Genomic DNA, 103765 nt, shown 5'->3' with positions numbered 1-103765 from the left:
AATTGCATACCACCTTACTCAAGGTGTTTTACAATCCCAATAAACAACAGAAGTTGCACTGCCATCCTATAACAATTCAATAATTCTTCATTCAATCTGACCCCCAACTCCCAAATCATTGTTTATATGTGCTTTTGAAAGGTCTTAAAGTTCCTCGCCCTCATGATGGTCAAGTTGCATGCATGCATAGGAAGTTTCCTTATAACAAATCAAAGCATCGGTCTATTGAGCTCGGTGTTGTCTACTCTGACTGGCAGTGACTCTCCCGGGTTTCAAACAGGGATTTTGCCAGTCCCTACCTGGAGATGATGGGATTCAGCCTTTGGCATGTGCAGTCTATCACAGAGCCACAGCAGCTTCAACATGTGGAAAATAAATATTAATTTAGGTTTCAGTAACAAGAGTTAGCAAGATCCTGGGTCCTGGGGAAAATTATGCCTGCCACATGTTCCTGAACCACATCTCCCATTAGCCCTAGCCATCATGGCCAATGGCCAGGCATGATGGGAGTTGTAGTTCAGAAACATCAGGAGGGCTAGATGCTTTCCATTCCTTGTGCAGAAAGCTTACATTGAATCAGTAAGCTCAATTAAACTGCAGCTCCTTAATCATACAGTTTTTGATGAATTCTACACAAATGTGCAGTGAATATGAAATAAGAACATATGACAAGCCTGCTGTATCAGGCCAATGGCCCATTGAGTCCAGCATCCTGTTCTCATAGAATCATAGAGTTGGAAGACACCACAAGGGCCATCCAGTCCAACCCCCTGCCAAGCAGGAAACACCATCAAAGCATTCCTGACATATGCCTGTCAAGCCTCTGCTTAAAGACCTCCAAAGAAGGAGACTCCACCACACTCCTTGGGAGCAAATTCCACTGCCGAACAGCTCTTACTGTCAGGAAGTTCTTCCTAATGTTTAGGTGGAATCTTCTTTCTTGTAGCTTGAATCCATTGCTCCGTGTCCGCTTCTCTGGAGCAGCAGAAAACAACCTTTCTCCCTTCTCCCTCCTCTATATGCCATCCTTTTATATATTTGAACATGGCTATCATATCACCCCTTAACCTTCTCTTCTCCAGGCTAAACATACCCAGCTCCCTAAGCCGTTCCTCATAAGGCATCATTTCCAGGCCTTTGACCATTTTGGTTGCCCTCTTCTGGACACGTTCCAGCTTGTCTGTATCCTTCTTGAACTGTGGTGCCCACAGTAGCCAACCAGATGTCCGTGGGAAACCCGCAAGCAGGACCTGAGCACAATAGTCCTCTCCCCTCCTGTAGTTTGCAGCAGCTTGTATTCAGGATCATCACTGCCTCCAACTGTAGAAGCAGAGCACAGCTATCATGGCTAGCACTGCAGTCACTGATAGCTTCCTCCTCCATGAATTCAGCTAATCCTCCTTTACTTTTGTAGAAGAACTGTGATTTCTTAGAGATGCAAATATCTATTGCCACCAGCATCGTTTTAGGAAAAGCATTCTACCCTGTATTTGAGAAAAGTAGGGGAGCTTCTTCAAAGATGCTCATGGTTTTTTATAATATTTTTCTAACCACTGTCTAATTCACCGGGGGGCGACATTCTAAATCATTCATTAAAAGGGAAATCCAAGAGACTGTGAATCAAATGTTGTTGGACTGCAACTCCCATTGTATGATCTTTGGTCATGCTGGCTGGGAGTGTTGGAAGTTGTTGTCCAACAAGGAGGGTGTCTCACACTGATAGCGTGTTTTCTCAAAAGAGTGAGTCAAATAACTGGACCTTGGTCTTAGTCACCAAACTATCCAAGATGTGAGAACAATCCTCCATATCTCATCTTGTCGGGCCCTTATCCAAGTCCATGGAAATCTGTGTTTCTGACGCAAAGACCTCAATCAATTCAACTAAATGCTACCCAGAGTAGACACATTGAAATTAATGAACATGATCCGGACTATACATTTAAAACTGTATCATACCACAGCCAGGACTGCTCCCAAAGAATCTTGGGAAGTGTCATTCGTAGAGGGTGCTGAGAGTTGTTCAGAAGGCTCCCATTCTTCTTACAGAACTACAGTTCCCAGGGTTCCCTGGAAAGAGCGATTGATTGTTAAACCATGCTGGGAACTGTAGCTCTGGAAAGTGAATAGAGGGGGGGGTCTCCCAACCATAGGAGCCAACTCCTAGGGGTTGTGGGGAATTCAGCCCCCACAATAAAATATTTGAGGGGGCTGGGCCCACACAAAATTGATGGGCATTGCCATTCAAATGGTGTGTGTGCACTGTGCCATGTGATCGGTTGTGTGGAGTGGGGCTTGCCTGGCCTGGGCCCCCAAAATATTTTATTCAAGTTGGTACCCCTGCTCCCTACAACTCACAGCAACCATAACAAACTGCATTTCTAGATCACTGAGTATGCAGTCATAAGGGCTAGATGTGTGTGTGTGTGTGTTTAAAAGTAAGAAATTTCTTCCTAATTTCTTCAGATTTACTGCTCTTAGGTGGAATTAGAGAATGCACACAGAGCACTGATTAAGCCCCGCCGCCCATTGGTCTTTGCTTCTGGCAACCAACAAAGAAATCAATACCCCTTCCTTCTGATTGCGAACTCAAAGTCTATTCTCCATGGAGCAATTCCCTGATTGCCAATAATGGATGATCTGCTCCTTTCTTCCTGCTCCATCTGCAGGGAGAAGCATGAGCTACCTTGCCAAAAGCGCACGGCCACCTCCCTCCCCACACCAGACACACACACACAGACACTTGGGCAGACTGTGCCAGCCCAGCCCCAGACTATGCGCTTGATCAAGGCTATTTCTGAGTCATTCCCCAACTCAGCGCTGGTGCATGAGACGCCGACGGGAGGTATCATTTAAGAAATGCAGGCAGGCAAACATTCAGGTGACCTAGATTTTGCAAGCTGAGCCGAGGCTCTGTCTGCTGCAGAGAGACATGAAGCCAAAAGCTACACTGCGGTGGAGCTGTGGCTGTCTCTCTTGAGCAGCGGCTGAAAGGAGGGGAGAGCTAGATGAGCCTTGTCTTGTGCCGGCTTCTTAACTTGATTTCTGCTGTCCCTACTGGACTCACTGACATTGCTCTTTCGTCTGGGGAAAGGGAAGGGGGAGAGTCGCCCGTATTGCCCATCTGCCTATTTTAAATCCCTTTAAAACATGTGCCCCTCTAGGCTGCTCCCAATTAACACAAGCCAAATAGCCATGCTGGTCTCCAGCTGAACTTGTCCTTACAGCTTCTCGATTATGTCCCAGATCTAAATACATTTGCTAGGAAGCGAGACTGATTTGTTTTGATGGCAAGTGTGCTTTGGATAGCAGCAGCAGAATAATGTCAGGACAATGGGTGGAATGCAGAGCTTTGTAAGTAGAGCCCCATGCATGGAATGGGGTGCTCTTGGGCCCAACATTTCTCTTCTGGCTGCAGCCCTCAGGGCTTCCTGGCAAAGTGCAGGAACTGTTGGGGTTGCAAGAGGAATGGGGGACCTGTCTCCCCACCCCACCTTGCTTCCATTTAGGGCCTGGATAGCACAGTGAGTTTCAGTGTGGTGCTAATAACGCCAAGGTTGCAGGTTCGATCCCCATATGGGAGAGCTGCATTGCAGGAGGTTGGACTAGGTGATACTCATGGCCTCTACCAAATCTATGATTCTATGACTCTCCTTGGGACCCATACTGAAAGGCATTCATGAAAGGACACCTTTCTGCACTTTGTGACCTTCCAAGCCAAATCTAACCCAATAGCCATGCATGGTTGCCCAGTGGGGGATCAATGAGCGCCTGCGCCTGACCCTGGAAGTACAGAATGGGAGGGATCTTTTCCCCCCAAGAGCCACCATATAGAATGATGGATTAAGACTCTGCATTCTCATGATTTCCTGCCTAATGATCTGCCTCAAACTTGTATGTTGCCATTTTCCAGCCTCTGTGGAGGTAAGACCCTTTATAAGATAAGTTGTGCTGCATCAGGCCAAATATCCCCCCAGTGCAACAGTGCAACATCTGGCCATTTCCTACAGTGACCAGTCAGGTGCCCTTATCAGAGCAAAGCCCTTCAATAAAATTCACCATGATTGCTATGCTAAAGCTAGTTGTACAGGACAGTCTGCGCCAAAGTCCACTGGTCAGAATTGTATTTCCTTCTGTCATGTTTTTTGGGAAAGCTGATGCATTTTGAATGGGCTCTTTTCTTGCCTAAAATCCTGTTGAAGACTAGCTGTTTCTCATGAATTCATGGTTGCTGTTTTGAATTCCTAGGTGCATGGATTCAAAAAACAGATGTTTCCAGAATGGGTAAGTCAAACACCTTTTGATATCTGGTAAATCTACCTTAGGAGAAGGAACACCTCTGGATCTTGAAATCTGGGTATTGGGTACTGAACATACCAGATCTTAAACCTGGGTCAAATGTTCTGCATGCTAACTCCACGATAAAGAAAGCATTGTAAGGTGAACTGAGAACTCCGACTTGAGTTGCAGGAACCTTGCTGAAGCTCAGGATGTCTGGGCCTGGGCGATGAAAAGCAGGATATTCAAATGATGAATAACAACACTAAATAATGATTTCCATAAGGTCCCATTGAAATTGCACCTGAAATTATGTGGAACTCCCTGCCCCAAGAGATCAGGTTAGCTCCCACTATCTTTGTGTTCTGATGGCAATTGAAAAGTTTCACCAGAAGACAGGAAAGAAGCCTTATACTGAGTCAGACCAATGGTCAATCTAGCTCTACACTGACTGGCAGCAGCCCTCCAGGGTTTCAGGTGGAGGATGTTCACAGCCCTGCCTGAAGGTGCCATTGGAGATTGAAACTTTCTGCATGCAGAGCAGATGCTCAGACACTCATCTTTCTTAAACAAGCTTAAACTTCTGCTACTGATTATTGTTAGTGTTACCCTTGATGCTTTTGATGCTGTTTTTTTTTAAAAAAAATAGTTGCGTTATTTTGTGCGTTGGTGATTGAATTATTGGTGATTTGACGTTTGCTTATTGTTCTCAAGCTGCTCTGAGCAACTCTTTTCACAGGGAGAGAAGTGGGATTTACATTTTTTGAATAAGTAAATTGAAATGCAAATCCAAAGATTCCTCCTTTGGTGATGTGTATTAAGGAGAGCTGACAGGGCTGGCCTAATAAGCATTTCTGCCTGAGGTGGAGCAGGAAATGGTTCCTTCTTCCCACACCAAGTCAAGGTGCAGAACGCCCAAGGCCAGCCCAAGCTAAGTTGGCACCTAAGGAGCAAAATCCCACAAGCACATCACTCCTTCCCTGAGGCAAGTGCCTCACCCTGCCTAATGGCAGAGCTGGCCCTGGGACCCAGATGAGTTCTGGAAGACTAATTGCATTTCTAAAGAAATGTGTGTGCTTTCCCCCCCTACACACATGCCTTAACTATTACCAGGTTTTGCCTAACATGGAAGTTTGAAGTGAATTCAAGGAAAATCAGGAAAAACATCAGTGAAATTTCAGAGGGGAAATAAGACACCCAGCGAAATTTCTTCTCTCACACCCTCTAACTGCAAGTTAGGCACATCAATATCTGCATTTTGCCTCTCCTCCTATCCTTAGAAGATGCAGGACTGTCCATCCAAGTTGCAGGTACAGAAAGATCCCCAAACTGAGCAGGCCCAGACCAATCCTGTAGACTTCAGAGCACCTTCAATGTTGCCCTTTTCAATATTGTTTGTGAAATGGACAACACAAGTCTGTGGTTTGGGGGGGGGGTTGTTTGTTTGTTTGTTTGTTTGTTTTTTAACAGACAGAAGTCAGTTTTTGATCTTCATTACATGTGGACATTCTTGGTGTGTGATCACTCCACTTCACCATCCCATTTGCAGGAGGTGAACTGGGACAGCCATCTGGCATCTGTTTTTTTTTTTTTTGTGGGGAGGGAATTCAAACCCACAATGTGCTTTTGGAGGGGAGGGAGCTTAGCATGCAAGAAAATCCCTGCTGGATATGACCAAAGACCACCTAGCATCCTATTCTCCTAGTCTCTAACCAGATGCCTATGGAAAGCCCAAAACCAGACCTGAGTGCAACAGCACTCACCCTGTTTGAGATCCCCGGCAACTTAATATAGGGAAGAAAGCATAGTTATTCTTCAGATCTCTCAGTTCTCCAAATTTGGTAATACAAGTCCTCAGCTTATGGAACATACCATAATGCATAAAATAAGTCTAAACCTCAGGGTAAAATACACTCAGAAGTGTCTATATTTAGATAATATGTGATAAAGTGCATTTAAGCAGTATTTAGATATTAATTTTAGGATGGATTTTGGTGGGGTTTTTTTTTAATAAAAAACACAGACAAATGTGAAAATGCATGTGAAATTAACATAGACTCAAAATACTCATTAGCCCTTTCCTAATTATAATCCTACCCCACTAAATCTGTTCTGATAGAGTAGAATTGGGGAGGGCACAAGGTGTGTCTGGGTTGTTGTGCAAGTGGAAATCCTTGTGCTGATGTCTTAGTTGGGTACTGCCCATGATGAATAAATATTTCCTTGGTGGTCTGGCAGTCAGAATTGCACCTGCAACATGATTTGCTGCTTGTAGGGGGCCCACAAGGATATTCACTGGTGGCTTATGCTTCCTCCAAAGTGCTCAGAGCAGCTTCCATCTGGTTCCCAGGTGGTCCCCCATCCAAGCAGGTTACATGGCCAGGCTTGCTTAGCTTCAACAATAGAACTGTTTTATGAGCCTTTAGACTATCATCTGGTCATATCCTCCATCTCGCATTCAACCTTTATGAGCTCATATGTGTAGGTGCTTTGGAGGATGTACCAGACATCTTTTGGACCACTTCCTGATCCTGTTAGCACATGTGGTGTTAGAAGGAGGAGGAGCTCAATTTCAATTCTGAAACCCCAGGAGGTTCAATAGGGTGGAGGTTGTGGCTGTTTCCCTTCCACATGCACGCATTTTCCAGCTGCTTCTGGCTAGCTTTCCTTCTCCCACCTAGACAGGGATGTCCTCTGCTTGGTAGAGAAGGCAGCCTTACCTGTGGTGCTTCACTGACTCCTGTTCAAGGCTCAGAATTGTGTGGGGCTGCCATTCAGTGGAAAGACAGAGCAGCGTAGGGCTCATCTTGCAGTTGGGCACCACTGCATCCAATAAAGATGCAGCAGAATTTGCCGTACTTAGAGAAGATCTGGCAAATGCAAGGTCATCAGGACAGGTAGATAAGGCAGCGGGATGAAGGACAGATCACAAAGCATGTGGGCTCCAAGTGAAGGCAACTTTGAATGTTGCTCCAAGGTCAATCAGTAGAATATGGAGGACGGGAACACTGTGGGAGGGAGGTGGGTGAACTTGACTTCAGATCCCTGGAGAAGTCAGCCCACACTTAAGGAGCAGGCCTGGATCAGGACCCAGTGGATGCAGGACTAATTCAGCCCCCTGCCGCCCCCTCCCTGCCCAATGCCGTGGCTTTCTATGGACCACCATTACAGCATTTCCACCTGCTCATTCAGTGGGTGGAATGAGGGATGCCTCTGTCCAACCCAAAGCTCTCCAGCCCAGCGCAAAGAGGAGCTGGATTGAAGCCTGGGTTGCATTCTTCAGCTGTGTCTCTTCCATGGCAGTGAAGGTGGGATGTCAGGAGCTGAGATATCCTCCAGACACTGGAAGAGAGACATTCGAAGGGGCCAGTGGAAAAGCTCTCATGGCCCTAGGAGATGATTCTTTGTGATCTATGGGGATCTTACAGGAGAGCTCACTCCTGGGGCCATCTTGAGATGAAGAGATATTTGACTCTAGATCCTGGGCCATTTGTCACATTCCACTCCCCCCTGTGCTGAGAATATTTCTGTCAAGGGAAATTGCAGCATATTATGTAGCCTTGGGCTATAGCTGTTAGTGGAAGCCCTCCATAGCAGAGCACTTTTTTTTTTGCATGCAGAAGGCTCCTCCTTTCATTCTTCCACTATAAAGCATTTCTGGTAGAAAAGGGTGATACCCACTTTAGGGAAATCTGGCTCAGTATAAAGCAGCTTCAGAGATTCAGAAGGCCACTTGATATGCCTTTTCAATTCCAGGTGGGAGAGGACCGGAGACTATCTACCTGGACCACAGCGCTTCGGTGAAAGGAGGGCAGAATTCTGTGCCTCTCCTTCTCTTCAAGGAGCTTTTCAAATGCTACACAATTCCTACCTGGGAAGGTCTCTCCATGAACAAAATAGACAGGCAAATAACACCCTTGTGTAGACCATCTTGTGCAGGCATGTTGTGTGCTGCAAGGTCATGCACCAAGAACCTTCCATTAAGTGTTCTGCTTAAGGGTTATTCTTGTTGAACCTCATTTATCTTAGAGTATTATGGATGCAGCTGGGTGAAAGTTCAGCAATGATAATAAAGCAAAGCCTGCAATGGTGGCAGCAGGAAGATCCATGTATGGCAGAGGTGAGGAGCTGCTGGACCCCCCCCCCTCTCTCTGGTCCTTGGAACTGTTCCCAGGCCACCAAAACTTTCCCCAGCCCCACCCCCCCAAGCAGCATTGCTTCACACCCTCCTTGAGTGTCTTTGCTTGGCTGGAAACGTGTCCATGAACTCTGATAATGGCTCTCTCTCGCCTGGATGAAGGACACAGAGGAGGATGTGTAGAAAACAGCCTACTGCTCAGGGGTAAAATTTACGTTTGTTGCTCAGCCCACTTTCACTTCTGCTCCTCCCACCACTGGCATGTGGCCCCCAGAAGGCTTCTCAGAAGTGAATGTGTCTCACGGGCATAAAAATGACCCCCACCCCTAATATATGTCCATTAGCCACGAACAACCAGGGGACAAATACTGAAATGACACAAAATATGAAGAGTGATGTTCTGGCCTAGACACACCTGAATCTCCACACACACACCCCCCCCAAAAATACAAATCCCTCAATCATAATCAGGGTTCTGGGGTTTTTTTTTGTTTTTTGTTTTGCCTTGGGGCAATCTGGAGAGTTCCGCTAAACTAAACATAACACAGTTATGCTTGAAAGAGGCTATGGTGGAGTGAGTTGGAAGCCCTAATATTTTTGGAAAGAAAGCAGAATGCTCAGAGAGATGATGATGATGATGATGAGGGGCGAACAGGGTGTGCTTTCTTAAGAAAGCAAAACCTTAGCAATCTAGGTTCCCCCAGGAGCATGTACAGTGCCATTCCTCAATTCGGCCACCACTGAAAAGGGGAAATTAAGAATTCCTGACACACAACGTGGTTAAGAAAAAGGGAGGGGGAGAGAGAGAAATGCTGAAAGAAAGAAAAGAGAAGCTGACTGTGACTGTGTATTGAAAGAAAATGTTAATTTCAGCCCTGGACATACGTATTTAAAAAAAGGAAAGAAAGAAATCCAACTGTTCATCCTTTTCCTGGCATTGATATTCCTGTTTGCTGGAGGTGTTAGACATGGGAAGGAATGGTTTGTTGGACAAGGCATTCAACGCCCTCCCTCCAGAAATGGGGGGGTTGTTAGACACTTTGGTGTGGTTTTTTTTACAGTTAATGTTCCCCCTTCCCTGTCTCCAAGGGCCAAAGTATGAACATCCATAGGTGTGTGTGTATTCTCACAACATACACATCCAGCCTCGCTATGCCAAGAGAAGGGGTTTCATTTTGTGACCGAGAAAATGCTAGCGTTATAGGCTGAGTTCTACATTGTTAGATTTGGCAGTGATTCAGCTGCTTTCAACATCTGCCAGGGAATGTGGGATCTTGTTATAAGGAGAGAGAGAGAGAGAATGAGAATTAGGGATGCCACCAGCATTTGCATGTGCAACACTTCCTCTTTATTCCCTCATTTTGCTCGGTTCCTAATTTTTATACTGTATATTCAAAACTGAGGGAGTCTCCTCTACCCTTTTTACACCTCTTTTACCTCCTCCTCCTCCTCCCTGTCTCTGCTTCTTCCTTTTTCTGTACATCTCTCTCTCTCTCTCTCTCTCTCTCTCTCTCTCTCTCTCTCTCTCTCTCTCTCTCTCTCTCTCTCTCTCTCCCTCCCTCCCTCCCTCCCTCCCTCTCCCTTAACTTGTTAAGTTTGAAAGATGATATATACACACAGTTTGCGATGCCAGTCAGCACCGTTAAAGGCCAAGATTAATGCAATGGATTGGTGCGGCTGTGTCGCAGTGGAGCGTGATCAGAATACGAGATGGAAGATAGGGGGAAAGGGCAAGAAAGTGCTGGTGCTCAGAGTTTGTACAAGTCTCCTTAGCAACTTGTCTGACATCTTTTTTAAAAAAAAAAAATGTTGGTGGGGAGGTGTGCAGAGGCGCGTGTATGTACACGGATCTCCCCCAAACCACCCGTTTAATAAAACATTCCTTTCATTTTGAAGCAGCGCTGCTTTCCAGCTACTCTCATGTTCTTTGGTTCAATTACTGGATTAAATTAGTTGTCTGAGAGACGGTTATTGGGGGGGGGTGCTGTGCGCACAGGGAAATGGGAGGGGGCGCTCAGTACTTTTTCATTCAAAGAAACTGCTACAGAGTTGGATTCTTCCCAGTTATTCCAATTTGGAACAGTGATTCCTTGCCTCCCCGCCCCCCCCCGGCCCCCTGGCCTATTCAGCAAGCTACAGAATCACTAGCACCCTGCCATTTGTTAAGTAATTTGGGACACATTTGAATTATTATTTTTAGAACCGAACTTGTAAAACAAAAGATAATATTTTGGGGCAAGATTTCTCTCTCTCTCTCTCTTCCTCCCAAACCCCTCCCATTTCTCCCCCTCCCACTTTTTTCTTCTTCCCTAAACTTGACAGCTGAAGAAAAAAACCCCTATAGGAGGGAGTGGCTTGATAGTGATGAAGGTATGTTACTCCTCTTTTTTGGGGGGGGAAAAGTTGCGTATTACTATGTTAATACTGTGGGGGCTAAATTTGAATTTGGTGTAAGAAAGCAGTCTTCTGGATATATGCTATATCTCGGAAATGACTCTTAGGAAACAGTGACTGCTTCACTGGAGAGGCTTTCCAAACTTGCGTTGCATTTTCTTTTCTTCTTCTTTTTTAAAAAAAAGGGAGGAATAAAAGGAAAAGAGAGAGAGAGCACGAGGGAGGAAAATATAAAGAAACCAAACCTCTTTTTTTCCTTCTTTTTTTTTGGGAGGACTCGATGTTGGCTTCCATACAAACAGATGTTACTTGTCATTCTGTAGTTAAGCAGGGGCTCCACATTGGAACAAGGAGCAGTTTAAAGAGAGCTGCAGCGGAGTTTAGAAAGGTGGGTGAGGAAGGCAATAGGCAGAAAGATCCATATATATATAGTGTGTGTTGCATACATAGAGATTCTTAAGTTGGAGGAATCCATCTTCTGTGAAAAGCGTGTCTTATATTATCTTTTAAAAATGATAATTATAATGGGGGAAATGTCTACCATGTCGCTGTTTTTAATTTGTTACGTTTTGTTTGTGCTTCCTTTGTGAAAGAAAGAAAGAAAGAAAGAAAGAAAGAAAGAAAGAAAGAAAGAAAGAAAGAAAGAAAGAAAGTTGGTGAAAATATTTAGCTAAAAAAAGAAGGGGGGGGAGGGTGCTCTGTTCAGAATGCCGCAAGACATTTTCTCGGTAAGTGGAGGTTTTGCAATGAACTAGATGAGGGAGATATATCACCTTAATTCTTTCTTCTCTCTTCTTCTTCTTCTTCTTCTTCTTCTTCTTCTTCTTCTTCTTCTTCTTCTTCTTCTTCTTCTTCTATTTCATTTTCTGCAGAAAATCTGTTTTTGATGGTTTTGCCAAAGAGCTCCCTTTCTTGTGGGCAGGATTTGCGGAGGCTGAAGGCCCTTTGGCCGCCCTTCCCGGTTCTTTGCGGCATTGTAGGAGAGAGAATCGTGTTCTTTTATACAGTAGAAGTTGAAATGAAAAGTGGACAGTCCCTATTTCCTTGCTCTTTTGTCTATCGCATGTGTTCGCTGGATTAATCCTCTCCATCCCTCCCAGGGTTTGTAAATTTTATTTTAAATCCTCTTTAAAAAAAAACAACACCCCCAAAACATATCAATGTAGTTTAGTCTGTTCTACCGTTTATTCTGCAGACCTAACCACCCAATTATTTTGGAGAGTACATCTCCAAAATAAAAGCAGAGGGGTTCCCCCCGCCTCCCCGGGCCCGCAAGTGTTAAACTTTTTTGGGCACACAAACTGCAGTGTAGCAGCGGATCGATTCATTTCTATGAAGGGAATCGCAGATCCTGTCATCTGATTTTCCTATTTTACATTTCATGCTTCTTCTCTGCCTTCTGCTTTCCTCCTCTCTCCTTAATTCACACACCATACACACACACACACACACACACACACACACACACACACACACAACTCTTATTGGTTCAATTTGAAATACTTATGCTGTTGGTCGTTCTGGATTATTGTTTTCCCCAGCTTCTGTTTTTCTTTCTTTAAATTTAAAATCACTTTCCACTGAAGCATAAGACCTGTGCTAGTCAATTTCCAAAAACTGAAGAGGTTTGATGATTATTTTCATTAGAACAAAATAACTTTATTCTTTGTTATAATTATATTCCTGAATCCAGTGAATCATAGAGACTTAAAATTAGATAGTACAAACATTCCTGACACTGATTTAGTATGTTATATTTAGGGACGCCTACCTCTAATTAGCTACATATAAACAATATGATTCGCTCTAAATTTGCCTATGTGGTTTGTGCTTTTGAAAAAATATATAAAAAGACCATCACATACATTTCTTTATTTCGCCATATCAATACATCTGATGCAGAAATTTTGATTGGTCTGTATAGTGTACTACAAATCTGTGGTCCCAAAATGTAGAATTATCTTTATGGATCACCATGACTGTCCGTTGTACTGTCACATGTGGAAAAAATAAAATTATTTCCTTGATCATTCCCCACAAAATTTACAAAATTTAACTTTTTTCCCTTTTAAACCAACAACCAGAAAAAACCCAACCTCAAAACACCGTAGTTTCACTTACAGTCACCAATTGCATTGAACAACTGCCCTTTTCCAATTAGAATTGAATTCTGAGAACAACTCCTGTGCTATTGTTTATTCGGGTGCAATACCATTGGCATAGGCAAATACAGTGAGCTTGAGAATGCCGGACGCCCTCAAAACTACATTATAAAAGGAATAAGAGGGAAACCTTCCTCTCTCCCTTTGTTTTGGTTTTGAGCTTTGTCCTTCATGGGAGATGGAATGGAAGAGGAGAATGTGGAAATGGGCAGACCCAAGCCGCCTCGCCCAACAGCAGCCTTTACATAACTATGGTGGCTAACAAATTCAGACAATTTAGTTTCGCCTGTTCTTTGAGTGGTCATTTCATAAAAAGAAATTTAAAAATCCAAGTTCTGCCTTGAGTAGGAGAAACCCTCCTCCAAAAAAACACCCCGCACATCTTTGTAGGTATCACTCCATTTCCATCCCAGGGGTGGTCTTCAAAGCAAAACTGAAATATTTCTTCTTCTTCTTCTTCTTCTTCTTCTTCTTCTTCTTCTTCTTCTTCTTCTTCTTCTTCTTCTTCTTCTTCTTCTTCTTCTTCCCCCTCCTGTTAGCAGCTGCATGGTTTTAAGTGGTTGCGAAAGGAACAATAAAATGAAAGGCAAAACCGGCATTTTGAAAACTTGGCACGAGAAAGAGGTTTGGACTAGCAGCCAAGAATCCTGCTGGGGCATAGAGAGAATAGCATTTGCAAAAGCACCAAGAAGGAGCATTTCTGTCGCTCTCCCCCCCCCCTGTGATTTTTCTATTTTTCTATTCTCTCTCTCTCTCTCTCTTTGGGTAACAATCTCGGCAGCCGGAGCAATTATTCCTCCATCCATGTTAAAAGTTACAGTGGAGAATTGATGACCCTTTGTGGAAACAGGTAATGCTTCTCTAAATCTTATTACTTTTTCTCAAATGCATCTACATCGTGTTATCCACTGTCCCTGGTACAATGTTGGTAGCTACCCAATATGTGATAATGTTTACTGCAGATGTGCCCTTCCCCTTGCTTATTTGGGCAGTATTCAAATTAGCACCATCCCCCTGCCCCACCCATTGTCTTCAAGCATGCAGGAAAGCAATGTTATTTTGTATTTTCTTAACGCTAGCACCTTATCCTGGAGGTGAGTCCAGGTGAGATATGTGTGTGTGTGTGATGATATAGACAACTGGCTTCTGTTTTAAAATGTCACCTGTCTCTAGGGGGATTCCTCTTGCTTCAAATCACAAACACTGCTCATCAACAGCTCTTTCAAATACCCAGCAAATTGGTTAATATGAACCCACTATATAAGGATATATATTTAAAATCAATGGATCTTCACCCTGACCCCGTGAATTCATTTGCCAAATATTTGGACCCAACAAGATGGGGCCATCTATTCACTAAGAATTTCCCCAATATGTTAACATACCTTTTGTTCCAGTTCTGGCCCTCCTCCAGCAACAGTTCTGTATTTTTTCTTGTTCCCATTCTGCCCTCTCCACAATAAGTTATGCGAAATATAAGTAAGTTCTGGAAGGATAAATTTATGACCACTGACGTAAGTGTTTTGAAAAGCCCCGAATGTCTTCGCGACATTGGTCTGGATGTGAACTGTTCTTGCTGAAACACAAAATGGTTGCAAACTGCTTTTATTTTGCATGCACCAGTACACCAGCAGAAATGTCCACCCTATCTTACACATTCAACCATTCCAGAAAAGGAAGGGGAAACGGCACTGCTCCAAAAAGCACAGAATGGGGTCCTCCACCTACCAGTCACACCCTGCATGGTGATGTCGTGGAGCCTGTTGGATCAGGCCTATGGCCCTTCTAGTCTAGCATCCTGTTCTCACAGATGCCTGTGGGAAACCCTCAAGCAGAATCTGAGCACGATAGCAATAGATCCTCCTGTGGCTTCCGGCAACTGGTATGCAGAAGCATTGCTGCTTCCAATGGCAGGGGCGGAGCATCGCCATCAGGACTAGTAGCCATTGATAGCCTTCTCCTCCATGACTTTGTTCAATCCTTTTAAAAAAGCCATTTAGTTTGGTGGCCATCACTGCCTCCTGTGGCAGCAAGTTCCATAGTTTAATCTATGGAAGGATGAAGTTGTGAAGATGTTGAGGAAATTATGTGAAGTTGATGTGGGGATGTTGCAGAGGGGTCATGGAGATGCCCCCCCCCAGCAGCTGGACACAGGAGGAATCAATTCACTAATCCTCTGATCCCCGCCCCCATATGTCAGGTTATTATTATTTATTATTGTTATTTATTTGAAAATATAGTCCATTGTCTTATTTAAAAACAACAACAAACAAAGCAGTTTATAACAAAAGTACATAAAACCACACAGCAAAAACATATGTAAAAGATAAAAATTATTCCACAGCTCCTTTTGCTGCATGAGCCACTGTGGTCCACATAGTAAGACACCAGCAATCGAGAACCAGAGGTATTCCTGCAGACAAAACTTCACTTCCCCTGATCCCCGCCCCTCCCCCCACACTGCTCACAAGTACTGGTTTTTTGGGGGAGAGGCCATGTAAGGCTGCATCCAGACAAGACCATTGGGAGAAGGCACAGTCCCCATTGGGAGAAAGGCCCAAGGGTCGCCGAGCGAGGAAGAGTCTCTCTCTTTCTGTGGAGCAGGGACGGAAAGGGGCCCGGAGAGGCAATGAGGGAAGCCGCAGCCACCACAGCAGCAAAAGTACCAATGCTTTCAGTGAAGTGCTTTGTCCTTGTCAGTAGAGAGCTAGGATACATGTGGGAGTAAGTCCTAGATGAGAGACACTCCCAACAATTTGGGCAAGATACGGGATATTCACATACAGCAAGGGAGTGGGAGAGACACAGGAGACAACTGCGGCAGGTACCCTATGTAGAGTGGCTACAGGATGCTCTGTCCAGTTGTTCAAGTGGGGAAGCGGCTGCTGTTTGCAGCTGGGCCTCCAAGGCAAAGCAATTGTCCTGGTCGAGTTCCTCTTTGTATTCTGGAGACAGGATATTTGGTGCAAAGAACTTCCTTTAAAAAAAAAAATACAATTTGTTAATTTTCTGATAACAAAAACATCAAAAACCAAAATTCATACCAGAATTCTTAACTCAACTCTACAGTGGCTAAAAAGCTCCCATTTCATGCTGATTGAGCAGTTCTAGGATAGTGTGGGTGGGGGACCCTGCAGGGATTCTGCTGGAGAAACAGCAACAGGTCTTTGACCCCAGACCACTGCTTCCGGGTGTTTCAGACTCCAACTCCCATCAGCCCAACCCAGCATGCCCCAGTGGTCAGGGATGATGGGAGTTGTAGTCTGACAACATGTGGAAGGTCCCTGGGTCAGGAAAGTTGTTGTAGCCCTTCTGCTACCATAACTGTAGTATGTGTAGGATTGCACTCGCAGTCTGCCACATCAGGATCGAAGGATACTTCATTAATGAAGGCCACCTTCAAAAGTATTATGAACTCTGCTTGTTCCACTGCATTTCCAGCCATCCTTCCTTTGTTCTCAAGATATTTCAAAGCTAATTGCAGTGTGTGTGTGTTTGTGTGTTTAATTTCATGATTGGGCAGTACAGTCACAGTGAGGAAGGGTTTCAATACCCCCATGACCCCCTGGTTGTTGTGTGTTTTTTACACCCATCACCTGGCATTGATGCAAAATATACACAGCCCACCTCCACCCATTTCTAACTAAATTGCTGGTGCTTAAGCCATTTCACTGAGCGTTTTGGAGCAGCCTTCAGCAGCATCCTCTATCTTTGGTGAATAGGGTGTGCTGCTGTGTTTTTCCCCTCAATATGCTTGTCTTTCCTACAAGTAGAGGATTTTATGAGCTGTAGACATTCCCACCCCCTTCTAAAAATGGTTTGTGGCTCTGTGATAAAAGACAAAGGGAAGATTAATTTGGTTTATGATTGGCTGGGCGAAAGGGTCACATGATCTTCTTAACTAATGTGGCTTCTCTCAGCCGTTTCTCTCCTACATCTCAATGCCTCCCTCCTTCCATATCGACCCATTACATCAGTTCTTCCAAAGCAATCCCCCTGCTGCCTATTTATAAAATGCTCAGGATCTATTGCTTAGGAGCATAGCTTAGCGTCCCCATCCCCTCCCCCCGCCCGCGTAAAAGCCATGAAATAACAGGTAGTGTTGATGCTATCTTTGCAATGCAAGCCTTCCTCCAGTATTTGCAGATGGCTCTGTGGTTTTGCTTTCAAGCAAAACAAACACGAGGTGTTCCTACAAAAATAGAAGCCTCCTCAAATAAAAATTCTCCTCTTTGGGATGGGGGTGGGGGGCAAGCTGTAAACAGAGAATGACCATCCCAGGTGAGAAAAAGGCTAAACGTCACCCTGTGGCATTGTGGCAACTCAAAAATGAATTTTATGAATGGACAGTAGTGGGGCTTGGGAGACCATCATGCAAGGTTTTCGTGAGGAAGAATCATGAACAAGATCTTGCCCCCCGGTGCCATAGGTAGTATGAAAGCGGGAATTGATTCAGATCAGGACAAACAATGCTGAGGGAACACCCCACCCCTTGACATCTCTTCCCTCCCTGCCTTTGCCTCTGCCTATGGCTCTTGTGCATAGGGTGGCTGTCCTGTGACATGTCACATGGTGTGGGATTGCCACACTTGTCATCTCTAACCACTGGTCATGCTGGCTGGGGCTGATGGGAGCTGGGAGCCCAACCATATCTGGAAAGCCATGGGCTAGCCACCTGAACTCTCCTGTAAGGTAAAGGGACCCCTGACTATTAGGTCCAGTCGTGACCGACTCTGGGGTTGCGGCGCTCATCTTGCGTTATTGGCTGAGGGAGCCGGCGTACAGCTTCCAGGTCATGTGGCCAGCATGACTAAGCCGCTTCTGGCAAACCAGAGCAGCACACGGAAACGTGGTTTACCTTCCCGTTGTAGCGGTACCTATTTATCTACTTGTACTTTGACGTGCTTTCGAACTGCTAGGTTGGCAGGAGCTGGGACCAAGCAACAGGAGCAACGGGAGCTCATCCTGTCACGGGGATTCGAACTGCCGACCTTCTGATCGGCAAGCCCTAGGCTCTGTGGTTTAACCCACAGCGCCACCCACGTCCCTCTCCTGTAGGCATGCACAAATCCTGGCCGAGCTGTTTGCTAAGTGTGTTGGAGCAAACTACAGTTCCCAGGACCCTTTGAGGGGGAGCCATGTGTTAAATGCACTTTAAATCTAGGCCGTGGGTGTGACCTCAGTGTATATAGCAAGGGTAGGAACCTAAGGCCTCCGGGGCTTTCCTTTCCCGCCTCAGGCCTTTTATGAGGCCATGCCCCCTTGAGAGACCTCAGGTGTCACCGGCCCTGCTCCCCCTCCCCCCCACTCGAATGCTTTTGCTGAGCTGGAATATACAGTATACCCTTGAACTGTGATATGGCTTCACATTTGCCTGGATAGAAAGGTGGAGGGTGCACATAGAAATACCTGATTTATTTATTTTTTAAAGAATTTTTTTTATAAAAGTTCCACATAAAATTCCAATACATATTTTTTTAAAATTCTTTTATATTATCCACTTCCCACCCCATTTTCTGTGATGTTTTTCTTATCCCCCGCTTTGCTGCCCCCTGTTTTCCCTATTTTTTAACACAATAATCTTTAATTCTTCTGTTGCTCATAGTTTGAAAACCTGTTCACGGATTCTTCATGCTGTAGTATTTATTAAAATAATCCGAAAAAGGCTTCCATTCTTAAAAAGAAGAAGAAGTCATCAATAGATTCTCTTATTTTAGCTGTTAACTTTGCTGCTTCAACATAGTCCATTTGTTTATGAGTTTTGTATGGCTGGAATGTAGCCTCCTGAGCACAGGGAGGAATCGCAGACATTGCTCCACCCACTCCTTGCCTCCAGCCCCTCCCACCACTGGCACGAGGCCCCTGGAAGGTTGCCCATGAGAGAATGTGGCCCTTAGGCTGAAAACAATCCTCCACCCAGGGGTGTCTAGGCTGGCAGCCTAAATCTTGCCAATTGTCTCTGTCTAATTTGCTGGCTTGCTTTCTCATGGGCAGGATAAAAAAATGTTTCAGACGAGGAAATAATGTGATGTATTGTTGATATTTAAAGTGGCATGGGTAACAACAAAGAGGGGCAACAGAAAATAAATGGGAAGGAAGCGCAGAAGCTGTCGGAAAGCTGGAAGCCAAAGCTGTTGATTGGCTTCACATCTGCATGTGCTTCGGGGGGGGGGGGTGTTGTTGTATTGGTTCCTGGCCACAGGTCACCTGAGAAAGAAAAGGGGTGGAGAAGCCCCCATGGCATCATGTCTTCAGTTCATACATTCAACCCCCAGCCATTGAGCAGGGAGAAACTGAATATAATCCAGGCATGGATAAAGGTACTAGGAAAGGAGCAAACATTCTGTCTGTTTTTTATTCTTATTTTTGGTGGGAAATGTTTTAGTTACTAGAATACATTTTGGTGATTTGCCGCATCTTTGAGACCTGTTTGGGGGTGGAGATCCACAACCGTTTCCTGGTGTGGATTCCAGCATTGGAAAATCAGCTGGGTTATTATTATTATTATTATTATTATTATTATTATTATTATTATTATTATCTTAAGTGCCTTGGTGAAAATGTTGAGAGTGAAATTTTCCCATTTCTAACAGCCTTGTGTTTTCACTTCCAGAAATGGCTTATTTCTCTTTAATATTATAAGAAGACCTTCCTGCCAGTTGCCACAAACCCGTAGATCCGAACTTGTGCTCCTATCCTACACAAGCTTGTATCTATAGGTATGTGTCTGCTTGGCCAATGCACAAAACGTGGATTTTAAACATAACAATAAATGTTTAATGCTTTCAATATGGCAATAACTAGATTGGCCTAACTGCCTCACTTGTCTTCCCCCTTCCCTTCCGAGCAGGAGCACTGAAATTAGCCATACAAATCTTGCTGCACAATTAAAATGCCATCCTGGTTATGCTTCATATGGTGCCCCAAATGTGGCTTAAATGACTTTATTCAAAGGAAGTAAATGACAAGGTGTGGAATGTAATGAATGCAGGAGGGCTGGATTATAGACTGTTGCACTACTGGTCCATGTAGCTCTGCATTGTCTGTTCTGATTGGCAGAGGCACTTCTGATGCCACATTTGTCCCAGTGGACCATTTCCCGCTGGGATGCACCAAAAAATGCGTGCTGGTTTCATACCAGTTTTAAACCGCCAGGGCTCCCCTGCAGAAGATCTTGGGAGCTGTAATTTGAGGGCCTCACCTGGCTTACAAAAGAGCAACCAGGAGCTCACGTCAAGCTCCCAATTGTTCCTTTGTAGCTACATTTCTACCTGTGCCATACCTGATATCACATACGGCATGGGACAGGTGGGAGTAGTTTGGGGAAGAAACAGCTTTGTGGGCCAAATTGGGGACCTATCTTCACACAACAATGAAGGACAGAACCTTCCCATGTTTCTTTTAATTGGAAGGTAGTGAAGTTCTCAGGATGCTGTGACTATCTACTTATTTGTCTTGCACGGAGTCGTGGAATGCATATGGTTCTTGATCTCACTGTCTATGTCATGTGTATGTTTGTTCTTCTCTACATGTGGGAGTTGACTTGGATTAAGTCTTCCCCTGCCCCACTCTGAGCTGTTATTTAGCTTCCATCGATTTATCTTGCGATATTATTTTTGCTTGTAGAGTTCAAATCCACAGGTGTTTCTCAGGACTGGAACAAAGCAGGTGACTGCTTTTGCCTTCCTTGATCCTTGCTTTCCAAGCAAATTTCACAGGATTACTCCCCCCCCTCCCCATTCCCAATTTTATTTATAATGCCGATGTAAAAGGTAAAGGTAAACGAACCCCTGACCATTAGGTCCAGTCATGACCGACTCTGGGGTTGCGGCGCTCATCTAGCGTTATTGGCCGAGAGAGTCGGTGTATAGCTTCCAGGTCATGTGGCCAGCATAACAAAGCCACTTCTGGCGAACCAGAGCAGCACACGGAAATGCTGTTTACCTTCCCGCTGTAGTGGTACCTATTTATCTACTTGCACTTTGATGTGCTTTCAAACTGCTAGGTTGGCAGAAGCAGTGACCGACCAATGGGAGCTCACCCCGTTGCGGGGATTTGAACCACCGACCTTCTGATCGGCAAGTCCTAGGTTCTGTGGTTTGATCCACAGGCCCACCTGCGTCCTTGCCAATGTACTGTAATGCTAATAGGCTTCACTATTTCATTGAAGTCTGCTTGCAATTGAACAGGAAGTTCTATTACTTTCTTGGCAAAGGATTTGCTATGGATGATGAGCTTAGAAGGGTTTCTCAATTAATGTATTCAGTCAGCTTCTGAACCAAACTTTTGCAGTGCTTTCCTGCCTGATTTCTGTGTTGATGCTTGCTTGCCTTGAATGCTGTCAGTGGTGTTTGACAACACCTGTACTAATTAGGGATAACACCCTGGAATGCAAAGTTGATGGAGAACTAGGTAGAAGGAAGAGGTATTCTTTGGATTATTTTTATTAAAGTAGTAAGACTTGGTTCCTACAAGAATGATATATGGACATGAGCAAAAACTGCTTTTGAAAAAGGGGAGTAATGAGCAGGAGAAAGAAGCATAAGCTGCCTTATCCAGAACCACCCTAGAAGAGCATATGTCTCAAGGTATAAAATCAGTTGCAAAACAGTTCAACACACTTGGACCTTCTTCAGGAGCTAAACTGATAAGTGACCTGCAGAGATCTCTGTTATATATAGCCCCCAATATATTTATCTCTGCTGGCCATTTTCCAGTTTAACCCCTGAAGAAAGCCTTTTAAACAATGATTGTCCAAAGTGTGTTAAGCTGCTTTGGAAATAAATCCCAAATTGTTTTTACAGCATCTTGAAACACATGTTCCTTTGTTTTGGGGTTCATTTTGGATGCTCTCTGGGATCCAGAATCACACTGTTAGTCTGTCTAGTCAATTTGGTCAACTCTGACGAAGCTAGGGATGGATGAATCTATCGGGTTTGGTTTCTCTCTGTTTTTCATTTTTTTTAAAATATTAAGCTCAGTTCTCCAATGCATGTGTGTGCATTTCACCAAACATACACCTTTCTGTATGCAACCTTGCATAATATGCACATTTTTGAAAGCTTTTTCTCCTAACATAATACATTTTAAACACATTCACTAATATAAGCATTTTTGTGAGCATGCTTCCTTAATGCACGCATTTTAATGCACATTTTTTGATGGAGAACTGCATTGCAAAATTTGGAGAAGTGCAGATTTAGAAGGATAGCTATGTCTCAATTTGCATACTGTTTGGGTGAGACTTGCAAACCAGGATGTGAGCTGAATGAATTTGTCCCTGTCCTTACTCCCAGCCTTAATATTTTATAGCCTTTTAATTGGAAATGGTGAGAAGCAAATCTAAGACCAAAGGCATGCAAGACATGCAGTTTAGCACTAAGCTACAACCCTTTCCCCAGAAAACACATGGCCCCCTGCTCCCAACCACTTTTGCTCCCTCTTCCACCATCCTGGAGCACTGCTTCAGCCACACACATGCAAGCAGCAGGTGGGCCACACATCACCTGAATCCACTGTCAGCTGCATGAAGCCAAGCTTTTCATGTGTTGAGTGAATTTTGGTCATTGTTGACCATGATTTTATGAAACTCACAGGGGCTGCAGGAGGAACCCATGCCAGGTAGAGCTACTTCTGTGTTGCACACAGACGGGGGGTTGATTTGAATCCAGCATGCAACCACACTCTAGGAAAGGTGGGGTCCGGACCCCAGACACAGAGGCACAGCTGAGCCAAACAAAAGGAGCACTGGTTCAGACTCCTCCTGCATGGTTGTGACCGTGAGCGCACTTCCTCCATGAGCACTGCAGTGAAACACTGGGTATGAACAGTGTTTGCTTGGTCTGCTATATGTATCCAGGCTGGAGTTTTGTGAGGTGAGAGTGTGCATGAGTTGACATGGAGTACCTGGCTATTATCAGCAGGTGAGCTTACCTGAGAATGAGCACCACACCTGTGTCTGCAGGACACTGCTCCCCATAGCTGCCAAGTTTTCCCTTTTCTCGCGAGGAAGCCTATTCAGCATAAGGGAAAATCCCTTAAAAAAGGGGATAACTTGGCAGCTATGCTGCTCCCTGCTGTTAGGAAGTGAAGAGTGTTAGAGCAGTCCAGCCCAGACATATAACAAAGAGGGTAGGAAAGATGGTGGTGACAGCAGCCATCATACATTACAGCACGTGTTCTCCCCACCCCTTTGCTTAAGTTTGTGGGGTGCCCTGGCCTCTCTAGTTGTTGGAGTGGAGTTGGATTGAGGTTTTGCCCCTGAAGTCCAAAAGTCAGGGACCTGTTAAAGTTCTGAGCAGAGAAGTGTTAGCAAAGTGCCTAAGTTCCTCCATATGTTCTAGACTTGGGGTGTCCTGCGCAAAGTGTGTGCAGAGAAGCCTTTCTCCCTCTTTCCCATCACAAAAGTTTTCTCCTGGTGAGTTGTACGTAGGGATGTGGGAGAAATTCAGTTCAGCCCAATATTTAGAGTTGAGCTTGCTGAATTTGCACTTCCTGAAACAACCCAGGTGTAACCCAGAATTTCCCAAACCTGGCTCTCTAGCTGTTTTTGGATTATAATTTCCATCATCCCTGACCTGCTAGGTAAAGATGATGGGAGTTGTAGTCCAAAAAAAAAACCAGCTAGAGACCCAAGTTTGGGAAACCCTGGTTAACCAAACTGCAGCAGTCATTCAAAATTCAGACTTCTCTGAATTTTGCAATACAGATTTCCAGCTAAGTAATGTGTACAAAAATGCATTTACTAGAGTAAAAATGCACATGTTCGTAAAAAAAAGTAATTTATAGGAATTTGGATTTGTACTTTGAAAGAAAGAGAGAAAACGAAAGTAATGCATGCCAAACAGATAAACTTAATTGCAGCTTTTGGTTGCTACTTTTATATGCCATACTTTCACCATTGTGGTATATTTACTCACTAATGCTTCATGACATTAGTACATATTGTAATGTCACATTGTTATTACATGACTGCACATATTCACCCTAATTGCATAATTATCTATAATTGCACTAATTCGGTAAAGACATAATTGACTAAAATCAACAAGGAAATACTGCCAATATGAAAAAGGACATTAGAGGAAGCAGGGTTTCTTCCCCCCCCCCTCAAATTAACTCTCTGAAAGCATTCAGGTGTCCTTTAAATGTGCTTCCATCCACCTGGGGACTGCTTATCGGTGAGTAGATCCCATATGGTGGGAGAAAGTCAGGATCAACCCAACCCAGTGTACATGCGGGAGATTCAAACGGAATCAGCACCCAAATGAGTTGAGGATGTGGTTGGGGTACAGGGCACAAACATGGGCACGCATGCGTGGAAAGGCTATACTTTGGCCATGGGGGGAAATGAAGCTAAATGGTAAATAACAAAGAACGATTTGACTGGTTAGCTGGATCCTTCCTTTGCCCCACCTGCCGCGGGCCAACTTTGACAGGTTGGTGCAACTGCCCACCTGCCAATCATCTGATGCCAGGTGACAACTTGAAAGGGGGTTGCTGAGTCTGCTTGAAGACTGTCTGTCAGCACTGATCATCTGATGGGTCAGTCATCCCCATTTGAAGTCCACTGTTAGGCAGTTTGTATTCATCTGATGGGTGCTGAGAGCCATCCCCTTCGACGTCTGTTTGCAAGCAGTTTGAATACTAGCCACTGCAGACTTCCCCATGGCCATCAGTTGATCAGCACCAAAGCCCTATATTCTGCACAAGGGAGTTCCGGATGAGCTGCGAGATCCATTCTGTGGGAGGATCAAATCCCCCTGCATCACATCACTGAGTGGTGACTGAACTAAAGACCATTAGCTAATTCTGATTGAATGGTGATACTGTGATGTGGCTGGGCCACATGATGCTACAACATGCTTGCTTTTCTTCACCAAAACACTTGCAATCTATCAATACCCTCCTTGAAATGTGCTGGTCAGATGTACTGTAGTTCTTTTAAATAGCATGTATGCTCTCCACCCACTCCATTCTAGGCTAAGAATGATGTTGACCCTTTTTTGCCACAGCACCACACACAGGATCATAGGTGCCAACTTCCAGACTGAAAAATCTGGGATCGGCAGCTGCGCAGAACCAGAAGTCGTGCTGTGGCCATTTTGGAACTGGGCAGAGCAACACTGGAAGTTGCTTCTACGCATGCTCTGCCCATTTCCAAAATGGCCGCTGCTCCGGAAGTCACGCTGCGGCTATTTTGGAACTGGGCGGAGCAGCACCGGAAGTCGCTTCTATGCATGCTCTGCCCATTTCCAAAATGGCCACCGTGCCAGAAATCGCTTCTGTGCATGTCCAGAGACTCCAGACATGCGCAGAAGGAGCCTCCCCGGGCCGGTAAGAATCCAGGGGATTTACAGGGGGTTTTAAAATCCGGGCTGCCAGCGGGAAATGGCTGGAAAAACGGGGGCTTCCCAGGGAATACGGAAAACTTGGCAGCTATGCACAGGACTTTTGTTGTTGCTTCTGACATTGCAACTTCTAATTCCCTTTCTCCCCCCCCCCCAAACTAATGCACAATCAGTTTGATCCTAGCTTGTGCCTGTGTGTGGACACCTTTTCTTATGTGGGGTTGCCAACTTCTTTTTCTGGTCTTTTTCATCTTGGTTGTCTCTTCTGGGGCCATATTTCCTACTTGCCCTTTGTTGATCTGGTAGGTGGTGGTTCTCCCACTGTGAACTTATTTATTTCATTTATCCAGCACGTTCCCAACTTCTGATGCTGTGCTGGTCACTCACGCTATTGGCCGATCCTGGCAAGTACGTGCTGGGACTTATTGGGGCAGGGATTTTGACCCTCCCAACATATTTGACTTCTTGCATGTATCCGGGTTGAGGTAGTAGGTTGTATGGTTTAGAATTACACCAAGGGAGATAACTGTACAACCTCCTAGCTTTCCCTGGGTCTTGCACAAAACAGCGAGCATGGTGAAAAGGCTATAAACCTTCAAGAATGTTTTGCTGTCCACGGTCAAATTGAGAAACAACAGGTAAGGTGTGTTTTGTGAATCTTTTTTTAAGTCAATGAAGTCTCCTTTCCCTGGCATGGACCACACCACAAAAGACAAATCAGCTTTGTGGTTGGGCTACAAAGTTGCAGGCTGTTTATGGAATGGGGTCCCCTCCACACCTATGGATGGGATTCTGTAGTAGAAGGGACGGCTAAAGTGGTCAAACCTTGTGAAGTTAATGCCCCTAGCCCTGTCTGTAAAGCATCTCTCTGCATGACTAAAGAGTTGGCCAAGAACTGGTGTGTTGCCATAGGATCTACAAGTGAATGATGCTTCCAGAGGAAAAGGACAGGACTTTCCTCCCCACCTGACTGAAGGTAATATTATCCTGGGCAAAGGAGAACAATAGACACAGGACCAGTTTTGGGCTGATGTTTGGAGACAGACAGTCATAGCCAACTAAGCTCTAACTTAGGTTTATTAATGGGTCTACGCCCCCAAGCGGCCTGATTAGCCACCTAAGAACCTGACGTGGCCAGGGTCTCTCCCAGCGTAACGCGGGACGCCGTCCTGCCCCCACGCTAAGGTGGGCAGCTAGGCGGCCCAACTGCAACCCAGTCCCACCAGGAAATGGACCCAATTTCTTAGACTCTGGACAGCTTAAAAGCTGCACATTCAAGAAAGCACCTTGGTCACATAATTGACTTCTTCAGTTGTGGCTGCATCCTGGAATTTGCTTAGGAGCTTTGGTGTCTTGCATTACTGCACCAGGTTCTGTTTTGTGAGCATATATTTTGCTTGCTTCTCTGCCCACCCCTTTAATTTCTCACAGACAAAGGACTCTAAGGACAATTTGGTGAATATCTTATGCTGTTATGAGGACTGAGAGGGGATAATGTGCTTACCCTTTCTGTATTGAATGCATCACAGTGTGTGTGTGTGTGTGCGTGCGTGTGCGTGTGCGTGTGCGCGTGTGTGTGTGTGCGCGTGCACGCACACACACACACTCACACACACAAACTCCCATTTCCAGTAGAAAACAAGACACTCAAGAGCAAGCTCGGTTAAAACTTCTCTCAACTTTGTTAGCTTTCTACGTGCAAGGCATTTTTGATGTGAATCAGCCATGCAATCTGAATTCATCTGAATCATAAAGCGGAAAAACCTTGGGGGTTGCATGCTTAGCCCTAATATGCGGTGATCTGACCTGATTAGCTCTGTGCCAGGGCCGTACGGAACTGACAGCCCCAGACCATTCCTCAGCCATCTCTTTTGAACTACAGCTCCCATTAGCTCCATCCAGCATGGCCAAAGGTTAGGAATTATGGGCACTGTGGTCCAAACCATCCAGAGGGAAGCAGGTTGGGAAAAGACTGGACTAAGCCTACACACGTGTGGGTGTGCCATGCAGGGTTCAGTGGTGCCTGTTCTGGTTTCAGCCATGTCATCTGAATTCTTGAGTTCAAGGGACAATTCCAGCACTTCTCATTTACGCAGTTCAGTTGTACCCAGTGCCTCAATTTCATTGGCTCAGCCCACTCACCTGTCATTGGGACTGACATAGAACTGCATCAGATGACCATGAGTTGTGGATTCTTCAGGGGTGTCTTCCTCCATGATATGGAAGCATCCAGGAAGGAAAAGGAACATGTTGCCCACCACCTATGAGACACTTCCTGCACTCCAGGTTTTGCACTGCAGCATCTAGTAGGGAGCATATTGGTTTCCCTCCAGGTATTCTTATTGGACTCCCGTTAGCCCCAGCAAGCATGACCAATAACCATGAATGAGTAGACTCAGAGTCCAACAACAACACCAGTTTTCCCCTCCTTTCTATAATTGCGTCAGGTTTTTTTTTTTAAGAATGTGGTGAGAGACTGTCCTTATGTTTCATTGAAATCTGTTGCCAACAGCAAAGTGCTTTGTCTCATTTATGCCTTCAAAAGGAATATAGATATAAGGACTGCACAATCACTTGGCCCTGGGAATTCATACTCCTATTAAAGTTGGCGCTTGGGAACCCATTTTGATTGGGTCTAAAATATTTGTGGCCGGTTCACAGTAACTGGCACTGGACTTAAAACGTGGTAAGGGGCTCTTTCCCATTTCAAACTTTTAATCATGATTGAAGGCAGAAGGGGAATTAAGCAGGGGGCAGGATCCACTAAACTACACCTACCTGAATGTTCTGTTACCTCTGTGTCCTTTTCTATCCTTGGAATGGTCAATTTTTATTTATTTTTTAATTTTGCAGATATATTGCTGTATTAAATACAGGTTAGTGGAAAACACACACACACACCCCTTTGTTCATCTCTGGGAAATGTTCCTTAACTTTGTAAACTTGATCAAACCATAGGAAACACAGAACAGGATGATGAACCAGGTCCCCTTCTGGGTGCTGTTGTCCTTCAGCTCCCATCTGCCCCAACCAGCATGGCCAATGGCCAGGGATGGTGAGAGCTTTGATTGAACAGCAGTGTTTTGGGTTCCCCATCCATTCTATAGAATGTTGCCTGCTTCAGAGAGAACCTCCTGCTTACTAACTGGAACCCGTGAGCATTCCAGGACTGAAATTAACATGAAAGGTGTAGCCGTTTGGCAATTCTGGAAAAGAGCATTCATAATAAGAATATTGGACTGTTGATTAATTATGGCATTCCTAATATGTCCTTGAGTGCCCTTCTGTCATATGTCCTCCATATATCCGTCTGCCGTATGTTTTCCATATGTCTTGTCACTAATTAGTTTTCCATCATATGGCTTCCATCACATTAATTAGACTTCCTGGAGAATGTGACAGTATTGCAAGCAAACATGGACCTTTTGCAGTGGGCACAGGAACAGCTAATCTGTACCTTTCAGCCCTTGAGCGATGGAGCAAAAGGACAACGGAACAGGTGGAAAGGTAATGTGTCAAGATATGGACAGATTTCTCACTTTGTCTCACACCTTGGATAGTGCTGGGTCTAAATAATGCCTGTTTAGAGATTTCTCCGTGTTCCTTTTACTTGCCTATTACTACAGTGCATTACAAGATACCTTCGGCTTTTCCTTGTTAATTTGCTGGATGTTTTATGAAAACTAAGGGAAATTCTATCAGTCCTAGATTCTTAGTTTATTTTGCGAAGCCAAAATGAGCATTGCTCTGAAGTGAGTGGCAGAAGAAAAGAAAATTCAGAAAGTTCAGAAATGCATCGCTGTTTCTGGTCTGCTGTAAAGGGTGGAAGGTAGATAGGATCAGAGAAACGAGGCATGTAGCTGTGATGCAGCAACTGCATGCACTGGTGTCCCAGCCACATGTTAATACACCAAGGATGATTTGCAGAAGTTCGTGATGTTTCAATAAAATCCCTTTGCAGCTGTGAAAATCTGAACAAGAGAACTCCAGTTCATTCCATAGTAGCCGAAATGCAATATTAAATTAAATGCAATGGATGAGTTGTGGCTGACATTTTCTTCTTCTTCAGGGGATGCTTTAAAAAAGACAAGGTGTGCTAAGCCAAAAAGGGTTTTGCATCCAAGACCTCAGGGGCAGGAGGCTTCCCAGCGTCGCCCACTGACACTGGTAAGTTGCATGAATGTGTTATGGGATACCAGAAGGGGAGGGACTCCAGAGTATGCCATCAGGGAAATTGGAATCTTGCGCTCCATCCTTGCATTGATTGATGAGTGGGTAACTTTGAAGTACATCTATGAACAATATTCCTGGTCAATTGTGCTTGTTTATTTGGGATCAATCTAAGGAGAGTGAGGTAATAATAATAATAATAATAATTTATAATTTATTCCCCGCCCATCTGCCTGGGTTTCCCCAGCCACTGTGGACGGCTTGCATCAAAAGATTTGTTGTTTGGTCGTTTAGTCGTATCCGACTCTTCGTGACCCCATGGACTAGAGCATGCCAGGCACTCCTGTCTTCCACTGCCTCCCGCAGTTTGGTCAAACTCATGTTGGTAGCTTCAAGAACACTGTCCAACCATCTCGTTTTCTGTCGTCCCCTTCTCCTTGTGCCCTCAATCTTTCCCAACACCAGGGTCTTTTCCAGGGAGTCTTCTCTTCTCATGAGGTGGCCAAAGTATTGGAGCCTCAGCTTCAGGATCTACCAAAAGATTCAAAATACATTAAAACATCAGACATTAAAAACTTCCCTAAACAGGGTTGCCTTCTGATGTCTTCTAAACATCAGATAGTTGTTTGTCTCTTTGACATCTGGTGGGAGGGTGTTCCACATGGTGGGTGCCACTACCAAGAAGGCCCTCTGCCTGGTTCCCTGTAACTTTGCTTCTCGTAGTGAGGGAACTGCCAGAAGGCCTTCGGAGCTGGACCTCAGTGTCTGGGCAGAACAATGGGGGTGGAGACGTTCCTTCAGGTATACTGGGCCAAGGCCATTTAGGGCTTTAAAGGTCAGCACCAACACTTTGAACTGTGCTCAGAAATGTACTGGGAGCCAATGTAGGTCTTTCAAGACCGGTGTTATGTGATCTCTGCAGCTGCTCCCAGTCTCCAGTGTCACTGCTGCATTCTGGATTAGTTGTGGTTTCCGGGTCACCTTCAAAGGTAGACCCACGTAGAGCACGTTGCAGTAGTCCAAGCGGGAGATAACTTGAGCATGCACCACTCTGGTGCGACAGTCCGTGGGCAGGTAGGGTTTCAGCCTGCGTACCAGATGGAGCTGGGAGAGTGTGGAATCCATGAATTCAGGGTATGAATTCCTACTCCATTTTGGACATTCACCACATTGTTATTGACAAAAGAAGTAGATAGGTGGTGTTTGTACATAATCACTCCCTGCGGCAGTGAGCAATTAAGGGAGTCCTGGGTTTAAGAATTAGGCCCAGAATTTTTCTTGGATTTGGGGGTGTGAGGTGAAAACACCCCCCAAAATTCATTTAATCTTCAGAAGATGAGTGGGTTTTATTCCAGAATTTTCATATCTTGGCAGAGAAAGGAAAGTGGTCAGGAATGCTGCTGCCCAGTCTCCTAAGCTGCTGCACTCATGCTTGGCCACAGCTCCGTTCCTGGGTCGGGTCTGACCCAAGGGTGAAGAGCAGGAGGAGAGTCAGCGGCAGCTTTCCCACAATTCTCATTGCCTGGACTGTGGATCATGAGTGTGCCCCCGTGTCACTTTGCGAGGTGAGCTGCAGTGGGCTCCATCTGTGCCCTGCTCCCCTCAGGGTGTTGGCCTACACTCTGCAACTGGGCTCCACCCTTTGGCCTTCTCCCTCAGATCTTCATCCTTGTCTTCGCCTCTCATTTAATGTTCTAGCTAGCCTATATCCTCAAACCAACCAGAATTGAGTAGAACAAAATTCTCAATCTCATCAGAACACTTTCCCTGTCCAATGAGTGACCAAGAATTTCTACCTAATAAGCCAATCAGAAGTGCAATTTTATCTTAGAACACACAAGTTTCTGAATGTAATGCATCCCCAGGAAATTGTTTGTTAAGCGAGTGTTCACATAACGAGCTGATGATTTCCATTATTTCTTATGGGTACATTTCTAATCCATGTTTTCTCCCTCCATGCTTCCTACCTGAGACTGCTGCAGCTAACTAGCAAAAGCCAAACAAAGGGGGGCGGGGACTGTTTTGTCCCATCTCTCCTGCTCTCTGGTTTGTCTAATAGATTTTCCTCCTTTCATGGTTTCTGCCCCAAAAGGCTACTGCCAATCATTGAAACACAAACAATTAAGGAGGTGTGCAAACTCCAGCTGTTTGGATATCTGAATCAGTCATTTGTGTAGTGAGGTTTGGGTATAAGGTTTGTGTAGTGAGGTTTTTTTTGGGGGGGGTGTTATTGGGTTGTTGTTTTTATTTTTATTATGTATTTTGTGGTTTTATATTTTGATTTTATTCTGTGAACCGCCCTGAGACCTCCAGGTATAGGGTGATAGATAAATTCTAATAATCATAATCATAATAATATAATTCTTTGTGTTCAGAAAACTGATATTTCGGATAATGAGCATTCCGATAGCAGGGCCTGTGTGTATTTAAAAAAACTCAGTTTTTCCCAGGTCAGCCTTATGTAAGGAAGTAACCAGTCACCAATGGATACTTTGTATTTCAAATTTAGCCTTTTACATTACCCCACATACACATACATTGTATCTAAACCAAGTCCTGCTCTAGTAAACACATTTGAAAAGGTGATTTCTCCATATCCACTTACCAGAGAGTAAGTCCCATTTAGCTCCATGGGGCTTACTCCTCATTTAGACATGCATAGGATTGCATTGTAAGTCTCCCTAATAATCTGCCTATTAAACCCTGCAAAGGTAAAGGTAAAGGTAAAGGGACCCCTGACCATTAGGTCCAGTCGTGACCGACTCTGGGGTTGCGCGCTCATCTCGCATTATTGGCCGAGGGAGCCGGCGTATAGCTTCCAGGTCATGTGGCCAGCATGACAAAGCCGCTTCTGGCAAACCAGAGCAGCACATGGAAACGCCGTTTACCTTCCCGCTGTAGCAGTTCCTATTTATCTACTTGCATTTTGACGTGCTTTCAAGCTGCTAGGTTGGCAGGAGCTGGGACCAAGCAACGGGAGCTCACCCCGTCACAGGGATTCGAACCGCCGACCTTCTGATCAGCAAGCCCTAGGCTCAGTGGTTTAACCACAGCGCCACCTGGGTCCCTAAACCCTGCAAAGACGCCTATTAAATCTGCATCTTTGCAGATTGCAAATAAATGTTCCTCTGAGTCTATTGCAAATGTCATATTATTTTCCCCAGGCACATATCTCACAGGAAATGCTAACTTTGGTCCCACTCCTCCAGCATTGATTTGTGCTTTTGTTTCTCTCCTTGAATGTCAAGGATTCCAACTTCTAGAATTGGTTTCCTAGTATACAGCATTTGGAGTGTTTCCACTGAAGTTCTAGGCAATTTTCTCATACATGTGTTTTTAAAAAGCTACTTCAAAAACAAAGGGTGCCACTTAAACTTGCTCATGGAGGGTTAAGAGAAATGTATGTTTCTGTTGTAGTTCTGTAGAAGGGAGGATGAACCTGTCTTCCTCCAGTTATTGTTACACTACAGTTCCCATAACATCCGGCCATTGGCCATGCTGTCTGGGAGCTGGAGTCCAGCAATATTTAGAAGGCCACAGGTTGCCCATTCCTGGTGTCCACCATCCTCTACAAGATATGGCAAGAGATCTTTGGTTTTGGCATCATAAGTTGAAAGCTAAACAACAAAAGACATGCAGAAAAGGCTATGGTTGACTGCGAGCACACACACAAAAAAGGAACTCTTAAATTGGCAGCAGTTCCCACACTTTCCCATAGACTGATTGGAAATTGTTGGGAGTTTTGCTGGACCACATAAGCATCAACATTGTCAAAATCACCACTGTATTATAGAAATCACAGGCCAGGCTGTGAAGAAGGTCCCATTTCATTTGCAATTTGGGGTGGGTGGGTGGAATTAGTAGATTGCACCAGCTCCATATTATGAAAATCACAAAGCCTTAGCCAGCCCCTTTTTAGCTTATTAAGTCAATCTAGTTCTGGTCAAAATGGCCTGAAAAACAATAACTCCAGTGCCGAGCCAATTGCAGATGTTCTCATTTGTTCCACAACCTTTTTGCAACCACTGGAATGGAGGTCATAGGCCCACAGTTGGAGAAATATTTACTTATTTATTGCATTTTCATGCTGTATTTCATGATTGAGCAAGGTAGCATTCATGGGGTTCCCAGACCGTTTCCATTCCAGGCACTGAAGAGACCCAAAGCAGCTTAGCTTCAACAAGGTACCCGATAACAAACAGACAACCATGGAAATAATTGCCAAACACAGAATAAACAAAACCATGAAAACAATGAAAAAATGGAATATATTATAATATATCCTTGCTTTGGTAACAGAGTTATCAACGCTTCATGCCAAGAATCTTGGGTTTTTCCCTTTTTCCATTATCTCATTCATAATCTTTTTTTAGTTTTGGAGTGACTATTTCTTCTAATTTTTTATAATAGCTTATAGATATCCCATCCGGACCTGGAGATTTTCCGACTTTCATTTTCCTTATTACCTCTATAACCTCTTCTGTCTCGATACTTGAATTTAAATAATTATATTCAGTATTTTCAATTTCTGGAAATTTATTTTCTCTGATGTAATCTCTAATTTTATTCTCTTCTTTATGCTCCAATTCATATAATTTTTTAAAATAATTTTTTCTGAACTTTACCTTGATTTGATCAGGATCTGTAGTTTCCTTATCTTGCTCTATAATCTGGTTTATAACAATGAAGGTTATGTTTCTGAGCCTGCTTTGTACCCTAGTCTGTAAGCAGAACTTATAGCCAGTTTGCCAGTTTGAGCTGAGTATACAAGGAGAAAGGGAAAAGGCACTGGAATGAGGCAGCAGGCTCATTCTTGGTCTGATTAACCATGTATCTGTCTTATTCTTAGGCTAATACACCATTGTTTCTGGACTGAACTTGTTATATCTCACTGTATGTGGAGCTACTTGAACACTACTACTAAGTCATTTAGACTACCACCCTAGTGCTCTCCGGACACTGTTGGGTCATGGTCAGACCTTGGTAATATGCCACCCTGTGTGAGGCTATTTGAACCCCCCCCCCCACCAGCCAGCATAGCCAACAAAATATCTGGAGAGCCCAAGTTTGGAGGATGACTGGTTGAAATCTGGGATTTGCAAAGGTTTTGTTGCAACAGGTGCCCCATAAAGAAAGGGTGGGAAATAAATTTTCAAATGACAGGAAAGCTTTGATTAACTTTTAAAGAAGTTGTTTAAAATACATGTTTATATGTCTGACCTGCTAGCAAAGAGTGGACGAGCTGATGACAAGGTATCGGTGTGCCTCCTTAGCCAGTCTTTTCCCAGAGAGGAAACAAGACCACTGAGCAGTATCTGAGCCTTTGTTCATCACATCTTGATGAACGCTTCAGAACTTGTTTTTGCTTCAGTTAGAGAACACCTAAGGCTCATAGGGTTTCATTACGTCTTTTGAGCTGAGAGTCACAATGGAGCAATTTATAATTAACAGCAGTGCCTAGGTGTCAGGTCTAACAATGAGTATAATAATCATTGGGAGACAATGGACTGTTTCTTTTTTAAAAAAAACTCATGGAACCTGAACCTGGTTCCCATCAGCAAAATTGGCTAAAGAGATTCTTGACTGGTGCTATTTGGGTCCCACCAACTGACAGAACAAAAGCTGCTAAAAATGGCTTGGCGAAATGATGAGGCTCCAAATCATTGTCACACAGCCTTTGGATGATGGACAACCAAGCTTTTTTTTTTTTTAAGGGTCAAATGGCCTTGTTAAAATAGAGAGTTTTACCTGGAAAAGTTTAAGCTTTTCCCTTGGAGTATGATGAAGGAAATACCAAAATGTTAACCATTCTCTCTCAAGACAGACATGCCAACAACAAACCCATTATGGACCAGTGTATCTGTCTCTCTCTATTTCTGCAAGGGATGGTTTTCATAGACCCGAGGTTCTAGAGCAGGGGTGGAGATCATTAAATGATTTATAAAACTACAAGTGAGGAACTCAAACTATATCCTTGCTCTTCCTGTGTGTGGCAATTATTCTATCCATGGTGGTTCTTCCTGTCCTAATAAAATGTTATGTCTCTCCCCCCCCCCCAATTGTTGCTGTTATCTGTCATGCCTTGGGCGCAGCTGATATCCCATTGTTGTTTTAGAAATTTCTCCATCCTAAAAAGCAATCTTGGTTTGAGCAAACGAATCTGGATGTAAGTGCATTTACAATCAAACCAAGATTGCTTTTTATGGCTCCCCTTCACAGCCCAACAAGACAGCAAACCGAACCCACCGACAGCATACAATTCAATATGGATAACTTAACCCAAGAACACGCCCCCCCCAACCACCTAAACAAATTCCACTGCGGCCAACCAAAGACAATCAACCACACTCTGGTCCACCCCAACCTCTCTCACCACCAAGGAAACATAACAAGTGAATAGAAAGAGAACCTCCTCAAGTGATGCTGACACAAAACCCCCACACATGCTCTGAGTAAATGAACATAAGCTCTACCACTCACCCCCTCTCTCCTGTCCCCCATCTTTTCTTCCCAACCCTATACTGCATATAACACCAATATCTTACAACAAGTGTAGCTGATCTGTAGAAAACACAACCTGAAGAAAGAGACAATGCATATCCTTTTGTAAATGAGAAAAATCTTTTAAAAAATCAAAAAAAAAAATCAAAGGATTTGGATCTAATAACACATATGATCACACAAGAAAACGATTTTATGCTGTGCTTCAGCAATGGGCATGTGCCCCCTGATAGTTTAGTGAGGGGGTGAGGGGAATGATGTGTGTGTGTCCTGAGAAAACAGGAAACAGCATCATATTGTATATGATCCAGTATTGTAATTGGTTTTTTACATCTATCCAGGGCAGCCAGAATTCAAAGAAAGCAGAATTCAGAGCAAATTCATGGAATAATAAAGGATCAGAGGGAGGGGGCAGGATTGCTGATAAGGGTGGCCCACCATTGCATCACCCATCGAAAGGTCAGAAAAGGACACAGGTTTGCATAATATTTGCATGTGCTAATTTATGTGCATTGATGTAGATTTAGAAATATTGCTGTAACTTACATAGCATCGTAATACATCTTGCCAGAGTGGGGAAGACTGTGACCAGGTGAGCTATGTTCAATCTGGGTGCTTCTAATAGGGATGGAGGGAAAATTCATTTGATCCACATCTCACACAGCAGACCAGCCTGGCCCAACATTCCTGAAGCTGCTTGCAGGATGCAACTCCCTGTCAAATTGCACTCATCATCTGGGTTTTGCAATGAGGAAACATGTATGTACGCAAACATACATGTCTTGCTTTTTAAAATGCCTACAAATGCACACATAACCGAATAATGCATTGGAAAAAATGTGTATTTTACATAATGACTGTGTACAAATTGTGTACAATTTAAACTTACGGTACTTTTTGTGTGTTCTTTCAAAAAGACCTAACATACCTATGATTAGGTACCAGTGAAATGGGATGGAAGTCAACTACTCAGTTCCATAGGTGCCAACTCCCAGATTGAAAAATCCGGGATTGGCACCAGAAGTCATGCTGCGGCCATTTTGGAACTGGGCAGAGCAGCACTGGAAGTCGCTTCTACCCATTTCCAAAATCGCCAAAGCACCAGAAATCGCTTCTGCGCATGTCCAGAGACTCCAGACGTGTGCAGAAGGAGCCTCCCCGGGCTGGTAAGAATCTGGGGGATTTACGGGGGTTTTTAAAATCCGGGCTGCCAGCGGGAAACGGCTGGAAAAACAGGGGTTTCCCGGGGAATACAGGAGACTTGGCAGCTATGCTCAGTTCATCCCTACAAACTGTGGATGGGAGTCTACAATGTGCCTGCTTCTCTCTCTTCATATGATTCATTATATATATGTTTGAGACAACCACTCAGACAGAGGACTGTACTTGACAGCTGTTCAAATAGAGGATCATCCTCTGTAAAATAGGACACATGGCTACCCATACCCACATCCCAAGTAAAACTGGAGTATTGGCTCCCTCAAAACATAGAATCCTTTCAAATCCTTTCTTTGCTTCTGTCTATTTCTCCTTTCCTATTCCTCATTCAACTTACTTCCCTTTCCCTTTCTTCCTTATCTCTATAAGCACCTTGACCTTGGCTGAGTGGCTTGTTTTGAACAGAACAATAGCGGGCTTTTCTCCTCCTGCAATGCTGCCAGGCCATCCTTTCCCCATTTAACCTAGGGGCTCAGTTTCCAGTTTGCATTGAAATGTTAAGGTGGGATCTCTCTCCTTTCTGGTTTCAGTCTCTGTCCAAGACTTTCTCTGTAGTCTTCATCCATGAAATAACCAACCACACAGTCCACTCTAATCAACTGGAGTCTTTTTATAGACTTTGTGAAGCTTTTGGGGGGCCCTTGAGACAATCTGGGGAGTTGCAATCATTTCAGAAATGGTGGGAGAAAAAGAAGGCTATGATTCCACAAACATGCTCTTTTGGGTTCTTTTTTATGGCTTTAACCAAAACCTATCCACGTCAACAAAAGAATTTCCATTCAGTGGCTTTAAGACATTTTATATAATTTCATTTACTCTAGAGGAATTGCCCCAAAGCTGTTTCTTTATATGTTGTGTGTATACGCACACAAATATTTAAAGATTTTGGTTGGATTAAATTGCCCTGTCTCTTTCATGACTCTGACAGGAATAACAGCTGTGGCATTGGAGGGCACACACATTTTTCAATAAATGGTCTGTGTGGGTTTTCAAGCACCACAGCTTCCCTTTTCAGATTTCACTTTCCTCCAGTGGAAAGAACTAGGTTTCTTAAGGCCAAAGTTTTCCAATTCCTTGACAGAACTTCTACTGCTTGGGTGGATTGAGATCCTGATTCCATATTGGTGGAAAATGGGAGATGTAGGTGATGTCCTGTGATTTTCCACTCTTGCCCTGAGATTTTCCACTTTGCCCTGAGGTTTTCCACTCTTGATATAACTGGTGCCTGGATGACTAGAAATGCTTACTAAATTTATCTGTGCCTTGAAATCAGAGCTGAAGGGGATCTCAAATACCATCTACTTCATGCCACTTTAACCATATTCCCCACTATCTTCCAGCAACTCTATTACACCCCCCCCCCGGACTCCCTGCAAGTATCTTACCTCCCTTAAATGGTCCCACACATTCTCTATCACTGCTTCTATGTAGGACCACAGCATCAAGTTCCTCTTCAAAAACCACTTTTTAAACCTCTCAGTCTGCATAGTTTTCCTGTTTGGTCCCATGGAAGAGCCCATAGTGGGGCAAGGCATATTGGTTGTCCCAGCACCAAGGAGAGCTCCAAGTAAGCAGTTTGCTCCAATAAGAGCTTGAGGTGAACTGAAGCCTTTTGAGCCTCTGCCTCCCTGTTCACCTCTCCTAGGTTCCACCTGCTTTGTTGGAGAACTACTTATCTTAAAGGGCAAACACTGTAGCATGAAGAGCAGGCACTTCTTTGATCCATGGTCTCTCACTCGGTGTGCTCCCTGCCCTGAAGGATGTGTGAAGCTCTTGATTCCTCAGGTGCAAGTGAAAGTGTCCATGAGGGTCCCAGCTCTACTTATACAGACTCTGGTGTTCTGAGATCCACATGTAGTGGGGTCCTGGTCCACAGCATCAGCCTCAGTGCCAGGAATCTGCTCCAGCTCCAAACAGATGTGTGTGTTTGCATTATTCTCCCTGTTACTCTGGGTTGTTGCCTTCCTTACATTGTAACCATTTAGGCTGAAAGTTCATGGGTGCCCAGCCTGGTCCATTAAGCATCTCTTAATGTGTCATGTATAGTGATGATACTATTTGATGATCTTGACTCCAAACATGGTTGCACATAATTCTCATGGAAACCAATGGGATTTAGATTAGTCCCATTTCTTAAATGGCTATGTTCTACCTCCACTGTTGAAGGCAGTAAAGCTCTGAATACCAGTTGCTGCAACCTACAAGTGGGAAGAGTGCTGTTGTGCTCAGCTCATGCTTGCTGACTTCCCACTGGGGCATTTGGTTGGCCACTGTGAGAACAGGATGCTGAACTAGATGGGCCTGATCCAGCAGGCTCTCCTTATGCTCTTATGAAGAAAGCTAGGAAAAAGCTGGGGGTTTGGATTGTCATTAGGGAGCAGTGCCCTGTGCCTGGCTACAATCCACAAATTGCAGAATACAGTGTCTTTTAATTGTCTTGTTATAGAATAATTAGTGCCTTACAACCTACATTTCATTCCAGCACAATAATACTTGGTCCTCTATCACTTTTAAAACTGTCTATTTACCACATATACTTTTTTGTTCTCTTCTCAATAGGAAATTCGAGGCTGGCTACTCCGAGTGGAAGGGGCCTTATTGCCTCTAAGATGTCTCTGTGGCACACAAAACATTTGCAAACTTGTCGCATTGCAGAAACACTTCAAGGCTGGGTTTCGTTACTTCCCCATTTCTTAATGGGGTGATGTTTATCTGAAAGCACCACAGGTAACTTGTGCAATCCTCCATGAGAGCTGGTTGAATGTTATGATCAGGGATGGTGCTGGGCATTTTTTGATGGTCCATAGCTCAGCAAGGGCCTTCTGACAAGGGCTTCCTGGACCTGCTGCATTATGGAGGTAGACTCACTGAGAGTGTGGTGCATGGAGGATATCTTCTCCAGGAGCCCTCAAAAACTGAGTGACACTGTCCCCAGCACAAAACTCAGCTGAGCCATGAAATTCCTGTATAGCCATTGGAAAGCCATAATCTTTCTCCAACAAACCCCTCCTTGTTAGCTGGCTTGGGGAACCTGTAGCCCTCCAGATGCTGTAGAACTCCAAGCTCCAACATCTCCAGGTAGTGCTTGGAAAGACTCTTGTCTGAAACTCTGGAAAACTGCTGCCCATCAGTGCCCTGAGCTAGTTGGACCTAAGGATAGGAGAGAAAGTGGACTCAGTTTGGACTTGAAGGCAACGTACCTAAATTTGCACTTCCCTAAAATAATATGCAAACCAAAACCCATGTCCTCTGAAATCTTCACTTCTCCAAATTTTGTGTTGCCGTCCACTGACCATTAATGTGCATATACTGGGAGATAGTATGCATAAATGTATATATTAGTGAAAAATAACTTTTAAAAAATCGATTCTGTTGAGGGGGATTGCATGTGAAAATATGTAAAATTGCATTAAATGTGTTTATATGAGGAGAAATTTGCATTGAACTCGGGAAGGAGCATGTTTATATAATTCATAAAAGGGCAGTTTAAGTCATTCTATCCCAGCACACTCCAGTGTTGCAGTATAATAGCTGCCTTAGCTGCCTGCAAGCCAATTAAGAAGTTCAAATAATCACTGCCACAAATTCATACTCAGGCTGCAATCCTATATACACTAAGTCCAATTGAACTCAGTGGGGCTTAATTCTGAATTGACATGCATAAGACTGTACTTTAAGTTGTCTTATAGGTACTATGAGGCAAGTATCATTACCCTCATCTTACAGACTGAAGGAGGCTTGGAAAACAAATACTTGTCTATTGAGTTTAGATGATGGAGAAATTTTGTTTTCTGTTGCTCTCTAGAGAATAGAACCCAATCCAACAGGTTCAAATGATAAGAAAGGGATTTCAGCTGAACATGAGAAAGACCTTTCTGATGGAGTGAAGCCAGTCAACCTCTAATGTGAATGGCTTTAAATGAAGATTAAACAAATTCATACAGGGCAAGTCTCTCAGTGGCAGCTGGCCATGTTGGCTGCGTAATGAAAACAGTGGAGGAGAAGTTCATATTTGGAGCCAAATCTATCAAATTTTTATTTTCAAAGCTAATATGATAACTGAAGTAGAGCCGTCCTTCAAAAGCTGCACTCACCCGAATTTTGTGGTGCAACCCTCCAGCCAAACATTCCCCAAGAAAATGCATATGTAGGGGATAGCAGGCATTAAAAAGAAGATAGCATAACATACAAAAACATATTATATGAGGAGAAATAAAAAAATGTGTGTGCTAGTCAAAAATGCATGTGAAAATCTCAGAGAGAATTGCACTATAATATTGGTGAATTTTCATGAGGATTTTCTTTTAATGAAGTGAAATTTGCAAATAGCTGCAGTTATGTGGAGAACTGAATTTCAGATTGGAATGCCTGGGATCACAGATGAGTGGAGTGCTGTGGTGCTCATGTTATGCTTGTGGGCTTTCCATAGGTATCTGGTTGGCCAGGGTGAAAACAGGATGCTAGACTGATAAGACCTTTAATCTGATCCAGCAGGGCTCTCCTTATGTTCTTATGACAGTGGGGCAGACTGTGGCAGTGGGTGGTAGACTCTCCCTCCTTACACTTTTCCGGGGCTACCAAGGATGTGCTAGGTCAAATCAAGGACCTATCAAGAATTGCTTGCAGGCTTCCCACAGGCACTGTGAGAAAAGGATGGGCCATTTGCCTGATCCAGGAAACTCTTCTTGCATTCTTACATTGCAATAGTCGGTTCCCTGTACTGAACAGGAGGCCAATGACTTTTGAGGTCCCTTCAAACCCTATTATTCTAATAATATAACATACAAGAATACACACAGAGAGCAAAAGTTGCCAGGGAATAGAACAAATGAAAACAAATCAACTCAGATACAAATAGTTACAGAAAACTTCTCATGCAATCTGTGGGAGTTTTAACAGTGAAGGAGAGACCTGCTCATACGTACCACCAATGCTATTTTTCTAGGGGGGGGGGAGGGATGCCGGAAATAATCATGAATGCCCCACTTGTTCTCTTATTATGGCAATGGCGCCCACCTGAGAGGTGCCGGAACTGAATTCCGGCTGGGGGAAAAGCCTTGCTTACCCCAAACTGCTTTTGATAATTTCCTCTGATTTAAAAGTGTGTTTGCTGTTTGTCAGAGGAAGAGGAGCTGATGATAATAATAATAATGTTTAAAGTGCACTTTGGCTGTGGACCCAGACACGTGGTTCCTTGGTTCCTGGCTAATGTAAAGGAGCAGTAATGAAGGAGCCCCTTTTGCAAACAAGATAATGTGATTTTTCTGGATCCACCATTCTGTCTTAAAATAGATGTGACCTAAGATGTCCACACACACACACACACACCCCACACACACCATTAAAAAGGATAAAAAGTTTTATTTATAATCCTGTGTGCAGTTAAAGGAAATAACTTCAAGAGCTTAGTTTTAAGGGGCTATTGTGACTGGAATCACTGGGAGGCCCCCTTGAAAGAGTCTCTGAATATTCCATATTTTCCTGGAACTGTCAAGGAAGGTCTGCCAAATGGTCTTGGCGGCATTCCCCGGTGCCCAGCCAACTTTGAGGCAACTGTGGGGACTCGGTGGGTTTATGTAACCTCCGTTTCCAATCCTGTTCGTACATACAAAGCATATAGATTTACTTAAATAATCTTGCCACATGGAGGAGCAAACTGCTCTGCTTATTTTGCCTCTGTGTCGTCAAGTCAGAAAGAATTCATTCAGAAGTCTACAAAAAGAGGTGGGTGGAGAGACTTCCTTTTACATTAAATTCTGGCTTAGAGACCGTTTCCAGTGCATTGTGGGGTGGGGGAGATTATGTTTTTGGAACATGAGCAATAGTCAAAGTACCCAGGAAACTCCATCCATCTAACTGCTGCTGTCCAGGCAATGTTTGGTTGTAAACTGTCTGGCTGTGGAGTGGGGAGGGGTTGTGGGGTCACCAGTGACATCCTTATGATGCACCCTTGAACCTGGCTGTGGAGCAGGACTAATTTCTTTAGGGGGGGGGAGGGAATAAAACCTTCCTTTTGGGGCGCTAAGCAGGTTATATGTGAGGTTTCCAGAAATTATGTTGCTAAATGTGGTAATAAGACGTGGTAGACGTTTAATTAGTATGCAGCCGATAAGCAGGTGGGAAGTATAAAAGGGCTAGAATCAAAAGGGTATTGTGCTACTTATCTGTAATGAAATCTCTCGCTGATATGCAGAGAGAGAGAGAGAGAGTAAGAGAAAGACAGACAGACCTGGTTACAAAGGATTATATTGCATCCACCCCAAATATGAGATATCCCAAATAAACAATTATGTGTTTTGCTTATTCGTTATGTATCCCAGCCCTTGGCTTATCGAGTTGCAGGAGCTGGATTCCTCCCCTGCTCTTGTAAAAGAGCGGTGTTGTTACATTTTGCAATTTGAAATTGTTTAGCTTAATCTCTGTGCATGATCCAGTCCGGACTATAATATCATCATGATTCAGAAACATAGACAGGCTCCAGGAGACTCCAAACATTCCGCATGCCCTGTTACTATTTGTGGCATTGCTGGGGAGGGAGAAGAGGGTGCTTCGAGGGAAGCATGTGGCGGGTCATATGCACACACTGTCTGTTTGTGGCTTTGATCTTTAGGCCCTGCACTTCATCCTGCCTCTTTGTCTGATTTTTGTACTTTTGGGGAACAGAACAAGCAGCCAAAGGACAGGTATGTATTGGGAGGTGCAGAGGAGGGAGGAAATGAAATTCAGGTCATCTTTGGTTTGCTTATTTAATGCATCCCTTAAACTGTCCTTCATCAGTTAATATCTCAGGAAGGTTTGCACTAGATAAAATTATCAGGTTTGGTATAAGATGTCACAATCATTAGAAGACTATGTGTTTATTAAAACCCGCAGCATACAACTCCTCAAATCGGTATAGCAGCAGACAAAAGAAGTAGCTCTGGCAGTGTATAGTGGTTAGACTGTCCTACTAGGACCTGGGAGACCAGGATTCAAATCCCCACTCAGCCATGAAACTCACCGGGTGAACTTAAGCCGAAATCACTGCCTCTCAGACTAAACTGCCCAACAGGGTTATTTGGAGAATTAAATGAGATGGGGACGGACGGACGGATGGATGGATGGATGGATGGATGGATGGATGGATGGATGGATGGACTATGTAACCAGCCTTGAACTCCTTGGAGAAAAAGGTGTAATATAAATGCAATAAGATAAATAACTAAACAAATAAATGACAACAAAATTATTAAAACCCTACGTGTCTATTAAAATCCACAGCATCCAACTCCTCAGGTCAATACAGCAGCACACATAGGTACCTACAGCCATGGGTGTAAATGGGGGGGCAGTTGTTGTTGTCCCCCACCCCACATGGGGAACCATAATCTCCAGATTCCCAGCTTTCATTTGAAACAAGAGTAAGTTTCTAGCATTTGTAGAAGCTGAGCTAGGAGGCAAAATGTGCAGGCATTCTTCTTCTCACTGGTTTGTGAGAACCTGTCCCCACTTTTCACTATTTTACTTTGCCTGCGGCCTGAAATAAAATCCCACAAGCACACATGCCTCTGCCCATGAACACAACAATGCCCCCCCCCCAGTTTGGGTGAAAAGGTACATCTTAAGTAGAGGCCGAAAAGTGAGGGGTGAGGAAGGTCTGCAACTATGCAGAAGGGCTGAACCACAAGGGAGTACCAGGTTAGAATGGACAATGGCAACTGAATGGCAGTTGGGGGTCAGCTGAGTCTTTTTGTCTCACTTTTCGCCATGATTCATCCAGGTGGGATAACCAGGTAGTCAGGTTAAATAGATGACCTCCCCACACACCTCAATCAATCCCTGTGGGTCGACCTATGTAACCCAGACCACAAATTATGAACTTGTTTGGGACTTTACTAATTTGCACTTTTTAAAATGGTGCAACTTTCCGAAGTGGTTTATAGAAATTTGAACGATGCCACCTCTGTAAGCGTACACCAAAAGAACCTCATAACAGAAGAGCATTTAAAAAGAAAGATAGATGAATGAATGAATGAATGAATGAATGAATGAATGGACAGGCTATATCGGTCACCTGATGCTGGAAAAACAACAGATGGCACTCTGAATTTTTCTGGGGAGCAAGTTCCAAACAGGGGCGTAGCCAGGATGAAAATCAGGGGGGGGCAAGGGGGGACCAAGGGGCGGGACCAAGGGGCGGGGGCGGGGCTACATCGGATCAGCCCGAAATCGGGCTGCTCCGACTCCCTCCTCCCCCTCCGCGATAGGAAGGGACGAGGGGGAGCCAGGATCAGCCCGAAATCGGGCTGCTCCGATCCCCTCCTCCCCCTCTGCAATCGCTGGGGCAGGTGGAGGGAAAGCCCCAGAGCCGCGCAAAGCGGTTGCCTGGCTTTCCCTCTGCCCGCCCCACAGCCAGCCGGCTAGAAGGGACGTCTCCCTTCTCCCTTGCTGGCTGTGGGGCGGAGGGAGGGAAAGCCAGCCAAACGCTTTGCGCGGCTCTGGTGCTTTCCCGCCGCCCGCCCCACAGCCAGCCAGGGAGAAGGGAGACGGCACCGGGCGGGCAGTGGGGCAGGCTGGCCAGTGGCCCTGCTTCTAGGGGGGCAATTCCCCCCTCCTGCCCCCCCTGCCTACGCCCATGGTTCCAAATGCAGGGTACCCCCAAAGAAAAGTTCCTATTCCACCACCACCCCAGTCTCACTTCAGGCAGGAACCAATGGAAAGACCTCTAATGAGGTTCATATGAAAACTGAGCATGCAACACTGTTGCAAGATGAAAGTCACTAAACATCAGGAGATGCTTACTGAGTGATAGCTACAGAAGGATGTTGCTAGTGTAGGTTTTTGTGCCTCATTCACTTTCCACTGGTCTCCCAAAGAATGGAAGGGCAGCACATAGGGCAGATTTGTGTTTGCCATCTAGATCTGAGTGTCAGCTCCATGAGCCCTTAAATGTTGCATGGGTTGAACAACTGCCTGGTCTTCCTGGATGCTGGTACGAGCCATGGTGTTTCTGGGTGCCTGTGGACTTGCCACACTGGCCAAGGTAAAAAAAAAATAAGAAGCAAAATCTGTTTTCCAAACCTACCAGTCCATTGAATAAGTAGGCTTAGAATCATAGAATTGTAGAGTTGGAAGTGACCCTGAGGATCATTTAGTCCAACCCCCTGCATTGCGGGAATATGCAGCTGACCCATACAGGCATCAAACCTGCAACTGTGGTGTTATCAGCACTATGCTCTAACCAGCTGAGCTATCCAGGAACTAGTGCACAAAGCAAGGAAACGTAGAAGGTTCTTTCTATCTTATTAGTGTGCATTCAACAAAGGCGTAAACTGCTAAGGCTCAATATACTCAAACACACTGCATGGAGGTTGGAGTTTTTCAGCCCCATGATGGATGGACAGGTCATACGGGAGCTGCAACTCTTAATCATGCTGGGAGTGCTACCATGAAAGCCTTCATATAATTATTCATGTGCTTTGTGTTAAAGATCATTTGGATGGAACTCTAATCAATGGCTTACAACTAGTGATGTGATTGTTGCTGGGGCTCCAAGTACCCTAGCACGGCCCAATGGCACTCGCACTTGCTTTGGTCCTACCACCTGCCTGTATCTGTAGCCACAGGCTTATTGGTAACAGTGTCTAGGTCTGGGAAGCCACATGCTATTTTAAATTAAAATGATGGGTGGCTTCTCAGACCTAGCTGCTGCCACAAATAAAGCCTGTGGCAACTGGGTCTTTCTGACCAGGAGGCACCAGATAGCACTTTTCTGGACACCACCTCAAACCTAGAGTTGGCCATGGTGATAGTTTTCAGAAAGCTGGTGACACATTTCCTGTTGATCTTAATTTTTGTGGCTGTTTTTTAAACTCCAGTTTCTGGCAGATGCTTGTTTTTTATTTTGTTTGTTCCTTATTTTAAAATTGTCTCACTGATCGTGATTTCGTTGCCTATTAGATCATGTCTTTGAACAATTTGTAAACTGCCATGATGAGTAATTTGTAAATCGCTCATTCACAAACTGGGAGGCAGGGTAGAAATGTTAGAATAAATAAATATTATGTTTCCCTGCCCTATGAATCACCTCCTAGATCCAAATTGGTCCTTGGCAAGTAGACCTAACAACCACTGATCTAGTGCAATGATAAAAGAGCCACAAGCTCAGCCGTGATACCTCAAATATCCAACGTGGAGGGTCTATGGCTAGCATGCCTTGGCATGCTTTGAGCTATCACATTGACACCATAGCCCCGTCGACCGCAGTAAGGTCAACATCATGTGTGTGAGGATTAATATCATTCTGCCAACACTTTTTTCTTCCTCTTCATACATTTGATAGTACTGCTGCTTTGCTAAGGAGGACACAGGCAGCATACTGCTTTCTGTTCCTGGTAACCAAGCAGAAAAGGGAGATTTGGGTAATCTCAGTGGCTAAACAAGCTTGTTCAGCACCAGACATTCTAGATCGGGTGAGATACCTGTGCCCCTGCTCCAAATGTTGGTGTCCTACAGCTTCCTGAAATTGGCCATCCTGCCTGGGAGTGATGGGAGTCAAAGCCCAACAACATTGGGCAGGGCACTGGTATCTCACACCTGTTCCATATAGGCACCACCCAGTTCAGGTCTCCCCAACTGGCTGCTTTTCAGATGCTGTTGGATAGCTACTATCATCACCATCACCCCTGACCCTTCGCTGTGCTGACTGGGGCTGACGGGAGCCCAAAATACAGGGAAGACACCAGGTTGGGGAAGATTTTCCAATCTACAATCCAGGAAAGAGTGTGCTCAATCTCCATTCACCTGTAGGATGGTTAACTTGCACACTTCAATGTTTTGAGCACTCTGTCATACCAGGGGGATCAGGGCTGAGTCAGTTTTCTCATACAGAGGACATGGTGTTTATAGAGTTTAAGGATCAGGTTGGTACCATACTATCTTATCTTCAAGGATGGTATGACCAAAAAAAAAGATAGTTCAAGTGTTGCTCAGACTCTCTTTCTGTCATACACACACTCACTTTTTCCAGTTTACGAATAGAAATGTGGTGGTTTACTTCAAATGGATTCATAAAGGAATATCTTCCTTTTTTGGTGGAATGTCAAGGGTTAGGTGGAATGTCCTTCACATCTGGGCTTTTAGACATACACCAGAGATTGCTTTTCAGTGTCCTCTTAAAAATGCAATGAGACCATTGTGTTTGGATACAGGTGAATCCTGCAAATAGTTATGCTCATTAGCATTGTCTGTACAGTGGTGCCCCGCAAGACGAAAGTAATTCGTTCCGCGAGCCGCTTCGTCTTGCAAGTTTTTCATTGCGCGAGGCATTGGTCTTGCGAGGTACCACTGTAGATCCCAGCCAAATGTATTTTTAGCTACAAGAACTGGTTTACTGCCACTTAAGAAATGGAGTAGCTGCCAGGTTTTCGTTGCTGTTGTTGAAATGTCCAACGTGGTTTTTCTGCAATGCAAACTAGCAATCAGCAGCTGAGTTACCTGGGCTCTCCTCCTAGAACAGGCATCCCCAAACTTCGGCCCTCCAGATATTTTGGACTACAATTCCCACCATCCCTGACCACTGGTCCTGTTAGCTAGGGATCATGGGAGTTGTAGGCCAAAACATCTGGAGGGCCGCAGTTTGGGGATGCCTGTCCTAGAGATATTATCTCTAAGATATTATAAAATAGGATGAAGGTGGCGCTGTGGGTTAAACCACAGAGCCTAGGGCTTGCTGATCAGAAGGTCAGCGGTTCGAATCCTTGCGACGGGATGATCTCCTGTTGCTTGGTCCCAGCTCCTGCCAACCTAGCAGTATGAAAGCATGTCAAAGTGCAAGTAGATAAATAGGTACCGCTCCAAGCGGGAAGGTAAACGGTGTTTCCATGTGCTGCTCTGGTTTGCCAAAAGCGGCTTTGTAATGCTGGCCACATGATTTAGAAGCTGTACACTGGCTCCCTCGGCCAATAACGTGAGATGAGCACCGCAATCCCAGAGTCGGTCACAACTGGTCAGGGGTCCCTTTACCTTTACCTATGATAAAATGGTAGGCATGGGAATTCTTAGGGCAGATAAATGATAACCTTGTGGCTTCCTTCTTTGATCCCATTTATCTTGGCCTTGGGAAGTCCCTGCTATTCCAGCCCTCCTGCATCCTTAAAACAGCAAGTGCTTGGTTCTGAGAAAGATAAATCACACTGAAGTCTCACTGAAATCAATGGGAATTTATCAAGGTTGATTCATCCACAGGGTATATAGTGAGGTGGATATCTTGAGTAGCGGATATAGGGCATCATGAAAGGACAGCAATTTTTCACTGTATGAATGGATACATGCATGTTGTTGTTGTTGTTGTTTCATTTATATCTGCTATGAGGCTGAGGGATCACTGAGAGTCCCCATCTCACATTAAAATACCTTTGGGTGAATCTGGTTTCCGCTGCTAAAGCTGCACTCTGATGTTTTGTTGGTGTTTGAGTGCATTAGTGAAGGTGAGAGAAGTTCAGTTGCACTTTCTGAATAGTGTAAGAACTGAAACACGGGCATCCTTCAAAATTCACATTTCGCCGATTTTTGCAATGCATTTTAGCAACTAAGTAATGTATACAAATAAGCATATACTGGGTGGGGTAAAGTGTGCACGAAAGTGCACATATTAGGGAAGCTAATGTACAAAAATGCATTATATTAGGGGAAACTTCAGTGGGGGTTGTATATAGGAGAAATTTGCATGAAAATGCTGGTGAATTTTCGTGAGGACTTAATAAATAAATAAATAAATAAATAAATAAATAAATAAATAAAATAGCAGAAGCAGCAAACCGATATGGAAATGTGGAGAACAGAACTTGAGATTTTTTTAAAAAGAGAGAAATTGAGAGAAACCAGATTTGCTCATCCCTAGCACCCATTTTCCTTGTCCCAAGAATTCCCTCTTTCTTGTTTGCACAATATGGAAGCAAAGCCACACCTGCCATCAGCATCAAGGAACATTTCCCAAACCTGAGTCACTCTGGAAGGTAAGTGCATTTCATTCCCTTTTGCCATCCAGCCTGCCGTTTGATTAGATCATGTGTACGTGCGACGGGAACCCAAGGAGTTTGCTGATTTATCACGAATCATTAGGGAAGAGCGACTGTATTTTTAAAACATGGCCAGCGCAAATATACAATAATTAGAGATGTGCTTTTGTTAACATTGCCAGCCACTACCCACTTGTACTGTACCCTTGGGTACTAAATAATTACCCACTTTGTGTGGTTATCTAGTTCACTAATTACCCACAGAAATTGGGGTCAGGTGTTAACTGCTTGAAATAAGTATCCTCCAAAGAGTTGGCAAAGCTGTATAAAGAAATGGTGTGTTTTTAGAAAAGGAAGAGGAGAGAGATGTCAAATACATATCAATTTTCCATTTCTCTGGAGCATATGTGTGTAGTCACAAGGGGGTATGTTTGTGCACCCACAACATTGCCAGTTGTGTCTGTCCCTGCACTAAGTAGAGAGCACCCTCTGGAATCCTAGACCCTCTCCTCTCTGCAACAGACACCAGCTTTCCTGCAAAAAGGATTTTTGATGTATGAAGCTCGATCTAACCTGTAAGTTGTATATGCTTTGGGTCTCCTTGCCATCTCTCCATCAGTTTGCCCAGCTTCCTAGTAGATCTCCCTATCCATTGGTTCCTTTTTGTAACTAGCATCCAGTCCTATATTTCCAATACCATTCTAGATTGTTGCCCAATTGATGGCTTGTGAATCCGAGTCATGGGAATTCCTGCACTTGTTGGATTGTGCAGAGATTCAGAACACATCCAGCAAAGTCTCTAGGATTTGGGGAAAGGGGACTTGAGCAAGTTGGACTTGCAGTGACCTTAATTATGGGTGGGTAGACAGAAGCAGCACTGGCATTGGTCAGAGAGGGACAGCGTGCATTTTCCAATGGGCCTGACTGGATTTAGCGGTCAGGCTAAAAACAGAACAGGATTTAGGACATCATAGTTAGGAAGCCTTGTTCTGCTTCCACCTTAGCAAGCCAAATAAAAGTAGAAGGAATCCAGGTTGAATCCACAGCATCTCCAGGTAGGACTGGGAGAGACTCCTGCCTGAAATGATGCAGCCATAAAAGCAATTATTAGGTTAAATGAACTGATGGTCTGACTCTGTGTAAGGCACCAGCCTCTTTAAACCAGAATGGGTCCTAGCATCTGACAAACTTGCCAACTTTTGTCGTCCGCCATGTACCCAACTAGCAACTCCGTAGTTCAGCATGTATTGCATCTTTCTTCAGTTTCTTCATGTTCAGCTTCACCAATAATATTCAAATCTGTCTAGTTGTCGTTTGGCTTATGCCTTCATAATGCCATTGTTTTATTGCAGCAACTGCCTAAGGATGTATTGCAATGTGGCCGTGAGTAGTAATCCTGATCAGCAGATCTAGCTATGATGAGTAAGAGCGGGGAAATGAACTTGTTGCTTTTAATCCAGAATCATCACCTAGTTCACTTTTGCAAGTTATACACAGTTGGTACTGAGAGGATGCAGCAGATAAGGTTATTAGGTTGGACTGTAGTACATCAGATTGAAGGAAGGGGGATTGAATGTTTGAGTACCCCCCCCCCCGCATCAAAGCACACTCACCCACACCTTCAAAACAAGCACGCCAGGTAGGATGCTCTGGCCTAGATTGACATCTGCATTCATTTTTGGATTTTAAATTATGGTGATGCTGATATAGCATTCCACCAGTTGATTGCATATATCTGCAGTCTGAAGCAGTACGGCCCCAGCAACAGGTTCATCCCATGAGCGCTGAGGGCCATGCAGCTCAGCTCCAAAATGTATTTCTGAATAGACTTTTGGAAGCTATTTATAGCCAAAGGATCGGGAGTGGCTGCCCTGGTCTAACCCTGGTTTCATAAAAACCACATACATCCACCAGGAATGTTAATATTTCACACCAGCTCCTTAGTTATATTTTCTACAGCAGCACTTTCTCTCCCTCTGTTTTACCTTTTCATTGCCTTAATTGCCTTGACATTTTTGGAGACAGGCTGCAGGCCATATATTCCAAGCTGGAGCTTGTAATGCTGTTTGAGTAATCACCAATTCCTGTGTCCAAGGGAGGCACCCCAGTGACTCAAAGGCTCTTGAGGGCCCCACCCGCTCTAACGTTCCTGCGCAGCCTTTGGCTTAACCCCTTCACCTCATCCCTAACTCAGCTGGAGCCTTTGCACTTGCAGCCGACCCCTTCCCTCTCCCCATCCACCCCTCTCTGACACACTCTTGCTTCCCCTTTTGGTATCTCCTCTTACTCCAAAATGTAGATTGCAAGCTGACTTCATCACTTAGGCTGCTTTGCACACAGTGTACAGTGATGGAACTATATACATTGTTGCTTTATTAATCATACCCTTTGGAATATCTGGTTCATTTCATCACAGCAGAGGCTGGAGCCCTTTGAGACTGGTGGGCCAGAAGCCAGGGAGCCCAAACAGCAGGTAGGACCAGAGCCAGTGATAGGTACAGACAACTCCTTCTTGTTTTGTCTTCCTCCTTGCTGAGTTCTAGAAAGGCAAGATTGAGACAGGAAATGGAACAGCCAGGTCTACCTTCTAGATGGGTTGTAAGAAAGAAGGCTAGCAGGTGGGAAGCTGGCTGAGGGCAGGCTGAGCTTGGTGGGGCAGGACTCAATTTGCCTAGCCAGGTGCCCTTCCACTTGTTCTTTCTATATCCATGTTAGTCCATCACCGCAGAAACAGCAGATGACAACATTTATTATGGCACTAGTGTTGTTCAGCCCGTTAAATAAACGGGCGCTAGAACATATGCGAGCGTTGCGCGGAGCACTGGATCGAGGAGCCGGTCTGCAGAGTCAGCGCCCAGCAACGCCGTGCTGGATTGAGGTGATGCTCCCTGCGGCATTGCTGGGCGCTGACTCTGCAGACCGGCTCCTCGATCCGGTGCTCCCGGGACCTCTCCTTCCTGTCGGCGGCCTGGGGACAGGAACGAAGGAGGAGACAGCAGCCCTTTCTCCTCCTTCCTTCCTCTCCCCCAGCCGCTGACAGAAAGGAGACATCCCGGGGTTCAGAGAAGCGCTTGTGCAGCGCTTCTCCAAACCCCGGGACCTGTCCTTGCTGGATGCACACACGCACGCACGCTCTCTCCCCCCCCCCGCCACCGCCAATGCTCAGTCCGCAGGGAAACGATAGGTGGGGGTGGGGGAGAGCGTGCGCGTGTGTGCATCCAGTCTCTGTGTCCGTGGGGCACATGCGCAGTAGCGCGGACACAGGGACTGGACGCAGAGACACTTGCACTTTATTATATAGGATAAGCTTTCATGGACCATAATAAATGGGTTTTGTCTTTAAGATGCCACCAGATTCTGTAGGCAATAATTAATAATAATAATAATAATAATAATAATACCACACCCATTTGGCTGGGTTTCCCCAGCCACTCTGGGCAGCTTCCAGCAGAATATAGAAACATAATAAAATGTCAAACATTAAAAACTTCCCGATACAGTGGAGTGAAACCAAGAGAAAGACCTTTATAGGTTGGGGTCCAAATGGTCCAACTTGGGCTCACACAAGTCTCTCTTGCAGGGAGAGTGCAAGACATCAAGCACACCCCTTTCCCTGTCTGCCCCTTGTTAACTATATCAATGGCATTATCTTTGCTTATCTTAATTCACCTGGAGCACAACCATAGGGTGCAGGTTTTAGAATAAGGTAATCCCTGTGGTCTGCACCCATAACGTGTGAAAGTCGCAAGTCCTACTACCAGGGCTGCTTGCTTGGATTTTTTTGTCCAATGTGTATGCACAACACACAATGCAACTGTCATCTTCCTGTGAAATATACATACACATGTTGGTGTTTTGGTTACAGGTATCTGAAGAAGTGTGCATGCACACGAAAGCTCATACCAAAATAAAAACTTAGTTGGTCTTTAAGGTGCTACTCAAGGAATTTTTTTATGTTGGTGTTTTGTTTTGCTTTGCTTTGTTTTTTTTTAAAAAAAACTATGTTTTTTGTTGCCTTTCAGTGCTTTTCACCAATTTATTGAGATGCGCAGTGGAAGCCTCATATTGTCTACTCAGAAGGGAGGCCCATTGAGCTCTATGAGGCTTACTCTCAGGGAAGTGAGTTTACTATGGCAGCCTTTCCGATTACTGAAGGCTAAAATGCTTTGGACAGACATTGGGTGGTGGGAGAATGCTGTGTCTGCCTGCCTGCTAGCGAAGGGAGAGCGCGCGCGTGAAAGCATCCCTTCCTAGAAACGCTGCCTGACTGATGAGTTCATCAGTACAGCATATAGCTGGTGAATTGCCAAATGTTGCAAATATAGTCTCTTCTCCCTGTGCTCGTGGGGGAGGGGGGAGCGCGCAACCCTGGTGGCGTGAAAGTGGTGTGGATGGACAATTTTGGAAGCGGTGGGGTGGGGGAGACAGAGCGCGTGTCCGCCAGCTTTGAAGTCATCCCCACCACGAGACAGCGGGTCTGCTAGCTCTTAATGCCTGCTTAATGTTGCCGTTGCTAACAATATACCGCAATATAAAGGAGAGGTGCCGTGGGTGGGGTTGGAGGGAGAAAAGGCGAGGGAGGGGGACCAGGAGAGCTGCGTGTCATTTCATTTATTGCAAGGAGAGGTGGTAGGCTTAGGGCTGTAGAGCACCCCCCACCATTCCTTAACGCAACCCCTCCCTTCATTTGGTTTTCTTTTTCTTTTTTCGGGGAAGGGTAGTGTGGGATACCTGATCCGTGATTGTGGGGGGGGGGGTGGATAGTGTCGACTGTGTCTTTCGGAAGGGTAATGTAGAATACATTTGGACACACACACACACACACACACGTAACGTCTGTAGCCCAACTCGTGCCCCGACCCCGCTGGTGTATTCTTGGCCTCATTAGTAGTCAGGGTGATGGTCTGGAAGTATCCGGTGCCGCGCCGCGAGTGAAAGAAGGGATGTCGTAGTGGCGAGGCTCGGGGGGGGGGGGAAGAGAGAGAGAGAGAGAGAGAGAGAGAGAGAGAGAGAGAAGAGAGAGAGAGAGAGAGAGAGAGAGAGAGAGAGAGAGAGAGAGAGAGAGAGAGAGAGAGAGAGAGAGAGAGAGAGAGAGAGAGAGAGAGAGAGAGAGAGAGAGAGAGAGAGAGAGAGAGAGACGGGGTCGGATGCAGAGCCAGAGGAAGGGCTCATTCCAGCCTCGCGGAGAGGAAGTCAGACGTGATGGGCAAAAATGATGGTGACACCCCGGGGTTTTCTTTTGGCGTTGGGGGGGGGCGTTGTTGGAGCGGTGTCAAGGGTGGGGTGGGGTGGAGGGAGGGAGGGAAGGAAGGCGGCCCTTTTTTTAGGAAAAAGGCGGGTAGGGTGCGCGCGTATAGGTGTAGTCCCAATATTTTGCGGGCTGGTGGGTGGGTGGGGGACTCGTAAGCGAGCATGCGAGCAAGCTGTAAGATGGATGGCACCGAACTGTGTGTGTGTGTGTTTGGATGTCTGTAACCAGACACTGAAGGATTTAGAGAGAGAGAGAGAGAGAGAGAGAGAGAGAGAGAGAGAGAGAGAGAGAGAGAGAGAGAGAGAGAGAGAGAGAGAGAGAAGGAAAATGAAAAGAAGGCAGACAGACAGACAGAAAGGGGGCACTGTGGTCTAGTACATTGCATCTGGTCGTTGATTTGAGCCTTTTGCAAGCTGCCCTTCAAGAACCTCCCTTGAGTTATTTCTCTCTCTCCATATATATATTTATTTATCTATCTCCGCACCACCACCACCACACACCTCGGCTTTCCTCCCCCTCTTTTTTTACTTCAACCACTTCATGTTGCTGTGTCTGCGACTATTCCCCCTCCCCTTCTTTTTAAAAAAGAGAGAAAGTGGGGAGAGAGAGACTTGGAAGGAAGGCAGGAGAAGGAGAGGACGACTTGTAGCTTAACGATGCCGGTAACTGGCTGATCCCGGAAGAAAGGTCGGGAGGAAGGAGGGACGGAGTGGGGAGTGGAGAAATGAGAGAGAGAGAGAGAGAGAGAGAGAGAGAGAGAGAGAGAGAGAGAGATATGAAAACGGAGGTGGAGACAGAAGGGAAGGGTCCCTGGTGGCGACCTGTAGAGGTGAGCAAAAGGATGGCTCCTTCCCGCCCCGCCCCTCTTCCCCCCTCCTCTTTCACCAGCCCCGCTCCCCGCTTTGTAGTGTATTTGGAACGTCCGCGGCTGGCGTTTAGAACGTTGACAGTGAAAGTGAGAGTGCGGGGGAGGCGGGGGCTGCGCGCGGCGGGGGGGGGGGGGCGCCGGAGAGGAGGGAGAAAGGCGAAGCGGGTGGAGAGAGCGCTCCGAAGGCAAAGTTGGACGCTCTCCTCCTCCTCCTTGGCAGCGGCCGCCTTTGCTTGCTTGTAAAACGAAAAAGCGGGTGGGAGGGTAGAAAAGAAGAGGTTGGCGGAGATTTGCGGCGGGCGCGGGCGGGGGTGTCTGTATGTGTGTGGAGGGAGAGAGACTGCCGCCGACGGGGGGAGGAGAGGGGGGGAAACCCGCACAATGTCTCTCAGGCTTCGGGATTTATTTATTTATTATTTTATGCCCATTTTTTTTAAAAAAACCCTTCTAATCCCCCCCCCTCTAAGAAAAACACACACCCCTGGATGCTTATTAATCTTTGCCCAATGCACACACTATTTATTTTTTTAGGGTGGTGGGGGGTGGAGAGAGATTGAACAGGCAAAGGCCTCTCAATCGTGGATCGGTGGGTGGGTCCGGGGTGCTGTATAGTTAGAAAAGTCGCGGTGGAGAAATATGAGACCCGAGTGATTTCTTGCGGGGGGGGGGCGGCGTTTGCAAGAAACCCTCCCTCCCTCTTTGGAAGAATTGTCCAAGGATCTATGATGGCGGGGGGGGAGAGATTTAAGAGTTAATGCGGTCTGCATTCATATCAGTTAGGTGTGTGGTTTTGTCCGCGGGGGTGGAGGGTGTAGAGAGGAGAGAGGGAGAGTCTCCCCGCACCCCACCCCGTCCTTACCAGCCTGTTGCCAGCTCTCTCGCTCTCTCTCGCAGACTGTTGCAAGGTGATTATGTCTTCAGGTCTTTCCCCCCTCCTTCCCCTTCCTCCTAACCCCCCCTTCCCGAAATGGAGGCTATCCGTGAGATGGGATGCGGGGTTTTCTGGAGGGGTGGGGGGTGGGCGGCTGCACCAGCTCCCTCGCTCCCTCCCTCCCCTCCGGTCTTCCACCAGACAAACCGGAGCTGGCTGTTGTTAAAACCGGCCTCGATTCTGACCCGCCACGGGCCTGATTTGGCGACGCTGCCGGGCGGGAGGAGGCTGAAATCCGGAAGATTTGGGAAATAAAATATATTGATTTTTAAATATATATATCTATATATTAAAAATAATTTTTTGAAGAAAAAAAATGATTCCCACTCTCAGTCACGCTAGCCCTTCTGCCTTGTTTCAAAATATACCGAAGAGCTCTTCAGAGGCGGGGTTAGTGCCTATTCTATGTTCCCTACCCAATCTAGGAAACCCCCAAATCCACTTATTTCTTCCCACCGAGGCACTTTCTCCTTTCCCCCTCCCCTTGCATCTTAAAATTTGCTCTGCTTTTGTTGAAGACCGGACCCTTCGCCACTTCCAAAGGGTGAGTTTCAAACGGCTTCCTCCCCCACTTCTGAGTATTTTATGGTGCTTTTTAAATAATAATAATTCCCCAATATAATTTTCCAAAGGGGATATATGCCTCTCCATCCTTGCATGCCTCTCTACCAGGCGAATAGTTTTGCTATAGAATGTTACTGTTCTCATGAACAAAATGCCCAGCCTGTATCTAATATAACTTATCTCTAGATAAACTTTTAAACAATAAATATACATTGAATGTTGTTTATTGCTGGAAAAGGGTTTGGCTTTCTTTCTTCTTCTTTTGTACCAATTGTTTGAATGCATTCCCCATTGAAACCTTGTCTTTCGACGTAGATATTCTGGTTTAGAATTTTTCTGCCCTTCTTAATTCCAGATCTCTCTCTCTCACACACACACACACACACACACTTTCTTTCTAGATATTGTTTGGTGATTTTTTTATTTTATTTTTACCCTTCCCTTCCCCTCCTCCCTCCCACCTCCCATTTTTGGATTGACTTTTATTTATCATTTACTGTCCCCCCCAAAAAATAAACAATATTAATCTTTATGGTGTGCAGGAATCCTTGGATTGCGCCCCTCTCTGTCCCTGAGACCCTAACTTGTGACGTTTCGTTTTTAAGTCCACGGGTTAGGCTCTTGGGAGCTGTGAGTTGTGCCACTACATCTTTCTCGAGTCTTGTGCATTAGTAAAACTTGAAAGAGGAAACTTCCTTTAAGTTCAAGTAGGTCTTTGCCATTGTCTTAGGATGGTTCCTGCCCCCTCCAAAACCAGGAGGTTTAAAACATTGACTTTGATTACTCCCCCTCCCCAAATAATATACAGTGGTAAATAATGACATTTAAATCTTGTGTATCTGTTTTCATATAAAGAGTTCTGTATGTCTGTGCCACAGTGCGGACGCAGCCTGAAGGTTTCCATGTGCAAGTTTATGTGTGCAAGTTATAGGAACGGATGTGACTTTGCTAATCCAGGTGTGAGCATCTGTATAGATGTCAGTAACTGTAGAGATCAGGGACCTATATATATTGTACCCAGTAGAACTCTGTTTATCTAGCCTTCTTGTCCTTTGAACCTTCAAATATGATATATTTTGACATTTTTGACAAGACTCTGGATTGCATTATGCCCCCAGTCTTTGCACTTCTGTACTTTCAGTTTTCTACATGATGTCCGGATATCAGGATTTCTAATGCCTTTCTACAAATAAATACCTGTGATGAATCTGAATGTGTAGGGGTGATAACGGCTTGCTGATGGGCCTGTCAATAAAAGCATCTATTTCCCCCCTCCCCACTTTATTGAGAGCAGCACACAGTACCCTCAGAGCGTAACAGAAACAGCTCAGTATGTTGGTGCCTGACCTCAGTCTATCTCTCAGCTGAAACCCCAGAATCCCACCCACTTCTAAGTTTAAAACTCAACAATATCTCTCATACAAATGTCCTCTGGAGATGCATTGTAAAGAAAGGACTGTTAGTTTTTTAATCTATATGTTTGTCTTTTCCCCCCATTTCAACATTATATTCAAGATAAACAATATGACTCATGGTAGCAAACAGCTGTTCTTTCCTGGTTGTGATGTTCCCCATTCCCCTGCCTTAACATCCAAATCAATCGTGACTTATTTTCATTTTATTTTCTTGGTGACAGGTTGAATTGACAAAGTGCTTTAAAAAAGAAAGAAAGAAACTAATACGGTGTGTGTGTGTGTGTGTGTGTGTGAGAGAGAGAGAGAGAGAGAGAGAGAGAGAGAGAGAGAGAGAGAGACCAGTATTTAGTATGCCCGTGGTTGCATTTTTTAAATGCTTCCTTTGGTAGGCAATTTATAATTAGGTTACTACTGCCTGGTGATGGTCCTTTTAGAATTAGCTTAATGAACAATGCAGCAAATAGAGTCATTGAAAGTGAGAGGATCTAATGCTAAAGATGTGATCCTATGAATAACTAGTCCAATTGAACTAAATTGGTGCTGCTCTTGAGACAACATGTAAGATTCTGATCCGATGCTTGGTTACTTGAACACAATTCCTACTGCACGCAGTGGGACTTGCTTCTGCACAAAGGTGCATAGCATTGACTATATACTTGTCTGATATGTCAAGCCATGTAAGTGGGTAAACTATTTACAATGAACAATAATGTTTATTAATTCCACTTCTTTGGTGCCTTCCAAAAATTAAAGGCAAAAACCTTTTGCGGCTAAATTCTGAATGACATCCTTCCTTCGCTGCGTAATGCAACTAAGTATCTTTTCAGTAACATCAGGATTCCTATGTTAACCTCACCTGATGTTGTTTTGTCATTACCATCCTGCTGTTTTTTGATTCAGCACAAAAATACCCTAAAGTCTTCCAAACCTTTCACTTCACACCTATGATTTATGAGGGAAAATATGTTCTGTTTTGCTGGTCTAGAATAATATGTTAAAGCAGATTTTAAACCGTTCATGGCTTTTTTAAATAAAAAAACAGTGAAGAGACTGGGTTTTTTGTGATGTTTCAGCAATAAATTGTTTTAACATTTTTGTGTCCAACATTTATCGTGAATCGCCTCGGCACAGGTAGCTTAATACTTGAATGGGAGCTTTAAAATGAAAATAAATAAAATGAGATTAGATATTTCTCTTTTTGTTCAGCAATGCCAACCTTCTGCTAGTCCCCACCCCTTCTCCCGGCTCCCAAATCAAATTGTGGAGAATAATATGGTCTAGCAGCCTGATTGTGTGTATAGGTGCTATGGAAATAATCGCCTTCCCTACCTCCCATCCCTTAGGGATAGTGGTAGATTTGTCAATGCACTCAGATGATTGCTGGGTAATAGATTCCATAGGGAAACAAGGTGTAAGGCACCAATGCATGAGAATGCAGTCTTCCTCTCTCTCCTCCTCCTCCTGTAGCACAGACAGGTTCTCCCTCCCCTCTCCCCCCTCCCCCCCCAAAGCACATCACTGAAGTTCAGTGAAATGAATAACATAATTGGGAGTTGGTTCAATCACTACCAGTCTAGACTAGCCCAGACACATCAATTAGAGGGGGCTGTCTTTTTTTTTTTTTTAAGGGAAAGCGCACTCAAAACAAGAAGGCCCTTATGGATACTGATCTCGCTCTTTTTCTCAAAGTGCAAAATCTTAACTCGGGGGGGGGGAAGCAAGAGAGATGTTTGGGAGTAATTTAGGATAGCAGGAACTTTGAGAGAAAGGAGCTATAATAGCAGCAATCAAATGCACTTTTTCTCTCTCTTCTGCCCCCCTTCCATATATCTTCCACATTCCCCCCCCCAATCATGTGAGGAAACCTATAAGCTCAATGGGGTTTCTCGGTTAGCCTGGCGTTTGTGTCATCTAAGAGGTAAAGGTGGTCTTGGAATGGAATTGCATTATAAATGTATCCAGTTGGAAGAATTTCTGAGTAATCAAACAGGAATCCATGTGAATAATCAGAAGCAGGTTTCCTTTTGCTCCTTCTAACAAATCATTCTTCCTTTCCTCTAAACAGCCCTTCCCCCTTCTTTTCCTTTCCTCTCTCAGCCATGCATTATATTACTAAGTTCTGATAGGTAAATGTTTTATTTTAAGAGAATCGAGAACGACACTTGGACTATTCTCAAATTTCTCAGTATGTCATTAACAGGTCTGTGTGTCGTGCTAGGGAGAATCACTTAATTTTGAAGGGAAACCACAGGGGGGGGGAAGTCAATAATCAAGTTTGACTTCATTTATTATTATTATTATTATTATTATTATTATTATTATTATTATTATGCTACAGTACATTCTTTTGTTAAATAGGATGACAAACCAACAGCAGAAGTCCTTAACTAGTATGAATTGCAGTATGCCAGATCTGAATGCAAGCTACCCTAACATGTTCACATCTTTCAGATCTAACACTATTAGGTTTCCACTTTTGCATATGCTATCTTTTTATATATATATAAAAAACCAGAACCTTTTGCATGAGTTAAAATCGGAAGGATTCTTATTACAATTCATTATTATTATTATAATTGTGAGCAGGGAGTCTCTTTATAGTTCAGGAGTCCTTCCTTCTCCATGTCAGAATGTCCTGGCCTATTCTTTCAAAGTTCTTTGTTCCTCTTGCATTTCAAGAGCTTTTGAATGCAGGTGGTAGGCTGGTAGCTCAGCCCTTGGAAGCTAAAATGGAGTCCAGTCCCTCTACCTTTCCCCCCTTCCTAATTCCTTCCAGGGCCTTTTAAGTGTTTTCTTGGGCCCGTTACCAATTAGATGGCTGACATGCAATTAAAGGGCTGGTGCTGATGAGATGGTTGATTTGTTCCTAATTGATTTCTAATTTCAAGCTCCTTTCACTTTATAAATCCTTTACCAGCAACAGAAGAGAACAAAACGACAGCTCTGATAGGGGTCCATTCGGGCTTGCTTGTTTGTATCACGGGGCCACATTAAATACAAATAAAAACCAGCCATTGCTGAGATTTTGAATTCGCCGTTTGAATGCAGTTCTTTGTCTCGCCTTTTAAGATTGTTCGCGTTCCATTTTCCTAATAGCTCACATCTAGACACCCTTCTAGAATATGCAGAGAGTCACATACATATTGTTCCCCACCCCAATAATTTTGTGTGTGTGAGTAGTGGAGGTAGGAGCTTTCCTTAAATTGTTGCTATCCCCTTGCGGTCCTGGAATTGAGCTTCTGGCCCCGTCTCACAAAGGCTACAAAATGCTAAAATGAGACAGACAGAGCGAGAGAGCGCACAACTATTCTCTTACACCTTTTTCTAAATGGCAATGTCCACAAGGCTCGCAAAAGGAGCCCCGTGTTAACAGTTCAGCTTTTCTGAGTTGGTCTTTCTCTTCCCTCCCACCCCATCCCCACCCAATAGCTCGAAACGGCAGGGGGGGGGGCCTCCTAGGTCCTTTACTCTAGAGAACACACACATTGTTTCAATAATCCAGGCAATAAATGCTAATTAGTAATGCTCAAGGACCCTATCAGTCAAAGTAATTATCATAATTTACCTCTTTCTTGTTAAATGCATTCCTTGCTAATTTACATTTCTAGAGAAACTAAAGGACTGTTGCATCTTCCTCACTAAGGGCTTGGTCACTTATTGGGGTTCCCCACCTCTTTTGTACTCGTAACAACCTTTACACCCAGATCTCTTAACTGTAGCAGTTTTCCTTTTCTCCATGTGATATTTGATTTTTTTTTTCATTTTGATTTTTTTTTTATAAAGAAACCTCCTTTTCCCCCTCTCTGTGCTGCCCTCCTCCCCTCCAAAAGAAACTCTTGCTGGGAAGAACAAAGGATGACACTCACTCTAAAGGCATCATTAAGACTGAGCAGCAACATCAGATGAAGTGTGTGATATGACAACATATCTCACTCCACAAAAGTAGAGATAATTATATAATTCATTTGTATTCAGAGCTAATTAGCACAATGGTCTTTTGTACATATATCTATAGGGCCCCCTCCATCCTTCAGAAGCAATGAGAGAAATAATGGAGCCCATAAAACCAAAAGCTATAAGCTGTGGTTTCTCAAATGAACACACACACACACACACACACACACACACACACACACACACACAACATCTCCCCATGCATTCATTTCCAGCTGAGATCACCCCATTTGTTATGAGGATCTGTGTGGTTATCAATTAGGCCTCCTTCGCGATGGGCTTGTCTTCCTCCACAAAGTGATAACCTATTTGCAAACCTATACATTTATGCACCTGATACGCACCCTGAAGACAGGAAGTTCCCAAATCAAATCAGTGGTGGTGATAGACAAAACCTGGATTAAGAAAATCAGGTCTGCAACAATTGATCTCCTTCTTTCTCTTTTTGCTTTTTTTATTGAAGGATTCATTATTAGGCATGGATTTGTTAATGTGCAGATGATTCAAAAACTGAATTGCTCTGATTTAGAGTTTGTGCACGTACCCTGGAGTTTTGCTTCTGATCTTTGGACATGGTTCATCTCTCCCTCATTCCTTCCCCCCCACCCGCCCCTCCCCACACTCATTTTTGGATATTTTTTTTTAAAAAAAATGTCTGTCAACTTATTGGAACAACCTGGGACACCTCAAGCCCCTTCCTTCTTGCATATTTTAATTTTGGGATCCAATTATAGTGCCAGATTAGCTCCTCATTGTCATGGATGTGATTCAGGAGAAGCTGTCCTCTGAAACATCCCTTGAAGTTGCTGGTGATTGTCAAGGGGAGTAAACAGGGTCAGAACAGGACTTGCTGTTATAAGGGGGAAGTTCTCTTTCTCCTCCAAGGACATGGGTCTTTAAGCAGGCGCCACGGTCTATGCATCACAGACGGGGAGACAATGGGGGCAGTCTGTCTTTCGTTTGGCAAGTGAGCAGACACCATCACAAAGATGCACCTGCAAGGCGAGGATGCTGTTGTTTAAAAGCGTCTTTCCTTTTCTGCAGCGACTAACAATGTCGGCACACATGGTTTGAGATATATGCAATTATACAGCAAGGCCCATCAAGTACATTCATGTACAGATATATGTATTACCTATGCTGACTCATCCCTGATGATATACCACTGGTGACTCACTCAGACATTGAATTCGGCATTGTGGGGAATGGGGACACCCAGTAATTTTCCTGCACTTGTGGATATTCTGCCTTATTAGAAAGTCCTCTCATGTTGTTCAGAGGTTGCTAACCCAAATTTGCAGTGTCTCCCCCAGGCAATGTGCAACAATTCTGGATAGGCTTGGCTGCAGATTATCCAAACAATTTGACACATCCCTCTTGGCTATTGGGAGAAATGATACTGTATTTGTCTCTTGGCAGCCATTGACTAACCAGTTTTTGCTTCATGTGGGCTTGTGAGGCACCTAAGCCTGATTAAACCTGGCTAGGCTAGGGGCTGTGCAAATAGCCTTTAATAATCTTTAAAGTTTCAATAATTGGTATGCAGAAAAAATGGTTGTGGAGAACTTTCCAGAAAAACAGAGATGATGCCAGCTGATTTGTTACAGCTCATAGGTAACAGCCTATGGTAGGACAGAGAATCAAAATACAGGGTGCAGGGGCTCATCTGAAAAATAAAAGAAGGATGCTTGCATGACCCAGATGATCAATATGAATGGCTTGTATATACCTCTTTGTTTCTGTGAACTGATGGCTGGCCAATCACTCTCAATCTGTCCTCTGCAATTGTGTGCACACAGAGATATGGCTGGTGTTTTTCTGAAAGACCTGGGGAAAACAAGCAAAATATGTGAATGGATAGAATGTCTACGTATTTACGTAGAATTTCATAGACTTGGAGCTAGTTGTGTATGAGAAACAAAGATAGGAAGGAGCTCCAGGTAGCTAATGGGTGGACAGCAAACTTGTTTTCTCCTGTTCCAGAGGCTCGGACTTGAACCGATGGATTCACATTTATTATTATTATTATTATTATTATTATTATTATTATTATTATTATTAAAGCTGCAAGAAAGGAGATTCCGACTAAACATCAAGAAGAACTTTCTGGAAGGGAGAGCTATTTGATTGTGCAACAGCATCCCATGAGAGGTGGTGGACTCTCCTTCCATGGAGGTTTTTAAGCAGAGGTTGGATGGCCATCTGTCATGTGTGATCTTGTTGAGATTTCAGCTTTGCAGGGGGTTAGACTAGATGACCCCTAGGACCCCTTCCGACTGCACAATTCCATGATTCTATGAAACCATCAAGAGCACCATCGTCCAGAAAGGCTGACTTCAAAACTCGTTGGCCAACATGATGTTCGGCTAATAAATTCCAGAGGATTATCATTAGCTGTTGAACAAAGGGTTTGGGCCGTTCATAAATGTGGGAAGGAATGTCCATTAAATGCAGATTACACAAAAGGAGAGGAAAAGAGAATGTGGCTCATACTTGACGGTCTTGCAAGGTGTTGCAGAGAAAATGCAGGTGGTTATATGAATATGCCGAAGGAGAGAAACCAATTCTCTCTCTTTCTGAATCAAATGGTGGTCAAGGATAGGGGAGTCTTTATATAGAAATTCAAGCAATGATACATTGCTTTTTTACATCTTAAAAATAGTCTTTGTGATGCTCATGGCGAGACACCTGTTACTTGCTATAGTCTGGTGCATTTGACTATATGGCCCTTTGTTCTGCAGAAACATCCACCCAGGGTGACTTGTATGCTATACAAAGAACTCCAGCATATGAAACCTACACCTCCCCCTTCCCCCATTTTGACAAAATGAACAATTGTTACACATGATTTCAATTGGCGAGTTTCCTTTCCTTTCCTTTTTTTCCTTTCCTTTTAATGGTGGTTGGGGATTGTGGTAGACACTCCAGCGGTACCTCGGGTTAAGAACTTAATTTGTTCTGGAGGTCTGTTCTTAACCTGAAACTGTTCTTAACCTGAGGTATACCACTTTAGCTGATGGGGCCTCCCGCTGCCGCTATGCGATTTCTGTTCTCATCCTGAAGCAAAGTTCTTAACCCGAGGTACTAGTTCTGGGTTAGCAGAGTCTGTAACCTGAAGAGTCTGTAAGCTGAAGTGTCTGTAACCTGAAGCGCCTGTAACCCGAGGTACCACTGTATTATGCATTTGGATGTTTCCAATTATGTTCTGCAACCAAAGGTAGCTTCTAGATTATGATGATGATGATATCCCCCCCCCCTTCCTGGATGAAGAATTTCTTGTTGTAGTAAAAGCCCATCACAACAAGCAGCACATTTGGACTCTCTAGAGTTCAACATCTTAGACAGTGTTCTCTGGAAGTATTAGTCCCAAAGGTAAACCCCAACATAACAGCCAAATCAGTGGCTGCTGTCTGCGTTACCACCTTATCAAGCGAAACTGATCGGAAGCTAGATGGCCGTAAGGGGTGCAGCCATTTCCATACTTGCAAAGAGGTTTGTCTGCGTTACCACCTTATCATTCATTGTCTGTAATGAATGCAGAGTGAAATGAAAGGTTCTACCAGACCCCTATTTATGGGAGGGCAGCCAGGGGATGCTTTAAGAAGGCTGGAATTTGGGAGCTGCCAGAGAATGCTCTGCCAAATTTCCCGCTTTTCCCTTTGCATTCTTTTGTTTTGCAGGGGGTGCCAAGCTCCTTTCAAAAGACAAACCACCCCTTGAGGAAAAAAATAGAATTTTGCACCAGACAGTACTCGGTGCCATCGCTCCCCCAGCCTTGGTGTGCGTTTTGCCAAAAGAAGGAATTGGAGAGGGGGAAGGAGAGCAGTAGATTACATTGTCCATTGGCTCCTTTGAAAGTGGCAACTCTCATTCTGAAGGAGGCAATCTGTGCTTTCCTTTCTTTTGGCAAGCCACTTGCCAAGAGAGGAGAGACTGTGCCAGGCATTTCCTCTTTTTAAAGGGGCAGCTGCCACATTAAAATGAGGTGGACATGGATGCCACCATCCCTGTGTACTCCCAAAAGATTTCCCAAAGGGGGCTCCCCATTTTTTAACCTCTGTGTCTTCTCTGATGTTGCCTGTGGTTTAACTCTCACTAAAAATGCACACCAGTCAAAACCTTTATTTCACCGGTAAAGGTAAAGGGACCCCTGACCATTAGGTCCAGTCGTGACTGACTCTGGGGTTGCGCGCTCATCTCGCATTATTGGCCGAGGGAGACTTTACCTGTAGCCAAAGTTTGTTGAAAGAGAAAGATCTGCGAATTTCATTCATCACTGACAATTCAGTGATGTGCAAAAGCATCCCCCTCGTGATGAGTTCTCTAGTTTTATTGCTTCCCTTGAAAATTTTCAGATGTTTGGCCCCAGGATCTTCAAAATCTACTTCCTAGATCACTTTCAGCCAAATTGCCATAGCTACTTCTGCTTGGTTGTTCTGGCAAGGTATTCAAAGGATGGAAGCAGCTAATTGCCAAGAAACTGACTTCTGGGAGCCTTAAATATATATTTTACATTTTGCTTTAGGTGGAACTGGGGTGGAGAACTGCACCCCACCAAAGCATGTAAAAGCCATTAAAAGGGGGTTGGGTTATTGGGGTGTGTGCTGTGTGGAGCTGGCCCTCTGCCATTTAGGACAGCCGCCTTAGGGACTGCTTTGAGAAGGATACAGAGGAGAATGACTTAGTTAAAGTTTCAGGAGGTCAATGGTAGGACTTATGGGTTTCATTAATAGTCCACCCTAGGGATGGACAAAACTGTTCTTGTTTCTCTCACTTTCTCCTTTTCCAGTAGTAAGTTCAGTTTGTCCCATTTCAGCATCAGCTTTAGAATGTTTTTGTTTTTTTTAACAAAACAAAACTCTGCAGGAATAATGATCAGCCTTTTTATTTGCATTCCTCTTAATAGGCTCATTTTTGCAAGCACATATTGCAGAAATGTGCTTTTGTACATTATGTTTACTAATACACACCATTTTATGCACACTTTCCTGAAATAAATTCTTCTAGTACTGCCTTGCACATGGCTTTTGCCTGGAGTACTGCAAAATATGGACGAGTCAAGATTTCAAAAGATAACTGCATTTGGGTTTGTGTATTGGTCTGGGAAATGCTGATTAGGTAGGTTTACATTAAAATGTGAACTGAGCTAATTTCTTCCCCACTCTACCTGTTCCCCATCATTCAAGTACCATACCGATATAACACTCCTAATAGTTGTTTTCTGAACCCCATTCAACCATGCTTACTTTGTCATTGAAAGCCCTAAGTGGTCTTGGACCCAAATAGTAGCTGAATAGGGCCTCCTCCTGTATCAACCTACCTATGCTTTAAGATCAGCGGTGGAGGCAAAGTAGGTGGTTCTCATGCAGGATGACATACATGGAGGGAGTGGAGGTACAGAGAAGGGCCTTTTCAGTGGTGACTCCTCACATGTGGAACTCCCTCTTATTGAAGTGAAATTGATCCCATTTCTTGATAGTTTTATGCAGCTGGGTCAGATGCACTTTTTAGGGGCAGACCTTTGGAGGAGGGGTGACTTGATAAAAATGGATTAGCTGCTGCTTCTAAATGACTGTTTAGTGAATAGCTATGAGTTGTGTTCTGTGTTTTATGGATTTTACAGGTTCCTTCTATCTTATTTGATTCTACTGCAAACCATGTCATGGCTTGTGCAAAGAAGGAATATAAATCATCTTTAAAAACTATCACCATCATTTTCCTCCTGTTCCTAGAAAAATAATTTTTCTTGATTTGCTCCCAAAGTCACATCCCTACAGGTAGTTCAGTTTTATCCATTCTTCCCCGAGGAACTCCGACCCTAACCCAGGCAGACAGTCCCCCATCCAGGCTCATCCAGGGCCAAACCATTCTAGCTTTAGCAGTGGAATTGCATTGTATTCCATCCTTCTGGGCATCACCTGAGCCAGGAGCCTTCTGGCAGACATTTGAGGCTAATATGATAATGTGAATTCTGGGCAGCATCAACTGACTGAAATGGATACAGCTATCTGGGCTTTTTATACGAGAAGCACCTGCAGGTTTAAGAGCAGAGCAGAAACCAACCCCTTGCCCAGCAAGCTCAGCATTCAATAAATATTCCCAGTTTAAAACAGTTGCAAAGAGAAATGCCATTCGACAGCATTTGAATATGAGACCCATTTGTCAGGGATTCTTTAGCTGTGATTCCTGCATTGCAGGGGGTTGGCCCATAGCTGCCAAGTTTTCCCTTTTCTCGCGAGGAAGCCTATTCAGCATAAGGGAAAATCCCTTAAAAAAAGGGATAACTTGGCAGCTATGGGTTGGCCTTGGAGTCCCTTCCAAAATCTGCAATTCACAATTCTATGAATTCTTTGGGGTGCTGGTGTTCTGGGGGATTCAAGGCTGTTTCAAGGATCCACAGGGAATCTCTTCTGTGGAAGAGCCATTGAAATGAATGGAGCAGGATGACACCACGCTAGATTGCGCCCTTGGGTGTTAGTTCTCATTTTCATGTCAGAGGAAACTGCGCTGTGTACCTGCATTGCAAGCTCTGTATGTCACACGGCCTGGCTGTTCAGATGCCCTTAAACAATGATCAGTGAGTGAAATCACCTGGGACAAATCTAGCAACACAGGAACATATGCAGCTGCCTTCTACAGAATCAGACTATTAGTTCACCTACCTCAGTAATGTCTACTTTGACTGACAGTGGCTCTCTGGGATTTCAGACACTGGTGTCTCCCAGCCTAATCTGGAAGTGCCAGGGATTGAACCTGCAACCTTCTACCACAGACCTAGCAGCCTTCCTTGAAAGTTAGCTCTTTTTTGATCTAGCTCTCTGAAAATTGTTCCTTTGCCCCCACTCCTAACTCCCCCCCCCATTACCAGCCTGATCCTTATTCCTAAGAATCCCAGACCCTCCTTCAACTCCCAGCCAGTTTATTCAACACCATCAATAGAATCAAGTGGTAAAACTTGTGTGTCTGAAGGCTCCCTCTTGGGACAAAATCTCCTTAGATGTGTAGAGTGGGGTATTGGTGCATTCTTTGCAAAGCTTAAAGTGGTGTATTCTAGGGAAAGGTTTTGCAATTTCATTTTGCTTGTTACTATGTGCATACAAATAACTTTGGGAGGCAGTGGGATGGTTTTTAAACTCTTGAGTCAGCTCTCTATCCTGGCCTTGGGCAGCCAAAGGAAAATGTGGGGTCAGCATGCAGCTTGCCCTCTTTTCACTTTTCCTATCTCTTTAAGTCCAGGAAGGGGAAGAAGTGGTGACCTGCTGATTCTCCCCTATTTGCAATGGGGTGAAATAATCCCTGCCAATGGTGGCTGATGCTCCTAGGGACTGGTAGGGTGGAAGGCAGGGAGGTCAACAGAAGGTGGCGCCAGAGCCAATGACAAAGGGAACCAAAATTCTAGATTTATCCGCATCCTCCACCCCGTTGACACCTACAAGGGGACAACACTGAGGCTAAAGAGGAGGCAGCTGACAGGTAGGAGCTAGCTGAGGGCAGACCAAGGTTAGTAGCACTGTGCCCCATTTGTCCTAATGGACCAGTTTCCACTGACTCCCTGACCATTTGTGTTAACTGATGGCAATGATGGCAAATGCAGCCATACCCAGAGGACTTCCTCCTTTGGGGACGTTTTCACAGCTTGGATCCATTCAGTTCTACAGTGTCCCTTGTCCACCAATGATGTTATTTACATGCCATGTCTCCACCATAAATCTGGGACCACGATCAGCATAAATATTAGCAAAGCATATAGCAATGTGAGGGAGATCAATTTGCTACAAAAAGCTATCAGTACCTTCCAGTATGACAAAATCAACAATTCAATCAGCGCAGGGTAAGTTGCAATAAACTAAGTCTAGACTTCATGCACTAGCAAGCACAGAGGTAAATCTGAACCAATAAATGAATGAAAAGAGTGGTAATCCAGTCTACTAGTTCTAGCCACTTCTATCCTGGGTGTGTATTTAAAGTTCAGAGGGGGCAGGGCCTTCATGCCAGGATAGGTATTTCACCACAGGCTCCTTTGTCTCCTTTCTAGAGAAGCTCAGCAGCAACCAAAGGGGAAGTGGCAGGATGTGGTGGTGATGGCAAGTTTCCTTCCATGGCTTTCCAGGGATTCCATTTTCTGGTGCTGGTCCTACTATACTCTGAGCAGCCTGGCATAGATGCTATTCAGAGCAGTTGCTTCTCCCCAATATTCTTCATCACATGCCTGGGATAAGAGTGAGCCAATTTGCTTTCAGGGCCGTCTTAAGCATATCTGGCGCCCTGGCGCTGTGGTACAAACTATCCCTTCGGCGCCCCCCCCCCCCCGTTTCCGAGCGCGGCTGTTTGGCGGGTGCCACACTGCTTTGGCGGGCACTGCAGTGCGGCGCCACCCTGGCAGCCCGGCGCCACCCTGGCGCATTGCGCCACCCAGCCTTGCCTTAGGGCTTCTCCTTAGTCTCAGTGTTGCTCCGGGTAGAACTCAGCAAGGGAGGTGGATGAGACATTAACTTTGGCTCCAGCGACTATTTGGATGCCCTACTTTCCACTCTATGGGTCCCAAAGGGCATCAGCCACCACTGCCACAGGTATCAAGGCCTTTACTGTTGGTTGGTAATGAAGGCCATTCAGGCACCAACACCTTTCTGGCACACCTTCTTGCTCTTGGTTGGCTGATCTAAGGCAGCTTGATATTTTTTGCTGAAAGAATAAGCATTTCATTTCCTTTTTAAAATTTTGCACATATCTTCTTCTGGTGCTAGATTGCAGGCTCTGCTCCTGGTCTGTTTCTCCCTCCAGTTTTCCATGTTTGCTACCTGTCCCCAGACAGCCTTCTGCCTATCTTGCTGACCTGATCCTCTCTGCCTTTAATCCCCATTTCTTGGTCTTCCTGAATTCTTGGTTCTAGACCAAGCATCCCCAAACCATGGCCCTCCAGATGTTTTGGCCTACAACTCCCATGATCCCTAGGTAACAGGACCAATGGTCAGGGAAGATGGGAATTGTAGTCCAAAGCATCTGGGGGGCCGAAGTTTGGGGGATGCCTGTTCTAGACTGACAAACCTGTTTCCCTGGTCATCACAAGAGACTTCACTGCCTTGCTGGAGTTCCAGCTTTGTCCTCTTCCAGTTCTCTGCATGCTTGTGTCTTCCAGCCTTGTTCTTAGGTCCACTGTCTGTTTGGTGTTAACCCTGTCTGGTGACTGTGAGTTAAGACTTCTGCAGATGTTCCCTGTCAGTTTCATGGTATTTCTAACACTGAGCGTGCAACTTAATTTTACCGAAAGTGGAGCCAGAGATGAAATTTGGTGCACCTCCAAGGTCATCGGAGCCAACTCCAAGGGGCCAATGTCCCTTCACCCCTCCTATAAAATATTTGAGGAGGCAAGGGCCAAAGTTGATGGGCATTGCCATTCAAATGGTGTGTGCATGCCACATCTTGTGATTGATTATGCAGGGTGGAGCTTACCTGGCCCCCAATATTTCATTCAAGTTGGCATCCCGATCCAATGAAGAATCATTGCTTTTTCTCATAGACATCTAGCTGACCATTGTAGGAACAGAATGCTGGACTAGATAGGTCTTGGTCTGGTTAAGCATGTCTCTTCTTATGTTCTTTTTGTTGTTGTTGCACCTAAAAAAATCTGGATGATCTGAAGAACATGGACTGATATGCTTCTTAACTTGAGTTGTGTTACCTTCTTTGCCCCAGCCAGTTCTGTGGCTTAGATAAGGTTCTGGATTTCTGTATTTTAGAATTTCTGTTTTGTTGGAAGCCGCCCAGAGTGGCTGGGGGAACCCGCCCAGAGTGGCTGGGGGTATAAATAATAAATTATTATTATTATTATTATTATTATTATTATTATTATTATTATCATGTCTCAAGGTAACCTCACCCAACCTGATGCCTTCCAGATGTTGTTGGATTACAACTCCCACCACCCCTGACCATTGGCCATGCTGAAGGGAATTGGAAGTCAACAACATCTGGAGGGCTTCCAGGCTGAGGAAGGCTATCTAAAGCTTTCTTCTGAGACATTTAATGTACTTTTCAAATGTGTGTGTATATGTCGCTAGAGACACAATAAGAGCTTTGCAAGTCAGATTAAAACTCCACCTAGTCCAGCATTTGGTTTTCTACAGTGGTCAACTTGGTGCTCCTTGGAAATCCTCCCAGCAACTACTATGCAGTGGCATTCAGTCTCTGAAGATGGAAAGATTCATTGGAAGGAACATCCCAGGTAGCCATCATGGTCAATGGGTAGACCAAGCTTTCTTTCATGGATGTGTTGGATCCTGAATTTGTTCACCTGTCAGACAAATGTCATTTCTCCATAGTTCTTCCCATGGCTGTCTAGTGTTACAGACAGAAAACACATGAGAGAGTCTATGTGGACTTTTGTTCTGACACAGCACAATGATTGTGACATTCTATGTAACAGAACTGAGGCCAGCAAAACAAGTTGAAGCACCTGATGCAGTAGTGCCACGGAGGCTAAGCTGATGTGAGCTTATCTATGTTCACCTAGCAGAGATTTCTGGTTGTCCCAGTTAAGCTGCTAAGGGGCTTCGTTTAGATGATCAAAAGTCCTCCATCTGGAGTGGTCTCATAGATGCAGCCTATGAGGAAAGGGGTTAGAGCAGAAATGGATGAAGCAATGGGGGGGGGGAGAAGTCACTCTGCAAGTAATCAGCTAAAACAGGGTTTCCCAAACTTGGGTCTCCAGCTGTTGTTGGGCTACAAATCCCATCATCCCTAGCTAGCAGGGCCAGTGGTCAGGGATGATGGGAATTGTAGTCCAGATTGTAGTTGGAGGCCCAAGTTTGGGAAACCCAGAGTTAAAACCTATGACAAAAGTCATCTGACCCTTTCCTGGGAATCCCCTGGTTTGGATGAAAGAGAGAGAATGGTGTGGTAGGGGAAGAGGAAGAGGAAGAGGAAAGCAGGTGGCTGTTGATGCTGACCCTTTGGTCCTGCCAATCACCAGCGTAAGGCTCCCAAAACAGTCTTGTTGTTCCTGCAACAGTGATGACTGGTACCCATTGTGTCTGGTAGGGTGGAAGGCAGGGAGGTCAACAGTAGGTGGAGCCAGAGTCAATGATAGCCAGAATGGGAATGCTGTCCTTGATAGCAAGCAAATGTTTTTCTCCTTTTAGAGCATCTGCTCTAGCTCTGAGTCTTCTTAAAGAATCATGGGATATAAGTAGATCACATTTGAGAGGAATCATCTAATCAGTGGAGGAATTGCCTTCTCCTTCCTACTCTACAGTTCAAGCTTCCCACAAGCTAGCAGAACCTAGAATACATGCATTAGAAGCAGCCTGACTCAGAGTTGTCCCATTTAGCTTTGTACCATCTACTTTGACTGGCAGGCACTCTCCACATCTCAGGTGAAGGTTAATCCCAGACCTGAGATTCTATAGCAGGAGATGTCACAGATGAAGACTGGGACTTTCTGTATGCTAATCATGAGTTACGGCACTGAGTTCTGCTTTCACCTCCCACTACTTGGTTGGCCATTGGTCCATCTCAGCAGAGCTCTACTGATTTTAGGGATGGGTTAAAAATTGGTTAACAATTGGATTCAATTTGCATTTAATGGGGAACATACCTAATTCTCACTTTCTGAAACAACATACAAATGGAAACACAGCCATCCTTAACAATTCATGCTTCTCTGAATTTTGCACCTCTGCAACAAACAAATGTTTACACCAATGCATATACTACAGTAAAGTGTGCATATCCGTATACTGGTGAAATTACAAAAACACATAGTATTGGGGGGAAGAGGAAATGCTTTGCAAAAAAACACAAAATGTGTGCATTAGGGGAAATTGCACACTTGTCAGTGTATAGCAGAAGAAATGCTGATGAATATTCATGAGGACTTGATTTTGGGTGCCCCCCCCAAAAAAAAACTAATGTGGAAATGTGGCATGGGGAACCAATGTATTGACAATGTAGGCTTCCTCTTGTGTGCCTTTAGGAATCTGTGTAAGCTTCCCCACATGCCATGTCATAACCCTCCCCAAACTAGGAATGGTTCACAAGCTGCGCATGGAGGCACAAGCTGCCCCAGCACCCTTGATGACTAGAGTTTGCTACCAAAACACATTTCATGTTATGATAATATTAATTGCCTGTGTGCGCAGCTTAACTCTCCTTATCTGTAAATCCTTCCCCATCCCTCTTTTCTCTTTTACTCTAAGCCCCCCCCTCCCCACCCCTCACCTTCCCCACCATCGCCACCCCTCCCCTTGCCTGTATGAGTTAATCTGCTGGCTACAATCTCAGCTTTTTCTTTCTTTCTTTCTCTCTTTCTTTCTTCTCTCTTTTCTCCCTCTTCTCTCCCCCCCCCCCCTGCGCCCCAGCCTCCCTTTAGCTTCTGGTTTCATTTTCAGATGACAAAATTCAAGGCACACAGCTCTGCTGTCTGGTTGCTATGGTAACTGCAGCCCTATTATCGTACCTTGTCATTCATCAAGAGAGAATTGTGTTTGACAGAGAGAGACTAAAATGCCTGCAGTCTGGAGTGTGTGTGTGTGTGTGTGTGTGTGTGTGTGTGTGTGTATTCTTCAAAATATGTAAAAAGAGAGAGAGAGATTTTGATGCATGTTTTACTGTATGTTTAATGTTGCTAAGTTTGATCGCCAGGTCATCACCATTTCACCTTGAACATATAGGAATTGTTTGTGCCTCTTTGCTTCACATGTTCTCAGTCTCTGCACACACACACACACACACACACACACACACACACACCTCGTGAAATATATGATTCATAATCCAAAGGTAATGGTATAAACAATCAGCTCCCACACACCCACTCTTGACTTAATTCGGCAAGCAGCACGGAGGAATGCTGCCTTTGTTACTTATATCTAGCATTGCTACTTATATCCAGCATTGCCTTGGACAATAATTCCTGGGTAGATAGGTACTTAGTTAATTCACCACTTTAAAGATTAATTTAATTCCTTCACACATCACATTGCACCTCTGGTCTGCCACCGCCAAAGCTGCTGGAAATGGATTGATAGAGGGACGCTGCACGAAATGAACTGACATTTTTCAGCCAATCGCCTTCGCCCCTTTCCGAATTTGGACCTGGCCCAAATTTATTGTTCCTGAAAGGCAGAAGAGAGGTAATTGCTTGTCATTGTGCAGAGCCTTTTGTGCCTCAGTCCAAATTAATTCCTGGAGTGCACAGCCTTTTAGAAACACAACAACCCCACATTTGTAACTATGTGCAGTTATCTTTTGATCATAGCATTTTCTCTAACCTCTGTTGGTTTCAGGGACATAAATGGGAGCATGGGAAGCTGCCTTAACACGGAGCCCATACCCTTGGGCCATCAAAGCTTATTCTTGTCTACACTGACTGGCAGTGGCTCTCCAGGGTTTCAGGCAGGAGACCTTTAGAGCCCTACCTGGTGATGCTGAGGAATGAACCTGGGACCTTCTGCATGCAAAGCAGATGCTCTGTGGTCCTTCCTCAAGAACTTCCTTATATCAAGTAGAACACTTGTCCTTCTAGCACAGCATCTTCTGCTTTGACCAGCCGCTGCTCTCCAAGATCTTGAGCGGAGGTCATAGTTGCCACTTGCTACTTGAGCCTCTTTTAACTGAGATTGAACCTGAGACCTTCTGCATGAGACATGAACAGTGATACTTTCTTACGTGTTGGTAGACATATGAATGAGTTGAGTCCTCTTCAGGTGTGATGAAGAGGAGCAAGGAGGCAAAAGATGCTCCTCCTGTGTTGAGGCACAGTGTTGTATCCAACGATTATTGGACTCAGAGCGGACCCATTGAGACCTCAAATTCAACAATACTGATCTGATGACAACTCAGTTGGATGCAACCCAAAATAATCTGAAACTGGGAGCTGCTATGCTGTTAAAGTCTGCCACATTATCTAGAACAGGCACCCCCAAACTGTGGCCCTCCAGATGTTTTGGCCTACAACTCCCATGATCCCTAGCTAAGAGGACCAGTGGTCAGGGATGATGGGAATTGTAGTCCAAAACATCTGGAGGGCCACAGTTTGGGGATGCCTGATCTAGAACCTGGATCACTCAGGGCACACAGAGAACCTCCACAAGTGGGACATGATTCATGCTCAAGAAGTTATGCTCCAACATGGCAGGGGCTGTGCAGATTTGGGGGGTACAGCTAAAAGCACCATCGTCCATTCTTTTTCACCATGCAGCATAATTCACAAACATAAATATCTACAGACCAATTAATGTAAGCAAAGGAAGGAGAGAGAGGTCCATGATGGCCAACAGAAAGCAAATATTCATAATCACTTCTTTGCTTTCCCTATGTTCGAAAGGGTTCTGAGCTAGAGTCTGTCCTGGCAGGGGCTGATGGGAGTGGTAGTCCGACAACATCTGGAGGCATCTTCCGCTGTTGCCACGTTCCATCACCATCCCTAAAGGGCCCCTGACCATCAGGTCCAGTCGTGTCCAACTCTGGGGCTGCGGCGCTCATTTCACTCTATAGGCCGAGGGAGCCGGCGTTTGCAGACAGCTTCCGGGTCATGTGGCCAGCATGACAAAGCTGCTTCTGGCGAACCAGAGCAGCACACGGAAACGCTGTTTACCTTCCTGCCCTATTTATCTACTTGCACTTTGACGTGCTTTCGAACTGCTAGGTTGGCAGGAGCTGGGACCGAGCAACGGGAGCTCACCCCGTTGCAGGGATTCAAACTGCCGACCTTCTGATCAGCAAGCCCTAGACTCTGTGGTTTAACCCACAGCACCACCTGGGTCCCATATCACCATCACTACCCCTGTGTTAAAATGTCTCAGCAAAAAATGTGAAACTGATTCCCTGCCTATCCCATCCTTTGTTTTCTCCTGAACCACTGAAATGTGCACAGGAAACTCTTTGAGGCAAGGACTGCCCCCCCCTCCATGTGTGTGTTGCATGTATTTCCATGTTATTCTGTGGACTGCCATACATTGTGATGGCACTAAATGTATTAAAAGCAATTTGCCAGCTTGTTTCCAACCCCGTTTTGCAATTTGGCAGCAAGCAAATTGGTAAGGGAGGGCAGGCAGTGTTTCAACCATCATTAACATTCCCGTTCCTAGAGTCACTCTCCGAGTTTAATAATCCTGCAATAGCAGGGTTAATTTCCTGTTTAACTCCAGACCTACCTTTTGATTCCTCCTCGCGCCCCCTCCTTAAAAATTCCTCCAGGCTAGTGGTTTCAGTGGATGGAGAAATGAACAGGCAGAAACAATTAAACTAGCAGATACAGTGGAAACCAATACCTCTGGCCCTTCCACAGAAATTGTAGCACAGGAATGGATTCTGTAATGTGTTTTATCTTTCAGCAGTCTGCTTTCCCCCCCTTGCAATTCTTTCAGCCCCTCCTGTGGGCTACAAGAATTCTGTCCTCCCCAAGGACCTCATAAATACACACATGCACTGAAAATATTTTCTCTGTGTATTAATATTACATGATGATCATCTCAAGAAGAGAGAGTGGGCTCCACCCCTCCCTTCTCCTCCTCAGCCCGCTTTCAGATCTTGACTGCAAAATGGCTCCTTAACAACCCTCCTCTCTCTCTCTCTCTCTCTCTCTCTCTCTCTCTCTCTCTCTCTCTCTCTCTCTCTCTCTCTCTCTCTCTCTCTCTCTCTCTCCTCTCTCTCTCTCTAACTTCCAGCATTCACATCTGTCTAGGGCAAAATAAGAGTTTTGAAGGCATTCTGTGACCCAGCCTAGCTTGTACTGGGGGTGGTGGGGTGGGAAGGCAGGGAGACGTATTGCAATCACTGTGCACATTGCAAGTTTTACACGGGGTGGGGGGGGCGGCGGAAGTGAACCATTTATTGTCACCAGTTAAGAGAGCAATTGGATTTTTATTTTTTTTGGTTCGGTGTCATCGTCCGTCTGAGTCTCCATGCCATTAGACAGAATTGGCAGCCAGTATCCTGGTTATAAAAGCACTTTCACGAGGGATGGGTTTATTGAACATTGCAGAAATATTTAACTCCCTCACTGCCGGATCTATGACCCAGTGAAGTCTGTGAATTGCGGCCTGTTTTCTTTAGATTGGCTTTGAATGGAGAGTGCAATGCCTCTAAACTGCAGCATTTGGGCTCCTGCTTAAAGATATCCTGTGCATGGCTTTATAAAAAGTAACTCATCTGAATATTAGTGCTTCTCTTTGATTAACAACTTCACTTGAAAGCATTTCATAACTCTGATTTTGGAAAAGATTGGACAACTACTAGCATTTCCAAGAGTTTAGGCTTTGCCAGATAGTCACAGGGTATTAGGGAAACCGGGTGCTAGTTCAGATACATGCATGTGTTTACCACTTGTGTTTTCTATAATTGATTACTGCATATAAGATAGATGGCCCATTCGTACAACCCAGTCATCGCTTGATAATGCAGTCCTCAAATGATGAATGCACATGTGGCAACCAGGTTTAAGAATCGGAAGGAGGAATTATGGTCGAAAAACCGAGCTGTCAAGATCAAAGTACTGCACTCTGCAAAATTCACTATGAAGTATACTCTTTACAAAATCAGCTCAGGTCCTCCAGGAGCTAACTGGCAAAGAGTTTTGCAAAGTGCAAAGGGTCTGAACCGTGCAGCAGTGTGTTCTGCTTTGTTCTTCCATTACTAGCCTTTAGCCTTAGCTGCTAATGTCCAGTCCCTGGTAAGCAAATTACCAACATCATCATTCAGGGAACTATGAGTAAAGGTGGAAGTGACCTGAGGTAAGAGAGGTGAGAGAATTAAAACAAGGGAAGTTGGCAGATCAGAGTCATGCCACAAGTGATTTTTGCCTTTATTTGCAGAAACGATTACAGAGTGCTCTATTCATTTATTATTATTATTATATTTAAAAGGCCTTGCTTCAGTTTTAGGTCTGTGGAGATCCCCATTGGGGAAAAACAAACTTCCATCCATCTCCCAGGACCGAGAAATTTGACGTGACTACAGAGGGTGAATGAGAAGCAGTGCGGTGTGGGAGCCATGTGCCATTTTTATTGAATCCAGCCTGGAGTACTTTTGCACATTAAATCACCTCTTATAAAAACCCCAAATTTGTTTCAAGTGTGTCACTGTGCTGGTACCCCTTCCCAATATTACACATATAATAATGCCAGGGCCACCTCTTTTCCCCCCTTCTTTCCCACCCCAACCCCCCACTGAAGTGAAAATTTGAAGACAGCTGCTAGTAAATGTAAAACACTGCCATCTAACAACTGAAAACATCTGAATGCGGATCCTGCCTGGAAGCCTGATGGGCATTTTAAGAACTGAGCTCCACGTTTTCTCCATGTGAAGGGCCGCTAGCTCCAGGAAGAATGCTTTCCCTTCTGCTTTTTGGTCTCATTGCACACCCATGAACTTTCCGCCTCCAGCTCTGCCACCTGAAGATCTCCTCCTCTCTTTAAACAACCCAACCCATTTCCCCCTTGCTGAAGAGCTGTAGCTCAGTAGCAGAGCATCTGCCTTGTATGCAGAAGGTCCCAGGTTCAACACCCAACAGCATCTCCAGGTAGGTCTGGGAAAAACTGAAACCTTGGAGAGCCTCTGCCAGTCAGAGCAGAGAATAATGAGTGCAATGAGTCCATGGTCTGACTCAGTCCAAAGTTGCTTCCTTCCTGTGTTCCTCTTAAGCTTGGTCCTCCCTCCTAGAATAACCTGCAACCCTCCAGATGTTGGACTTCAGCCTTCATTAGCCCCAGCCGGTGTGGCCTATGGTTAAGGATAAAGGGAGTAGGGATGGGAGAATCTGTCAATTTCAGTTTCTCATTTTTCCATATTTAGGTTTCATGCTCTGTATTTCCACATCAGTATTCCACCATGTATGTCCACTGTAACTAACACAGCAGTGGAGCACAGCAGAAGCTGTGAAGGAACTAAGTTCCTCAACAGATTCCTACAGCAGGAGATACTTCCACATTTCTCCTGCCACTTGGCAATTTAGAAGTTTAAATTCAAAGCCAACACTTGAATCACCACTGTAGGCGCTTCTACAGAACCATCGTACCCTGTGGAGAATGAGAAGAAGTGAAGACATCTCCCAAACAAACAAATTGTCTTTTCCATTTTATTGTAGCTTTCTTAAAACAACAACAACAACAACAACAACAACAACAACAACAACAACAACAACAACAATGCTTATTGTTGTACTAATCTTATGCAAACCACTTCATGAAATCCACCTGGCTCAATGGAAATTCTTGGGCTGCTTTCAACGGGCATCCCCTTGTTGTCTCTCCCTCTCCTCCCTCTGTCCTTTCTTCCCATTTCTCACACGATTTATCTTCTGAAATTTGTTTCTCTTATGTTACTCTGTAAAATGTCATGGACACTGATGGTGCTATCCAGGGCTTTTTCCCCCCAAGTGGAACTCAAGTTCCAGCACCTCTCAGGTGGATGCCATTATATGAAAACAAAAGGAGGTGTTTGTGCTGAGTTCCGGCACCTCTTTTTCTCGAAAAATAGCACTGGGGCTATCTAAATACAGAATGCTACTCACACTCCTCGTCAACAGGCCTGTATTTCTCCAGTAAAAGGTTAGTGCAGGCATCCCCAAACTGCGGCCCTCCAGATGTTTTGGCCTACAACTCCCATGATCCCTAGCTAACAGGACCAGTGGTCAGGGATGATGGGAATTGTAGTCCAAAACATCTGGAGGGCCGAAGTTTGGGGATGCCTGGTTTAGTGTTTATGGAAAGCTGACAGGCTTGCAAAGGAGTGAGCCCTTGGTTCCAAATAGGTTCTCCTGGCTCTCTGTGACTCAGCACTCTTAGTTCTCCAGCTTTCTTGGATAGTGTGGCCAAAGTGGAAAGTGTGCCTGTCTCTCTGTCACACAATGCAAAAAGATGCCTCGATTGCAGTTTCTCCTTGGGGGTTCATCCCTAATCTGCTTCGCAGCAAATACAAGTGAATGATTGTCTAGAAATGTGCAAATGACACACACACATCACTGAAATTTTGCTGGTCTTAGCAAAGATCTTTTCATGTCCCTTGAAATTCTGCAGATGCTCTCCCCAAACTGGCACCTTCAAATTCACCTTGGATTTTGCTCAGGAAGCCTTAGCAGCAACTTCTAGAGAGGGACAGGAGCCCCTGAAGAAATTCACAAATCTGAGTGAAACTCCCTCAGGTTCCATTGAAATTCTTCATGTGTTTTTCCCGAACCTGAAATTTGGGATTTGGGACATATTTTGGCTCAGGTTGAAATTTTGTGGGGGAAATGAGCTAGAGAAGAAGTAAAGTACAAGAAGAAGCTACAGTTGCAGAACCATTTGCTGTTGCACAGCTGTTGATGAAATGTATACAATCACGGGCACAATCTGACAATCCTTGCTGAAAATGCAGAACTTAAATTAATTTCAGGGAACACAAACTTCTCCTACCTCAGTTTTTCCCCCTTGCTAAATGTATGAATAATACTGGCAATTTGAATTCAAAATTCTGCTGGTTCCTTAATCTGACCCAAGTTAATTGTTTCTGTGTTCCGCTGAAACCGATGAACAAATGTAGTCACAAGAACTTGAATCCTTCTGATTTTGTTGCGACTCAGGCCTAGTTTTACTGATGTGGTCAGTATTTGCCTTCATGCCCTACAAAGCTCTCTTGACATCACAGATCCAAATTCTGCAGACCACAGAGGTATTTATTAAGTGTAGAGAGGTCTCTAAAACAAAACAGAAAGGCAGAAAAAAATTAACTGGGCAGCAAGATTACTTCTTAGAGGAGCCTTGTATTGATTTTGAGTATCAACCAACAAATCGAATTATGTATGCAGTCTGCAGACCAGTTAAACAAAATCTTCAGAAGTAAACAGAGTTAACACTTCCGATTATTCTGATCATTGGTTATTGACTGAGAATTATGATACACATTCAGCTATCAACTTGTAAACTGCTTCTAATAGCAGCAGCCAAGAATTTTGCATATTGCCAGCCTAAGATTGGGGGGGGGGGACTCAAAGCTTTGCTTAGGTGTACCCGGGACCTTTCAGTCCAGTCAAATGCCTTAGCACTTTGTTCAACGTGCTGTAAGGTATGGGTGTATTTTCCTAGAAAGATCCAATATGCTTCCAAAGAGAAAATGTCTTCAGGTGGCCTCTACTGTTAGGGTCCTAAAGGGAGAAGATCTGTATTGGAATGTTGTGGCTGATGACCCTTATTCAGGAATTCTCCTCCATACATGATTGTGGGCAAGGTAGCAACCTCTAGTTCCTCCCCCTTCGCTGGGTTCTTGCTGCCACCACCCACCATGAGCAAATGGGAATTGTAAAGCTCTGTGAAGGATAAACTAGAGCTCCCATGATTCTTTGTGGGAAGTCAAAACAAAGTGGTATAAAAGTGCTTTAAACGCATGTGACTGAAATCAAATAGTGAGATTCTATGAGTACAGTACAGCAGGCTTCTCACTGCAGATGCTTGCTCTCCAGTGCATCAACGGCAGTGGGGCAGATTATGGGGGTGCAACAGAGCTCACCTCTGTTACCTTCTCACATGATTTTAATTGCACAAGAAGATGAATGCCTGACAAAGACTATGGACTTATTTCCAAAAGATATTGAGTTTTAAAGATTGTATGAAAGCCAGAAAGTGAAGGCTTCAGATCTTGATCTCAGAAACATGATGATACGACGCTGGAGAACAAGTTCATGCATCAACCTCCTTTCAATGCCTTGTGTGCACAGAAGCATCATATGGGTCTGTATCTCTCAGGCTAGACCTGCCCATGCAGTAGACTGAGAGGTTGTAGAATGGAGAGTTTCATTGCAGACTGCAAGGAGGGAAGAATTCATATTTCGGACTCCTTCTCATTATGACAAAACTCCTTGCAGGTAGAAAACTAGCAGAGGCAGTGGCTAGAACCTCTGCTGCTGATATGCTGGTGTGTCCAGCTTGTGGCATGCAGGATTTGTTGCATACAAGTTGCTCAATACCAATTTTAGAGCATGGCCAACATCTTATGCACACAATCTGGCCAAATTTAGGCATTAATAAGGTCATTTGCTTTCTCGCACACAGTGGTATGGAAACAACTTTCCCATAAGAATGTGTTAGGAATCCAACCTTTTCAAATCTCTGACCTCTAACCAGCTGAGATATCCACCTCCACAAGTTAGCCACCCACTGGCTTTCTCACTTTTCCAGATGTTGCAACCCTATCCCTAGCAGTTTAAACCTATCTACCTATTTCTAGAGAAAATGCAAAGGTGTATTAAAATATGTGTTGTTGTTTTTAAAAAATAATAAATAATAATATTTTAGAATTGCAAATATAACAGAAGAAAGGGGAAACACCTTCAGCTACTATTAGCAATAAAAAATATTCCACCAGTCTCGATTTAATCATAGAAATTAAATTAGCATATAAATTAGGTAGTCCGTATGTCCAAACATGCATCCAAATGAGATTAATGATTATATGCTATAAGTTCAAATGTGGAAAGGGCAGTGAGATCTTCATACCACTGAGTAGTATTTATTTATTTTCATTGCATTCATATCCCACCTTTTTTCTCTAAGGAGTTGAAGGTGGCATACATAGTTCCCCTCGACTGTTTAGTCTGCATAACAACACGGTGAGGTAGGTTAGGCTGAGAGGCAGAGACTGGCCCCAGATCACCCAGCTATCTTCATGGCTGAGTAGGGAATCTGATCCCTGGGCTACCAGGTCCTAGTCCAACACTCTAGCCACTACAACACTAGTTGTTTGTCCTTCTGGAAAAGATTATCTGCATCTCACTCGCCCACTTGATTGCAAACCCCACACATATTTCTGCAACAGAACAGTGGCCTCTATGTCCATACCCTCCAACATTTTTCTGATGAAAATAATGATGTATTATTATTTTTATTATAATATTACTATACGCCATCCATCTGACTGTGTTGCCCCAGCCATTCTTGGTGGCTTCCAACATATATTAAAACATAATAAAACATGAAACATTAAAAAAAACTTCCCTATATAGGGCTGCCTTCAGATGTTTTCTAAAGGTTGTATAGCTACTCATCTCCTTGGTTCAGGGGTCTCATAACTCCAAACCCTTATCCAAACATTTATCCAAAAAATGGGCTTGCCGATCAGAAGGTTGGTGGTTCAAATCCCCGCGACGGGGTGAGTTCCCATTGTTCGGTCCCAGCTCCTGCCAACCTAGCAGTTCAAAAGCACATCCAAAAGTGCAAGTAGATAAATAGGTTTAACGGGAAGTTAAACAGCGTTTCCATGTGCTCTGGTTACTCCAGAAGTGGCTTAGTCATGCTGGCCACATAACCCGGAAGCTGTCTGTGGGCAAACGCCGGCTCCCTCGGTCAGTAAAGCGAGATGAGTGCCGCACCCCGAGTCGTTTGTGACTGGACTTAATGGTCAGGGGTCCATTTACCTATGCCCTCCAACATTTCTCTGATGAAAATAGGGATGTCCTAAGGGGAAATGGGACATTCCGGGATCAAATTAGAAACTGGGATGGCTTCTGTAAATCTGGGACTGTCCCTGGAAAATAGGGACACTTGGAGGGTCTGCATGCCCCTGGGATCATGTGTACATCTGTGGTAAGGGCCTCGAAGCCTCAAGTCCGAGAACGTTAACCACATGGGAGTAAGCCCTACTTCAATCATGGGGACATGCTTCAAGTAAACATGTTAAGAACTGGCCTTCAAGTGTGCTTAGGAGTGCCTTCATCATCAACCAATGCAATGTATTTCCAGTAATTTAATAAATACAGAATTCCATCTCCGTTGTCCAGACGTAATTGCAGAGCAGCACCGACAGTTCCACAAGAGTTAAACCAGTGCATCAATGGCAGAGCTTCGACTATTCAAAGTTTTGTCCAACTGTTCACATCTGTGAATGGGCCTAAGATTGCACCTAATTATTGCAGGTTACACACACACACACACACACACACACAAATGTTTCAGTTCTTTTTCTTCTTTCCCCCATCCCAGGATACTTATGTATATGTAAGACATTCAGCAGGACAATGTCCTTTCCTAGCTGAAAAGCCTCCTGGAAAACCCAATCAGACAAATTATTTGTTTCCTCCTCGGGTATGCTGTTATCTATTGATGTGTCTTTAATTTCACATCCACACACACACATATATTTTTATCGTGTAAAATCCTTTGCTTTTACAAAAAAGAAGAAGAAGAAAAAACATTGCTAATTTTAGAATGTAAAGCACTGGAGAAGAGACCCAGTTCAGGAAATGCTCTTAAACAGAAGCATCAGAGATAATGAAAAACCGGCTCGCGGGATAAGCATATATTTATCGGGTTTGTTATGTATCAAATGTAACAAAAGTAGAGCGTCTAAGGAACTCCATGTGTGGTTCTTTCACACTCTTTGATCACACAATTCCCCCTTTTAATTCAGATGCAGTAGAGCTTAAGTGGATTCATTGATGTGTTAAGTGTGGAATGATTTTTTGTATTAAATAAAAAAAAGAGAGGGGGGGAGAGAGAGTGAGAGACGCCATTATGCATCCAGAGAAAGACTTGCCACACACTTGTTTATTGAGACAGGAAGTGGGTTTCCCACACTGAACAAATGATGCTGAGATGCCAGATAATTGTGTGGGGAATAAAAGTAGAGGAAACTTAATTTTCTACCTGGCATAAAATCAGTCTCCGAAGGAAGAAGTAGACAATAAGTTTGGGCTTAGGCTGAATAATAGCATCTGATTGATTTTAAGGAAAGAAGGGAGGGGGGAAAGCCCCTCTCCCCACACCATTTATATAGGGGAGGAGGGCCACGAATTGCTTTTGTTAGGAAAATGCAAAGCTTGGCAATAAGTCTCTTTGTCATTTTTCTTGGTGGTTGAATGCTCCATCTACTGTTACACACCCTAAAAGGAATAAATAAATAAAAACTGGAGCCATATGAAACTGTTTCAGAATGAAATGCTAGAGATTATTTATAAAATAAGGTCTTTGCAATAGTGGTACCTAGGGATTTATTTATTTTTAACAGCAGCAATAGGCCAAATCAGGCAATGGATTGATAATTACTACTATGACAAAAAAAACGAAGAAGAAGAAGAAGAAGAGGAGGAGGAGGAGGAGGAGGAGGAGGAGGAGGAGGAGGAGGAGGAGGAGGAGGAGGAGGAGGAGGAAAATGACAATGGAACTCATGACCAAGAAATGTAAATTCATGAACCACCATCCACTTAAATCAATGTAGCTCAGCTGAGCTACAGCAGCAAAATTCATATATGGTTTGGAGAGTCATATCGCAAAAAAGAACACTGACATTTAGAATATCACAAGTGTGTGTTAGGTTCTATAGCTATCAACATTCTGGATTACACAACTATTGTGTAGAATGGAAGGCGAGAGGTGGGGGTGCCAAATTTTGGTGTCACACAGGGCACCACTGAAATTTGAGACCCCAAGGTCCACCACTGCTCCTACAATCTTTTCGGAGGTCCCCCCCCAAGCCCCTGGAGCAGAATGGGGGGCATGTAGGAAGATGGGGGGGGGAGTCCCACTGAGCAGGCAAAAGTCCCTGAACTAGTGTGATGACTTCATTGTATAAAACATTTTAACATTACCAAATTCACCCCCAAAAGAGACGAGTTTCACTTTTTGTGGGTGTTCTAGGTCAATGGTGGAAATATGTTTGCATCTGGAAGGTGTCAGGTATGTCCAGTCGTGGGGGGAGGGAAGACCTCCACCAGGTCAAGGGCCGGCCCTCCAAGCCTCTCTACCTGGCCCTTGCAACTCTCCCTATGGTGTGCCTCCTCCTCTCAGGCCATGTTCCTTCTTTGTCTCTGCACCACACTCTTCATTTACTCTGATAATAACTTTTGCTTGCCTGAATGGAGGACAGAAAGGGGTGTGCATAGAAGCTACCTTACTGTCCAAAGATAAATATGACCTCCCCTGCTCCGCCCACTTTTGTCTCTGGTCCTGCCCAGCACTGGAATGTGCCCCCCCCTCTCTGAAAGGTTGGCCAGATGGGACTGTGGCCTTTGGGACGCAAAGGGTTCCCCACTCCTGTCTTTGAGAAACACTGCCTATCACTGAGTCTGATGACCCAATGGTCCAGCTTCCTATGTTTACCTCTTTGGCCAAAATAAAGACAGGCAGTGTAAGTGAAAGTATTTGCTCCAGGGAGGAGGAGGGGAAATAATCTTTGCAAGCCAGGAAATGAGCTTCAGAGGAAACAGGCTCATGGGGAGGACTTTGGAAGAAGTAGCCCATTGACGCTTGGCTCTGACTTGAAAAAGGAAAAGCAGGCGAATGGCTTCAGTGTCCCTTGGTTCTCATTCTAATGGATGCAGATCTGAAGTGTCAGTGAACATGACCAGATCTGGAGGTTGGGCATGAGTAATTCCATCTCACCTTGGCAAATCTTCAGAACGAGTTAGAGATTTGACGAACTTTGCCATGTGTTTTCAATTAGTTTTCAAGCAAGGTGGGGGAGGGGGGAGAGGAGGATTCCAAACAGCTGAGCAAAAGCGAAGCGAGTCCCAGTGTTCCTCCAGGCACAATTGGGCTTTTAGTTTCATGCAAGGCGACATCTGCAAATCTGACAAAACTCTGAAATAGAAGGTGAAAGATACTGATGTCAATGTATGCATGACTATTAGAGTGGAGTAACCCTGCAACATACTGGCAGCTTCCCATCAGTCCCTCGTTTTTGTGTTCATCAAAATCTCTGTTTTGGGAAAATGCAATCTAGCAACAAGAGAGCTTCCAATAAAGGTACATAGTATCAGATCCAGAATTAATCAAAGGCAATTGAGATCTGTAAGGGGGAGGGATTATAGAGAACCCGCCCCCCTCATCAGAAGCAGCCCGTCTCCAAGCAGTCATGAGAGCGAGGGGTCTGAAGGGGTGAGTCAGGAAATGGAGAGGGAGTGCCAGGGCTCTGGCAACATCAAAGAGCCCCTGCTCCATAGGCAGGAAGAGAGGGAGGCGGAAAGAGTGGACAGGAATAGGTCAGACAGAAGACCCGTCCCCCCCGACGCCGGAATTGAGAAGGAGGAGGAAAGGGAGGCGCTTCTCAGTTCCGAGGCTTTTATGCTGGTCCCGAACGCGGAAGGGGGTAGTGCAGGAATCTGACTCGAGTGGGTAGACATGAAATGAGCAATCCGTTACACTGTAAATAATGTGCACCAATAAAAATGTCTGACAGACAAGCATGTGGACGGTCGTTACTCAAGAGTAGTCATAACAAACCCTGACAAGATCCAAAGGTAAGGGTGGTAGGGACACTGAAGGTGCATAAGCCCATTTTGCTTTGCCATGTTGTAGTCAAACCAGCAGAGCAGAAGGTGGGAGCACATTTTCTTTGTTTGTTTTGGGATAAAGCCTTCTTCCAATTGATTTCCAATGGCTGGGAAGTAAATTATACCAGCTCCAATACTGGGGTAGGGTACTGGGTTCCCTGTTCTAGGGGCATATGGAGGTAATAGAAAGGCAGTTTCTTCCAGGACACTCCCAATACACCCCTGGAATGAATATTTTTTTCTCATCTCTGATGCTGGAGCTCTGATATCAGTGGGGTATCATGTGTGCACCTTTCTGCAGTCTCATAGAGGCGACATACAAGAGCGGGTCTCCTTCTCCAAACGTAGAAACATCTCCACCCTAGGTCTATTAATTCCAGTGTTTCAACTCTACGCAGTTGGACACACCGCACAGAATCCATCACTATAGGGCAGGGGTCAGCAACCTTTTGCAGCCGTGGGCCGATCCACCATCCCTCAGACCATGTAGTGGGCCGGACTATTTTTTGGGGGGGGGGGGAATGAATGAATTCCTATGCCCCATAAACAACCCAGAGATGCATTTTAAATAAAAGGACACATTCTGCTCATGTAAAAACACCAGATAGGTCCCACAAATAACCCAGAGATGCATTTTAAATAAAAGGACACATTCTACTCATGTAAAAACATGAGATTCCTGGACCGTCTGCGGGCTGGATTGAGAAGGGGATTGGGCCGCATCTGGCCCATGGGCCTTAGGTTGTCTACCCCTGCTATAGGGTTGAATGAGAAACAGCATCATACACAAAGAGCTCTCTATGCTGGCCAGTTAGGACTGAACAAGATTTATACCACAAGTCTCCTGGTCTCTGCGCTGGTGTCCTTCATAATAAGCTACTTCTTTATTTAGTCCAGGCTGGACTGTTGCAATTCACCCTGTATGGGGCTGCCCTTGAAAATGATTTGGAAATTTTCAAGTGGTCCAAAATGTGGCAGCCAGATTACTAGCTGGGGTTCCAGTTAGAAGAGGCATAACCCCTGTTTTAAAACAGTTGCACTGGCTGTCAACTCTGGGCGCTCACATTAGCATTTAAATTCCTAAATGACTTAGGTCCCATATATCTGAAATACCATCTTTATCCCTACCAGGCTTCTCGGGTGTTAAGATTTGCAGAGCGGGGAGCTGCATATTTGAGAAGGAATTCTGCTCAGCTGCAGCTAAATTTATTATGGCCATATTAGCTGAATCCTGCTTGTTTTCCAAATGTTGAGAATGATAATTTTTGCTACTTTCAATGACAATATTTTTTTTATAAAAAAATAATAATTCCTTAATTAATGCACAGTGCCTGGCTAGATGCATATGTCTTGAACAGCTTTCCCTCCTCTGTGGGTAACCCTAGCTTGTCCGTCTTTACAGCTGGAATAAAATACCAGTGCTTTTTGAAGATCAGTAAACAAAGCTTACATAAGACAAAGCTTGCTGGATCAAACTCAGGTCCTTCTAGTTCAGAGTTCTGTTTATAAAAAATGGCCAACTAAGTGACTCCGGAGAAGTATGTGCAGGCTATAAAAGTGATTGTGAATAACCCTATGTGACACCAGCATCCTTTCCACAGAGACACACTTTCTCAGAGAGTGGAAACTCCATTTCTGGCTTCCAAGGGGCTTTTAAAATCAACAAATTAACTTCAAACGTCTGTGTCCCATCTTTTGGGCTTATGCTCCCTCCACATGGCAAACGAGATTAAACAATACATGAAATGAATAAATTTCTTAAATTGTAACAATGAACTGGAAAGCACATGCAGAAAGACACACAGACAACATAGCACTGTTGTGAAATAATAATAATAATAATAATAATAATAATAATAATAATAATAATAATATTTCATTTATACCCCGCTCTCCCCAGTCAAAACCGGGCTCAGGGCGGCAGACACCAATAAAATTAAAATAAGACATTAAAAAAGAGAAAACAATTAATTAAAATACAGATTAAAATACAATATTAAAATTTAAAATGCAGCCTCATTTTAAGTAGTCCATAAATCCAAACCATGAGGGAGGAAAACACAGGGGTCAGACTGAATCCAACCCAAAGGCCAGGCGGAAGAGCTCTGTCTTGCAGGCCCTGAGGAAAGATGACAAATAGAAATAGGAGATAGCCAGGAAATGACTTAAATTTGAGAGCCTCTGGGATAAATATTGCCTGAAATCAGCACTGACAAACCTCAAAAAGATAGGGTAAAGGAGGAAGTTCCAAAGTCTTGGTGCCACAGTTGAAAAGTCCCTGTCTCAAGTAAATTCAATATAGGGGTATGCAGCAACCATGAGACTCACCTTGTAATTCTGTCTATAGTACTTGGAAGCAACCTGGATGGTTTTGTATGCGCTCTGTATTGTTCTGGTTTGATCAGTTATTAGGATCTGAATCTCATATGTCAAAACAAAAGCCCTGTTTGCCTCCCACTGACTTTATAGAAGATTCTAAACCTTTCCACATAAGGGAATGAAATTTGTAGGCTAAGGAACCTCTCCAGAGTGGATTAAGTCTGGCCAAATTTCGGGTAGCTCCAAAGAGGAGCTTTTGTAGAGAACCTTTTTAGACAGCAAACGTCTCTTTTATTTTCTGCAAGAATCAGAAGCAAACTGCAGGCATTGCTCTCCTTCTGACTGTACTCAGGCTACAGATTTATTAAATCTATACATTTCATAGATCTACATCTGCTACCCACCCCTGGAAAGCATTCAGGGAGAGCAATATGTCCACCACCGTTGCTGTAATTTTCAATCCTAACCAAAACGAATGAGAGTCTTGACTGGCAATATAATTCAAAGTAGTTAGTTTGATTGCTGGTCCAAGCACTTAATAGTTACAGTGAGTTGGATGTTGACAAGGAGTGATTCTTTCTAAGCTGGTTGGGAAAGCAGAAAACACAGCTGGTAAAGAAAATGACCTTTTAAAATTGGTTTGTTGACCTTTCAGTTATGAACGACTACATTTGGTATTGTTATGGCAGTAATAATGGGTGTGTATCTCGCCATTTCAAGCCATCTGAAACACACACACACACACACACACACACACACACACACACGCGCGCGCGAGGCCATGACCGAAAGCCAAGGGAAATCTCCTGCTCTTCTTTTGCAAGGAAATTTCTGGACTTACATCTATGGTACAAGTTTGCTTCAGTTATATACAGCAGTACCTCGGTTTTGGAACGCAATCCGTTCCAGAAGACCGTTCGAGTTCCGAAAAGTTTGAAAACCGAAAGCTCAACATGGAAGCCTCAGTACGGAAAACTCAATATGGATAACTCAATACGGAAGCTGCGTGGCACGTTCGACTTCTGAGACATGTTTGAAAACAGAAACATTTGCTTCTGGGTTTACGGCGTTCAAAAACCGAAATGTTCGTCAACGGAGATGTTCAAAAACTGAGGTACCACTGTATTGTCATGTAAGAATGTAAGAAGAGCCTGCTGGATCAGACCAATGGACCATCTAGTCCAGCCACCTGTTCTCACAGTAGCCACCTAGAGGCTATGAGGATCTGAATCGAAGAGCACACTCCCCTCCTGTGGTTTCAAGAAACTGGTATTCAGAGGCCTCGCTGTCTCTGACTGTGGGGGCAGAGCATAGCCATCCTGGCTCGTAGCCCCTGTTCACATTATCCTCCCTCAATCTCCACATATTCCCCTGGGGTTTAATGTGTTGAGGGTGCTGAGGAAGGCCCCTTTCAAGTCTCACAGAGATACAGTTGAGAACTGCAGAAGGAAATAATAATAATAATAATAATAATAATAATAATAATAATAATAATAATTTCATTCCATTGATGTATTTAAACCCAACAGTTGGTTATGCCCCAATGCAGCTAAACAGCAACATCAAATAAATATCCCAATAAAGCATCACATTTGGAAACCATTACAAAACATGTTGCCGGCTCAAATAAATGTAAATCAGCAATTCAACAAACGCATCACAGCTATAAATTCGACATTGCAGTGAAATGGTACCACACCACGATCCAATTCAAAAATGAAGAGCATAAGGAGAGGTTGGCTGCTGAATCAGGCCAGTGGTCCATTAAATCTAGCATCCTGTTCTCACAGAGGCGTACCTAGGGTCCTTGCACCCTTGGCAAGGAGCTGTATTGGAGGTGGCAAACCACCACCACCACCCCAAAAAACCCTACTTTACTAAATGCCTTTACTAGGGTTGGCATATTTAAAAAAGTGAAAAGTTGTTGAGGTTCTTTTGGCAAAGTTGTTGAGCTTTTAAAAAATGTTTTCCAGCTATTTTTTTAATAGGAAATTCACCCCCCAAAAATCAACACTTTTGATATGGGCTGTCATACACCCATACATTGTAACCAATTTCTGAAAATTCCACCCGGACGCTATTTTCAGAGGACGAATCTCGGATATGTTTGGGAAATTCCAGACATATGGCAGCCCTACCTTTCCCCTTGCTGCAAGAAGTACAGGAAGCTTCTCCTGCATTTCATTTCATGGTGACACGTGGCCACAAAACAAACCGATACGCATACCCATCAACTGCTCCAGAAAAAAGGGGACATCCTGGTTTTCCGTGAGAGAGGACAGTGGCCAAAGTGGCCACCATGATTTCGGACTGCACTTTTGGGGGGCCTGGAAGGTGGCATCCTGGATTTTGGCCATGGTGTCTTGGAAGGTATGCTATACACTCCATAGTCTGATGGTTAATTTTTGCACATACCCCCCAAGGCCTGTATCCCCAGTGGGGGTTGGTTTTGCCAACTCCTAGGTACACCTCTAGGGGGATGCAGGTGGTGCTGTGGGTTAAACCACAGAGCCTAGGGTTTGCTGATCAGAAGGTCAGTGGTTCGAATCCCTGCGACGGGGTGAGCTCCCGTTGCTTGGTCCCAGCTCCTGCCCACCTAGCAGTTTGAAAGCATGGCAAAGTGCAAGTAGATAAATAGGTACTGCTATAGCGGGAAGGTAAACAGTGTTTAGGTTCTATTTTGTCCTCAAATAGTTTTGAAACATTGCAAGCTGCCGAGAGCACTTATGTTATGGGGTGGCCTGTAAATGTTGCTAAATAAATGCAATGGTCTTCTTCCAGCCTAAGATAAGGCCACAGTTAGACCATAGCTGCCAAATCTCCTGCTGGAAAATGCGGGATCAGCAGTGGCACGGCCCGGAAATCGCTTCTAGGCATGTCCGGACATACGTAGAAGCGACTTCCGGTGCCGCGCTACCCATGTATGGGCACCGGAAATCGGGCGGCGCCGGCACCGGAAGTCGCTTTGTCCGGACATGCGTAGAAGCAACTTCCGGTGCCACTCTACCCGATTTTTGGTGCCCAGGCATGGGTGGAGCGGCACCGGAAGTTGCTTCTAGGCATCTACGGACATGCATAGAAGTGACTTCCGGTGCCGCGCTACCCATGTCTGGGCACCGGAAATTGGGTGGCGCCAGGACCGAAAAGGGAGCCTCCCTGGCAGGTAGGAAATCCGGGGGATTTACGGGATTTTTCCTAATCCGGGCTGCCAGCGGGAAATGGTTTAAAATAGGGGGGTTTCCCGTGAAAAATGGGAGACTTGGCAGCTATGAGTTAGACCTCTTCAATAAACCAAGATGGGTCCCTTGCATCACCTCTAAGGGAAGGCTGGTTTCTCCATTTCCCCTCCCCCAGGTTTCTTGAATATACTTCTTAATGATCAAGGATGATGATGCAGAAAGATGGGTATAAACATATAACATACAACCTTTGAAGCTTCAAATTTTAATAAACATTCACATCTCTGTTATGTTAGTCTCACACACACAACTAACATAACAGTGATATTAGAATTGTGTGTGAGAGAGAGATGCACATGCAGAAAAAAAAGCTTAACTGGTTCAGCATCCTATCAGTCTGTACCGAGGGCAAATCAATGTATGCTAAAACAATCCGGGCTTTCTCTTCTATATCCTATCCCCAGTGGCACTGTTGATTGTATAGCATCAATGTCACCTATTTTAGATGGAAATGTTAGCAACTGTAATGCTGCTGTTGATGTTTCAAAATGATTCTAATCTCATTTCAATAATAGCTTCTGTCTCTTTTAGTGACACGCATGCCATAACATTCAGGGCTAAATTGACAGCACTAATAACACACTCTCTCCCTTTCTTCTCTCTTTCTCTCTCTCTCTTTAAAAACATTATTCGGACCACTCTGCATTTTTTAAATGTTGCATTCCCATTTATTGCAAAAGTGAAGGGTTTTCATCTTTTTTAAAAAGCATTAGATAATTGAATGCCACCAGCTCTCATTGACCTAAGCGGAGCTCCTTACAACGCTTGAAAAGTGTGTGTGTGTGTGTGTGTGTACACGCTTATTTAGTGGGCTGAAATTTTAGCTCTCAAGTATGAATGTTCCAATCACAGGCAGTTGCCTCAAGGACATATTCTTGAAGGAGATTTGGGCACCCGTTTCTCTCCCTGTTCTCCCACCTCACCTCACCCTCATCACCACACAGTGACAACTGCAGTCATCAAGCGATGAAAACTGTGCTACCTTGTCAAGTGATGGTGTCCAACATATGATGAGCTCGGAAGCTTTCTGAGTTGCATCATACTAGGACTTTCTCAGTCATGGTCCAAAACGGTAACCCTGAAGATTATGTTGCAGCAGGCTGAACATTGTGGCTTTCCCCCGAAGGCTTCACCCAACCATTATTTGAGTCATGCGCAAAGGGGATTTGGGTCCCTCCAACGAAGTATTTCTGTTTCAAAGATATTAGATAGTCCCAACATATTCTTTTTGGTCTCCTTCCTCAACTACCTCCTTACTCTGCCGCAGTTAAATGGGCTACTTCTCTTCTCTCTTCCCATCTCTCTCTGTGTGGTCAGGATGAAGCAGTTCGCCTTTCCTCTCCCGCATTTACGCAGAGGGGGGTGGTGGAGAGTGGTGGAAGAAAGAGCGTATGGTACCTATATTTGAATAAATGTACCATACTTACAGTAATAAAAAATAAGACACCCCCTGAAAATAAGCCACAGTGTGTTTTTTTAATAGGAAATCCTATATAATAAAGTCCCTGTGTCTCTGCGTCCAGTATTCCCTGTGTCCATGGGTTTGCGCTAATGCGCATGTGCCCCCCAGACACAGGGACTGGACGAAGAGGCGGGACATACACACACATGCGCTCTCTCCCCACCTCAACCCTCTGCCTCCCGTTCCCCTGTGGCGGCGGACCAAGATGCCGCCATCTTGGTCTGCCGCCACCTCCTCCTGACAACCCTACCTGGCCCGTGGGAGGAGCGGCGGGGCCGCGGCCTTCCCTCCCTCTCTGCGCTCGGCCGCGGGACACGACGGGAGAGTGCTTTGTTTAATTGTGTTCCCGGCGCACCCCGTGGCCGAGCGCAGAAAGGGAGGGAAGGCCGTGGCCCCGTCGCACCTCTAGCGCCCGTTTTCTTAACGGGCTGAATGAGACTAGTATATATATAAGACAGTGTCTTATTTTAGGGGAAACACGGTAGCTGGGCCATTTGAAATTCGATTGTGCTTATATCATGGGTACCTATTAGATCATGCCCATTTTTGTCATTGGATTTAACTGGTTGTTTTGAATTATTTTACTAACTTTTTTTTCTGTGTCATTTTTAAGTATTATTATTTGTTTCCTTTAAATACGGCCAATTAACACAGTCCTCTTACAACATTATTACAACTACAACGCACTCAGTTTGGGTGGTCTGCTTGCAGAGCAAATATTCACTTGTCAAATGGTGACCCTTTCCTTCTCCCTGCAGCTCTCTGCATACACTAGAAATCGGCTCTGGAGGGTTGGGAAAGAGATTGGGGTGCAGGGCAGGTTGCAGGAGGGGAAGGCAAATCCATTATGTCTACTGACATGATTTTGGATCTTGTCCATCTTTTAAATGCCCCCCTCCCCTCGCAAAAAAAAGGGCTGGTTGTAAGTGATGCACATCAGCACATAATGCGATCTAAAAGCCAGCACAAACACAGCAGTAAATAAAAATAAAAATCAAATTAAAACCAGCATAAAACCAGCATAATAAACAGCCAAAATGTACATCTTCTTGCAAATTAAAAGACCTATAATAATAATTGTGAGGGACAAGGGATACAGGGAAGTCCCTCCCATCTTAAGTTCCAGCCCATCCCCAAGCGCTGGAGAGAGTAAGGAGAGCTCTGCCTCCAGCGGAGAGTCAGGAAGTGGTGTCCGAGGCTCAGGCAGGGTTGTGGAGCCCATGCCTCAGGTGGGACAGGAAGTTGGACGCACGGGGGGGAGGCCAATCCCCCCAACTCCCGAATTGCGACGCAAACGTAGGGGGAAGAGGTTGGGTCTGCCAAAGCTTTGGTGCTGGAAGAAAACGCGCCAATCGCCATTCGGAGGTTCTGACACCTCACCTTAAGGATGCATTTTTACTGCTCTGAACACTGTAAATAATCAGCACTTAATAAAAGCCTTAAAAGACCATGCTGGCGTCGTTACTCTAGAGTAGCCATATCAGGCCCTCTGACAATAATAATAATAATAATAATAATAATAATAATAATAATAATAATAATAATAAACAGCCAAAATGTACATCTTCTTGCAAATTAAAAGACAAATAATAATAATAATAATAATAATAATAATAATAATAATAATGGTCTTCAATTGATGCCTGGAAGACTGTAGCATCAGACCGTAATCTGGGCATCAGGAGAGTCTCACTGGGGACCAAGCTTAGGAAGAACATAGGGATCTGATTTGCACTGAGTCCAAATGATTGCTCCACATATTGTCCATATGGACTGGGAGCAGCTCTCCAGGGGTTCAGGTAGGAAACTCCAAAGCTGGCATCCAGTTTTGGAAACACCTTTTCCAGCATGACCAGGAGATGCTTGGGATTGAACCGAGGATCTTCTGCCTGCAAAGTGATGCTAAGACACTGATTTAGGTAAAGGTAAAGGGACCCCTGACCATTCGGTCCAGTTGTGTTCGACTCTGGGTTTGCGGTGCTCATCCCGCGTTATTGGCCGAGGGAGCCGGCGTACAGCTTCCAGGTCATGTGGCCAGCATGACAAAGGCACTTCTGGCGAACCAGAGCAGCGCACGGAAACACCGTTTGCCTTCCCGCTGTAGTGGTACCTATTTATCTACGTGCACTTTGAGGTGCTTTTGAACTGCTAGGTTGGCAGGAGCTGGGACCGAGGAACGGGAGCTCACCCTGTCGCGGGGATTCAAACCGCCAACCTTCTGATCGGCAAGCTCTAGGCTCTATGGTTTAACCCACCGATTTAGTTACCTGTATACAGAAGGGGAACCTACTCTTGTGCTCAGATCCTAATCTTGGGGTAGCCCTATGTAAAAGCACCCCCTACATTAACCTGACAAACTTGATTCAGCTGTGGTTGGAAGGGGGCATGACCATTTCATCTAAGCATGAACAGTTCATCCCTAAAACATGCATCTTCTGGTGAAGAATAGGAAACTGCCAAGTGCAGAAGTGACCCAGTTGGCTGTAGCTAAACTCCAGGACCCCCAACTCTGTGTGACTCTCACTACTCCCAAGTGAGATTTTTCTCTTCCCTGCCCCATCTCCCGTGGACTAAATTTAAGCAAACTTTGACATATATATTCCTAATGTGTTAAACATGCAGCTAATTAAATACCCAATTTGAGGCTAACAATTACAGCTGTTTCATTAGGAAGACTCGGAGTTCTTCACATTTCTTAAGACAACCGGAATGGAGGCTGCAGCTTATTTGCTGCTACTTGAACTCTCTTTCCCCTGAGAAACCAGTCACAATGCACCAAACTGAAGGTTTCACAGCTTCAGGAACGAACGCTTGACCTAAAATGAAATCCTTCTGCATTGCATACAGGACAGATGTCAAGGCAAGGCGTAACCGAGAGTTAGGTTCCCCTACAAATTGGCAGAGTGTATGTGGCCTGCATGGGAATCCAGCTACCTTGGAAAGAAGCTTAAGAGCCCAGATGTACAGCTGGCTACTCATGTGGCAACTGCACCGGGCAACTTGCCCCTTCTGCCACATTGTAGAGCTGGCCAGTAGCAGCAGCACATGTGGTGTCGTGAAGCTGCCACCCTACCACCTTTGGCACTGCCAAGGGTGGGGAAGAATGGGGCAATGTCATGCAACCGCAATTGCCCCAGTCTACCCCACCACCATCCAGGTAAGCAGCAGGGGTCCTGGTGTTGGGAGGGTGGCCGTGCTCCCCTGCCCCTTCGCATTGACTGTCACTGCGACGAATCCACAGAAGCATAGAATTGTAGAGTTGGAAGGAACCCCAAGAGTCCTCTAATCCAATCCCCCGCAATGCCGAAATCACACTGGGCACCTATTTCTGTCCATGCCTTTCCAGGCTGGTTGATGCTCGTTTCCTCCGAATTACCAGTTGGAGGGAACTAATAACTACGATAGAGGGAGTGTGTAAGTAGTTCAGCTGGAACAATGCTGAAGTTGTCTCTAAATTGGCTGCACTTATGAAGGGGCGAGGTCTTTCTGAACATAGCTGCCAAGTTTTCGCTTTTCTCGCGAGGAAGCCTATTCAGCATAAGGGAAAATCCCTGTAAAAAAGGGATAACTTGGCAGCTATGTTTCTGAAAGCTCAGAGACAGAGTACATACCTGGCAGGCAAAAGGTCGAAAGTTCAATCTGGAACATCGCCAGATAGGACCGGGGAAAATCTCCTGTTGGGAACCCTGTTGGGGAGCTGTCTGTCAGCCATTTTAGATAATGCTGAGGGACTGATGGCTTGATTTCTAAATAAAGCAGGGCAGGCGGTTTGGAAACCCAACATAGAGCCATTTTGCACATTACATATAGGGTGGCAAATTCTGTTCAGGCGTCATCTGCACTATATATTTAAAACAGTATCATACCACTTTAAACAGTCCCATATCCCTCCTGCCCCCCCCAAAAAGAATCCTGGAAACTATAGTTTGTTAAGGGCGCCGGGAATTGTTAAAGGTAAAGGTCCTGTCGTGTCCGACTCTGGGGTTGCGGCACTCATCTCGCTCTATAGGCCAAGGGAGCCGGCGTTTGTCCACAGACAGCTTCCGGGTCATGTGGCCAGCATGACAAAGCTGCTTCTGGCGAACCAGAGCAGTGCACGGAAAAGCCGTTTACTTTCCCGCCGGAACGGTCCCTATTTATCTACTTGCACTTTGATGTGCTTTCGAACTGCCAGGTGGGCAGGAGCTGGGACCGAGCAACAGGAGCTCACCCCGTTGCAGGGATTCGAACCGCCGACCTTCTGATCAGCAAGCCCTAGACTCTGTGGTTTAACCCACAGCGCCACCTGGATCCCCATTTTTCTCACAGAGCAACAATTCCCAGAGTGGCTTAACAGTCAAGCCCCCTTTCCCAGGGAACTCTGAAATCTGTAGCTCTGTTGGGGGGGGGGAATCGGGGGTTTCAGTGCCCTTAACAAACTACAGTTCCCAAGATCCTTTGTGGGGTGCGATGGTGGCTTAAAGTCATATGACACTGCTGCAAATGTATGGAGCAGGTGGGGCCTATGCTCAACAGAACACTGCAGCAAATCACAGCTCCCTGATGAGTGTGCCTCTATTGTACATATTCGCCTTATTCACACATGACATTTTTAGATCTATGCTTAAAATATCAATAGCACTTTAAAAAAATACCTTGAGTGTGACTCACCCAGTTACTATGTTTAGCAATGAACAGGGGCTAGCTTGCTTCAGTCTCTTTGCCCCTGAAACGCCTCGCTCCTCTGAGCATCATCTCTGTGTGTGCATGTCTGTTATGCTTCTTCATTCACATAGTAAACTTGATCTGTGGCTAATCCTGTTATCAAATACAACCACTGCTCAGGGGGGAGACCATTAATAGCCCCTGCCCCAGAGTCAATGTATCCCCATGCCTTCCATAAGTCTTCTAAGGAAACCCCCACCCCCACCCCACCCTTTGTCAGTTCCCAAGCTCCATCAGAAACAGCCTGGCGATGACAGCCCTCAGCTCCGCAGCGAAATGATCTTAACCACCTTGTAGGTGAAAGAAGGGTCTTTCAGAAACAGTCTCCATCAAAAAGTCCAAAAGCTCTTAGCTGCAAACCGCAGTGGTAATATGTTCCATGCCGCAGGACCGATGAATAAAATGCACACTTGTGAGGCATGGCTGGGGTGGGGGCAATCAGTTTCTCTCCATTTCTCATTGTTCAGGTCTTAAGTTCAGCTCCACATTTCCACATGAAAATTCATCAGCATCCAGGTGCAAATTTCTCCCAATATGCACATTTTTGTATGCAGTTCTGCCCCAATAGACACATTTTTGCAAAGTGATTTCCCACAATATGTATTTCCATACGTTGCTTTCACTAAGGTATGCATTTATAGACACACTGTATACTAGCATGTGCGTCTTGCACATATCACTCGGCTAGAGAAGTGCATTGCAAAATTTGGAGAAGTGTGAATTTTTGAAGGATGGCTGCGTTTTCATTTGCGTGCTGCTGCAGAAAGCGTGAGTTGGGTAGATTCGACTTTGAATTTGTAATTTTTAAAAATCCACCCCTTCTCATCAAATCAACCAAAATAATGGTGCATTTTATGCCCTTCTACCTCTGTCAGATCAAAATGTATCTCTCGCTCCTGGTGTGGGCGAAATCTGCCAGGTGCTAACCATCTGCAAGTACACAATGCTTCCGCTCTACCTCTGAGCTACGTCCCTTCCCTAAAAATTGTTGAAATTATTAATGCATAGATCACTTCCATAAATAAATGAGCAGTACTGGCAAAAGGCCTGTGGGAATGTACATGATTTGCATAAAGAAGGTCCCAGATTCACTCCCCAACATCTCTCATGAAACATATCTCATGGCAGAGCTGTGAATCGATGCCCGTTTGAGTTCCTAAAAAGCTGCAAACGGTTTGATCAGACAGCAGCGGGTGAAAAGGACTGCAGCTCTGACTCAGTGGAAGGCAGCAAGATGCTGTCACAACAGGACACAGCAGCCAATCAGTTCTTGCCGTGCGCGGTAAACTTGCAGAGGGCAAGCAAGGGCAGTTTAAATGGATGCAAAAAATGTTATTTGTTTGTTTGCTTGCTTTCTGCAAGAAATGCCGCAATATTGTTGGGGGGGAAAGGACACGTTTCTTAGAGCTCATATATATATACATACATACATATATATATAACGGAAAGGCATGAGTCATTTTGGCTTCGCCTGACCTAGCCCTGAAATTATTATCCTTCCCCCCACAAGGAGAATCTCAATTTGAAGTCATCTTCCAGGTATTTAACATCCTTCAGTGATGAAGAGATCTGATCCTTTTCTGTGGGATGGGAAGCCACCAGCTCGGGTCTTTGGGGAGGGAGTCCGCAAAAGAGCAAGACTCACGTTCAGCATTGCAAAGGGTGAAAAGTCTTAAGGTGTGATTCTTATCCTCTAAAGAGCTTTTTGCCCATCAGCTCCTACAGCAGCTTTCTGAAATAGGTGACCTTAATAGATATAACTGTGTATGAGTTCATCGTACCATGAAATTAAAATTTTAATCTGAATTGATGAACAAAAATGCCAGAGTGATTTCTTCCACCTGCCCCCCCCCCCCACTCAGGAGTTGAATGTTTCAGTTCCAGAAGAAATAGGCACCATGTGCCTCTATTTAGCACACGCAGTAGCCCTAAGTGTTAATGAAACATAATGGGGGGTGTTCAACGATTTTCAAGAGTGTAAAAAGGATGGGATGGTCAGAGTCTGTGCCTGGGTACAGCCAGGAGGGTAGCACAAAGCGGAATCAGCAGTGGGCTCCTCCAAGGATCCTCTTCATTGAGCATGCGCCTTGATTTGCTTGTGCAAAGAGTTAAAGGATGTCCTGTATTTAGTAAGCATTTGTTCCTGTTTGTGGGAGGTGGGTGGCAGGGAATGTTATACAGCAATGAACATTGAGCCTAATTTGCTAGAAGGGCGTTTAAACATCTTCCCATCCATTCATTCCACAATTTTCAGTTTCTTTTCTGCATCACTTTCCTAAATGCAAAACTCCAATTCTTTTTTTTTTAAATGTGGATTTGTAGAACTAGGGGACAGAGCACCTTTAATCCACTTTAACTGTGCAAACCTAAAGTTGCAGTATGCAGCTGAATCTCTTCTGCAAAATAGTGCCAGTCGAGAGGCACCCAATAATGTCACTTGTTGTTGTTGTTGTTGTTGTTTAGTCATTTAGTCATGTCCGACTCTTCGTGACCCCATGGACCAGAGCACGCCAGGCACTCCTGTCTTCCACTGCCTCCCGCAGTTTGGTCAAGCTTATGTTGGTACCTTCGAGAACACTGTCCAACCATCTCATCCTCTGTCATCCCCTTCTCCTA

General features: G+C 44.6%; 4 long non-coding RNA genes across 9 annotated transcripts in view; 2 read left to right on the top strand and 2 right to left on the bottom strand.

Moving 5' to 3' along the window:
* LOC148683534 (uncharacterized) overlaps positions 1-4381 on the top strand; it is a 7436-nt gene extending 3055 nt beyond the window's left edge. Inside the window, exon 3 of the long non-coding RNA XR_015947130.1 lies at positions 4246-4381. This is a non-coding gene — a long non-coding RNA (uncharacterized LOC148683534). The remainder of the gene's footprint in view (positions 1-4245) is intronic.
* Positions 4382-19715: 15334 nt separating this feature from the next.
* On the top strand, positions 19716-80249 carry LOC118096945 (uncharacterized). Of its 6 annotated transcripts, none has more exons than XR_015947127.1 (5): positions 19716-28826; positions 29389-29486; positions 36332-36449; positions 39768-39935; positions 80064-80249. It is a non-coding gene; the product is annotated as an uncharacterized LOC118096945 (long non-coding RNA). The 6 variants fall into 6 exon arrangements; XR_015947124.1 differs by having other exon boundaries at positions 36332-36466; XR_015947125.1 differs by lacking the exon at positions 80064-80249 and adding an exon at positions 43819-45185 and having other exon boundaries at positions 36332-36466.
* Positions 29013-57553, bottom strand: LOC148683533 (uncharacterized). Its single transcript, XR_015947128.1, has 3 exons — positions 57185-57553; positions 52592-52745; positions 29013-30020 (listed from the first exon to the last, which is right to left on the bottom strand). It is a non-coding gene; the product is annotated as an uncharacterized LOC148683533 (long non-coding RNA).
* LOC148683532 (uncharacterized) lies at positions 64051-78463 on the bottom strand. The gene is made up of 3 exons (XR_015947129.1): positions 78342-78463; positions 64919-65016; positions 64051-64184 (listed from the first exon to the last, which is right to left on the bottom strand). It is a non-coding gene; the product is annotated as an uncharacterized LOC148683532 (long non-coding RNA).
* Positions 80250-103765: the final 23516 nt, after the last annotated feature.

The sequence above is a fragment of the Zootoca vivipara genome, chromosome 14 (genome assembly GCF_965207765.1).
Source record: "Zootoca vivipara chromosome 14, rZooViv2.hap1.1, whole genome shotgun sequence".
NCBI lineage: Eukaryota > Metazoa > Chordata > Lepidosauria > Squamata > Lacertidae > Zootoca > Zootoca vivipara.
Note: the sequence above shows the minus strand (reverse complement) of the source record. Positions and strands in the feature narration are given on the sequence as shown.